Raw genomic sequence first — 141,926 nt, 5'->3', positions numbered from 1 at the left:
TGCGCTAATTTGTGCATGTTTTAATGTCCCGTTATTTGATCCATGATTTACAATCTTCAATAACATTAAGTTTGCTAATGCGTGTTTTCGCGTGTTTTTTTGTATTTTTCAAGTTTAAAAAAGGATGAAAGTACACAAGTTTGTGTTCGCTTGTTCTACTCTTTACACATTCAACAATGGATGAGAGATCATTGGAAGGGACAGCGAACAGTTGCAGTGATACCATTTTCTGATGTAGGAATTCTAACTCCTGAAATTTCATGCGCTCTTTTATCTCACCACCTGGTCAACAGTTGCAGATTAGCGCATAATTTTTCGGCGGCTTGGAGCATGGGGTCAAAGGAGAGCGGCTTGATTCCAGTCCTTCTCTATCACGTCCCTGGTTAGGATTGCAATTTAGGTTTCGGGTTATAGAAGTTCCTCAACAAATTCTATATTCAATACCTTATCCTTTCAAACTGTTTTGAATATTCCTTCATTCCACACTCCATCAATGACTGGAAAATGCCAGCCGATCTCAAAAGTTCCATATACAACAACAGACGCAAACTTTAAGGATCCAACTTCTTCCGAAAAACAAAATAAAAGCAACGATCGAGGACTAACGAACAAAAATGTGCCCTCCCAATCCCTTCTCGTTTTGTTCCTGAGGGGTACTTAGAGAAGTACCACCAAGAAAGAAAGCTTGTTTGATAGGAGCTATCAAACAAGGTTCAAGCATGGTCAATTATTAAGTCTGCTCTCTTTTCAGTTTCTTGACTGATTCTCTCATTTGTATATGCAGGAATAAAAAATGCAGGACTTATCGATTGGTGTAAAAGTATCTTATATTCTAGAAATAAGCCAAAATTAAAATCCATTTTAAGAGACAGTACATGCGCTACAGTTTTTGCACAGAGAAATGAGAAAGTTCACACAATTTTGCATTGCCATTGAGATTGAGTTCAGGGGATGGAGCGAGTGGGGGAGTGGAGGAAGAGGGGGGGGGGGGGGCTCCAGGACTTGGTATGATAAGAGGCAGGGGTGGGAGTGGGATGGAGTGGGAGGAATATGGAGGGAGAAAGAGGGGGTTCGGGTAAGAGGGTGTAGCGGCTCTTACATGCCCTACTTTCACCGTACATTAATTCATGTCTCCTGTATTTTTCCATCACGGTACTTATTTATATTCATTATTCGGACCACGTGTGTTTTTCCTTCCAATCGAGCATCGTGGTTCCGCGCATCGTTCACTCGCGTATTTTCATCACCACGAGGTTTCCTTCACTCCAGCTTACACCTCGGTCGAGTCAACAACTCCCGCTTACACCTCGGTCGAGTCAACAACTCCTGCTTTCATCTCAGTTGAGTCAACACGTTTCTGCATGATTTCTTCTCCGGGCTTGTTTCTACTGTGCCTATCACCTCTATCGGCACATCTTCACTTTCCCTGCCGTGTTCATCGGGCTGCAGTCTTCCAGTGGAACAGTTAAATCTAGTTCCGACATATATGGTGCTTGGTTATCCGCTGGGAGCTCCAGTTTCTTCACCGGTAGTCTTTCACTCACATGAGCTCGACTCACCGCAGCTCATCTAAACATTCACCATCAAAGTTCGGCTCATCAATCGAGCGACTCACCGTCTCAGCACCACTACCGGCTTTGATGTCTGCATTTTCTTCTTTGGCCTCCGACAGCAAGCGACTCACTGCTTTCGTCATCGAGCGCCACATATCTCTTCTCTTCTCTTCTATTCTCGCCCGAGAGCTCCATCTACATTCATCATCATCATGAGCGTCGGCGACGACATCGCATTCTTCACGGTTCTTCAACCACGTCAACGAAGTCGCGTTTCCGCCATCAAGCCTCCGCACATTTCATCGCGTGAGCCCCTTCCTTCGTTCTCAACTCTCTTCATCTTCATTGGACTTTCGACTTCATTTCTACTCTGTCGTAAGCTTTCATTTATTATGTCATTACATTCCATTCAATAATGTCCATTTACCATTTTATGTCATGATGTTGTACACACACCAATATTTCTACATTGGTGACCCCGAGTTTACTTGGAAGCTTGGTTGTACGATTTTATTATTCCCTGACTTTTTGGACTTAGCAATGTTTTATAAAATGTATTCATTCTGGATTATGTATTGAATGTTTTTTATGCTCTTGCATTTATACACGTTTATTCGATGCATACCATGTCAATACTCACTGTTCAATTTTTGGCAACTAAACAGCCGTTCGCATACCATGCTTGTTGTATTACATTCTTTCAACATGCCATGCTTGTACATTTCTCAGGCTGTTGTAAATTACTGCATACACTATACAATACATGCACTTTTACATTTTTATCAGCCATTGATTCTTGTGACATTTTGTACTTTGCTCATTTATATCTTTTTCGCCTCTCATCTGTGTATTGCATACATAGCTTCAATTCTGGCAGGGGAGTAATGTAGCGGCTCTTACATGCCCTACTTTCACCGTACATTAATTCATGTCTCCTGTATTTTTCCATCACGGTACTTATTTATATTCATTATTCGGACCACGTGTGTTTTTCCTTCCAATCGAGCATCGTGGTTCCGCGCATCGTTCACTCGCGTATTTTCATCACCACGAGGTTTCCTTCACTCCAGCTTACACCTCGGTCGAGTCAACAACTCCCGCTTACACCTCGGTCGAGTCAACAACTCCTGCTTTCATCTCAGTTGAGTCAACACGTTTCTGCATGATTTCTTCTCCGGGCTTGTTTCTACTGTGCCTATCACCTCTATCGGCACATCTTCACTTTCCCTGCCGTGTTCATCGGGCTGCAGTCTTCCAGTGGAACAGTTAAATCTAGTTCCGACATATATGGTGCTTGGTTATCCGCTGGGAGCTCCAGTTTCTTCACCGGTAGTCTTTCACTCACATGAGCTCGACTCACCGCAGCTCATCTAAACATTCACCATCAAAGTTCGGCTCATCAATCGAGCGACTCACCGTCTCAGCACCACTACCGGCTTTGATGTCTGCATTTTCTTCTTTGGCCTCCGACAGCAAGCGACTCACTGCTTTCGTCATCGAGCGCCACACATCTCTTCTCTTCTCTTCTATTCTCGCCCGAGAGCTCCATCTACATTCATCATCATCATGAGCGTCGGCGACGACATCGCATTCTTCACGGTTCTTCAACCACGTCAACGAAGTCGCGTTTCCGCCATCAAGCCTCCGCACATTTCATCGCGTGAGCCCCTTCCTTCGTTCTCAACTCTCTTCATCTTCATTGGACTTTCGACTTCATTTCTACTATGTCGTAAGCTCTATACATCGCATTTATTCACGTTCATTATGTACATCGCATTTATTCATGTTCATTATCATCATTGATCATTATGTAATCTCCGTGCAATATTCACATTTATCATTTATGCATTTTCATTCCGATTCTTCGGCTTGTGCTTGGCTACACTTTGCAAGTGTACGGCCAGCCTCATCAGTACCCAATAAACATAACGAAAAGGGAATACTTTCTTGTATGTATTTTATTGTCAGTGCAACCTTGTTTCCTCGTAGCTAAAATAAAAATAAGAGTTATGTTGTGTGACGAGTGAACACGCTTTCAAATATCCATTCACAATACCTCACACTCATATTCTCTAAAAGGGAATAACACTTTGCAATACCTTCCAAAATTTTCGCTTTCTTCGATTGTCTCGGGGAGCTTGTGGCCCAAAGTTTCGGGGAGGAAGAGAGTCAGTAGGCAAGCGATCACTGAGACGGACCCGTAGATGACGAGGGGTAGTGGAGTCCAAATCTTGGCCAGTATGAGTATGAGGGGCGCCACAATGCCGGCGATTCGTGAAAACATCGAGCAGGTCCCCATTGCCACGCTCCTGTGTTCCCCGAAGAAATAATTTCACATAAACTGAGTATGACATAAAAAGGCCTTTGGAACAAAAATTGCTCTAATAATGTTTAAGAAAAAAAATAGACATCTTAATGATGAAATTGAAGATACATTCATAATTACAAGATTGATAAAGTATACTGCATACAATTTCTTGGAATTGCTGTAGACGATAGCCTGACTTGGTCTTGTCATATTGATGAAATCATGGGGAAAATACCAAGTACCATTGGAGTGTTATATATAATTAGGCCTTTCATTCCTCTGAGAATTTTAACCAATTCATATAACACATTGATCTTGCCATATCTTTCTTATTGTAATATAGTATAGGGGAAATGTTCAAATACTTTAATAAATAAGCTATATGTATTACAAAAAGAGCTCTGCGTGTAATGACCAACTCTCATCCCAGGACACCAAGTGACCTTAAAGTCTTAAATATTTTTAACCTTGGTAAATTGCAAACTGCATTATTTATGTACAAGTATTTCAACAACTTGCTACCTGAGGTTTTTAGTAATATTTTCTTGTTAAACTCTGAAATGTATCAGTACAATACCAGATATTGCAATAGACGACGTGTGCAATTGTTAAAGTATGAGTCGTCCCAACAGACGGTCCGTCACTTGGGACCTCAACTATGGAATTCATTACTTGATGACATAAAAAAAACAGCCCATCGCTTGCCTCTTTCAAACGCAAATATAAACAATGCCTTTTAATGTGCTAAAATATCTTGATTTAAAAAAAGAATTATTACATCACCTGAAGTATTTATGCTCAAATATTCTCTGTGTATACTTTTCCTTCACACAGACCGCCTGTTTCCCTTTTGTTATGTACTTAATTATGTTTTGTACCTACCTATATATTATTAATTTATTTCTGGAGACCAGCCCTTGATAGATCAATGGCCTCTATTGGCTCCACCACAGTCTTAAGTATTAGTTCTAGGTGATTTAAATTCTTTGAATATTGTTATGCTATTTTCTTGTTTTGTTTAGTTGTGTTAATCAGATATTGTATGTAAATTGTTAAATGCTTTTTTATGAGATGTGGAAATAAATGAAATAAAATGAAGAAAAAAATATACGATGATGAAGTTGAATTTTCTTTTGCAGTCCACCGTAACCAATGTGCCAAATAATATAAACAACTAGTATATTTTCTTATTGTTTGTTTCGCAATTCCATTATGTTTCAGGCAGCCCTTTCAAAACATTATTTCTCTGAGTCGGATGAAAGATTAACTGGACTGATTTGTTCATTGATTCACGTATTTACTTATTGATTGATTGGTTGGTTGATTGATTGGATTATTTATTCCGTCATTGATTTATTAATGAATATATTTATTGGTTTACATATCTATGTTTATTCCTTATTTATTATTATACCTTTACATGTGTTAACAAAATGTGTTGATGACCTTAATTTACAATACCGTGTAAATATACACAAGCTTTACCTGATGTTGGTTGGGTACAGCTCCGCGGTGTACAGATACAGGATTGCGAAAGATGCCGAAATTCCAAATTTACCAATCATTGCAACTGATGTGAGTGCTGCTCCGGGTGCTATGAATATTAAAGAAAGAGAAAAAAGACAGAGATAGATATAAATAAAGAAGATGAAGAAAGTGATTGCTAATAGGATTGACAGACTTTTGTCCAAGTTCTGATAAATGGGTAAATAGAAAATTGTTAAATAATGTTGCCTTCTTTCTTGCAGCTGTTTTGTACAAATAGTGCATTGTTACGGGGGAGGTGCATGTAAGTTTCTCTTCCTTTGTCAACTGCCATAGCATGCATGTGTAACAAACCGTCCCTTTATTATGAAATACGGGAGCCGCCACTGTTTACACAGAGTAGAGGAACTAGAAGGAGAGAGGGAGTGGGATCATTACCTTGAAGGGATTTGGTCTCTTTGCCTCAGATTCTTAACAAAATTCTGGATTGAGCTCATGCTGCAATCATAATTATAAACCATTAGGTCAGTCAGGAATCCCATGAATTTTACAAGCCGATCTGATTATCAAGATATTTATGATTTGAAATCTAAATTTCAAGAACCGTTTTTTGTTAACACTACAGTATATTTGAGAAAATGAGTATTGTTAAACCGGTCACTCAAAGATTTTTTATTTTTTGAGGCACTTCATGATCATTTTGAAGCGCAGTTTGTTTAGGGCAACGACATAACGCCATATCACAGACACTGATAACACGTAAAGCCATGCATCTCAGATTTGTGAAACTAGAAACATTGTTAAACGACGCCTTTAGGCAACAGTCTCATCCATTAACTTTCATTATCTTACGTATGGCGGATGTAGAGAGGCAAGCCACGCCGGCGACCAACAGGCACACACTGAGACTAATCCTCCGTCCTATGAACTTGATCTCGATGGCGACCACGGAGAGAAGGTAAGCAGGGATCTCGACGGCTCCTGACACTGCGAAGGCGACGTATTCGTTGACACCGAGGTTTGAGGTGTTTAGTGATAGACCGTGGTACACCAAGGAATTCACCATCCTGATAAAGGACAACACGAAGAAGAAAAAGCTATTACTGAAGCCACATTGTAGCCAATGTCCAATAACGTTACATCATTTTTTTACAATTCATAACAAGCGTCAGAATACTACTGCTGTAACAGCCATATAGTCCTTTATAAACACATTGTAGGCCTATATTGCTAGCCAGCCGATAATGCAATCATAGCTAGCAACTGTATTGATACTGATAATGATTACAATAACAATAATAATAATGATAATAATATAATAATAATGATGATAATGAAAATAATAATTTACATTTACAGGCTTAGGCTAAATCAGTATCAGAAGTTCAAATTAAATTGGACAAACCAGGTAAAGATAAGATTGATGGTTCGTAGTCTCATTCGAGGCTGGCGGAATATGTCAATTCCTGTAGCTCGTCTCTCCCTTGGTGCGGCCTCCTATACGAATAATAAAGATAATGATAATAATAATGATGATAGTAATGATAATATGATCATAATAATAATGATAACATTGAAAATAATTGATATTCACTATAGTCATATTAATGATAATAATAATAGTATTGATTCTAGTAATAATAATTTACACATATCCTAAATGTAACAGAGCATACGAGTGTCTAACTGAAAACCAATCTGAATGTGTCATGTCTGTGGTGAAAGAATTGCATGTCATAAAAAAGTGACTAGAAGCAATTCTAATTACATCACGAAGTAGATTTCTTATTAGGACTAACAGAGATTAAAAAAACGATGAAAGGTTACTGGAAATTGTTTTGTTTTCCTCCTACCACAATCGGAAATTAGCAGTTAACTTAGACTTTTATCGGGGAGGAGGTGCATTAAAGAGCCACTCAGTGCTATTGATTAGGAGAGATTGGCCAACCCGGTTCGGGTTGGACACAATAAGGCGACTACTGCTTTGTTGGGCAAGCACAAAACAAACGAATATACGCCTTGTTGTGACCCAGTGAAACCAAGTTGGCCAAACTCTGTGCATAAACGGCTCTGGAGCCGTTATGAAAACAAATACATTATTTTTGCATCGTCTGTTGGCACCGCACGCAAACACAGTCACACACATACACGCGCGAACACGTACAAACCCACAACAATTTTCCAGTGTTTGTTTTGCGACACTGCTAAAGCATGTGTATGCTACTTTGCTTATCAACTAGGGGACCTACGCCAGTACGTTTATGCTCAAGTTTTTCTGGCCAGAATGAAGCATTTGTTACGCGTTAAGTTCAAAACACGGTTGCGTCCTTTCTTATTTTTTTGTAGAATCACCGAAAAACGACGATCACAATCGCCGATCGTAAACTCACGAAAAGGTGCTTTTGGATCGGCGATTCTAGGGAAGCATAAACGCACAATCATTTGTAAACGCATTTAAATTGGGTTAACGTAGCATGCGCAGTGCAGGTTTGCGAATCCAGCTGCAGAGCTAGAATCATGTCTGGAGGAGCCAGAGAAGTGAGCATAAACAGTGAGCATACACCGTGGAACTGCCTTTACGATGAGCGTTTACGATGAGCGTTTCAAATCGCTCATTCTGCCTTCAAAATTGAGCATTGACGCACCCTAAGTCTACAACACGGGGGACCGCCAAAGTCATTACATAGTCTTCTAATCTTCCTTCCTCCATCTCCTGCTCTTCCGTCTGTTGCTCCACCCCCTCCTTTCATCATCTTGCCAGAGAGGATCCGTTTCCGTGTTAGTTGATTTCTGCATATGCCATTATTCTCTTTCCGTATTTAAGTACTTACTTGTTTCTTCTTAAAATCACTGCTGAAGAATGGACCTGAAAGGGGCTTGTCGTTCGAGTTAGCAATCTTCACTAGAGTCTTTTCCGCCTCGTCATACTTTCCCACCGATATTTGCCAACGAACCGATTCCGGAAGAAAGCTAACAGGAGAGAATAAAGACTTGCGTTGTCACAACATTGTAAGATATGGAAATATGGAGCTGTTGGCGTTTGGGTGAAGTGAAAGGTGTTAATTCCTGTGTTTTTATTTAATATAACCGCCCGGCCCTCCACTCAGTGTGATTTAGGGTACGCATATGCGTGTTCCCATCGACCCCCCTTTTTTTAGCAGTAAAAGCCCGGTGTGTAAAGTCAATATGGGTAGACCATTTTATTTTGTTACGAGCAGGAGAGTTTGGGAACACGCATTGTATCCCTCCGTTCACGGAACAAAGGAGAATAATGCTTTTCTTCAAAGCAATCTTGAATCTAATGCAATTAGTTAACGTATCCGTGTCTTTCATGAGTCTGAATGACTGAATATAAACTAAAAGGCCGTCAGCATGTGATATAGAATGCCCATTCCTTAAAGAAAACTTAACCTCAAAGAACAAGTGTAGGTATTTGTATAGAGAGATATGTTCCTGCCCTTTGTTGTACAATATTCCTTCCAAAAATATACAAGAGATATATATACATAAAGATATTCTTGGCATTATCAAGATTCAAGATTCAAAATGATGATGTCCATATATATAATACGGAAGTTTGATTTCTTTTGGTGAAACATGTAATATGGGAAACATGAGACAAGAACATGGCGTCGTGTGCTGAAAGCCATAGGGGCGTCAATACTCTATAAAGAAAACGTCTATGAGCAGCTGCGGTACTCCAGCTCTCAGCATACGACATAACAAGACAATTATATGATTTATACAAAGTAAATCAACAGCAGAGCTGTACAACGGATGTTTTCAACCCACAAAGTTGATAAGGTGGAATACTTTCCACCCAATCCTTACAAAATTATTTTACTGGGTGGGTAGAGAAAAAGTTAAGAAATAATCATAATCGCTATTCGCTTACAGCTGAGGAATTTGTGTTGTTCGTGATTTGTTTAGATGTGTATGCAATTTGGAAACAAAGAATTTCTGAATCTGGCTCTCTGGGTATAATTTTTACACACCAGCGGATTCCTAATTGATTAAAAGTTAAACAAGAAACTATTGGATGAGATGCGTCTTTCATAAAAGAAGATACTTTAGTCAATAAGGCAATGCCCATGTCATGCTGGGAAACTGTACATTATTCCTGCTTCATGCTTCTCTCATATACTTTGGTAGGGAATCTTGTAGATCAATGGGCAAGAATATAATAAATACCTCAGAATATGTAAAGTTCTTTTGGGGGGTTAAGGTTTCCCTTGAATCTTTTCCTCCAAACTAATTCAATGCTGATAAGTGTCATGTACACAAAAAAGGTAACGCCAGATAGACACCACACTACATATTTCAATATATAAAAAAGTAATGATTCTATAAATCCTCTTACAACATCAAGCCAATGTAGATAAGTGCTGGGGAGACGCAAATAAGTTCTAAAGTCCTCCAGTATGGTACGAAGTAGGCGATGCCCGCGAGGCAAACGTAGCCGAGAGCAAAAGGGATAACGAAGATAATACCGGTGACGTTACGTTTCGATGGCCCGACAAACTCGGTTCCTAGAGAACAAAGGTTAATATTAGTAGGAGGTTTGTACTATCGTTTATAACACCTCTTATATTTGTCAGGATTTTTTGTTTCTTTCTGTCTGTATATTTCTTGTGGAACAGACTTCTCAAGAATAGAAATCAGATTTTACGGCTTCAAAATAGGAACATTGGTAGACCCTATTGAGGCCTGAGCACACGTAGGTCGTTTTAATTATGTGACGTCATCTAGTGAATTAACATTAACAACATGACGTAACACTTTACGGGACTTGGTAACATTGTAAAGATTAAAGGTAATACAAAGTTTTGGGAATTTTTGGAAATTATGGAGAGTGGAGTGGAGAGTGATTCTTTACAATTTCGATATATTTGGATGCCCCTGTAGATGTATTATAAGCACTAGAAAATTTAGCCCCTAAAACATTTCTGCTTTCTAGAAAAATGGAATATAAAAATTTACCGGTGCTCCCGGTAAATTTTGATAAATTTCAAATAGCGCCTATGGCCGTACTATGGTAGCTGCGACCATGAAAATCTCAGAAAATGTAGTTGTGATATATAATTTCCAAACGGGGATAGCTGATCGATCGATTTAAGCAAGGAAACATTGTTTTATAGCTTAATTAAAATCTTGACCTTGAGAGGGAGCTATACAACATAAAGAGTTTATTATTTACAATTTAATAATTTTAGGCATGATTTCAATCGCGACAACGATCACTGAATATTGTAGGATCGCATATGCTTCCAATATGTTCATTTGAACCAAATTCATGACCCTATACCAAAACTTTGTATTACCTTTAAGAGAAAATGGTGCTATTAAAGTTAGAGACTTCAATGATAGATGTACAATTAAAGATAATATGAAAGTTCGAGTGAAAACGGATCATTATTAACGATACAAATTGGGAACAACTGATCTGATCGATGCCTTTATAATTCTCCCAACTATATTATTACAACTTTAATTTTTATTTAAGGTGAATGTAAATCGTCACAAAGCAATGAATTGGCTCTATATTCTATTCCATACATTGAACTGTTGGCAGATTTTTAAAATCTTATGTCTTAGTTTAATGGAAAAACGGTTTAGAAAATTTAAATATGGTTGCAAGAATTTACTGTTATTCACTGTTAGAGGGTGTTGCACAGTGACGCCTTCTTAGAAAACCATCAATATTTTTGTGGTTTGAGATTTTTTTCAGGATTTTTGGGCATGTTAGAGGGTACAGTAGAAGGAAGTTAATAAGTAACATTTCATACACAAATTACGCAATTTTTTAAAGAACCTTCGACAATGTTACCAAGTCACAATAAAATTCGATATCACGACACTTAATGGGCAGCATATCAACATATCACCCGACAAATTGAAAATGCTAACAATTGTCTCAAATTACATTTGCATATTTTTTCAGGCCATTCTCAACGTTTTCAAAAAATGTGCTCTCACGCACATACGCTCGCATTTTTCAATACGTTGGTCGTATGAAAGCTAGAAACCCAGTTTTCATATATATTTGGGTTCCTGATTCTATTCATGACAATTCCTTCTCTTTGCTAGCCCCTTTTGACCATTCAACTACGATACGCGCACGTAATACCTAGAAATGCACGTGCGCGCGAATTTTGTTTATTATATTTTTTTAATTGCCAAATTTGGACCTGCTTCAACTCCTCAGAATGAAAGGTGGCCCCCACTTTTGATTACATATTCTCAAAGGGCGTGAAAAGGTAAATATGATTTCATGCCTCATTTCTACTTAACAGAGGTTATGATGTCATTCCAATATAAAGTATTATTTGATATCTTTAATTACTGACGTCATATTCTCAATGTTCTGTTGACATTGTTGTTTCTAAATTTAAATTCATATATGTTGTAACTGAAAATTTGCGCTTCAGGATATGTGAATTTTCTTTTTATATAGAGAAGGGGTTCATAGTCAAATCTTATAATTAAAGGTACAAATCAATATTTGCCTTGGCACCATGAGCGCTATGGGGTGTGGAAGAGAAGGGGTACCACATTGTTCTTAATCTCTTACCTACAATGAAGGCGATGATATATATAGTAGCGTAACCCTGGAAGAACCGCAGAACAGTGAAGACCCACCAGTTGGGGGAGAATGCTATAGCTATCCCCGAGATTAGCCGGACAAACATCAATATCATAAGCATCCACCATCGTCCAACTCTTCAAACATACAAGTATAAAGCAAAAGATGCGATCCACAAGCAATGATACAATTTCTTTTTTTAATGACAACGGCCGTGAGAAAATGATGGAATATGATGACGAAGGCGACGGTTGTTATAATAACGACGACGAAGATAATAAAGAAGAAGATGAAGATTGTGATGATGATGATAATTACAATAATAATGAGGAATGATATGTACATGAAGGCTAATTCCTTCAGAAATACAAATGAAGCATATTGTGGGATGGCCTTTTAGCTTTGTATGTTGCAATATTGTGAGAGATGTACATGTATTTCTATGCAAGTGTGTTTATATATGTATTGTATATATCACATCATATTTGTATACACACACACACACACACGTATTTATATATCTTCATGTGGGCGGTTTGTTCAACGAAATTATATGATGGAAACGATGCAACCTGAATTAATTATAAACGTTATAAATTTTAGATAATGATGTATATTCTACAGATAATTATCCAGTCAAAATTGAGATGTAAGACATTAGGCATAAGGACATGTATGACGGATCCCCTTTAAATTAATTGCTTACATATCCGCCAATGTTCCGTTGATGATTGATCCAGCTAGGTAACCGCCGTAGTAAACTGATTGGGATATTTGAGCCTGATCTTCCATTCCACATACCAGGTCAAACTAAAGAAATGGTAACATCATATGTATAATGAACACAGAAAGAAAGAAAATGATAAAGAATGATATGTACATAAAGTACAATGAACTGATGTCCGTTGCACACGAAGCGTTTTTGTCCTGACGTAGGACTGCGTCAGTGATCGGAGTGGTCTTTGATAAACTGATATCATAATAAAACAAACAAGCGTGAAACGAACAGTGCAAAAACTGAGTTGAATACACCAGTTTACGGTTTCAACAAAGCGCATGCGCAGACATGGGCGCCATTTTAATATACGAGTAAACAAACCAAATGACCTCTAGTCGAGGTCAGTGGCAATGACAATGACAATTTATGGCATTGACAATTTATTCTCATGTCACCCACATTGGGGTAGTGGAGAAGTTTACAATCGGTTTGAATTTGTCAATTTGTCAATTTGTCAATTTAACACTGTAAAGTGGTTTATGCCTAAATTAAGATTGCGCCCATGCGAATTATGATGTGAGCGCACAATCCAGCGCGCAGGCAGTGATGTCATCATACTTTGCATGGGCGCAATCTTAATTTACGCATTTACGCAACCACTGACCTCTAGAGGTCATTTGGTTTGTTTACTCATAAATTAAAATGGCGCCGATTACCGTAAACTGGTGTATTACTGGCGCAAGCAATCATCACACTATAGGCTTATTGATTAGCGTAGGTATTAACGCAACCTAGAGGTTGCCTCAATTTTAATGGACATAAAGACAAAAAACATTTATAGTCCTTTCTGATCTATGTTAAAAAAAAATATCGTTGACTTTTGTTAAAGAGAGGTAGAGAAAAGATTTTGTATGGTTAGTAATTGGTAATAAATTAATTAGAATTAATATTGAACATTTGTAATATTCTAAAAGGAATTGCGAAAGCATATATAATGCAAATTAATGATTTAAATGATAATAAAAAGTAATAAGGTGAATTGATAGTAATATTCGTTTATACCGGTATTCTATATTTTTTTTATAAAAGTATATAATTCAGAAAAAGACGATGAAATATAAACCAATCTTTTTTTATTGTATTATGATGTATAATACACTGTTGGTCATAATGTTGTAATAATTATTTTATACCCCAAATCATGAAATGATTTTGACAATGATTTATTCCTAAAAGATATAGATAATAGTATACATTCTCAGATTTTATTGAATAATAATTTGCGATTTTTTTTGTTTTGCGTGACTGCTAAAAAAATGTGTGTGCTACTATTATAATCAACTAGGGAACCTACGTCCTTAACTCATAACTGACACTAATGAGGATTAATGCCTCACAAAAGGGCACTAATATAGCTGATCGACACGGTTTTGATCCTGGGGTCTCACAGTAACGGGGCCATTGCTTAGCCACTGAATCATGACCGTACGCAGCGGGGGCTAGAGTACGGGGCCGCCCCCACAAATACAAAAAACGAAGAAAATGCAAGAAATTATAAAAAATTCATTGCATCCCCCCCCCCCCGGTCCCATTATGGTTCAAGGCATGGCCACACAGAGGATTTTTGTTTGTTTTTTAGGTAAAATAATTTAATAATCATGTTGAAACTAAAGAATGTGAAAATGGGATTTGTTTTCTTCAATCTACAAAAATAATGTTACACGTATACATCCCCTCTTTTACTTTCAGTATGCCATGTGTGCGCGTTAGGGTATTTTATATTAGGGATCGAAGTAGCTTACATCTGTGATTATTGACGATTTGTATTGACTCTTGTCGTACACCCATCCGCTGTCACATTCAATGACTTGCGATGTCGGCCAGCCGGGGTCGTGGAACGGGTCGATGTTCGGATCGAATGCCTCCCCAGACACATTGTATTTCACGCATTGCTCAAAGACGAGTTGGTGGTCGCTCGTGTAATTGGCAGGGATGCTTGCATTCTTCATGGCGAGCATGCATGTTGCTTCGTTGAGACCGATGGCGCTGCAGTCGAAATCGTCCCATCGCGGCTCCTGGCATCGAATGAACGGATTATATCGAGACAACAATTCAACAAATTAGTCAAAATAACCAAGCAAGAAAACCAATGAGTAAACAAACAAATGAGTAAACAATATCAAGGGTGACATTCGGGAATTGTAAATAAAATGTAAGCTTTAGTGAATAATGCATGTTTATAGGTGTACTTTAAATGCCCTGTCACAGGTACTCGTAATTCAATTTCTTATAACTATTTCTGCTGTTTTTATTCAAATTTCTTCCCTTTTCTTTTCCTTTAAACCTACAGTTATTCGTATGCCATTATGTATATGTGTTTATATGTTATACAAACATAAGAGTGGCGTAGGGGCAGGGGCTTGTGAAAAGTAATACCTTTCAAGGAGCACTTCTTCTGTGACTTTCTTCCGAATTGGCAAAAACAGAATTAGAAAGCTAAAAACGTATGTACTATCGTTACAAGCAAGCATCCTTCTATTTAAAGGAAACGTCAACCCTGATATTAAATTGGTTTTGATAAAAGTGAAACAAAATTAGTAAAATAAAAAAGTGAACGTTGAGCAAAATCCGATTAAATATAGGAAAGTTATGAATTTTTGATGTTGTCATTAGCAAAACACAAATTGGCGTATGTTGCGAATTCCTCTCTCATTTTATCTCTGTAGCGAATTATATTTTCAGAATTATTGATGACGGAATAGATTTTTTACATACAGGGGTCTTATAATTTTGTTTTTTAAATATCTGTGACATCATGATATCGGAACCTACATTCCCTCTTGAAATGTGTGGCGAATGCAAACAAAACTATTACATAATCTGTAAGAACAACATTTATATAATAATTTATCCTTGGAGAATAAACACAACGCTATCAGTTATCTCATACTCCTAAAGAATATAAATCTTTGATATTTGTAGGAGCATTGATTTGAAGAAAACAAATTGTCTTTGTAATCTTTAGCAAATGTTGGCCTAGCCATAGGGGCATCAGTAATACGATAGGAGGGATACGTATTAATACAAGTTGTATTAAATGCAAAATAACAAGGAAATTACGGGGTGAGGAAAAACTGTGGGAGATTTTATTATCAGCTTCCTTTCTCATCTCCCTTTATTAATCTCCTTCATTTTATTTTTTTATTCTCCTCATTTTTGGCCTGTCGAATTTGGGGCACGTACACCCACCCGACGCCCCTCTAGCAAAGAAACTGAGCCCTTGATTTTTTGGAAGGAGAAGGTCTAGTGGGCGGGGAAGGGGGATAACCGTCATAGTTAATGTCTCTGCCTGCCTGGCCTTCTTGATTCTTGAGAGCCAAGACGCTTCCATTGGGCACTCTGTTAATAATAGAAACAGCTTTCATAGCCGATCACAAGGGATTCTTTGATGGAGCGTTTCATAATTTGTGTCTGTTTAGTGATTTTGCAAGGTTCAACACAAAACTTTGTGCCATTGCGAGATTCCAAATTGTCGTAGCGTCTCGACTGCATTCCGCAAACTTTTCGTCCTTTAGTGAAAACATGCCCCTTTATTCACGAAATTTCAGAAGTATTTTTTATGTAAAAACCACTCTCATCTAAAAATGGTCTGGTCTAAAAATGGTCTTTACCCGACACTTTGTGAAAACCCTACGGCAAATGTACGAAAGGTCGCGTGATCTTCAGATTTCGTATCACGAAAGGTCGTGTACATGTACCATCCGACAGGACGCGATGACCCGATGATTCGAAGTAAGCCCCTGCTACGTACGAGCGGGCGGCATTCGGTCTGACAAGGTCGGACCAGGGAGTTAGGGTTGCAATTGGATTTAGGCTTAGGGTTTAATGTAGGGCTTGGTACGTGATTTGGTCAAGAATAGTAGTTAATAATAAACATTAATACTCACAGCACACCAGTGGTCCACGGATGCGGCCATGAAAACGAAGATCAATGATTGCCATGAAGTGGCGAAAACAAGCATACACACAATCGCGAAAATCCTCTTCTGATAAGGCCCGAACTCGCCGATCTGCACCAAAATATCATCCAGTCTAATCATGATTGACGATAGGGATTTAATCAGTAAGAAACAACAAACTTATTGGTCTTCACCAAGGAAGACTTTTGATTTTAGGAAGGATCCAGTAAAGATCCAGTAATAAAGTGCAATGATAATTTGATAGGTTGGCGATCCGTTTTAACAGAGTAAAAGGCCTACTATGTCTGCAGTAATTGGCGAAATAAATATGAAAAATGTACATGAAGTTTCTCCACAGAGATTTGAGATTGCGTTACCTCTTCTGGCAAAGTGTCAAGCTTAAGAAGGACGCGTGGACTTTGTTGCGCTACAATAACGTCCTTCTAGTTCTCATTTCACTTTTTATGATTCATGATAACATTTATGATACTTGTAGATTGAGTGTCAGAGTTAACATTGACGTATTTCATTTTGCGACTGAATACAAATAAAGTGGCTTTACAGTGGTGTTTACCAAATAAACCGCTATAAAAGCTAATTATTATGAGCTTAGTAACATAATAAAAAGAATGTCATCAGGTTTCGAATTAGCCCCCCCCCCCCCTCCTCCATTCAGTCTTACGGTATGTGTATAGGCATGTTCCCTTTTTTTTTTTTTTTTTTAAAGAAAGCACCCTCTATCTCTGGTATGAAAGTCAATGGCGGGGCGGACTTTGTCGCGCGAAAAAGTACCCCTTTACAGGAGATTTTGGGAACACATGCGGTCCCTCCGATCCCGGAATTGGAGGAGGGAGGGTTTTAGTAGTGGGATAGGTACCTGACGTTGCGATGAAGAAAAGGATCAGCAGTTGAAGGGATTCAATAGGGACTCCCTCTCGCTTGAACGTGTTCAAAGACTCCTCATCCAGACGTTTAGAGAACGCCAAAAATTATTCGAATACTCATTTGAGGCTGTTTTTAAACCTCATTACAAGTGAAAAGAAAACGATGAATACTATTTTCAGATTAACTTGTCTGGAGTATGCAGAGTTGCATTTGAAAATGGAAATGTTCACACTCGGTCCCTTTGCAGCGACCACTTCCCTTCCTCCCTCCCCGCCAAGCGTGAGAAGTAATAAGTAGAACTAACCACAGACCCCCCCCCCCCCCACTCCGTGAACGGAGGGATACCATGCGTGTTACCTAAATGTCCGGTAAAGGGGGACTTTTCACGCACCAAAGTCCGGCTCGTACATTCACAAAAAAGATTTTACACACTGGACTTAGGGGGTGTTTTCAAAAGGAGGGAACATGCATATGTGTACCCTAAATAACACTGAGTGGAGGGGCCGGGCCACAGATAATGTAAAGTCTTTTTCACGAGGATGAGGCTTGACCTGCTCACTCTGTATACGTTTCCTCGAATGTTACGTCACTTGGTCAGTTTAAGAAGTCCCATTATTTAGCTACTGATCTTTTTCTGTCCCCAAAATATGATTTCTAACGTTTATCTTGAAAAATAAATGCAAGAGTGACAGAAACATGATTGAATGATATATAAATATATACACTATGATAAGCCAGGCGCTAATACGTAATTACACAACTCTCCTCCCCTCTCCCTTCCCCCGAAGATAATAAAATCGAAAACCGGATGGTGGATGGGGTCCCTATCAAAACATTCATCCGAGCGGCAGAGTTTATATTGAGAACATCAGATTTTACTCTTTGTATTTTCCAAGTTGTCACTTTAAATAAATTTATTTTGTCTTTCTTTGTTTCTTTATCTTTCTATCTCTCACTCATCCCCCACTCCTTCACTAGTTCGGTAATCATTCTCTCTTTCCTCATACTCTTTTTTTTACAGGACAAACGACAACGTAATTATTCAAAGATTCAATTTAATTCTTCTCAAAAAATCACACATTGTACAATTCGTTGCTGTCCTTTATTATTCCATCATTATTTCTACACTTTACAAATGGGTATATAAACAAGTTACAATGCAAGAGAATATAGAAACAAAACTCTTATATTATTAACATGCATCCTGTTAAAGCCGCGGACTATACCACAATGTGTATTAACATAATGGCCCGAATTCACAAAGGAGGTTTGTCGACAAACCTTGGTTTTCGTACGTCATATGACGCGTTTTACTCGTTTTTTTACAAACCTGGTTTGTATAGAACAAAAGGAGGTTTGGCGAAACAAAAGGAGGTTTGAGCTCAAACCTTGCTTTGTGAATTCGGGCCATTAAGTCATGTAGTCACATTGTAATATGTCTGTCGTACATTGAACTTCCGATTTGCTTCTCAACGTTTAACCTGTCGTAAACAAATTTAATGTGATTTTTAAGAGTTTATGATAAATACGTATTAAATGTTATAGCGGCCCAAACATTTGTATACATAATATTGCTATTGATATAAAGGGCCATAACACATTAGTAGATAAGAGATTATTGATACCCTAGAGACAGAGAGAGAGAAATAGAGAGATAATACGTTTCACACTTGTCAACAGGGTGGCTGGTCGTTTTCATACTGTGGCAGTTATGCCATCTTTATTTGGATTCTATGAGAGTGAACTTTCATTCACAATATAAGCCGTGGACCATACCACAATGTTTATAGACATAATAAGTCATGTAGTTACGTTGTAATATGTCTGTCGTACATTCAACTTCCGATTTACTTCTCGCTTTAAGAAAGAAAAATCAATGTAATAAAGTTAACAAATTTAATATGATTTGAATTCTATGAGAGTGAACTTTCATTAACAGTATAATTTTTCCGGGGAGAAGGAGATTAATTTTATGATCTGTAATGTATTTCTACACAGTTACTGTGTTTAGCATCGTTTCAACCTTCCATTTTTTGTTTCAGTCAATAGAAATTATCAAATTAAAAATATTCTACAGTGGGGAAAGAAACTGATTTTCATCGAGGCTACCAACTTTACTTAAACATAATTGTGCGGGCATGAGATCTGAACATTTAAGCAAAGATGGTTTACCCTCAATAGCGACAGCGTAAAGATACAATATCAATGGACACATACGAGCACAAAGATTTTCGAAAAAGAATCCATCCAATACAATTGTATATTTGCAATTTCGATAAAGCTTCTCCGTCATTTATTCAAAATGTGTAAACATTGCAGCCAACATGACAATGACGTATCACGTAACCCGACCATGATATCTATTGGCTGTACATTATAAACATATTTTTCAAAATAATATTCGTTTTACCGGTCCTAAGCTTTGGAACGATTTACCTGAACCTATGAGGAAATCTGTATCTGTGTTAAGCTTCTCTTGGAAGCTTAACAATGTATGATTTTAAATTACAGTGCATAGGTATCAGCCCTATACCCGATTAAGGTGACGAGTGTGTGTTTATTGTGTAAGGGATGTGTATGGATGTGTATGTATTGTATGCATGTGTATGATTATGTAAACATACATACATACATGTATATTTTACTAAATACGTCATTAGAGGGACATTTGGAGAGAAAAATGAGTCAGTAAGTAGACATTGTCATTAGGAGGACAATTTGGTGTCCTCTTAACGTTTTTTATGTTTTATTTTTTTCATAGAAGGCCCAATTTTGTGATATATCTCTCTCAATATATGTAATTTTACTAAAGGCGTCATTGGAGGGACATTTGGAGTGAAAAAAAGAGTCATTAAGAAGACATTAGAGTTAGGGTTAGGTTTTAGGATTAGGGTTAGGGTTAGGATTAGGCTTTTTATGATGTCCACTTATTGTACCATGTAGGGTTATATGTATATATATATATTTATATGTATATGTTGTAAATGTATGTACCTGTAACGAAGTATATATTATGTGCATATATCCCGTTAATCTCAAAAACACTTTATCAAAATATATCTTTATCCTATATAACTATAACAATATTACTCTTCGATAAGAATGTCTTTTATTACTCTGATATTGATACCCATACAGAAGTAGAGGTTATAAATCCAGTATTATTATTATCCTAAAAAATACAGCCAAATATTTCCACATTTTACCCTTCATCTATATCTTGCCATTATGTTGTTTATGCATGTCATACACTCCATTGCTACTATGTTGCAGTCCTCTTTTTTTCTATTCCTCCAAAGTCCCTTTTCTCTTCTTCTCCTTGCCTATCCCTTTATTCCTTTCTTCCTTTCTTCCTTTCTTCTATTTATAATGTATATTATGTATTCGGGCGTACCCATTACAAGCTTTGCTAATCGGGATTTGCGCCTTCTTCCTTGTAAAACAAGTTCTTTAACTATATCTCTTGTATTGTTTGAACAGATGTCAATAAGGTTGTTCAATTGAATGGAAGAAAATAAATGTTCGTTTTAATTAAATTGAATTGAATACTGACATTGCCCCAAATTTGATTTTTCGAATTACTCATCGATTGTGTTAACAATACTATGTCATTGCGATATTTCGGTTCGTACAGCACTTTTATTTTTCCGATAGATTGGCTTGCACGCCACTATCCCGTTTGCCGTGGTCATTCTCATCTTGAATATTGAATGAAGGATTAACGTAATCCATGGTGTTAACCCCTCCATTCTCCTCTTTAATCTCTTTCTCATCACGCCCATCCTGGTTAAGAATGTAGACGCCATTTTTACCCGAGGTGGTATTGTTCGCGTCAGATTTCCTGAATGAAAAACAAACAAACAAGATCTCAGAATTACAAATATGGTGATATGGGCGATCCAACATTTGCCACTGCAACAATAATTGCTCCCAGCTTTCAAAGATGAATAGGGTTAGGGCTGCAATTTGGGTTTCGGGTTTCGGGTTAGGTTTCGGGTTATAGACGTTCCTCAACAAATTCTATATTCAATACCCTACCCTCTCCAACTGTTTTGAATATTCCTTCATTCCAGGGGCGGCGATTTCTCTTGATGACCGGGGGGGGGGGGACGAAATCCGAGGGACGGGGGAGCAGTGGCGTAATGAGCAAAAACCTTTTTTTTTTTTAGGGGGGGGGGAAGAAAAAAAATCCGCACCCCCACTCTTACATGGTACACGCAGGCCCCGCGGAACGTTTTTCAAAGTAGGGGGGGGGGGGGGGGGGGTGGGCTAAAGTATTTTCGATCAGGTAGAGCAAAGCGAACGAAGCGAGTGGAGTGTAAATTGGCATGGGGCCCAGGGGCGTAGCCCCATGAAGCTCAGGGGTTTAGGGTATTTTATAACGGTCAGATGAGCATCTAGGGGTCCGCTTTAGGGGCCCTTGTTACTTCTCAGGGGGCGGAGCCCCCGGAAGCTCAGGGGTTTTAGGCATTTAATAATGGTCAGATGAGTATCCAGGGGCCTGCCTTAGGGCGGAGCCCCATATGGAAACGTTGTATCATCCGCTCAATCTGACTTGCGTGCATAGAACAAATAAGTATTTTTCCATGAAAAAGTGAAGTTTTTAAAATGTGCGTTTCTTTCCAGCATTTGGGCGCCCGGAAGTCACTCGGGTAACATTTCATAAAGTATAATATAAAAAGACCATATGCAAATTTTCTGTACTTTTGTCGGAAAAAATACATTTATCCAGCACAATGTCGTCTCTTTTTGCGTTGGAGAAGAGCAAATAGCGAGTTTCAATCACACTTTGGCCGATCTCGCAAGCTCTCACTCGTTTCACTGTGGTCAAGAGACTTTGGGGCAAGCGGTTAATGAAAATACTAATCGTTAGCTTTCTTCTGATATCAAACTTGTTTTGATTGATTGTATAATGTTGTCGGAATAAAGGAAACAAAAATGCTCGACCAACAACTCATCAGCGTCTGAATTGACCTTTTGACCTTGAATTCCCTGATGCAAGCGCACTAATGACGTAATCTTTGCTAAATCGGTGTCTTTTATCGTAAAATGCGACACTTTCACAATGTTTATACATCTTTTTTTAATTATTAGTAAGATATAACATATTTTTTCTGATATCACTGAAGTTTGGGGTTTCATTTAATGAGTAATTTTAAAATAAGAGCCATTTTATTGTTTTAATTTACTGGATCGTACCATTAAAGTTGCAGGGTAGAAAGATGCATTTTCCAACCGCGCCGAATTTAATTTACGTTCCGACATTATGTTAAATGGGTTCGTGTTGTTAAGAATCCACTGCTTTCTGCTCCAACAAACGTCCACATGCGGAGTCATTTATCAACTAAATTATTCAAATTTATGGATGCTTCCTAGCTTCCCAGGTGTTTGTGTTGCTGTACATTTCATTCACCTGCTATCATTCTTTGTACTCCAATTGCCAGAACGCAAATTTCATTTTGGTTTTATAGTTTCATCGGAGTCGTTTATCATAAATATGTCTTGAAATTTATGAATGCTTCCTCCCCAGGTGTTTGTGGTGTTTATGCATTTCATTCACCTGTTATTATTCTTTGTACTCCAATTGTTAGAATACAAAATGCATTTTGGTTATATAGTTTCATGCAATAAGTAAGTCAATAAAAGAGTATGTTCTGCACAATAAAAACAATGTGCGTCCCTATTGTACAATGTAATGTGTCCCCTCATTTTGTAATAGTTAATTTACCCATTCACATAATGGAACTACCTGCCCGATGAAGCCATTGGCCTGTGACCCCTGAGCACTCAACACCGTGTGGGAGTCAGTTCGTGCTCATATTCTTTTATGAGACAAATACAAGCAAACGTTTCCATATGCGGAAGCTCAGGGTTTTGAGGCATTTAATTACGGTCAGATGAGCAACCAGGGCCCCGTCTTAGGGCCTTTGGGGTACAGGGGGCAGAGCCCCCGGAAGCTCAGGGAAAAACCATGCCATTTCAGCAACATTTGTAAATTACTGGTATCAAATTAGAAATAAACCACGTTTGAATGTTATTAGGAGGGAAACTGCCACCAACCCCCCCCCCCTCCCGTTATTACGCCTGTGCGAGGGAGCATAGTGAACGAGAGGGGTGGAGGTAACGGAAGTGACTACCCCCTTACAGGTTTTTGAAGTTTTGTTGTATTTACAAATAACTTTCCTTAGCAAAACAATCGTATAAAAACAAGCAATATACCTTTTTCACACTTCACTTTTCTACAATTATTTACTTGTTTGAAGAATATTATGCGAGGGAGCGTAGCGAGAAGATTTTTGCACTTTTATTCGTCTAAACGCTGCACTCACGTGCCGTCCAGTGCCGTCCAGAGCCTTAAAGTTTATTGCAGTCTTTAGTCAGTATTTGCTATACATTTTTTTTTTGCACTTTTTCAAATTTTGAGGGGGGACGATCCCCCCCCAAAAAAAATTGAGGGGGGGGGGGACGTGTCCCCCCGTCCCCCCCCCCCCTGGGATCGCCGCCCCTGCTTCATTCCACACTCCATAAATAAATGGAACATGCAACCCGATCTCAAGAGTACAATATACAACAAAAAGACGCAAACTGTAAGCATCCAACTTCTTCCGAAAACAAAATAAAAGCAACAATCGAAGACTAACGAACAAAAATGTACACTCCAAATCCCTTCTCGTTTGGTTCCTGATGGAAAGTTAGAGAAGTACCATCAAGAAGGAAAGCTTGTTTGATAGGAGCTATCAAACACGGTTCAAGCAGTGGTAAATTAAGTCTGCTCTCTTTTCAGTTTCTTGAGTGATTGTCTTATTTGTATAGGAATGAACAAAAAAATGAAGTACTGCGGTAAGGATAAGAGACAGGGGTGGGAGTGGGAGGGAGTGGGAGGAAGAGGGAGGGGGAATTTAGATGGAGGGTAGGAGGAGGGAAGGAACCACGCAGGCAGGAGAGAGAGAGAAAGAGAAAGAGGGGGTTAGGGTAAGAGGGAACAACATTTTACAATACCTTCCAAAATTTTCGCTTTCTTCGATTGTCTCGGGGAGCTTGTGGCCCAACGTTTCGGGGAGGGAGAGAGTGAGGAGGCCAGCGATCACTGAGACAGACCCGTAGATGACGAGGGGTAGTGGAGTCCAAATCTTGGCCAGTGTGAGTATGAGGGGCGCCATAATGCCGGCGATACGTGAAAACATCGAGCAGGTCCCCATGGTCACGCTCCTGTGATCCCCAAAGAAATCATTGTAACTTAAACTGAGTAAACTCATATCGTCATCATTTGAAGGTAGCCCAATATTTATGACGTATTAAATTTATTAAATTAGATGTAGTGAATTGAAACCATTTTAAATGTCAAAACATTCCTTTGGAACCTAAATTGCTCCAATATACGATGCTGACGTTGAAAGTGTTTTTGCAGTCTACCGTAACCAATGTGCCAAATTATATAATCAACTAGTATATTTTCTTACTAATTGTTTCGCAATTCCATCATGTTTCAGGCAGCCCTTTCAAATAATTATTTCTCCGAGTGAAATTAGAGTCGGATGAAAGATTAACTGGACTGGTTTGTTCATTTATTCATTTTTTCACGTATTGATTGATTGGTCGGTTGATTGATTTATTAATTCCTTCGTTCATTTATTTGTTTATATATCTATATTCATTCACTTATTTATCTTTATATCTTAAATGTGTTAAGAAAATTCATTGATGACCTTGATTTACAAACCGTGTAGATATACACAAGCTTTACCTGATGTTGGTTGGGTACAGCTCCGCGGTGTACAGATACAGGATGGCGAAAGATGCCGAAATTCCAAATTTACCAATCATAGCAACTGATGTGAGCGCTGCTCCGGGTGCTAAGAATATTTAAGAAATAGAGAACAAAACGACAGAGATAAAAAAATATATAAAGAAAATGATGAAAGTGATCGCTAAAGACTTTTGTTCAAGTTCTGATAAATGGGTGAATGGAAAAAATGTTAAATAATGTTGCCTTCTTTCGTGCAGCTTTTATGTACAAGTATTCCATTATAACGGGGGAGGTGCATGAAAGTTTCTTTTCTTTTTTCAAGCTATAGCATGCATGTGCAACAAACCGTCCCTCTATTGAGCAGGGGAAGGAGAAGGAGAAGGAGAGAGGGAGTGGGGTCACTACATTGAAGGGATTTGGTCTCTTTGCCTCAGATTCTTAACAAAATTCTGGATTGAGCTCATGCTGCAAACATAATTATAAACCTTTAGGTCAGTCAGGAATCCCATGACTTTTACAAGCCGATCGCCTATCCGATTATCAAGATATTTATGATTTGAAACCGTTTTCTTTAACACTACAGTATATCGGGAAAAATCAGTTTGGTAAAACCGGTCACTTAAAGATTCTTATTTTTTTGAGGCACTTCATGATCATTTTAAAGCGCAATATGAATAGGGCTTCAAAATAACACCATATCACAGACACTGATAACACGTAGGGAAACATTGAAAGGATGCCTTTAAGCAACAGTCTCATCCATGAAATGTCATTATCTTACGTATGGCGGATGTAGAGAGGCAAGCCACGCCGGCAACCAACAGGCACACGCTCAGGCTAATCCTCCGTCCAATGAACTTCATCTCGATGGCGACCACGGAGAGAAGGTAAGCGGGGATCTCGACGGCTCCTGATACTGCAAAGGCGACGTAGTCGTTGACACCGAGGTTTGAGGTGTTTAGTGATAGGCCGTGGTACACCATGGCATTCACCATCCTGATAAAGGACAAAACGAAGAAGAGAAAACTATGACTGAAGTCACATAGTATATAGTAAATGTCCATGTGTTAATGTTGCATCATAATTTATAATTCATAACAAGCGTTAGAATATTTACTACTGCTGTAATAGCCATATAGTCCTTTATAAACACATTGTAGGCCTATATTGCTAGGCAGCCCTTAATGCAATCGTAGCTAGCAACTGTATTGATACTGATAATGATTACAATAACAATAATAATAATAATAATGATATAATAATGATGATGATAATGATAATAATAACAATTAATACTTGTACATGTACTACTACTAATAATAACATTTCCCTTTATTAATTTTCAGCCTTAGGCAAGATCAGTATCAGAAGTTCAAATTAAAGGGGACAAACCAGGTAAAGATAAGATTGATGGTTCGTAGTCTCATTCGAGGCTGGCGGAATAGATCAATTCCTGTAGCTCGCCTCTCCTTTGGTGCGGCCTCCTATACGAATAATAATGATAACGATTATAATAATAATGAGGATGATAATGATAATAATATCGATGATAGTAATGGTGATAATAATCATAATAATACTAATATTAACAATAATTGATATTCACTATAGTAATAATAATAATAACAATAGTATTAATTAAAGTAAATAACAATTAACACATATATCCTAAATGTAACAGAGCATTAGATTATGTAACTAAAAAACAAATCTGAATGTGTCATGTCTTTGGTGATGGAATTGCATGTCGTGAGAAACTGAATAGAAGCAATAAATACATCACGAAGTCGATTTCTTATTAGGGCTAACAGAGGTTAAAAAAATGCTGGAAATCGTTTCGTTTTCATCCCTACCACCATTGAAAATTACCTGTTAACTATTTTATCGGGGAGGGAGTGCATTATTAGCCGTTCAGTGCCATTGTATTAGGAAAGTTTGGCCAACCCGGTTCGAGTTTGACACAATTATGGCGACTACTGCTTTGTTGGACAAGCACAAAACAAAAGAATATACGCCTTGTTGTGACCTAGTGAAACCAAGTTGGCCAAACTCTGTGCATAGATGGCTCTGGAGCCGTTATGAAAACAAATACATTATTTTGTCGTCTGAATTTTCTTTCACTTCGCTATAAGTTGGCACCACACACAAACACAGTTACACACTTAAGCTATGGTCACAACCCAAAAAAGTAGCCTGCTCGGCGGCCGGGCGGCGAGTTTTTAGCCAATTTCGCTCGGGCATCGCTCGGTCGCCGCTGAAGTTTTAGCGCGGAGTTAAAATTCTGCGGTGCCTGCTCACTTTTCACTCCCGCCCAAAATACGCTCGGTGCCAGGGCGGTCGCCGCTCGGGCACCGACCTAATTGATTGTTCGCCGTCGAGCGATTTAGGTAAAAATCGAAGCCGCTAGGTCAAAGGCAAAGTCAAAGGCAAAGGCTGCAGAGCGGTCGCCGCCCGGTCGGCGACCGCTAGAGATCAGTCGATCAATGGGCAGGGAGTTTAAAATCGGTCGACAGCCTTTGACCTAGTGGCTTCGATTGTTGACCTAAATCGCTCGACGGTGAACGCCCGATTAGGTCGGTGCCCCGCCAAACACCGGCCGGTTGCCGGACAATTTCTTTCAAATCAGCTGTTGGAAGACCGCTCGGTAATCGGTTGGTCATCAGTCGGTCACCTGCCGGGACATCGCCCGGGAAGCTCCCCGATTTCGCCAGTTTTGACCTAAAATCGACCGGCGACCGACGGAAAATCGACATGGCACCGCCCCGGCATCGCTGGGGCTCTACAGCCTGCTCGACTTCTCAAAAATCGTTGGGCGATGCCTAAATTCCGGCGGTGACCGAGTAGGCTACTAATCGGTCGTTTACTGCTCTGAGTTGTGACCATAGCTATACACGCGCGAACACACACACGCCCACAAAACTTAGTCTACAGCACGGGGAACCGCCAAATTCATTACATATTCTCTTCCTTCCTCCATCTCCTGTTCCTCCATCTGTTGCTCCACTCCCTCCCTTCATCATCTTGCCTGAGAGGATCCGTTTCCATATTAATTGATTTCTGCATATGCCACTATTCTCTTTCTGTATTTAAGTACTTACTTGTTCCTTCTTAAAATCACTGCTGAAGAATGGACCTGAAAGGGGCATGTTGTTCGAGTTGGCAATCTTCACTAGAGTCTTCTCCGCCTTGTCATACTTTCCCACCGATATTTGCCAACGTACCGATTCCGGAAGAAAGCTGAGAGGAGATTAAAAAAAAAGACTTGCGTTGTTACAACATTGTAAGATGTAAAAATATGAAAGTTTGGGTGTTTGGGTGAAGTGAAAGGTATAAATTCCTAGGGTTTTATTTAATATAACCGTGAATCGTCAGCGTCAAAACAAAGGTGATACATGTTTTTCTTCAAACCAATCTTAAATCTAATGCAAGTATTTAACGTATTTTGACTGTCATGAATTTGAATGCCTTTTAGCATGACATGTGCGCAGCCATTTTCTTAAAAATGTGACGCACCAGTTTAATTTGTACATGTATTAATTGATAATCAACAAAAATCAATAAAACCTGTACTCTTCAATGAGGAAAATCATAGGTGAACAGAAATATATAACAGGGTAACAATCGCAACTAATTTATTTAAAAATAAATATATAGCAGTTGGCAAATCTATATCGTTCATGAGAAACCTTTACCCCAGATGAGCACCAACTTGTTTATGCAATCTGCGTTTCTTGCATTATTCTTGCTTTATGCCTCGCTCATATACTTTGGTGGGAATCCTGTAGACTAAAGGGCAAGAATATAATGAATCTCTCAGAATATGTCAAGTTATTTTTTGGGGTGAGGTTTCCTTTGAATCTTTTGATCCAAACCAATTCAACGCTAAGTGTCATGAGATGCTAACGCCTGCATAAAACCCAGATAGACACCACACTACATATTTAGATATATAAAAGAGTAATGATTAAAAAAAAACCTCTTACAACATCAAGCCAATGTAGATCAGTGCCGGGGAGACGCAAATAAGTTCTAAAGTCCTCCAGTATGGTACGAAGTAGGCGATGCCCGCGAGGCAAATGTAGCCGAGAGCAAAAGGGATAACGAAGATAATACCGGTGACATTACGTTTCGATGGCCCGACAAACTCGGTTCCTATAGAATAGAGGCAGGACAAATCAGTTTAATATTAATAGTATACTATTATTGCATATAACACCTCTTATGTTCATCAGCATTTTTTTTCTTTCTGTACATTTCTTGTGGAACAGACTTCTGAAGAATGGCAAAGGCATGAGGAAATCCAGGATTTGGGGATAAAAGGTAAATTAATGGAATAAAAATATATTAAAGGGAGGCTCTACTACTTAAGCTAGAAGGGATTAGACCACCCAGTGAGCCATCGAGGTCACTGTGACAGGCGGCTATCTCATTAACTCAGCTCTCATTTAACATAAGAAAAAGAGGATCATGGGGGACCAACAGGCACCGATTTGGGAAGTTTTCTATATAGAGGGAGCAAGTAGCTACACGTAGGACAGTGTGCCTTTAAAGCAATTGATAAATAGTGAAGCAATGGCGTTACGAACTGGAAACCAAATTGGCAATTTGTGTAGTCATTTTCTAAGTTTCATAGTTTATCATACTTAAAAAAAATGATCATAACTTCCTTCCGTTATTAGTTTTCCGAATTTATTCAAATTGTGTTTGCCCTGTTTTCTTTTGTTTTGTCTGCATCTATTAAAATCAAATTATTTTTTGGAGTCGACCTAGCCTTTAATCTCTTACCTACGATAAAGGCGATGATATAAATAGAGATAGCAGCGTACCCCTGGAAGAACCGCAGGACAGTGAAGATCCACCAGTTGGGTGAGAATGCTATAGCTATCCCCGAGATTAGCCGGACAAACATCAATATCATAAGCATCCACCATCGTCCAACTCTTTAAACATACAAGTATAAAGCAAAATATGCAATTCACAAGCAATGATACAATTTTTTTTTTAATGACAACGGCCGTGAGAAAATGATGGCATATGATGACGGTGGTTTATAATAACGACGATGAAGATAATATAGAAGAAGGTGAAGATTGTGATGATGATGAAATGATGATGATGATGATAATTACGATAATGATGAGGAAGACGATGATGATGGTGGTGTTTATGAAAATGATGGTTGTGGTGATGGCGGTGGTGATGACAATGATAATGATAATGATGAAAATAGCAATGATGACGATGGTAACGGTGGAGGCGATGACGATAACGATGATGATAATGGTGATAATTTAGACTATGCTGCTGATGATTAAAATAACTTTACTGATCATTGTCATCATTACGGTGATCATTATGATCATAACTTGTTATGACGTACACTGTATTTAAGGCAAACGTACCGCCTAGAATAATATGTACATGAATCAAGCGCGGATCCAGGATTTCTTAGGGATGGGGGCCCAAATTTGAAATCAATTTGAAATTTAAATATTTCGCCCAGTTGGGGGGGGGGGGGGGAGGGGGGAGGGGGGGGGGGGGGGAGGGGGGAGGGGGGGGGAGGGAAGGAAATAGTGAGCACTATTTTTTTTTTTTTTTTTGGCCTTCGAAAATGTAAAGAATTGCACCCCCCCTTTAGCGCCAGGGGGGGGGGGGCATCTAAAAAAAAAGAGGTAAATTTAACGTAAACAAATGTAAAAATACACACTTCCCGCCACTGACATGAAGGCTAATTTCACTTAGAAAGTACAAATGAAGTATTTTGTGGGATGGCCATTTATATATGTATGTTGCAATATTGTGAGAGATTTACATATGTTTTTTTTTTATATATACAATGTATGTGTATACAAGTGTGACTTTATAAATGTATTGTTTATATAAAATCATATCTGTACACACACATACACATTCATGTGGGCGATTTGTTCAACGAAATCAATTGCTTACATATCCGCCAATGTTCCGTTGATGATTGAGCCAGCTAGGTAACCGCCGTAGAAAACTGATTGGGATATTTGAGTCTGATCTTCCATTTCACATACCAGGTCAAACTAAAGCAATAGTAACATCATATGTATAATGAACACACAAAGAAAGAAAATGAGAAAGAATGATATGTACATAAAGTACAATGAACTGATGTCCGTTGCACACGAAGCGTTATTTTTACAGACGTAGGACTACGTCAGTGACTGGAGTGGTCTTTGATAAACTGATATCATATTTAAAAAACAAGTGTGAAACGAACAGTGCAAACACTGATTTGAAGTACTGGCGCAAGCAATCATCACCTTATAGGCTTATTGATTAGCGTAGGTATTAACGCAACCTAAAAGTCGTCTCGAGTACAATGGACATCACACACTTTTAATAAGCTCGTTTTAGCTCACATATCGGCCAGTACTCCGTTGATGATAGAACCGGCTAAATACCCGGCGTAGAATACCGATTGGGATACTTGGGTTTGATCTCCTGCTCCGCACACTAGGTCATACTATTTAAACATTAAACAAGAGGAAGAGGCAGGAAGGGAGAGGAGGGATGCGAAAGGGATGAGAGACAGAGAGAGAGAGAAAGGTAGGACAAAGACAGACAGAGACAAAAATGGGGCAACGCCCGAAGCATTCGAATGAAATAGAATTGTATCGAGATAATGGAAAAGATTTGTGGGATAATGAGACAGATAGAGAAACGGTGAATGATTAGTGTTGTTAGTATTCCATAAAGGTTTCATTACAATTAGCATCCTTATATAAGTAGACCTAGTATGACATCTTACATGCCAAATATACACCTAATTGATCTATGTTAAGACAAAACGTTAAAACTTTTGTTATAGACAGGTAGAGAAAAGGGTGGTTTTTATTGTTACTAATTGTTAATAAAGTAATTAGAATTAATAATGGACAGCAGTAGTACTCTAAAAAGGAAATACTGATGCAAAAATAATGCAAATTGATGATTTATATAGTAACAAATAGTAATAGGCAAATTAGTAGTAACATTCCTGTGTACGGGTAACATTTGATACGAGTTTAATATCCTTTAAAGGTACTATGTCCCATTTGCAGGCCCAAAAATTGAAAAAGTTAAATTACAACTGCATTTGAAAGATAATACTAATTTAGAACTTCCCTAAAAAAAGGTGGGGCTTGAAAATATCTTCAAGTGGGAAAATAACGACTATTAGTTGTCAAATCGACTTTAGGGCTATAGAGCCCAAAAGTAATAGTCTTGATTTTCAGACAATTGTACCGAATGGTCATACGTTTTATGCTGCGCAAAGATTCAATCAGTTAAATCTTGGCCATCACAAGAAGTGGGTTATTGATGTAGACAAATGCTCATGTACCCTTTACAACTCTTTTCATGTATGTTATTACCAAAGAAGAAAAAAGCCAGTCAGTCACTCAATAGTGTCTGACAGTGAAGTCTAGCAAGTAAACGTGTTTCCTTGCATTTGAATATGAGGACACTGCTAACGTTTAAATTTCACAGATAGGACATACATGACATATTCATAATTCCGGCAAAGTTCTACATAATTTGAGGTTGGCTGCAAAAGGGACATAGTACCTTTAATGGACGACCAAGTATAAACCCAATTGATATAGTGTAATGTAATACAACAATCTAACCAGTATACCCCCCCCCCCCCCTCTCATACATTCAGTATGCCACTTGTGTGCGTTTGGTCATATAAATTAGGGAAGTAACTTACATCCGTGATTATGGACGATTTGTATTGACTCCTGTCGTACACCCATCCGCTGTCGCATTCCATGACTTGCGATGTCGGCCAGCCGGGATTGTGGAACGGGTCGATTTCCGGATCGAAAGCCTCCCCAGACACGTTGTATTTCATGCATTGCTCAAAGACGAGTTGGTGGTCGCTCGTGTAGTTGACAGGGATGCTTGCGTTCTTCATGGCGAGCATGCATGTTTGTTCGTTGAGACCGGCGGCGCTGCAGTCGAAATCGTTCCATTGCGGCACCTGGCATCGAATGAAAGGTTTAGTTATTTGGAGAAAAATACAAAAACAAATTGAGTAAAAACTAACTAACAAACACACAAACAAATTAATAAACAAACAAACAAATAATATCGATTGGTAGAATTCAGGGGTTATAACAAACAATATATTATAGCTAGCGTGTATAAAGCATTTGTATTGAATATGTATATACTGCACAGGTGCACCGAACGTAATTTCTTATTAATTTTGTAATGCTGATTTTATTTACTTTCATTCCCCTTTCTTTTCCTTTAAATCTAATTTATTAACGTTTCATTATCTGTATGTGTTTCATATTTCATACAAACGTAATATTAGTTTATTCATGTATAAAGGGCCACTTGGTCAAACAGACATTTGTAGTTGGCTACCCTGTCAAACAAAACAAAAAAAAACTAAAAAATGCTATTGGGGATAGAGAACGAAAAAATGAATGTAAGTCGGGTGACGTTGAAATTAAATTGCATCTCATCATCACAATACCCTCATATCTCTCCTCCACCCCTCTTTTTCCTTTTCCTTATTATTGTTGATATAAGCAGATAACCTTTGACCTTGCTTTAATCGAAGGCTTTACGTTGATATCCCTCGTAATACAATCTTGTAATCGAGACATTTGCCGCTTAGTAAATAAAAGACAATTACCTGTCTACAGCGTGTCCACACGCTGTATGATGTTATCCCGACACTTCGACACTAGAATTACAATATTTTCAATCAAGGTTTAATAAACACCTCACGTATTTGAACACCCCAATACTGCTACACGCCCCTTTGTCACATATTTGGTGTCTTATAAAAAATCGTTCTTACTTAGCTCGTAAGCAACCTTTGGACAGTAGACTTTCTCCTCCGTAGATTCCATTATGGCGTAGCTACATGATGGGGCGGAGGGGTGGGGGGGGGGGGGGGGTTGGGGGCTGAGTTGAATGCCTCCGAATGACAATATTTCCAATGAAGGGTAACAAATACCTCAGGTTTTTGAACACCCCCATACTGCTATACGCCCCTTAGGCCTTAGGCTTAATGCCACCGATTACAAAGACGATTCTAAAAATTAACGCTCTTGCAATTATCAAAGGTTGTTATCCTTTGGGACCTTTCGATAAATGATAGTTTTGTGTTCATAAACCAAGGATAAATTCTAATATCAATGTTGTTTTTCCGGATTATGTTGCATTTGCCACATATATCATCGTGGGATATCGGTTCCGAAATGATGATGCCTCAACTCTTTTAAACAAAAAAATATTACAAGAATTGCAAAGGGTAGAGTGACAAGGTTATATGTTTTACACTAAGAAAGAAGGGTTCAATTGGGGTGCAGATTCGCATCCAGCTACGCGTATTTGGCAGAGGGTGCTGCTGTTGTAGAAGAATTATAAGTGTGTTGTATTCAGGATTATAGTTCTGTATATTATGGTTCAGTCCGCAGAAAATGGTGACAACTTTATCTTATGTTAAAAATAAAATACATCAATTAGTAGTTCATCATATTTGGATAGCTGAACGCCAAGGTGTCTGAAAGTTAAATCTGAAATCTCTTTGAAAAAAGCTTGATTTGATAGAAGAAAAGCGGGTCAAAAACGAGTCCATATATTATTTCAGTCTAAGATTTTTGTGCAAGTTAGCTTGAAATTTGATTACCCTTAATCTTTTTATTATTCAATAAAATTGCATTTATAAACGTTTCAAAGGTCCTTTGTACAATGGTACTTTGTTTCATAGGCTAGTCCAGATCTAATTTAATAGCTTGCAAACTTCCAGTTGCGGATGATTTTAACGAATATGCAACTGTTAAACAATTTTGTGAAATGGTAATAGTAATACATTGGGATATGCATACATATAATACGGATGTCGATAATCAATTTAGTTGTTTAATGCGTATCTTTAATGACAACTTTTGCAAATGTTTTCCATTTGTAAGTACCCAACGTAAGCCTTGGTTTACCTCCAAACTTAAAAAAACTGTGCAAAAAGAAGACTATAATAAAAATATATCAAAGATCCAAGCTTATACAGGAAATTGGTATATATTAAAATGAGAAATAATGTCACCTGTGCAATACGTCAATGTATAGGAATTATTACTGTAACACATTTGCGGATGTTGAAGATAATACTAAAGCAACTTGGAAAATCATAAATGAATTACTTTCTTCAGTTTGTGGAAAGGTACAAGTCGATTATATTGAAAAAACATGGAATATGTGTCTATGACGGTTAAGAAATAGTTAATACATTCAATGAATATCTTAGGACAGTTGCATCTGATTTTGTAAGTACTTTATCTGATACTTCTACACATTTCTCTAATTTTCTTCCTGGTAAAGATAATTCAATTAAAAAACAATGTTCATTAATCCGATTAAACCTTATGAAATTCTAGAATTTGTTCATGAATTGGACAGCAGTAAAAGTCCTGGATACGATAGTATTAACACACGTGTTATAACAAAGGCGATTGTGGTTTTGGCACAGCCTTTATGCAATATTTTTTTTGTATCTGTCTATACAAGCAGGTATATTTCCCAGTAGTATGAAAATCGCTAAAGTTATACCAGTTTTTAAAGAGGAAACAAATAGCTTTTGACGAATTATCGACCAACATTAGTACTATCTTTTTTCTCAAAAATGTTCGAAAGGTTAATGTACAGTCGTTTTATAATAAATTTCTGACATAAACATGATATATTATATTCCAAGCAATTCGGATTTAGAAAAGTTTTTCATCATATATGGCTTTACTTGAACTTACAAATAATATCTCTGACGCTTTTTGAAAATAAGAAGTGTATTCTAGGTTTTTTTCTTGGATTTGTCGAAGGCATTCGATTGTGTTGATCATCTTTTTCAAAAAATTAAACACTATGATGTTCATGGTACAGCTTAAGATTGGTTTTAGAGTTATTTATATGACAGAGTGCAATATGTTTCAATTAGTGACAAATCCTCCGTTAACAAGAATGTAAACATCGGTGTTCCACAGGGGTCTGTGTTAGGGCCTTTACTTTTTACTGTATACATAAATGATATTCAGTTTGTGAGCAAAATTGTACATGTAATTATTTTCGCCGATGATACTAACTTATTTTTACCAGGAGACAATGTTGATTATCTATGTAACACTCTGAACATTGAGCTCAAAAAGGTTTTCTAGTTGGTTTGCATCTAACAAATTGAAAAAATAATCTTGCCCAAACATGTTGTTTGCTTTTTTGACCCAGGAATAAAAATATACAAATAACTGATATAAATGTATTCATTGACAATTCCTAAATTCCTTTGATACATTTTACTAATTTCTTAGGGGTTGTTTTCGATGATAAATTAAGTTGGAAAAATCATATTTTCTGAGACAGCATGCAAAATATCAAAAGTCATTGGGGCGTTAAGTAGATTAAAGAAAGTTTTTCCTCACCATATTCTAATCGCTATTTTTAGGCTATGATTATACCTTATTTGACATACTGTAACATTATTTGGGGTAGTTGTGCTTCAACGCATCTTGAAAGAATTATAATTTTACACAAAAGAGCAATACGAATTATTACTAGTTCAGCACCCTTAGCGCGCACGGGTCCTTTATTTGTGTAAGTTAAACAGTTGGAAATTCAAAATATACACAAGTTGCAATTAGCCAGTTTCATGTTTTCGTTATTGCACGGACTACTGCCAATGTTTTTAAATGATTGTTTCCCCGAAAATTGTTCTTTTGTACCATACTCCACTACACAGTCCAACCACATTCGAATTCCCAAATTCAAGTATGAATTTTCCCGTACTACAATAGAATATAGTTGCCCAAAATTGAGGAATAGTCTTGGGTCCGAAATAAAGAATCACCCTTCCTTATCTAGTTTTAAAGAAATATATAAATCTAATCTTATTAAATCATACACCCTCTGAGTCTTTAAAGCGGTACGTTTAACGTGTTTCTCTTGTTTCTCTCTTTCCTGTTGTACCACTTAATATATATTTATTTACTTATAAAGATTAGGGACAAGCCTTTGGCCTTTTTTTGTCCTACCACATTTTGATATTTATGCTATGTTGTGTTATTTGTTGGATTGACTTTGTATTGTGTATGTTTATTATTGTGATTTGTATCAAATGTGCAAATAAAATGAATTGAATTGAAGAATATTTTCCTGTCACAAAAAAATGTGATTTTATGAAACGCACTTTGTTGATGCAAACGTTTTCATCCCTAAAGCCCCCATCGCACCGAATTAATTCTCACTACGTTCTGGAAAATGTTACCAAACGGGCTCAAACTGTGTGCAAACGTAGTTGAACGTAGTAGCAACTGTTTACGATCTGTTTAAGAACTACTGTACAGGCTCGGACTGGCTATACGGAGAGTGCTCTAGAACTTTGGGCCTGATATTTTTCCCGTCCCGCAATTAGACGGATTGACAACGTACTTAAAAAGAGGAGGACGTACTACGAACGGACTGATTGCCGTACTTGATCTTACGGTCATGATTCCGTTTCCACCCAGTTTGATCCTGTTTGGCAACATTTTACAGAACGTAGTGAGAACTAGTTTGGTGTGATTGGGGCTTCAATTGAATGTCTTGATCTGCAGAGCTTGAAGCGTTGAAGTTGAAGGAAATATGGAATGGCAAGAACGCGCTGTGGTTTTATTACCCTTGAGCCAGGACGTAATCGCACACGCTCTAGGAGCGCGTTCGAACGCACTACGAATTACGAGATGAAGACGAGCTGAACTGTCTCTGAACTAGTAAGAATGGGTTCGGTCGTATTGGTAGCGATGTAGAACTAGTTAATAACGGGTTTGAAGTGACTACGGACTGGCTTGGGCTGCCTGAAAATGGCAAATTTACCCGATCAGAACTTGATATTAACTGACTGTGGACGGGACACAGGCGAGAGGCGTATTGGGGACTAACTTTATGAACGAACTAGGATCGTATTATAGGCATTTTTTACACATTGTACCCCGACCACAACCCGTTTAAAGATTTTCTAGGTCGGTTCCAGAACGTAGTGAAATCTAGTTTGGTGTGATGGGGGCTTTAGTCTACATGGAACCAATGGTACCTCAATGATTCAGGATATACACCGAGGGGCGCAGGAAAACCGAATCAGGTTAGGATGAGTACTACTCTTGAAAGGGAAGTGATCCCGTATAGGTTGATGTTATTACAAGCAAAAACATTAGAGTCACAGGTCAGTGGAAGTTTGGTCTCCTCCCATTGCTCTATACTAAAAACAAAATTAAAACAAAATTATAGTTTCCCTTTAGACAAATTTCAATCGTACGTTCACCCAAAATATGATTATGTCAATTTAGTTTGTATACAACACCTGTATGTCATCAATAACTAAAATCAAAAAGAAACATGAAATGTTATGTACAGTGGAATAAAGAGAGGAGCTCGCAAGATACGTCAATTTGTGTTTCGCTCATGACATCTTCGAAAATTCATAACTTTCCTATTTTTTATAGGATTTTGCTAAAACTTTCTTATATTTATTTTTCTATTTGTTCTTCTTTAACTTAAACCAATTTGATATAAGGGTGGACGTCCCCTTTAAAGTGAAGACTGCGTTCTACCGTAGTAACGATGGAACATACGTTTCGAGATTTCTAATTCTTTTTTTGTCATTTTAGAAGAAAGTTACATAAGAGCTGCTCCTTATTATTACTTTTCAAATGCCCCTGTAAAGGTGTCGTGGTCGAGTGGATACGTCAGCGGACTGTCGACCACAAGGTCAGCGGTTCGAGTCCCGCAACGGCACTGATGTCCTTTTGCAAGATATTGATCTACATTTGCACACTCAACCCAGGTGATACAAATGGGTACCTGGCAGGAAATAATTCCTTGATGAAATGCTAGAGCGCCGTAATGGCAGCCGTGCTAAAGCCAGGGTAATAATCGGGAGCGCCCTGAGTGTCAAGTCTGACAAATACTAGCGCTATACAAGAACCTTTTATTATTATTATTATTGATTAATATATAACAAAAAGAGCTGAACATTTATTTTAATGATACTTGATTGTGTGCAATCACATAATTATACCAATCTTACCGTCAATTCAAAAATAGTATCCATTCAGTTAAAAAGTCTTGTTCATTCCTCTGGACAACAAACTATACTTGACAAACATGACAAAGGTATTACTCAAGAGACTCTTTACCTGAACAAATTCAATGTCACAGGGGTTTAACTTGTTTTGCTTCTTTATACATCCTAATAAACCAAAATTGGGTGACCAATTCGTTGATAAACACGCCTAATAACATATTTTAGGGGAGGGCTGTGCCCCCGGGATGCACCATCTCGGAATGCGCCATCTAAGCCTCGGTATAATGTATTTGCCCCATCGTTACCGAATTGTGGTGATTTCTTTTTTTCTGAACTTGTTTGTAACTGGGCCATCAGAAGCATCGGCTACCAGGCAGTAAAAAAACGAAGATGAAATATGAACGGTTTGTCCATTGTTCAATCTCAGGCCAAAGGGGGCCAAACCAGCATTTCAATCGATCGAAATTTAAATAAAACAGATCTCACTTCCGCCCGTACTTGAGTACACTTCCGTGATTCGTTTGGATAATTTCCTAAAACCTTCAAACCGAAAACCGCTCGACATGGCATCGGTTACACAAACACAAATGTGATTTAGAGTATAAAAAAGAAAAAGTACACACACAGTTTGATGTAAATATTTCCCTGGGTTTACTTATCTTTTGCAGCTTCCTTCTGAAATCCACAAGGCATAGGAGCATTTTAATGAATAATAACCATGACCTATAAAACCGTAAACTTTGTAATATTTATTTCATAGGTCCATTTTTAATTTGGAGTCTAACGAGCATGAGCGGCAAGCAATCTAAGAAGGTTAAGCGTTGGGCATGACAGGGTGAAGACGATTTCATATTTATAGGTGTTTATTCTACCAATGCCCACGTTCTTTCTTATTCCCAATGCTATTCAATGCGTATGTTGCAGTGGTCCAGCTAATTTTTCAAGCTCCCAACCCCGGGTAATTCCCAAAAGAGATGGTGTTAAGGAAACCTTGTTACACCCTCTTTCATCTTCTTAGTATCTTTAAAACGACTGCCCCTGTTGTTCACTATAAGTTTGGGGAACAATTGGAATTATAGGGGGCAGGATCTAGACTGCGCAGTAAGGGTAAGGGAAAGTTTTGATACCCATTTCTGTCAGGCGATTGGTTACCAGGATGGATTTTTGGACTGGTGCATTTTCCTGATACAGGTGCCACTGACCATGTTGGAAGAGATCTGGCTTTCTGAGACAAAATCTCTTCCTGAACTCTCTCAAAACCTCTTCACTCTCTTTGTTGACTCTCTGTTCAGAGGGAACATAAAGTATGTAGATGATGTCCTTGCTGTCGAAGAAAGGGGATCATCTTGAGCTTCCAAAACGCTTTGATTGGGCACTCTTTTGTTCGTCTCTGAATCATGACAGTAAAATTTAGCTTTCGTCACCGGTGTCAAGAGATTCTTTTATGGAATTGTCGGTAGTGATTTTGCTGAGTTTAACACAAACTTTGTTGCATTGCAAGCTTCCAAACTGTTTTAGTGTCCCGACTGAATTCTGCAAACTATTTGACCTTTAGTGAAAACATGCCCCTTTATTCACGAAATGTCAGGAGTAATGTAAATGAAATAAACCCTTCTCATCTACAAATGGTCTTGTTCAATTAACCTGACATTTTGTGAAAACCCGAAGGAAAATCTACGAAAGGTCGTGTAAAGCGACCACCCTACCTGCCACGATGTCCCGATAATTCGAAGTAAGCCCATGCTACGTACGAGCGGGCGGCGTCGACGGGTCTGACAAGGTTGAAAAAGGGAGTTAGGATTGCAATTGCATGTTAGGCTCAGGCTTAGGGTTTGATGCAGTGCTCGTAACATGATTTGGTCCAGAATTAAAGTTAAAGAGAAATCCAACCTTGATAGCAACCGTGTCTAGAATAAAGCAGCTATATCAATGAAGTATACTGATGAAAGTTCGAATGAAATCGGACAAAAAAATAGATAGTTACAAATTTGTGAAAGTTGCTATTATAATCAAATTTGCTGAATTGATAATGTCTATGTGATGTAGTGGCGTACAACTTTTCCATTTGCTCTTATACACAAAAGGATTAACATTTCAGCTTTTCATAAATGTATGACTCGGGATGGTCTGTTCTTTTTTATATTGAGTAGTGCCCCGAGGGTGAAAGCACTAGGAAGAAAAACAGAAATAAGTGATATTCGTGTACGCGACAAACGGGAAAGTAATCTGTCACTACGTCACAATCCATTGACAAAATTGCCGATTTGAGATTCGCACACCTGTACTGATCTCATATTTTAAACACTCATAACTTTCTTAATATTGGTCCGATTTATTTCAAACTTACGCCATTCTGTTTCTCTGATTGTTGTGCTTTCATTCAAATGAACTTATTAGAAGGGTTGCATTGCCATTTAAGAATTAACATCAAGACTCACCGCACACCAGTGGTCCACGGATGCGGCTAGGAAAACGACGATCATTGATTGCCATGAAGCGGTGAAAACAATCATACAGATAATGGCGAAAACCCTCTTCTGATAAGGCCCGAACTCGCCGATCTGCACTAAAATATCATCCAGTCTAATCATGATTGACGATGGGGATTAAGTCAGTAAATAACACGACACAAATTTGTCTTCAAAGAAGAATCCAGAAAATAAAGTACAGTGATATCGTTGTAGGTTGGCGATCCGTTGTAAAAGAGAGTTGTAGGCTTACTATATGTCTGCAGTAATTTGCGAAATGAATATGAACAAGTTCATGAAGTTTCTTTACAGTGATTTGAAATTGCGCTACCTCTTCTGGCATAGTGCCAAGCTCCAAAAGAACGCATGGACTTTGTTACGCTACAAAAACGTCCATCTAGTTCTCATTTCACTTTTATCGAACAACTGAACAATTAATAATATTTGTGGATTGACCGTTTATAGTATTTACTAATTTCGTTTTGCGACCCAATAACGCGATAAATTATTAATGCAAAAAATGGCTTTACAAAGGTAATGACCAAACTAACCTCCCCTTTTCAGGTTCAACCAACATTTTATGAAGCTAATTATTATGAGCTTAGTAACATAAAAAAGAGAATGTCATCGGGTTTATAGAAGTGGCCTCAGGGGCAGGTACCTAATCATGCTAACGTTGCGATGAAAATAAAGGCTCGGCGGCTGAAGGGATTCGATAGGGACGCCCACTCACTTGAACGTGTTTAGATTTGAAACTGTGCATAAACCTCATTACAAGTAAAAAAAAAAAAAAAAAAAAAAAAAAAAAAAAAAAAAAAACGTATGAATACTAAGATCACATTAACTCAGTGCTCTGGAGTGTGCAAAGTAGTGTATCAGGACCCCTACCCCCTATGAAAAGTACCCCCTAGGGCAACCACCCTCTAGGACGACTTCACCCCGTGACAACTACCCCCGGACAACTAACACCCAGATAACTACCCCCTAGGACAACTTCCCCCGGACAATTACCCCCTAGGATAGTTTTCCGGGGGTTAGTTGTCCTAGAGGATGGTTGTCGTAGGGGGTAGTTGTCTGGATGTAGATGTCCGGGGGTAGTTGTCCCGCAGGGTAGTCGTCCTAGAGGGTGGTTGCCCTAGGGGGTACTTGTCCTAGGGGTTAGTTGACTAGAGGTGGTTATCCGGGGGTGGATGTCCATAAAATAAATATGTTCAAATGACCCTTACATCCTACCTTACTACTCGTCAACTTCTTATATCCATAATTACCTAACGATGAGGCTCTATAAAGAACAATTACCTACTTCACCAAAATATTACCTAAAGATCCTCCTTAAGATTGTCATGGGGGAAACATACTCCTAACCCCGGTATCACCGCCCCTTCAGGCATAAGTTCTTTCTTACCTTTATTCATTTATCGATTCATTTATACATTCATGCATTTATTAAGTTATAGACTCGTTTATTCATTCATTCTTTTCTTCCTTCGCTCTTGTGTTCTTTCTGTGTCTCATAATCTTTCTACCTTTCGCCCATCTCCTCAATCATTCACTAGTTCACTAATATCCGCTTTTTCCTCTATACTCACACTCTTTCTTAAACGACAACGTAATTATTCTAAGTATAGGCATTCAATATAACTCTTGTAAAAAATCACACTCTGTACAATTATGTTGTTGCCTTTGTCCTTCATCATTGCATCAATATTTATACACTAATTTCATTAAGTGATATTGAGATAATTTTGCGTTAAGACAGTCGTTTCCAGAACATTTGTAATAAACAAAATATGAAAGCGTAAATTTATATTAATTTATACCTTCCAAAATTAAAAAACAAAAACAGCCCTGGTTAAATCGCTTGTTTTTTTTTTTTATACAAATGGGTGTATAACAAAGTACATTGCAAGAGAATACAGAAAAATATATGCCAATAATATGTACTGATACACTTCAGCTGACACACACTTGGGGAGGGACTGTGTAGCATAACTAGCCCAGTAATTTAGTGAGACATAGAGGGCGTTATAGTTAATTGTGAAATATATATATACATCGTGAGATGTCAGTCAGTTTTGTGTTGACCTGTCGTTGCGACAGGTCGATCCGTTACCAGGAACGAGTAAAGTTACTGAACTGCAGATATACTGTGCAAGTGTTGTTTCTTGAGTTCCTGTCAGACATTCAGTGATTGCGGGAGTGAGTAAAATGAGAGCTAGTCCACGTTATTTCTTACACGATATACTTTTGTGAGAGCCCACTGAGAGATATAGTTGATAAATGATTGTCGAGAGCGTGGACCGGGTTTTGAGAGACTGCAAGGCAGAACGCTACCCCGGCAGAGCCCGGTTACGCCACACTGGTGGCAGCGATGGGATTGAAACGACGTGGCTGCAGCAGCTCAGAACGAACTCCAACAGCGAACCCGGAAGTAGATTGGCGCCTACGCATACAGTGGTAGGCGCCACGTTGAAGGTATAGCGCCTATATAGGCGCCGGGCAGTGATATGCGCCACGTTGGAGCTATAGCGCCTATATAGGCGCCGGCAGTGATAGGCGCCACGTTGAAAGTATAGCGCCTATATAGGTGCCGACAGTGAGAGCGCCTACCTACATGTTAGGTATAGCGCCTATAGGCGCCACGTTGGAGGTATAGCGCCTATATAGGCGCCGGCAGTGGTAGGCGCCACGTTGAAGGTATAGCGCCTATATAGGCGCCGGCAGACATAGCGCCGTATATAGCGCCTGACTGGAGTTTGTGGTATAATTATAATAGAGAATCCTATAATGGCTGCTCAACGAGTGACTATGGAGGATGAAATTGTGATGCTTGCAGCAGAGGTTCAGCGTGGAGATGAGGATCTTCGACAGTCTGAGACGGAGATGGCGCTAGGGATTGCGCCTGTACATGTAAGGTACAGCGCCTGTGTAACTAATGATAGCGCCTGTACAGTGAATTTTGTGAGTATAGCGCCTGTATGGAGTTTTGCCTTTATTATGGCCCAGTATAATGGTCAGAGATTTGATGTCAGCTGATCATCGGGCACTTCGTTTGATTTATACATTTCCGAGATTTGCAGGGACCGATGGCTCGGTGGCTGCAAGTGATAGCAGAGTGCGACTTCAAAACCGTGCACTGTTCAGGACGCTCACTTAATACCAATGTTTCGTGTGAAGGCGAAGCCAGTGACGAATTGTCCTCAGTGCGTGAAAGCGGAACTTCAAGGAGTCAGCAATCTCTGATAAACAAGTAGCACCGAAAGTGGAGGTACCCCGAGATAGCTATGCAGAGGCAAGGACAGTTACGATAGAACCCAGCATCAGGAATGAGCAGATGAGCCAAGACTAGGCGCAAGATCCTTCAGTCAAGTACGACATAGATCCTGGAAGCAAAGCAGCGGTCAGGGGACCGGCCGGATTGGTCAGCAATGGCTTCAAAGTCCAGGGTGGAGAAGTCCTTGGAGGAAGTGAGCCCAACTGGGAATGAAGCAAGGCGTTCTCGACAGGAAATGAGTATAGTGACCAAGGCTATAGGGTAACTGAATGTTGCCTTATCATCTAAGCTTCGAGATGTCGTTGTGAAGGAATTGCATTGTGGCAAGTAAAGTGAATACCTTGGCATGAACAAGACCAGAGATAAGGTTTGCTTGAGGAGTTGAGGTTCTATTCGATAGGAACGAATGCAGACATCCGCTCGAGTGTACGGCAGTTGAAGGTAGTTCATGTGGACAGGTCGTAACCCTACGAAGTGGCACTCTTCAGCCTACGGACTCCTAGTTAGAAGCGAGTGTAAGTCAGCACGAAGGTAGAGCAGGACGCTCCTAGCCAACTTGCACATGTCAGCTTTAGGAGAGGAAGAGGAGGTTGACCTCGTCGACAGGGAAGCTTCGAAACTTGTTGAACTGACTGTACCTGCACTACGAAAGGTTCCTGTCCCAGCCTCCAGGAGAGATCCCGTGAGAACCACGAATCCACCAAGACCCAACTTATTTAATTTTGCCATAAACTCAAACTAAGCAGCCATTACTTTGCCATTCCAACTAATGTATTTTGTTGTTTTTACTTATGTACCTGTAATGAATTATGCCTTATCTTGTTCATCTTGCATTCTTTTTACCCTTCACCCTTTGTCTTGTCTTCAAACTCATATTTTCATTCGTTCTCCGGCCTTTACTTCTTTTGTTCTTTCACTCTATTCGAGTTCTTATGTTACACTTTGCCAAAGTTGAAAGAATTACTTATTTTGTATTGTTACTAGGCAGATATCTCATATTTACGATAGTTCAGGGATGCATTGTTTTGTATTTTGTTAGATAGCGGAAGAAAAAGAAGAGGGTTATATTTTATTTTAAGATGTATAAGCATATATTTTCCCATGTTTTCAATACTTCTAGATGTCTTGTCCTATACTTCCCGCACCTTTTCTTACCTAAACTTTCCCGTTTCTTTCTACTCTTCTTTTGTTGTTTCTCTACTATTGTATATATAGATCATTTTGTTGTTATATCTAAGTGTGTATACATGTACTTAAGGAGTTTGAAAGTAATTTTGTACTTTTTCGAAAGATTATTCAGAGATGTTATTATTTTGTTTTGTTAAAGAGTGGTCCGAGGACAGCCCACACTTGGGGAGGGGCTGTGTAGCATAACTAGCCCAGTAATTTAGTGAGACATAGAGGGCGTTATAGTTAATTGTGAAATATATATATACATCGTGAGATGTCAGTCAGTTTTGTGTTGACCTGTCGTTGCGACAGGTCGATCCGTTACCAGGAACGAGTAAAGTTACTGAACTGCAGATATACTGTGCAAGTGTTGTTTCTTGAGTTCCTGTCAGACATTCAGTGATTGCGGGAGTGAGTAAAATGAGAGCTAGTCCACGTTATTTCTTACACGATATACTTTTGTGAGAGCCCACTGAGAGATATAGTTGATAAATGATTGTCGAGAGCGTGGACCGGGTTTTGAGAGACTGCAAGGCAGAACGCTACCCCGGCAGAGCCCGGTTACGCCACAATACAAAGGTCAAAATGGTGTTCAAAAGCCTTACATGTAATAGTCGTAATGCTGAAATGTACCAAAATCCATAAAGGTAAAACTTTATTTACGCCATCACCTTTTCCCTCCCTTGGACATTTATATACTCACATGAAATATATGACCATTATCTCAATGTTGAACTAAACTTTAGGGGGAAAAAAAGAACACTGGCAAAAGCGCATATAGATCATATCTCGTAAGGGTATCTCTCTCTCTCTCTCCCTCCTCGAGTTTTTAATTTTGGCCTGCGAATAAATCAAGCGAGCAAAATTTTGTTTATCTATAGTAAAACATTTAAGTTTGTCATCGAATAAATTGTCTACAAAAAACAAGAAAGTGCACACAGTGACCGAATATATAGTGGTGATTTCCAAAATGTTTTTTTTCTTTATAATTCGGTTTGGGTTGGGGGTGCATCCCATCTTCCCCACGTTTTGTTTTATTACGATACGTTATACTTTGAACGAGTTTATGATAAATACGATATAAATGTTATAGTGTCTAACAAAATTGTTTACAGAATACTGCTATTGATATAAAGGGCCATAACACGTCAGTATAGATAAGAGATTATTGATACCCAAGAGATAGAGAGAGAGAAAGAAAGAAAGATAGAGAGAGAGAGAGAGAGAGATAAAGAGAGAGAGTGAGAGAGAGATAGAGAGAGAGAGAGAGAGAGAGGAGTGAGAGAGAGAAAAGGAGAGATAATACGTTTCCCCCTTGTCAACAAGGTGGTCGGTCGATCGGTTCTTGTACTGTGGCAATTATGCCATCTTTTTGGGGATTCTATGAGAGTAAACTTTAATTCACAAATTTTTATTCGGAGAGAAGGACATGAATTCTATGATCTGAAGAGTATTTCCACACTGCTAATCGCTGTGTTTAGCATTGTTTCAGCCTTCCATGTTTTGTTTCAGCCAAGGGAAATTATCCAATTTAAAATTCGTATAAATAGAATTCTACAGTGGGGAAAGAAACCGAATTTCATCAAAAGGTTAACAACTTTAGTTTAACATTGTGAGGGAATTGGATCTGAAAATTCATGCAAAGATGACAAACCCTCAATGTAGCAACAGCGTTAAAGTGCAATATCAAAAGACACAGACAATCGCAAATACTTTCGAAAAATCTATCTAATACAATTGTATATGTGCAATTTTGATAAGCTCCTCCGTCATTTATTAAAAATGTGTAAACATTGCAGCAAACATGACAATAACGTATCACATCACCCAAAACATGATATATGTTGGATGCACAATATGATATTGACATTCCCCTTACGTTTATTTATCGAATGTGTTTGCTAAATGTTTACAGTACTTCGTCATTCCGATTTATCGTTTTGTACAACGCTTTTTGGCGAAAGTATTTTTCTAGGGTTATTCAGGTAGATCGTCTCGCACGTCATTCTCCCGTTTGCCGAGGTAATTCTCATCTTGAAAATTAAATAAAGGATTAAATTAATCTATGATGGTGACCTCTTCATCATCCTGGCAGCGAATGTAGACGCCATCTTTACCGGAAAGGGTGTTCTTCTCGTCAGATTCCCTGTGTGAAGATATTAACAAGATCACAGCGTTACACATATGGGCGATTCAACATTTGCTACTACAACAATAAATTGCTCCGGGATATCAAAGGTGTAGAGGGTTGAGAGTTGAAGTGTGTGTTTTAGGTTTGGTGTAGCGCGTTATAGGGTAATATACGTTCCTCAGTATAATTATATATGATACTCTACCCCTACCAACAGTTTTGAATATTCCTTAATTTTACACTCCATCGAGGACTGGAACATAAATCAAGCGATCTTTAGAGCACTATAAACGATAAAACACACAAACTTCAAGTATCCATCTTCTTCCAAAAGCAAAATAAAAGCAACGATCTAGGACTACGAACGCAAATGTGCACTCCCAATCCCTTCTCGATTGGTTGCTAATAGGACGTTGCGAAATCCCATCCAGAAGTAAAGCTTGTTTGATAGGAGTTATATCAAACACGGTTTAAACATAGTCAAATAAATGTGCCCTCTTTTCGGTTTCTTGAGTGATTCTCTTTGTTTGTATATAAGTGAATCATAAAATGCAGAACTTATCAACTACTAAAAAAGAAAGTATATCATTTTCTAGAAATAATACACACCAAGATAATCTCATTATTTGTTAAAGATAGAGTGCGCGGCAGTTAAAGAAAAAGAATTAATAATTTGCATTGTCATTGAAATAAGTAATAACAGCGGATGGAGGGAGTTGGGGAGAGGAGGAACAGGGGTGGGGATTGCGGAAGGGGTTGGGGATTGGGAGGCTAGAGGAAGTAGGGGGAGGGAGAAGTGAGATGGAGGGTAGGAGGAGTCAATGAAGCATGCAGGCAGGAGAGAAAGAGAGAAAGTGAGAGATGGGTGTGTGAATAGATTAGCTAGACCAATACGTTACATACATTCCATAATTTTCGCCTTCTTCGATCGTTTCGGGGAGCTTCTGGCCTAACGTTTCGGGGAGGAAGAGAGTCAGGAGGCCAGCGATCACTGAGACGGACCCGTAGATGACGAGGGGTAGTGGAGTCCAAACCCTGGCCAGTGTGAGTATAAGGGGCGCCAGGATGCCGGCGACACGTGCAAACATCGAGCAGGTTCCCATGGCCACGCTCCTATGTTTCTCAAGGAGATGATGTCATATGAAATGAATATACTTATATCGACGTCTTTTTGAAGTAGCCCTATTCATGAAGTTTCCAAATGAATAGAATAAATAAAGTGACTTGAAACCATTTTGAATGTCAAAATTGCCCTTTGGAACCTTCAATTGCTCAAACATCCGAACAGAAAAGTGTTTTTCTCAGTCTACCGTATTAAAAAATATTAATGGTATCAACATTATTGTCTTATTGTTTGTTCCAATTCCGTGGTGTTCCAGGCAATTTTACCTAATTATTTCTTCGAGTTGTAAATAATTTCGGATAAAACATTAACTGGAATGGTTTGGCTTAGTATACTTATTTATTTATTATCTTTTCTTTCATTTATTCATTTATTTATTCAATTATTCATTCATTTTTATTCAATGTTCAATACTTTTATAATCATTTTAATTTCTAAAGCTGATGTTATTAATATCTTTAACCGTGCCAACGAAATTAATTGAGTACATTATTTTGAAAACCGCGTATATCTACGCAAGCTTTACCTGATATTGGTTGGGTACAGCTCCGCGGTGTAGAGATACAGGATGGCAAAAGATGCCGAAATTCCAAATTTACCAATCATTGCAACTGATGTAAGTGCTGCTCCGGGTGCTATATTATAAACAGAAAGAAAGAAAACAAAAAAGAGGAATAGAAATAAATAAATAAGTTGTTGAAAGTGATCGCTGAAGGGCTATTGGCAGACTTTTGTTCAAGTTCAGATAAATGGGTGATTGGAAAAATGTTGTTAAAATGATATTGTCATCTTTCTTGCAGCTGTTATGTACATGTAGTACATACTTATTGGAAAGGGGCGTCGACGTTGATCTATTTTGGTTGTCAACTGCGAAGGCATACAATTAGCTGTCCTTATCTTTTAAATACATGAGCTGCCACTGTTTTCACGATTGCTTTGATCGATTCAGATTTTTTGAGCGTAGAGGGAGGGGGAAAAGAGAGAGAGAGAGAGAGAGAGGCGGAGAGAGAGGGAGAGAAAGAAAGGGATGGGGCTGGGTAAGGAGGAGAGGAGACAGGTGTCACAACCTTAAAGGGATCCGGTAACTTTGTCTCAGATTCTGAAACCAAATTCTGGATTAAGCTCATGCTGCAATCATAATTATAAACATTTAGGTCAGTCAGGAACCCCATGACTTTTACAAGCCGATCGCCTGTCTGATTATTAAGATATTTATGATTGAAATTACAAATTTTGAAAAACGTTTGCAAAACGGTTTTCATAACACTACAGTCTATTTTGGAAAACGAGTATGGTAAAACCGGTCACTTAAAGATTTTTACTTTTTTGAGGCACTTCTTGATCATTTTGAAGCGCATTTTTTTACGGTTTCAATATTACACCATATCACAGACACTGATAATAAGTAGGGCCGTGCATCTCAGATTTAACATTGTTAAACGATCCCTTTAAGCAAAAATTCAATCAATGCAAATGTAATTATCTTACGTATGAAGGTTGTAAAGAGGCAAGCGACGCCGCCGACCAACATGCTCGCGCTGAGACTAATCCTTCGTCCAATAAACTTGATCTCTACAGCGACCACAGCGAGAAGGTAAGCAGGGATCTCGACGGCTCCTGACACTGCGAAGGCGACGTAGTCGTTGACACCGAGGTTTGAGGTGTTTAGTGATAGACCGTGGTACACCGTGGCATTCACCATCCTGATATTAAAAGGACAACACGAAGAAGAGAAAGTTAAGGCTGAAGCCACATAGTAGCCAATGCCCATGTGGTAACGTTGCATCATAATTTATAATTCATGACAAGCGTCACAATATTTACTACTGCTGTAACAGCCATAAAGTGCTTTGTAAACACATAGTAGGCCTATATTGCTAGGCAGCCCTTAATGCAATCGTAGCTAGCAACTGTATCGATACTGATGATAATTACAATAGCAAAAATAATAATGATAATGTAATGTATTACTACTACTAATAACATTCCCTTTTATTCATTTTAAGCCTTAGGCTAAATCAGAAGTTCAAATTAAATGAGACAAACCAGGTAAAGATAAGATTGATGGTTCGTAGTCTCATTCGAGGCTGGCGGAATAAATCAATTCCTGTAGCTCGTCTCTCCTTTGGTGCGGTCTTCTATACGAATAATAAAGATAATACAAATAATGATGATGCTAATGATAATAATATTGACGATAGTAATGAAAATAATAATCATAATAATAATATTAACTGTAATTGATATTCATTATAATCATAATGATAATACTAATATTATTACTTATAGTAATAATAATTTACACATATCCTAAATGTAACAGAGCATTAGATTGTCTATCTGAAAACCAATATGAATATGTGCAATGTCTGTGGTGACAGAATTGCATGTCATGAGAAAGTGACTAGAAGCAATTCTAAATTCTAATCTCGAATAACAAGCCTACCTATTCTGAGATTCCCTTTTTTCCCCTCTTAGTTTATCAAGCAATTTAAAATATTTTGTCTCATATTCTAAAACTTAAATGTACTCTGTAAACTTATTTTATTACAAACGTATTTCGTTACTTGTATAATTTATTTGTTTTATTATGTATCGTTATACTGTATAGCTTATATATTTCATTCAAACTTATGGATATTTGAGTGGAAAATATTCAAATCAAGTACTTATTAGGACAAACAGAGATTTAAAAAAAAAACGATGAATTACTGGAAATTGTTTTGTTTTCCTCCCTACCACCATTGGAAATTACCAGTTAACTCTTTTACCGGGGAGGGGTGCATTCAAGAGCCGTTCAGTGCCATTAATAAGGAGTGTTTGGCCAACCCGGTTCGAGTTGGACAAAATATGGCGACTACTGCTTTGTTGGGCAAGCACAAAACAAAATAATATACGCCTTGTTGTGACCCAGTGAAACCAAGTTGGCCAAACCCTGTGTATAGAGGGCTCTGGAGTCGTTATGAAAACAAATACATTATTTTTGCGTCGTCTGAATCTTCACTTTGCTTCAAGTTGGCACCACACACAAACACACGCGCAAACACACACAAACCCACCAAACTAATTCTACAGCAAGGGGAACCGCCAAAGTCATTACATATTCTTCTTCTCCTACTGTTCTTTCCTCCATCTGGTGCTCCACCCCCTCCCTTCATCATCTTGCTTGAGAGGATCCGCTTCCCTGTTAATTGATTTCTGCATATGCCACTTTTCTCTTTCACATTGCAATCGCATTACCAGAACTGGTCTTTATATTTAAATCCTTACTTGTTCCTTCTTGAAATCACTGCTGAAAAATGGACTTGAAAGGGGCTTGTTGTTCGAGTTGGCAATCTTCACTAGAGCCTTCTCAGCCTCGTCATACTTTCCCATCGATATTTGCCAACGCACTGATTCCGGAAGAAAGCTGACAGGAGAGAAAAACAAAAAAACTTGCGTTGTCACAACATTGTAAGATGTGGAAATATGAAACTTAGGGTGTTTGGGTGAAGTAAAGGGTGTATAAATTCCTGTGTTTTTGTTTAATATAACCGTGAATCGTCGGCATCAAAACAAAGGGATTAATGCTCTTCTTCGAACCAATCTTAAATCTAATGCAATTATTTAACGTATGCTTGAATATCATGAATTTGAATGCCTTTTAGCATGACATGTGCGCAGCCATTTTCTTGAAAATGTGACGTACCAGTTTAATTTGTACATGTATTATGCACCAAGCTTTAGTGAGAAATCATTTACTATTCAATGAGGAAAAATCATAGCTGAGAAAATAAAAATATATAACAGGAGAAAAATCGCAACTAATTCATTTAAAAATATATATAGCAGTTGGCAAATATTTTTCATTCATGAGAAACCTTTACCCAAGAAGAGCACCAACTTGTTTATGTAATTTACGTTTTGGCTTTTGTAGTACAAAGGATAATAGGAGGTGAATGAAATGCTTCATCACCCCAAACACACCTAGGAAGGGGTCCTCCATGAGTTTGAATACATTAACCTGATGAACGACTCCACATACTACTGTATATTATTCTTGCTTTTTGCCTCTCTCATATACTTTGGTGGGGAATCTTGTAGGATTTAATGAATCTCTCAGAATATATCAAGTTTTTTTTTTTGGGGGGGGGGGGGGGGGGGGGGATGAGGTTTTCTTTGAATCTTGTAATCCAATTGTAATCCAAACCAATTAAAAGCTGATGAGAGTTATGAGAATCTAATGCCTGCATAGACACCACACTACAGATATAAAAGAGTAATGACTCTGTAAAACCTCTTACAACATCAAGCCAATGTAGATCAGTGCCGGGGAGACGCAAATAAGTTCTAAAGTCCTCCAATATGGTACGAAGTAGGCGATGCCCGCGAGGCAAACGTTGCCGAGAGCAAAAGGGATGACGAAGATAATGCCGGTGACGTTACGTTTCGATGGCCCGACAAACTCGGTTCCTAGAGAAAAGAGGCAGAAAAAAAGGTTGATATTAGTAGGAGGTATATACAATTGTATATAACACCTCTTATATTCGTTAGGATTGTTAGTCCCTATTGAGGCCTAGACACACGTAGGTCATTTGCATAATGTGACGTCATCTAGTGATTAACAAAATGGCATAATACTTAATATACTATATCACGACACTTAATGCGCAGCATATCAACGTATCACCCAACAAATAGAAAATGCTCAAAATTGTCTCAAATTAAGTTTGCATATTTTAAAGGCTATTCTCATCCTTTTCCCAAAAATTCGCGGTCACGCGCATACGCTCGCAATTTCCCGTACGCTGGACTTTATGAAAGCTAAAAACCCAACTTTTACAAATATTTGGGTTCCTGATCCTATTCTTGACAATTTTTTTTGAAAATTTTTTAAAATTTGTTTTATTGAACAATAAAAAAAAAACAATCACAATATTTACAAGTTATTATAAAAACATTACAAAAAAGCAGTAAAACGTAGATCAAAACCTCACGAAAAGTAAATTTACACCATTTACAACATTATAAAACAGGATTATAAGACAAACTTCCATTTTTTTAAGGGCAAGGGCGGTTTGTTTTTCTTTTTTGCAATACGATATTCAAGATCTTTTTTATAGTCAATGTAAGTTCTGAAACCCTGAAAATTGGGTATTTTACTTTGAAATTTGCATAAATAAATGTAGTATTTAAGCATAAGAAATAAATACGTCGAAAACATATCCTTTTCATAGCCAAACATTCTTTCAAATATTGAAAAATTCACTACTTTATTAATCTTCTGATTAATAGTTTTAATGGTATCATCCCAAATGGGTTTTACAGTCTGACATTCGATGAAAAGATGTAGGTAAGTCTCGGGTTCATTATCGCAAAATGAACAATTAGGAGAATTCTTTCGTTTAATTTTGAACAAAAAGTTATTTAATGCTATGACTTTATGAAATAGTTTGAAATAAAATAAACGAATGCGAGTGCTTATAGAACATTTGAAATTATTAATATGAATCTTGTCCCAATCAACAAGGTTAGGGTCAGAAAGTTCTTTTCAGAATGTTAATTTCTTTTCGGGAACATGTGGCTCTAGTATGACATTATAAGCATATTTAGGAACCTTCCTAGAATGCACAAGTGTATTGACAAAGGCATCAAAGATTACATTATGATTAAGATCTGATGAGACCAACCAATCAGTAGGAACATTTGTCATAAGAAAATTGTATTTCCTTCTATCCCTAGGATTAATATCGTAATCAAGTATCAATTCTTCAAAAAGTTTGCTACCAGGGTGAGGAGGATTAAGCAAATCACTTATAAAAATAATACCTTTATCAATCCAACCCTGATACAAAAAAATAATTTTTGGATTTTGAGCTAATATTCTTATTAAACCAAATACATTGACAAGATCCAATTGAAGAAAAAGCCATATCAAATTCAGCTTTCACAAAGTTTTCTCTAAAAATGTACCACGTTCGAAGGGAATCAGCTAATTGACTCGAGTATAATTTGTTCAAAATTTGGTCAGGGGCATGAGCCTTTCATAAAATGTTCTTTTCTTTATTGAACTTTACTAAAACAGAAAGCTCAATGAATTTCCATAGGCTTATATAATTATCGTCTAGTAGCATCTTAACCCAAGACATTTTCTGAGCAATAGCATGTGAATAGGGATCAATCATTTTTGAACCACATAACGAAAAATCATTACACATGAATTGTTTTTTGACCCTATCATTGCCTCCATTCCATATGAACTTATAACAAATTGTATTCAATGTTTTAAAAAAAGATTTTGGTATCTTAATACATAACACAGAGAACATAAAAGTTGAGGCAACAATAGGGTCTTTACGACACAGATCTTCCCAACTAGGGATAAATTTCTAGCGCGCCAACAATTCAGAGTATTTTCAATTGACTTAAGTTTTATCTTATAATTAAGGTCAAATAAACGGTTGTTATTAAAAGAAAAGTGTATTCCCAATGTCTTAAACGATTCTTTATTCTATTTTAAACCCGTTTCAGATAATGGTTGTTGTAGATATCCCCGCTTGGAGCCAAATTTGATAGTACTTTAACTCTTCAAAATGAAAGGTGACCCCCAGATTTTATTGCATATTCTCAAAGGGCGTGAAAAGAAAATATGATTTCATGCCTCATTTATACTTAACAGAGGTTACGACGTCATCAAATTGCAATTTAAAGTAAGGTTGTATATCTTTAATTACTGACGTCATATTCTCAATGTTCTGTTGTCAGTGTTGTTTCAACTCAATTTTCTTCCGAATTTAGATATGATGTAGCTGAGAATTTGCGCTGTATAAGGACATGTGCATTTTCTATTTATTTAGAGAAGGGGTTCATAGTCAAATCTTAGAATTAAAGGTACAAGTCAACATTTGCCTTAGCACTATGAGCGCTATAGGGCGTGGATGAGAAGGGCTACCACATTCTTCTCAAAGTAGATATTTATTGATTTTAAAAACTAACTTCATTTTCATTATTGCAAAGGTGAAACTTTGATTGGACAAGTTTATCAAAATTTAATGCTTGGAAACATTCGAGGTAAAGATTATTAGCAACTGAAGAGCTGTCCGATCGCTGCTGAGAATGGACATGATTTGCACAAGCAGACGATGTCCCATCTTTCGCACACATTTTCAGTGCCTGTTTTGTCATCTTCTCTTCAGTTCTTTTTCTCACTCCACTACCGTTAGGCTAAATGTTCAATCTATTGCCTCACTCTAAACCCCGCGCATGGTATTATTTTGATGAAAAATGCATCGATAAAAAAACGGAATCTGTCGCTTGTAAACAAAATAAGACGCCATTGTACTTCCAGCTGCATACACCGCGGTAAGTTCGGCGTTTCAAGAGAGAACAAATGCCGTCCATGCTATTATTCTGGGGTTTTTTCAATTTGAAAGTCTTGTTTCTTTTACTGTTAATTAACCCTATATTATGTGTATTTACAAACAACAGAATTTTAGTTATCAAAATCTGTTTCATATAACCTTTTGAATGGTGTGAAATGCCGTTACTTTTATATACACCAAACTCATTATAATTTGAGAAATAATAGCATTGCAATTATTTTCATTCTTTATGAGATGTCGTTTGCTTGGGCACTATTTGTGCATTATGTGACGTCATTAAAACATCGTTCTTTTTCTGGCGAATCTTTCGTATATCCTAGATGATATGGAGGTGGTTTTTTTGTATTTGTATAAATCAACCGATATGTAGCTGACCTTAAACTTGTACGATTACCACATGTTAGCTTACCAGTTTCTAGTGTTACATTTTTTGACACATGATGATTTTCTTTGAATGTCCACTTTAATCTCTTACCTACAATGAAGGCGATGATATAAAGAGAGATAGCAGCATACCCCTGGAAGAACCGCAGGACAGTGAAGACCCACCAGTTGGGTGAGAATGCTATAGCTATCCCCGTGATTAGCCGGACTAACATCAATACCATAAGTATCCACCATCGTCCAACTCTTCAAACATACAAGTATAAAGCAAAAGTTGAAATCTACAAGCAATGATACAATTTGTTAAATGACAACGGCCGTGAGAAAATGATGGCATATGATTACGAAGGCGATTGTGGTTATAATAACGACGACGAAGATAAAGAAAACTATGAAGATTGTAATGATGACGACAAAATGATGATGAAATTATGATGATGACGATGATGATGGTGGTGTAATGATGATGATGGTTGTGGTGATGGCGATGGTGATGACAATGATAATGATGATGACGAAAATACATGTAGCAATGATGACGAAGGTAACGATGGAGGCGATGACGATAACGATGAAGATAATGGAAATAATGTAGACTATGCTGCAGATGAATAAAATAACTTTGCCGATCATTGTCATACTTACGGTAATCATTATGATCATGACCTTATGACGTACTTAAGGCAAACGTACCGCCAGGAATGATATTTACATGAAGGCTGATTTCCTTCAGAAAGTACAGATGAAGTATTTTGTGGGATGGCCTTTCAGCTATGTACGTTGCAATATTGTGAGAGATTTACATAATAGTTTCTATATACATGTATGTCTATACAAGTGTGACTTTATATATGTGTTGTATATATAAAATCATATTTGTACACACACACACACACAAACACACACTCACACACATTATATATCTTCATGTGGGCGATTTGTTCAACGAAATGTAGGGTGGAAACGATACAACTTGAATTAAAATATACAATGTTGTAAATTTTAGATAATGATGTATATTTTACAGATAATTATCCAGTCAAAATTGAGATGTACAAAATTAGGCATTTCGTAAAGGATATATTTAATGGACCACCATAACTGCAAAATTAAAACCCCTCAAATATAATAGGATAATGACCGTTAAATTACAGCACCACAGCACCACGAAAACCCCGAACCCAAACCGCAACAAGCTAAACAAGGACATGCATGACGGATCCCCTTTAAATCTATTGATTACATATCCGCCAATGTTTCGTTGATAATTGAACCAGCCAGGAAACCTGCCGTAGAAAACTGATTGGGATATTTGAGTCTGATCTTCCATTCCACATACCAGGTCAAACTAAAGCAATAGTAACATCTTATGTATAATGAACAACCAAAGGAAGAAAATGAGAAAGAATGATGTGTACATAAAGTACAATGAACTGATGTCCGTTGCACACGAAGCGTTTTTTTTTTTTTTTTTTCTCTTTTTTTTTTCACTAACGTAGGACTGCGTCAGTGACTACAGTGGTCTTTTATAAACTGCTATCATATTTAAAAAAACAAGCGTGAAACGAACAGTGCAAAAACTGAGTTGAATTACTGGCGCAAGCAATCATCACCTTATAGGCTTATTGGTTGATTAGCGTAGGTATTAACGCAACCTAAAAGTTGCCTCCGTCTGGCCAATTTTGAGTGCTTCTTGTCTCACAATCGCTACTGTAATGCCGTAGACAGTACAGCCAGCGACGTGCAGGGTGATGGATAGTTGTAGATGCCTTGAGAGTTATGGGAGATCAAGTTGGATGATACATGGCTAGCTCTAACTAGTAAGTAGGGTATAACCTGCCTTACTAGAGCACCTGTTAATGATGTTCTAGCTGGTCTTGTACCTTAAATTGTTAGAGAACGGTGCAGCAAGATCAGGCTTTTTTTTCGCGGTAGGACTAGTTCGTAGTTTAAGGTGTTTGCTGTGTCATCATGCCATTCTCTTCATGCTCGCGACAGCTCAACTGAACCATCACCCGAATAACAAAGGTCGTGTAGCCTTCCTACTGATCTATAACATATAGAACTTAAGGGCGGATGAGCTCATATGGAGCCAACGGCCATGGAAGAGTTTGGTACCTCACCATGTATATTACCATTGACATTGTCTGCAACATCATGAAGTACACACAGAACGAGATAAAGGCCTGACTGGTCCCCGAACAATTAGTTCTGCTGTAAATAGCATTCGGGAAGAGTTGCTGCCTTTTGCAAATAAGGTACACTATAATGACCAACCTATAGTTCAAAATTGAGCATTTCTCCAAGACAAACCAAACAAATGAAACGCACAGAGAAATCAAGCATTTTAAGAAGAAGAAAAACAAGGCAGCAAGCGGATGTATCAAGAACAAAGATGCAACACCTTCCCTCTTTGAAAAGGATGATATTAAACAAAGATGGGAAGAACATATCCAAGACCTATTTGATGATGATAGAGGTCCAGAACTTCCAATCACTGAAAGCGAGGGTCCAAGTATACTGGAACCAGAAGTTAAACAAGCTCTGCATTCACTGGGAACTTCTAAATCTGAAGGGCCAGATGGGATAATACGGGAAGAAATTGTGGCCTTAAAAGAATTTGGGGTGAACATTTGACTAGTATTTGCCAAATGATATACAATCGCTATCGTTACAGACAATCCTTTGTACCGAATGTCATTCATATGTTTAATGCTAATGTTAAACGATGACCCTATTGGTGACGAATCAACCCTTTGAAGGCCAACCAGTTATATATTTTCCTTGTAATTCTAACACCTGCCAATTGACCCCCTGCTCAATCTTGCCTTTGCTCTGTTTTTACGCATAATTAGTATCATAAAGCCGTTTTTTTTTTTAAATGTGCAACATAATGGACCAGTTTCGTAGTATGTTTGGGTTGGGTGAGTGAGTCTTTAATTTTTGGGGTGTCTGGATGCGGGTGGCTCCATTCACCGTTGGGAGTGGTTGTGTTTCGGTGGGCGGTGTGAGTTGCGTGCGTTGGTTGTTGCTAGGTAAGGCGAGCTCTAATGTATTGCCAGCCTGGTAGCGGCTATCGTGTGCAATTCGCATTTTGCCTGCTTTGATACGATTGTTCCTGGCGGGTGGGTGGAGTCAGTCGCGTCCGCGCGCTTCGCGGGGACCTGCGCATCCGACGTGGACACGTTGCGAAACTTGTCTATTAATTTTCAGATAGATAGTAAACAATTTATCTATAGGTGTCGTGTACTACTCGTTCCCCTTCCTTTTCCTTTTTTCCCTCCCTCTATTTATATCCTCTTCTCTCCTTTACGTCCTCCACCGTGTCCACCTTCCGTTCCTATCTATCTCTCTCTCTCTCTCTTTCTCCATCTCTCTCTCTCTATCTCTCTCTCGATCTCTCCCCCTCCATCTTTGCCTCTCTCTTCAGCTGTCAGCTCTCAGCTGTCATCAAAATTAACAATGGAATTACAGGTTACACAAAAATCAAAAGAGGAGTACGTCAGGGAAGCGTAATGTCCCCATCTCTGTTCAACTTGTGCACAGAGTTGGTATTCAGGGAAATTTCGGATATGAAAGGTGTAGTATTGGGGGTGTAAATATTAATAATTTACGTTATGCCGCTGACATTGTACTTTGCGCAGAAAATGAAGCAGATTTACAACATGTATTGGGTATTGTAAAAGTCAAAAGTGAAGAGTTTGGTCCAAGCATGAATGTCAAGAAAACTAAGTCAATGATTTTTAGTATAACAGAGAATAAGCCTAGAATATGTTTGAAACTCGATGGACATATCATTGAGCAGGTCAGTAATTACATCTACTTAGGACATCACAGATGATGCCAGATGCGAAGCAGAAATAAAAAGAAGAATAGAAATTGCTCGGAATACATTTCTGGCAATAAAAGGATTATTCACAAATAGAAAGGTGAAATTTGCGCTTAGGTTGAGACTAGTAAACTGTTATGTATGGTCCGTCCTATTGTATGGAGCAGAAACATGGACAATAAGCAAAGCCATGGAAAATAGAATAACATCTTTAGAAATGTGGATTTACAGAAGAATGATGAAAATATCCTGGAAACGAATGAAAACCAACAAAGAGATATCGCACATGGCAGGGGGTAAACAAATTTTACTAGTAGGATTAGTTAAGGAGAGTAAAATCAAATACTTTGGTCATATTAAAAGGCACAAAAGCCTCTTAAAGGATGTATTAAAAGGAAAAGTGGAAGAAAGTAGACCGAGAGGGGGACCCAGAATCAATTGGGAAGAGAATGTCAAGAACTGGAGTGGACTAAAACTGCAAGGGTGCACCATAATGACAGAGGATAGAGTGAAATGTAGAGATGTTGCAATCAACCTCCGAACCGGGAGAAGATACTTAAATAGCTAGATAGAAAAGCTGCCTCGGGTACAATGGACACAACACACTTTAAATAATAAGCTCGTTTTAGCTCACATATCGGCCAGTACTCCGTTGATGATAGAACCGGCTAAATACCCGGCGTAGAATACCGATTGGGATACTTGGGTTTGATCTTCTGCTCCGCACACTAGGTCATACTATTTAAACATTAAACAAGAGGAAGAGGCAGGAAGGGGAGAAGGGATGCAAAAAGAGTGAGAGTGAGAGAGAGAGAGAGGAAACTGAAAAAGGGAGGATGGAGACAGACAGAGACAAAAATGGGGCAACGCCCAAGCATTCGAATGAGATTGTATCGAGATAATGGAAAAGATTTGTGGGATAATAAGACAGATAGATACACGTTGAATGATTAGTGTTGTTAGTATTCCATTAAGGTTTCATTACATTTAGCATCACTATATAAGTAGACATAGTATGATATTTTACATGCCAAATATACACCTATTTGATCTATGTTAAGACAAAAATTTAAAACTTTCGTTACAGAGAGGTAGAGAAAAGAGTGGTTTTTATTGTTATTAATTGTTAATAAAGAAATTAAAATCAATAATGGACAGTGGTAGAGTTTTAAAAGGAATTACTAATGCAAAAATAATGCAAACTGATGATTATATAGTAACAAATAGTAATAGGCAAATTAATAGTAGTATTCCTTTGTACGGGTATACATTTGATACGAGTTTAAAATCTATTCGAAATAATGGACGACCAAATATAAACCCCAAATGATTAACTTTTGTTATAGTGCTGTAAAATTATATGACCTGCCCTGAGTCTGGAATGAGATCAAGGTCCTGGGTCCCATGTAATACAATTTCTTTGAAATAAATAATGGATGAAACAACGCTCTTAAAGATAAAGACCAGTATTGGAAACGCCCCAATTTAAAAAAAATAAAAATGGAAGCTCTTATTACCAATCATGTGACAGAATATGTTTTGACTAATACATGATGATAACATTTTTGCCGGGAAACCGCCTACTAATTGATATATTTGGTAAATTAGTTTATCTATTGGCCTGTGAGAGATAAACGCACGTGTCGCGCACGTTTACGTAGTCCCATATACATCTTTCTGTGTACAGTGCTTGTAACTTTACGAAGACAAGGCCATATTTCTTATCATTTTGATGATTCCAGAACCTTGCAGTACACCCCAATACTTATATGCTAGATGATCAACCTTTTCTGATCGATTCCACAACGTTTCTTTCACAATGCAAACGCATGACCATAACTGGTCTTTATCTTTAATGTACCATGTAGGGTTATATATATAAACAGGACGTGTTAGATATGTTAGAGAGGAAAAAATCTTCAAACATTCTGTTGAAACAAAATATTGAGCAAAGTTAATTTTAAGGGAGATCATTTATAATTGAAAAGATGCCGCTGTAAAAATAATCTTACAAGTATACTCCCCTCTCTTAATACATTCAGTATGCCACTTGTGCGCGTTTGGGTTTATATATTAGGGAAGTAGCTTACATCCGTTATTATGGACGATTTGTATTGACTTGTGTCGTACACCCATCCGCTGTCGCATTCAATGACTTGCGATGTCGGCCAGCCGGGGTCGTGGAACGGGTCGATTTCCGGATTGAATGCCTCCCCAGACACGTTGTATTTCACGCATTGCTCAAAGACGAGTTGGTGGCCGCTCGTGTAGTTGGCAGGGATGCTTGCGTTCTTCATGGCGAGCATGCATGTTTCTTCGCTGAGACCGGTGGCGCTGCAGTCGAAATCGTCCCATTGCGGCACCTGGTATCGAATGAAAGGATTAGTTACTTATTTCGAGAAAAATATAAAAACAAATTGAGTTAAAAACTAACAAACACACGAACAAATTAATATACAAACAAATATATAAACAATATCAATTGGTAAAATTCAGGGATTATAACAAACCATGTAAGCTAGCGTACATAAGGAATTGTTATTGATGTACATGTAAATACTGCCACAGGTACACCAACGTAATTTCTTATTAAATTGTAATGCTGATTTTATTCACTATCCTTCCTTGTACAATGGTACTTTGTTCATAGGCTAGTCCAGATCTGATTTAACAGCTCGCAAACTTCCAGTTGCGGACGATTTAAACGAATATAAAACTGTTAAAAAAACGTGACGTCAATGATAATAACAATTGCCAAATTGTGTGAAATGCTAATAGTAATAAATTAGGATTTGCATACATATATAAGGATGTCGATAGTGAATTTGATTGTTAAATGCGTATCTCGAATGACAACTTTAACAAATATTTACCCAACGTAAGAATAAATCTATTTCTAAGCCTTGGTTTACCTCCAAACTTCAAAAAAATTGTGCAAAAAGAAGACTATAACGTATCAGAAATATATAACAAATCCAAGCTTATACCGGAAATAAGTGTATATTCAAATGAGAAATAATGTCACCTGTGCAATACGTAAATGCATGAGGGATTATTACTGTAAATCATTTGAGGATGTTCAAATAATACTGAAGCAACTTAGAAAATCATACATGAATTACTTTCTTCAGTTCGTGGAAAGGTACAAGTCGATTTTATTGAAAAACATGGAATATGTGTCTATGACGGTCAAGAAGTAGTTAATACATGCAATGAATATTTTAGTAGAATTGCATCTGAAATTGAAAGTACTTTACCTGATACTTCTACACATTTCTCTAATTTTCTACCTGGTCAAGATAATTCTGAAACTATGTTTATTAATCTTATTAAACCTTTTGAAATTCTAGAAATTTTTCATGAAGCAGTCAAAGTCCCATGCGAACAGATTAAATCCTATCTTTTCCTTCATGTGAATGGACCTAAACTCCAATAACATAAAGGGCATTCTCATTATCTACAAACATCCTATTCTGGGAATATTTGGACAAGTGGAAATGACCAGGTTTCATCTTACTATAATTTGTTGACCTCCAGTAGAGAGGAAGATGAAATAGGAGAGAGAGAGAGAGAGAGAGGGGGGGGGGGGGTTATCTGGTTTAAAGGGGGGGGGGTATCTCTACTTCGCTACATTATTATAAGGTTGGGTTGCCCTTTAAAAATTAACATCAATACTCACCGCACACCAGTGGTCCACGGATGCGGCTAGGAAAACGACGATCATTGATTGCCATGAAGCGGTGAAACCAATCATACAGACAATGGCGAAAACCTTTTTCTGATAAGGCCCGAACTCGCCGATCTGCACCAAAATATCATCCAGCCTAATCATGATTGACGATGGGGATTAAGTCAGTAATGAACACGACACAAATTTGTCTTCAAAGAAGAATCCAGAAAATAAAGTACAGTGACAACGTTGTAGGGTGGCGATCCGTTGTAACAGAGAGTTGTAGGCTTACTATATTCCTGCAGTAATTTGCGAAATGAACATGAACAAGTTCATGAAGTTTCTTTACAGTGATTTGAAATTGCGTTACCTCTTCTGGCATAGTGCCAAGCTCCAGAAGGACGCATGGACTTTGTTGCTCTACAATAACGTCCTTCTAGTTCTCATTTCACTTTTATTGAACAACTGAACCATTTAAAATATGTGTGGATTTACCGTTTATAGTATTTACTAATTTCGTTTTGCGACCCAATAACGCGATAAAGGTAATGACCAAACTAGCCTCCCCTTTTCAGGTTCAACCAGCATTTTATGAAGCTAATTATTATGAGCTTAGTAACATAAAAAAAGAGAATGTCATCGGGTTTATAGAAGTGGCCTAATAAAAATAAGGGCTCGGCGGTTGAAGGAATTCGATAGTGACGCCCACTCACTTGAACGTGTTTAGATTTGAAGCTGTGCATAAACCTCATTACAAGTAAAAAAAAAAAAAAAAAAAAAAAAAAAAAAAAAAAAAAAAAAAAAAATTATGAATACTAAGATCACATTAACTCAGTGCTCTGAAGTGTGCAAAGTTGTGTATCAGGACCCCTACCCCCTATGAAAAGTACCCCTAGGGCAACCACCCTGTAAGACGACTTCACCCCGTGACAATACCCCCGGACAACTAACACCCAGATAACTACCCCCTAGGACAACTTCCCCCTGGATAATTACCCCCTAGGATAGTTTTCCGGGGGTTAGTTGTCCTAGAGGATGGTTGTCGTAGGGGGTAGTTGTCTGGGGTTAGTTGTCTGGGGGATAGTTGTCTGGGGGATAGTTGTCCTAGGGGGTAGTTGTCTAGAGGTAGATGTCCGGGGTAGTTGTCCCGCAGGGTAGTCGTCCTAAAGGGTGGTTGCGCTAGGGGGTACTTGTCCTAAGGGGTAGTTGACTAGAGGTGGTTATCCGGGGGTGGATGTCCATAAATTAATAAGTTCAAATGACCCTTACATCCTACCTTACTACACGTCAACTTCTTATATCCATAATTACCTAACGATGAGGCTTTATAAAGAACAATGACCTACTTCACCAAAATATTACCTAAAGATCCTCCTTAAGATTGTCATGGGGGAAACGTACTCCTAACCCCGGTATCACCGCCCCTGCAGGCATACGTTCTTTCTTACCTTTATTCATTTATCGATTTATTTATACATTCATGCATTTATTAAGTTATAGATTTGTTCATTCATTATTTTCTTCCTTCGCTCTTGTGTTCTTTCTGTGTCTCTTTATCTTTCTATCTCTCGCCCATCTCCTCAATCATTCACTAGTTCACTAATATCCGTAATTATTCAAAGTATAGGCATCCAATATAACTCTTGTAAAAAATCACACTCTGTACAATTTTGTTGTTGACTTTGTACTTCATCATTGCATCATTATTTATACACTAATTTCATTAAGTGATATTGAGATACTTTTGCGTTAGGACAGTCGTTTCGAGAACGTTTGTAATGAACAAAATATGAAAGCGTAAATTTATATTAATTTATACCTTCCAAAAATTAAAAAACAAAAACAGCCCTGGTTAAATCGCTTGTTTCTTTATACAAATGGGTGTATAACAAAGTACATTGCAAGAGAATACAGAAAAATATATGCCAATAATACGTACTGATACACTTCAGCTGACAAGTAAATCATAAATACAAAGGTCAAAATGGTGTTCAATAGCCTTACCATGTAATAGTCGTAATGCTGAAATGTACCAAAATCAATAAAGGTAAAACTTTATTTACGCCATCACCTTTTCCCTCCCTAGGACATTTATATACTCACATGAAATATATGACCATTATCTCAATGTTGAACTAAACTTTAGGTGGGAAAAAAAGAACACTGGCAAAAGCGCATATACACCATATCTCGTAAGGGTCTCTCTCTCTCTCTCTCTCGAGTTTTTAATTTTGGCCAGCGAATAAATCAAGCGAGCAAAATTTTGTTTATCTATAGTAAAACATTTAAGTTTGTCATCGAATAAATTGTCTAAAAAAAAACAAGAAAGTGCACACAGTGACCGAATATATGGTGGTGATTTTCAAAATGTTTTTTTCTTTATAATTCGGTTTGGGGTGGGGGTGCATCCCATCTTCGCCACGTTTTGTATTATCACGATACGTTATACTTTGAACGAGTTTATGATAAATAAGTAATAAATATTATAGTGTCTAACAAAATTGTTTACAGAATACTGCTATTGCTATAAAGGGCCATAACACGTCAGTATAGATAAGAGATTATTGATACCCAAGAGATAGAGAGAGATAAAAAAAAAGAGAGATAGAGAGAGAGAGAGAGATAACGAGAGAGAGAGTGAGAGAGAGTTAGAGAGAGAGATAGAGAGAGAGAGAGAGGAGTGAGAGAGAGAAAAGGAGAGATAATACGTTTTCCCCTTGTCAACAAGGTGGTCGGTCGATCGGTTCTTGTACTGTGGCAATTATGCCATCTTTGTTTGGATTCTACGAGAGTAAACTTTAATTCACAAATTTTTGTTCGGGGAGAAGGACATGAATTCTATGATCTGAAGAGTATTTCCACACTGCTAATCGCTGTGTTTAGCATAGTTTCAGCCTTCCATGTTTTGTTTCAGCCAATGGAAATTATCCAATTTAAAATTCGTATGAATATAATTCTACTGTGGGGGAAAGAAACTGATTTTCATCGAGAGGTTAACAACTCTAGTTAAACAATGTGAGGGAATGGGATCTAAAAATTCATGCAAAGATGGTGTTCCCTCAATAGCAACAGCGTAACAGTGCAATATCAATAGACACAGACAACTGCAAAGACTGTCGAAAAAAACCCTAATACAACTGTTTATGAGCAATTTTGATAAGCTCCTCCGTCATTTATTCAAAATGTGTAAACATTGCAGCCAACATGACAATAACGTATCACATCACCCAAAACATGATATATGTTGGACGCACAATATGATATTGACATTCCCATTACGTTTAATTATCGAATGTGTTTGCTAAATGTTTACAGTACTTCTTCATTCCGATTTATCGTTTTGTACAACGCTTTTTGGCAAAAGTACTTTTTCTAGGGTTATTCAGGTAGATCGTCTCGCACGTCATTCTCCCGTTTGCCGAGGTCATTCTCATCTTGAAAATTAAATAAAGAATTAAATTAATCTATGATGGTGACCTCTTCATCATCCTGGCAGCGAATGTAGACGCCATCTTTACCGGAAAGGGTGTTCTTCTCGTCAGATTCCCTGTGTGAAGATAACAAGATCACAGCGTTACACATATGGGCGATTCAACATTTGCTACTACAACAATAAATTGCTCCGGGATATCAAAGGTGTAGAGGGTTAAGAGTTGAAGTGTGTGTTTTAGGTTTGGTGTAGCGTTATAGGGTAATATACGTTCCTCAGTATAATTATATATGATACTCTACCCCTACCAACATTTTTGAATATTCCTTAATTTTACACTCCATCGAGGACTGGAACATAAATCAAGCGATCTTTAGAGCACTATAAACGATAAAACACACAAACTTCAAGTATCCATCTTCTTCCAAAAGCAAAATAAAAGCAACGATCTAGGACTATGAACGCAAATGTGCACTCCCAATCCCTTCTCGATTGGTTGCTAATGGGACGTTGCGAAATACCATCCAGAAGTAAAGCTTGTTTGATAGGAGTTATATCAAACACGGTTTAAACATAGTCAAATAGATTTGCCCTCTTTTCGGTTTCTTGAGTGATTCTCTTTGTATATAAGTGAATCATAAAATGCAGAACTTATCAACTACTAAAAAAGAAAGTATATCATTTTCTAGAAATAATACACACCAAGATAATCTCATTATTTGTTAAAGATAGAGTGCGCGGCAGTTAAAGAAAAGGAATTAATAATTTGCATTGTCATTGAAATAAGTAATAACAGCGGATGGAGGGAGTTGGGGAGAGGAGGAACAGGGGTGGGGATTGCGGAAGGGGTTGGGGATTGGGAGGCTAGAGGAAGTAGGGGGAGGGAGAAGTGAGATGGAGGGTAGGAGGAGGGAATGAAGCATGCAGGCAGGAGAGAAAGAGAGAAAGTGAGAGATGGGTGTGTGAATAGATTAGCTAGAACAATAGTTTACATACATTCCATAATTTTCGCCTTCTTCGATCGTTTCGGGGAGCTTCTGGCCTAATGTTTCGGGGAGGAAGAGAGTCAGGAGGCCAGCGATCACTGAGACGGACCCGTAGATGACGAGGGGTAGTGGAGTCCAAATCCTGGCCAGTGTGAGTATAAGGGGCGCCAAGATGCCGGCGACACGTGCAAACATCGAGCAGGTTCCCATGGCCACGCTCCTATGTTTCTCAAGGAGATGATGTCATATGAAATGAATATACTTATATCGACGTCTTTTTGAAGTAGCCATATTCATGAAGTTTCCAAATGAATAGAATAAATAAAGTGACTTGAAACCATTTTGAATGTCAAAATTGCCCTTTGGAACCTTCAATTGCTCAAACATCCGAACAGAAAAGTGTTTTTCTCAGTCTACCGTATTAAAAAATCTTAATGGTATCAACATTACTGTCTTATTGTTAGTTGCAATTCCGTGATGTTCCAGGCAATTTTACCTAATTATTTCTTCGAGTTGTAAATAATTTCGGATAAAGCATTAACTGGAATGGTTTGGCTTAGTATACTTATTTATTTATTATCTATTCTTTCATTTATTCATTCATTTATTCAATTATTCATTCATTTTTATTCAATTTTCAATATTTGTTATAATCATTTTATTTTATAATCAGCTGATGTTATTAATATCTTTAACCGTGCCAACGAAATTAATTGAGTACACTATTTTGAAAACCGCGTATATGTACGCAAGCTTTACCTGATATTGGTTGGGTACAGCTCCGCGGTGTAGAGATACAGGATGGCAAAAGATGCCGAAATTCCAAATTTACCAATCATTGCAACTGATGTAAGTGCTGCTCCGGGTGCTATATTATAAACAGAAAGAAAGAAAACAAAAAAGAGGAATAGAAATAAATAAATAAATAAGTTGTTGGAAGTGATCGCTGAAGGGGTATTGGCAGACTTTTGTTCAAGTTCAGATAAATGGGTGAATGAAAAAATGTTGTTAAAATGATATTGTCATCTTTCTTGCAGCTGTTATGTACATATGGTACATACTTATGGGAAAGGGGCGTCGACGTTAATCTATTTTGGTTGTCAACTGCGATAGCATACAATTAGCTGTCCTTATCTTTTAAATACATGAGCTGCCACTGTTTTCACGATTGCTTTGATCGATTCAGATTTGTTGAGGGTAGAGGCAGGGGGAAAAGAGAGAGAGAGAGAGAGAGAGAGAGAGGGGCGGAGAGAGAGAGAGAGAGAGGTAGAGAGGGAGAGAGAGAGAGAGAAATAAAGGGATAGGGCTAGGTAAGGAGGACAGGAGAATGACTGATGTCAGAACCTTAAAGGGATCCGGTAAATTTGTGTCACATTCTGAAACTAAATTCTGGATTTAGCTCATGCTGCAATCATCCTTTAGGTCAGTCAGGAACCCCATGACTTTTACAAGCCAATCGCCTGTCTGATTATCAAGATATTTATGATTGAAATTACAAATTTTGAAAACCGTATGTAAAAGGGTTTTCATAACACTCCAGTCTATTGGGGAAAACGAGTATGGTAAAACCGGTCACTCAAAGATTATTACTTATTTGAGGCACTTCTTGATCATTTTAAGCGCAATTTTGTTAGGTTTCAATATTACACCATATCGCAGACATTGATAATAAGTAGGGCTGTGCATCTCAGATTTAACATTGTTAAACAATCCCTTTAAGCAAAAATTCAATCAATGAAAATGTAATTATCTTACGTATGAAGGTTGTAAAGAGGCAAGCGACGCCGCCGACCAACATGCTCATGCTAAGACTAATCCTTCGTCCAATAAACTTGATCTCTACAGCGACCACAGCAAGAAGGTAAGCGGGGATCTCAACGGCTCCTGACACTGCGAAGGCGACGTAGTCGTTGACACCGAGGTTTGAGGTGTTTAGTGATAGACCGTGGTACACCGTTGCATTCACCATCCTGATGAAGGACAACACGAAGAAGAGAAAACTATGTCAGAAGCCACATAGTAGCCATTGCCCATGTGTTAACGTTGCATCATAATTTATAATTCATAACAAGCGTCAGAATATTTACTACTGCTGTAAAACAGCCATAAAGTGCTTTGTAAACACATAGTAGGCCTATATTGCTAGGCAGCGCTTAATGCAATCGTAGCTAGCAACTGTATCGATACTGATGATAATTACAATAGCAAAAATAATAATGATAATGTAATGTATTACTACTACTAATAACATTCCCTTTTATTCATTTTAAGCCTTAGGCTAAATCAGAAGTTCAAATTAAATGAGACAAACCAGGTAAAGATAAGATTGATGGTTCGTAGTCTCATTCGAGGCTGGCGGAATAAATCAATTCCTGTAGCTCGTCTCTCCTTTGGTGCGGTCTTCTATACGAATAATAAAGATAATAAAAATAATGATGATGCTAATGATAATAATATTGACGATAGTAATGAAAATAATAATCATAAAAATAATATTAACTATAATTGATATTCATTATAATCATAATGATAATACTAATATTATTACTTATAGTAATAATAATTTACACATATCCTAAATGTAACAGAGCATTAGATTGTCTATCTGAAAACCAATATGAATATGTGCAATGTCTGTGGTGACAGAATTGCATGTCATGAGAAAGTGACTAGAAGCAATTCTAAATTCTAATCTCGAATAACAAGCCTACCTATTCTGAGATTCCCTTTTTTCCCCTCTTAGTTTATCAAGCAATTTAAAATATTTTGTCTCTTATTCTAAAACTTAAATGTACTCTGTAAACCTTTTTTATTACAAACGTATTTCGTTACTTGTATAATTTATTTGTTTTATTATGTATTGTTATACTGTATAGTTTATATATTTCATTTAAACTTATGGATATTTGAGTGGAAAAATAAATAACATCAAATCAAGTACTTATTAGGACAAACAGAGATTTAAAAAAAAACGATGAATTACTGGAAATTGTTTTGTTTTCCTCCCTACCACCATTGGAAATTACCAGTCAACTCTTTTACCGGGGAGGGGTGCATTCAAGAGCCGTTCAGTGCCATTGATAAGGAGTGTTTGGCCAACCCGGTTCGAGTTGGACAAAATATGGCGACTACTGCTTTGTTGGGCAAGCACAAAACAAAATAATATACGCCTTGTTGTGACCCAGTGAAACCAAGTTGGCCAAACCCTGTGTATAGAGGGCTCTGGAGTCGTTATGAAAACAAATACATTATTTTTGCGTCGTCTGAATCTTCACTTTGCTTCAAGTTGGCACCACACACAAACACACGCGCGAACACACACAAACCCACCAAACTAATTCTACAGCAAGGGGAACCGCCAAAGTCATTACATATTCTCTTCCTTCTCCTACTGTTCTTTCCTCCATCTGGTGCTCCACCCCCTCCCTTCATCATCTTGCTTGAGAGGATCCGCTTCCCTGTTAATTGATTTCTGCATAATACACTTTTCTCTTTCACAATGCAATCGCATTACCAGAACTGGTCTTTATATTTAAATCCTTACTTGTTCCTTCTTGAAATCACTGCTGAAAAATGGACTTGAAAGGGGCTTGTTGTTCGAGTTGGCAATCTTCACTAGAGCCTTCTCAGCCTCGTCATACTTTCCCATCGATATTTGCCAACGCACTGATTCCGGAAGAAAGCTGACAGGAGAGAAACAAAAAAAACTTGCGTTGTCACAACATGTATAATTTCCTGTGTTTTTGTTTAATATAACCGTGAATCGTTGGCGTCAAAACAAAGGGATTAATGCTCTTCTTCGAACCAATCTTACATCTAATGCAATTATTTAACGTATGCTTGAATATCATGAATTTGAATGCCTTTTAGCATGACATGTGCGCAGCCATTTTCTTGAAAATGTGACGTACCAGTTTAATTTGTACATGTATTATGCACCAAGCTTTAGTGAGAAATCATTTACTATTCAATGAGGAAAAATCATGGCTGAGAAGATAGAAAATATATTTGGTGCAAAATATATAACAGGAGAAAAATCGCAACTAATTCATTAAAAAATATATATAGCAGTTGGCAAATACTTTTCATTCATGAGAAACCTTTACCCAAGAAGAGCACCAACTTGTTTATGTAATTTACGTTTTCAGGCTTTTGTAGTACAAAGGATAATAGGAGGTGAATGAAATGCTTCATCATCCCAAACACACCCAGGAAGGGGTCCTCCATGAGTTTGAATACATTAACCTGATGAACGATTTCACATACTACTGTATATTATTCTTGCTTTTTGCCTCTCTCTATTACTTTGGTGGGGAATCTTGTAGGATTTAATGAATCTCTCAGAATATATAAAGTTTTTTTTTTTTTTTTTTTTTTGGGGGGGGGGGGGGGATGAGGTTCTCTTTGAATCTTGTAATCCAAACCAATTAAACGCTGATGAGAGTTATGAGAATCTAATGCCTGCATAGACACAACACTACAGATATAAAAGAGTAATGACTCTGTAAAACCTCTTACAACATCAAGCCAATGTAGATAAGTGCCGGGGAAACGCAAATTAGTTCTAAAGTCCTCCAGTATGGTACGAAGTAGGCGATGCCCGCGAGGCAAACGTTGCCGAGAGCAAAAGGGATGACGAAGATAATGCCGGTGACGTTACGTTTCGATGGCCCGACAAACTCGGTTCCTAGAGAATAGAGGCAGAAAAAAAGGTTGATATTAGTAGGAGGTATATACAATTGTATATAACACCTCTTATATTCGTTAGGATTGTTAGTTTTTTTCTTTCTGTACATTTCCCTATAAGACCCTATTGAGGCCTAGACACACGTAGGTCATTTGCATAATGTGACGTCATCTAGTGATTAACGAAATGGCATAATACTTAATATACTATATCACGACACTTAATGCGCAGCATATCAACGTATCACTCAACAAATTGAAAATGCTCAAAATTGTCTCAAATTAAGTTTGCATATTTTTAAGGCTATTCTCAACCTTTTCCAAAAAATTTGCGGTCACGCGCATACGCTCGCATTTTCCCGTACGCTGGACTTATGAAAGCTAAAAACCCAGCTTTTACAAATATTTGGATTCCTGATCCTATTCTTGACAATTTTTTTTTTTCTTTATGTGTTTTATTGAACAATAAAAAAAAACAATCACAATATTTTCAAGTTATTATAAAAACATTACAAAAAAGCAGTAAAACGCAGATCAAAACCTCACGAAAAGTAAATTTACACCATTTACAACATTATAAAACAGGATTATAAGACAAACTTCCATTTTTTAAAGTGCAAGGGCAGTTTGTTTTTCTTTTTTGCAATACGATATTCAAGATCTTTATTATAGTCAATGTAAGTTCTGAAACCCTGAAAATTGGGTATTTTACTTTGAAATTTGCATAAATAAATGTAGTATTTTTCACCCTTTTTCATTTTCCAACTATTTGTATTTAATTGTTATTACTCTGTTTCACATATTTAAGTTAATTTTATATGTACATTGTAAATGTTTATAACCTGTTTTTTAGTGTTTTTTACTGAATTTGAAATAAAATGTATCAATCAATCAATCAATAAGAAATAAATACGTCAAAAACATATCCTTTTCATAGCCAAACATTCTTTCAAATATTGAAAAATTCACTACTTTATTAATCTTCTGATTAATAGTTTTAATGGTATCATCCAAAATGGGTTTTACAGTCTGACATTCGATGAAAAGATGTAGGTAAGTCTCGGGTTCATTATCGCAAAATGAACAATTAGGAGAATTCTTTCGTTTAATTTTGAACAAAAAGTTATTTAATGCTATGGCTTTATGAAATAGTTTGAAATAAAATGAACGAATGCGAGTGCTTATAGAACATTTGAAATTATTAATATGAATCTTGTCCCATTCTATAGGGTTAGGGTCAGAAAGTTCTTTCCAGAATGTTAATTTCTTTTCGGGAACATGTGGCTCTAGTATGACATTATAAGCATATTTGGGAACCTTCCTAGCTTGCACAAGTGTATTGATAAAGGCATCAAAGATTACATCATGATTAAGATCTGATGAGACCAACCAATCAGAAGGAACATTTTTCATAAGAAAATTGTATTTCCTCCTATCCCTAGGATTAATATCGTAATCAAGTATCAATTCTTCAAAAAGTTTGCTACCAGGGTGAGGAGGATTAAGCAAATCACTTATAAAAATAATACCTTTATCATTCCAACCCTGATACAAAAAATAATTTTTGGATTTTGAGCTAATATTTTTATTAAACCAAATACATTGACAAGATCTAATTGATGAAAAAGCCATATCAAATTCAGCTTTCACAAAGTTTTCTCTAAAAATGTACCACGTTCGAAGGAAATCAGCTAATTGACTCGAGTATAATTTGTTCAAAATTTGGTCAGGGGCATGAGCCTTTCATAAAATATTCTTTTCTTTATTGAACAGAAAGCTCAATGAATATCCATAGGCTTATATAATTATCGTCTAGTTGCATCTTAACCCAAGACATTTTCTGAGCAATAGCATGTGAATAGGGGTCAATCATTTTTGAACCACATAACGAAAAATCATTACACATGAATTGTCTTTTGACCCTATCATTGCCTCCATTCCATATGAACTTTAATATAACAAATTGTATTCAATGTTTTTAAAAAAGATTTTGGTATCTTAATACATAACACAGAGAACATAAAAGTTGAGGCAACAATAGGGTCTTTACGACACAGATCTTCCTAACTAGGGATAAATTTCTAGGGCGCCAACAATTCAGAGTGTTTTCAATTGACTTAAGTTTTGTCTTATAATTAAGGTCAAATAAACGGTTGGTATTAAAAGAAAAGTGTATTCCCAATGTCTTACACGATTCTTTATTCTATTTTAAACCCGTTTCAGATAATGGTTGTTGTAGAGATCCCCGCTTGGAGCCAAATTTGATAGTACTTTAACTCTTCAGAATGGAAGGTGGCCCCCAGATTTTATTGCATATTCTCAAAGGGCGTGAAAAGAAGATATGATTTCATGCCTCATTTATACTTAACAGAGGTTACGACGTCATCAAATTGCAATTTAAAGTAAGGTTGTATATCTTTAATTACTGACGTCATATTCTCAATGTTCTGTTGTCAGTGTTGTTTCAACTCAATTTTCTTCCGAATTTAGATATGATGTAGCTGAGAATTTGCGCTGTATAAGGACATGTGCATTTTCTATTTATTTAGAGAAGGGGTTCATAGTCAAATCTTAGAATTAAAGGTACAAGTCAACATTTGCCTTAGCACTATGAGCGCTATAGGGGGTGGATGAGAAGGGCTACCACATTCTTCTCAAAGTAGATATTTCTTGATTTTAAAAACTAACTTCATTTTCATTATTGCAAAGGTGAAACTTTGATTGGACAAGTTTATCAAAATTTAATGCTTGGAAACATTCGAGGTAAAGATTATTATCAATTACAAAACGCTTAAATACAGCCCCGGCATAGCAACTGAAGAGCTGTCCGATCGCTGCTGAGAATGGACATGATTTGCACAAGCAGACGATGTCCCATCTTTCGCACACATTTTCAGTGCCTGTTTTGTCATCTTCTCTTCAGTTCTTTTTCTCACTCCACTACCGTTAGGCTAAATGTTCAATCTATTGCCTCACTCTAAACCCCGCGCATGGTATTATTTTGATGAAAAATGCATCGATAAAAAAACGGAATCTGTCGCTTGTAAACAAAATAAGGCGCCATTGTACTTCCAGCTGCATACACCGCGGTAAGTTCGGCGTTTCAAGAGGGAACAAAAGCCGTTCATGCTATTATTCTAGGGTTTTTCAATTTGAAAGTCTTGTTTCTTTTACTGTTAATTAATCCTATATTATGTGTATTTACAAACAACAGAATTTTAGTTATCAAAATCTGTTTCATATAACCTTTTGAATGGTGTGAAATGCCGTTACTTTTATATACACCAAACTCATTATAATTTGAGAAATAATAGCATTGAAATTATTTTCATTCTTTATGGGATGTCGTTTGCTTGGGCAGTATTTGTGCATTATGTGACGTCATTAAAACATCGTTCTTTTTCTGGCGAATCTTTCGTATATCCTAGATGATATGGAGGTGGTTTTTTGTATTTGTATAAATCAACCGATATGTAGCTGACCTTAAACTTGTACGATTACCACATGTTAGCTTACCAGTTTCTAGTGTTACATTATTTGACACATGATGATTTTCTTTGAATGTCCACTTTAATCTCTTACCTACAATGAAGGCGATGATATAAAGAGAGATAGCAGCGTACCCCTGGAAGAACCGCAGGACAGTGAAGACCCACCAGTTGGGTGAGAATGCTATAGCTATCCCCGTGATTAGCCGGACTAACATCAATACCATAAGTATCCACCATCGTCCAACTCTTTAAACATACAAGTATAAAGCAAAAGTTGAAATCTACAAGCAATGATACTATTTGTTAAATGACAACGGCCGTGAGAAAATGATGGCATATGATTACGAAGGCGATTGTGGTTATAATAACGACGACGAAGATAATAAAGAAATATATGAAGATTGTAATGATGACGACAAAATGATGATGAAATTATGATGATGACGATGATGATGGTGGTGTAATGATGATGATGGTTGTGGTGATGGCGATGGTGATGACAATGATAATGATGATGACGAAAATACATGTAGCAATGATGACGAAGGTAACGCTGGAGGCGATGACGATAACGATGAAGATAATGGAAATAATGTAGACTATGCTGCAGATGATTAAAATAACTTTGCCGATCATTGTCATACTTACGGTAATCATTATGATCATGACCTTATGACGTACTTAAGGCAAACGTACCGCCAGGAATGATATGTACATGAAGGCTGATTTCCTTCAGAAAGTACAGATGAAGTATTTTGTGGGATGGCCTTTCAGCTATATACGTTGCAATATTGTGAGAGATTTACATATGTTTCTATATACATGTATGTCTATACAAGTGTGACTTTATATATGTATTGTATATATAATCATATTTGTACACACACACACACTCACACGCAAACACACACTCACACACATTATATATCTTCATGTGGGCGATTTGTTCAACGAAATGTAGGGTGGAAACGATACAACCTGAATTAAAATATACAATGTTGTAAATTTTAGATAATGATGTATATTTTACAGATAATTATCCAATCAAAATTGAGATGTACAAAATTAGGCATTTCGTAAAGGATATATTTAATGGACCACCATAACTGCAAAATTAAAACCCCTCAAATATAATAGGATAATGACCGTTAAATTACAGCACCACAGCACCACGAAAACCCCGAACCCAAACCGCAACAAGCTAAACAAGGACATGCATGACGGATCCCCTTTAAATCTATTGATTACATATCCGCCAATGTTTCGTTGATGATTGAACCAGCCAGGAAACCTGCCGTAGAAAACTGATTGGGATATTTGAGTCTGATCTTCCATTCCACATACCAGGTCAAACTAAAGCAATAGTAACATCTTATGTATAATGAACAACCAAAGGAAGAAAATGAGAAAGAATGATGTGTACATAAAGTACAATGAACTGATGTCTGTTGCACACGAAGCGTTTTTTTTTTTTTTTTTTTTTTTACTAACGTAGGACTGCGTCAGTGACTACAGTGGTCTTTTATAAACTGCTATCATATTTTAAAAAACAAGCGTGAAACGAACAGTGCAAAAACTGAGTTGAATTACTGGCGCAAGCAATCATCACCTTATAGGCTTATTGATTGATTAGCGTAGGTATTAACGCAACCTAAAAGTTGCCTCCGTCTGGCCAATTTTGAGTGCTTCTTGTCTCACAATCGCTACTGTAATGCCGTAGACAGTACAGCCAGCGACGTGCAGGGTGATGGATAGTTGTAGATGCCTTGAGAGTTATGGGAGATCAAGTTGGATGATACATGGCTAGCTCTAACTAGTAAGTAGGGTATAACCTGCCTTACTAGAGCACCTGTTAATGATGTTCTAGCTGGTCTTGTACCTTAAATTGTTAGAGAACGGTGCAGCAAGATCAGGCTTTTTTTTCGCGGTAGGGCTAGTTCGTAGTTTAAGGTGTTTGCTGTTTCATCATGCCATTCTCTTGATGCTCGCGACAGCTCAACTGAACCATCACCCGAATAACATAGGGTGTGTAGCCTTCCTACAGATCTATAACATATAGAACTTAAGGGCGGATGAGCTCATATGGAGCCAACGGCCATGGAAGAGTTTGGTACCTCACTATGTATATTACCATTGACATTGTCTGCAACATCATGAAGTACACACAGAAAGAAAAACGAGATAAAAGCCTGACTGGTCCCCGAACAATTAGTTCTGCTGTAAATAGCATTCGGGAAGAGTTGCTGCCTTTTGCAAATAATGTACATTATAATGACCAACCTATAGTTCAAAATTGAGCATTTCTCCAAGACAAACCAAACAAATGAAACGCACAGAGAAATCAAGCATTTTAAGAAGAAGAAAAACAAGGCAGCAAGCGGATGTATCAAGAACAAAGATGAAACACCTTCCCTCTTTGAAAAGGATGATATTAAACAAAGATGGGAAGAACATATCCAAGACCTATTTTGATGATGATAGAGGTCCAGAACTTCCAATCACTGAAAGCGAGGGTCCAAGTATACTGGAACCAGAAGTTAAACAAGCTCTGCATTCACTGGGAACTTCTAAATCTGAAGGGCCAGATGGGATAATACGGGAAGAAAATGTGGCCTTAAAAGAATTTGGGGTGAACATTTGACTAGTATTTGCCAAATGATATACAATCGCTGTCGTTACAGACAATCCTTTGTACCGAATGTCATTCATATGTTTAATGCTAATGTTAAACGATGACCCTATTGGTGATGAATCAACCCTTTGAAGGCCAAACAGTTATATATTTTCCTTGTAATTCTAACACCTGCCAATTGACCCCCTGCTCAATCTTGCCTTTGCTCTGTTTTTACGCATAATTTATCATAAAGCCGTTTTTTTTAAATGTGCAACATAATGGACCGGTTTCATAGTGTGTTTGGGTTGGGTGAGTGAGTCTTTAATTTGTTGGGGTGTCTGGATGCGGGTGGCTCCATTCACCGTTGGGAGTGGTTGTGTTTCGATGGGCGGTGTGAGTTGCGTGCGTTGGTTGTTGCTAGGTAAGGCGAGCTCTAATGTATTGCCAGCCTGGTAGCGGATATCGTGTGCAATTCGCATTTTGCCTGCTGGGATACGATTGTTCCTGGCGGGTGGGTGGAGTCAGTCGCGTCCGCGCGCTTCGCGGGGACCTGCGCATCCGACGTGGACACGTTGCGAAACTTGTCTATTAATTTTCAGATAGATAGTAAACAATTTATCTATAGGTGTCGTGTACTACTCGTTCCCCTTCCTTTTCCTTTTTCCCCTCCCTCTATTTATATCCTCTTCTCTCCTTTACGTCCTCCACCGTGTCCACCTTCCGTTCCTATCTATCTCTCTCTCTTTCTCCATATCTCTCTCTCTATCTCTCTCTCTCTCTCTCTCGATCTCTCCCCCTCCCTCTTTGCCTCTCTCTTCAGCTGTCAGCTCTCAGCTGTCATCAAAATTAACAATGGAATTACAGGTTACACAAAAATCAAAAGAGGAGTACGTCAGGGAAGCGTAATGTCCCCATCTCTGTTCAACTTGTGCACAGAGTTGGTATTCAGGGAAATTTCAGATATGAAAGGTGTAGTATTGGGGGTGTAAATATTAATAATTTACGTTATGCCGATGACATTGTACTTTGCGCAGAAAATGAAGCAGATTTACAACATGTATTGGGTATTGTAAAAGTCAAAAGTGAAGAGTTTGGTCCAAGCATGAATGTCAAGAAAACTAAGTCAATGATTTTTAGTAGAATAGAGAATAAGCCTAGAATATGTTTAAAACTCGATGGACATATCATTGAGCAGGTCAGTAATTACATCTACTTAGGACATGATGATGCCAGATGCGAAGCAGAAATAAAAAGAAGAATAGAAATTGCTCGGAATACGTTTCTGGCAATGAAAGGATTATTCACAAATAGAAAGGTGAAATTTGCGCTTAGGTTGAGACTAGTAAACTGTTATGTATGGTCCGTCCTGTTGTATGGAGCAGAAACATGGACAATAAGCAAAGCCATGGAAAATAGAATAACATCTTTAGAAATGTGGATTTACAGAAGAATGATGAAAATATCCTGGAAACGAATGAAAACCAACAAAAAGATATTGCACATGGTAGGGGGTAAACAAATTGCACTAGTAGGATTAGTTAAGGAGAGTAAAATCAAATACTTTGGTCATATTAAAATGCCCCAAAGCCTCTTAAAGGATGTATTAAAAGGAAAAGTGGAAGAAAGTAGACCGAGAGGGGGACCCAGAATCAATTGGGAAGAGAATGTCAAGAACTGGAGTGGACTAAAACTGCAAGGGTGCACCAGAATGACAGAGGATAGAGTGAAATGTAGAGATGTTGCAATCAACCTCCGAACCGGGAGAAGATACTTAAATAGCTAGATAGAAAAGCTGCCTCGGGTACAATGGACACAACACACTTTAAATAATAAGCTCGTTTTAGCTCACATATCGGCCAGTACTCCGTTGATGATAGAACCGGCTAAATACCCGGCGTAGAATACCGATTGGGATACTTGGGTTTGATCTTCTGCTCCGCACACTAGGTCATACTATTTAAAGATTAAACAAGAGGAAGAGGCAGGAAGGGGAGAAGGGATGCGAAAAGAGTGAGAGTGAGAGAGAGAGAGAGAGAGGAAACTGAAAAAGGGAGGATGGAGACAGACAGAGACAAAAATGGGGCAACGCCCAAGCATTCGAATGAGATTGTATCGAGATAATGGAAAAGATTTGTGGGATAATAAGACAGATAGATACACGTTGAATGATTAGTGTTGTTAGTATTCCATTAAGGTTTCATTACAATTAGCATCACTATATAAGTAGACATAGTATGATATTTTACATGCCAAATATACACCTATTTGATCTATGTTAAGACAAAAATTTAAAACTTTCGTTACAGAGAGGTAGAGAAAAGAGTGGTTTTTATTGTTATTAATTGTTAATAAAGAAATTGAAATCAATAATGGACAGTGGTAGAGTTTTAAAAGGAATTACTAATGCAAAAATAATGCAAACTGATGATTATATAGTAACAAATAGTAATAGGCAAATTAATAGTAGTATTCCTTTGTACGGGTATACATTTGATACGAGTTTAAAATCTATTCGAAATAATGGACGACCAAATATAAACCCCAAATGATTAACATTTGTTATAGTGCTGTAAAATTATATGACCTGCCCTGAGTCTGGAATGAGATCAAAGTCCTGGTATCCATGTAATACAATTTCTTTGAAATAAATAAAGGATGAAACAACGCACTTAAAGATAAAGACCAGTATTGGAAACGCCCCAATTTTAAAAAATACAAATGGAAGCTCTTATTGCCAATCATGTGACAGAATATGTTATGACTAATACATGATGATAACATTTTTGCCGGGAAACCACCTACTAATTGATATATTTGGTAAATTAGTTTATCTATTGGCCTGTGAGAGATAAACGCACGTGTCGCGCACGTGTGCGTAGTCCCATATACATCTTTCTGTGTACAGTGCTTGTAACTTTACGAAGACAAGGCCATATTTCTTATCATTTTGATGATTCCAGAACCTTACAGTACACACCAATACTTATATGCTAGATGATCAACCTTTTCTGATCGATTCCACAACGTTTCTTTCACAATGCAAACGCATGACCATAACTGGTCTTTATCTTTAATGTACCATGTAGGGTTATAAATATAAACAGGACGTGTTAGATATGTTAGAGAGGAAAAAATCTTCAAACATTCTGTTGAAACAAAATATTGAGCAAAGTTAATTTTAAGGGACATCATTTATAATTGAGAAGATGCCGCTGTAAAAATAATCTTACAAGTATACTCCCCTCTCTTACATTCAGTTTGCCTATTGTCCGCGTTTGGGTTTATATATTAGGGAAGTAGCTTACATCCGTTATTATGGACGATTTGTATTGACTTTTGTCGTACACCCATCCGCTGTCGCATTCCATGACTTGCGATGTCGGCCAGCCGGGGTCGTGGAACGGGTCGATTTCCGGATCGAATGCCTCCCCAGACACGTTGTATTTCACGCATTGCTCAAAGACGAGTTGGTGGTCGCTCGTGTAGTTGGCAGGGATGCTTGCGTTCTTCATGGCGAGCATGCATGTTTCTTCGCTGAGACCGGTGGCGCTGCAGTCGAAATCGTCCCATTGCGGCACCTGGTATCGGATGAAAGGATTAGTTACTTATTTCGAGAAAAATATAAAAACGAATTGAGTAAAAACTAACAACACACAAACAAACTAATAAACAAACAAATATATAAAAAATATCGATTGGTAGAATTCAGGGATTACAACAAACCATGTAAGCTAGCGTGCATAAGAAATTGTTATTGATGTACATGTAAATACTGCCACAGGTACACCCAACGTAATTTCTTATTAATTTGTAATGCTGATTCTATTCACTTTCCTTCCTTGTACAATGGTACTTTGTTCATAGGCTAGTCCAGATCTGATTTAACAGCTCGCAAACTTCCAGTTGCGGATGATTTAAACGAATATAAAACTGTTAAAAAAACATGACATCAATGATAATAACAATTGCCAAATTGTGTGAAATGCTATTAGTAATAAATTAGGATTTGCAAGGATGTCGATAGTGAATTTGATTGTTAAATGCGTATCTCGAATGACAACTTTAACAAATATTTACCCAACGTAAGAATAAATCTATTTCTAAGCCTTTGTTTGCCTCCAAACTTCAAAAAATTGTGCAAAAAGAAGACTATAACGTATCAGAAATATATAAAAAATCCAAGCTTATACCGGAAATAAGTGTATATTCAAATGAGAAATAATGTCACCTGTGCAATACGTAAATGCATGAGGGATTATTACTGTAAATCATTTGAGGATGTTCAAATAATACTGAAGCAACTTAGAAAATCATACATTAATTACTTTCTTCAGTTCATGGAAAGGTACAAGTCGATTTTTATTGAAAAACATGGAATATGTGTCTATGACGGTCAAGAAGTAGTTAATACTTGCAATGAATATTTTAGTAGAATTGCATCTGAAATTGAAAGTACTTTACCTGATACTTCTACACATTTTTCTAATTTTCTACCTGGTCAAGATAATTCTGAAACTATGTTTATTAATCTTATTAAACCTTTTGAAATTCTAGAAATTTTTCATGAAGCAGTCAAAGTCCCAGATACGATGGTCTTCAAATTGGTTGAATTGATAATGTCTATGTGATGTAGTGGCGTACAATTTTTCCATTTGTTCTTATACACAAAAGGATTAAAATTTCAACTTTTCATAAATGTATGACTCGGGATGGTCTGTTCTTTTTATTTTGAGTAGTGCCCCAAAGGTGAAGGCACTTGGCAGAAAAACAGAATAAGTGATATTTGTGTACGCGACAAACGAGAGAGTAATATCTGTCAGTACGTCACAATCCATAGACAAAATTGCCGATTTGAGATTCGCACAGTTGTAGTGATCTCATATTTCAAACACGTATAACTTTCTTAATATTGGTCCAATTTATTTCAAACTTTCGCTATTCTGTTTCTGTGATTGTTATGCTCTCATTCAAATTAACTTATTCTAACGCCCACGCCACGCCGTCTTCTATTATAATGAAATAATAAAATCGAGCTCCGAGTGAAATCAGGTTTTTGTATTGGTCCGCTAGCTATATGACTTCCACTCAGGGGTGGGGTTAGCCTCAAATAAACCACTGTATCAGTGTATGATATTATATTATTAAAATATAAAATACAAAGAGACAAATCCAGAAATAAAGTGCTTGGACACGATTTAGATTAAGATGTCACTTGGCAATTATTTAATTAATATGAATGACAAATCTCATCCATCAAATCAGAATAATAGAAATAATACAACTTATATATAAATGTTGCAATAAATATAATTGCAAAGTATTCTTAAGAGTTAAAGGGGGACTTAATTCTTACTTAATTAGTTACAGTCTAATGGGGAAGGGGAAGGGATAGGTTAATGGAAATGAAGTTAGTAATTATGGCCACTTAGCTCGCTGATATTTCGATCGAGGACTATCATCTTTAATATGTCTGTACACGTCTGGTTTGTGTCATGGATTACTGCTATCGTGATAACTATACTTATATCGCCCAAATGTTATTGTTATGGTCATGGAAACCGGATTTCATATGAACCCAAGTTCATGTATGAGCTCAACACAGTGGATTCTCCGGGGTTCCAACCGCCTGATTTACCGGCCTGGGTGCCCCTGCGAGGAGACCAAGATGAAAACGTCAGTTGTGCACCGAACCATAGCCGACGTAAACGAGGGAAGAAAGGTGGCGTTAGACAACGCGTGCGTCGCCGTGGCAACAAGCCCCCATTACCGACTATCACTATGGCGAATCTCAGATCTATTCCTAACAAAATCGATGAGATAAGAGGCCTAGCAGGATACAATTGTGATTTTAGGGAGTCTTGTTTATTATGCTTCACCGAAACATGGCTCACTCCATCTATCCCGAGCGACGCTATCGACATCGACGGTTTTCAGCTCATCCGATTGGATAGATCACAGGCAACGACACAGAAGTCGAAAGGCGGCGGGGTATGTATCTACATGAATGAAAAGTGGTGTAGAAACTTTACTATCAGATCTCAAGTATGCGAACGAAATATTGAACTTCTATGTATATCATTCCGGCCATTCTATCTCCCACGTGAATTCGGACAAGACCATATCCTGCTTGTATATGTCCCTCCCGATGGAGATGCAGAGAGCGCATCAGCTACGATTGCGGACACGGTCAACTCCCTAGCAACGGCATCCCCTGACGCACCAATCATGGTGTTAGGGGACTTCAACCACTGTCGCCTGGAGAATACCCTACCGAACTATCATCAAGTTGTCGACTGCGCAACACGAGGAAACAACGTCCTGAATCGATGTTACTGCTCTATACGGGACGCTTATAAGGCAAACGTACGTCATAGTATTGGCAAGTCAGATCACCTTACCGTGCATCTTTTACCAAAATATAGGCAATTGATCAAAAGGGAGAAGGTTCAGATAAAGAAAATCAAAGTGTGGGACAAAGTTGCGTCTGAAAACCTTCAGACATGTTATGACATCACAGATTGGGATCTACTTATTTCTAGCGCTTCAAACTTGGATGAAGCAGTCGAAATTGTCAACGGTTATATCTTGTTCTGTAAAGATTTACACATTAAGGATAAAGAAATAAAGGTTTTCCCAAACCAAAAACCATGGGTCAGGAAGAATTTGAAGGATTTGTTTGTGCAAAGAAACAGAGCTTTCTCACGCCAGAATGATGATGAACTCAGGGACATTAATCTTAGCATTCAGAAAGAAATTGTTGATGTGAAAGGAAAATATAGAGAACAATTAGAGAGTAAATTCAGATCTAATAATCCACGTGAAGGTTGGAAGTGTATGCAAACGATGACAGGTTATAAAAAGAAGCAGAAATCTCCACCAGTGTCAGAATCTAGCTCTGTTTATGATACAGCCAATGAATTTAATACGTTTTATGCAAGATTTGATGACAAATGTTTTGATGCCGAAAGTAATAGGATTGTAAATACTTTGAAACAGTTCAATGATACACCCACTGTATGTCAGTACAATGATGTTGTCAGGTACTTCAAAAAGACTAATCCAAGAAAATCTATGGGACCGGACAGTATCTGTAGGAAAGTACTCAAAACATGTGCCTGGCAATTAGCCACCCCTTTTGTCACTCTTTTCCAAGAATCTCTGAACCAAAACCATGTCCCATTGTGCTGGAAATCATCGACAATAATACCAGCAGCCAAAACACCCCAAGCATCTGAACCCAATGACTATCGGCCAATATCCCTCACCTCATTGGTGATGAAATGTTTTGAACGCATTATTCTTCAGAAGCACATTCTCCCACAGATACTGCCTGAAATAGATCCTCTACAATTTGCCTACCAACCACGCAAATCTGTTAATGATGCTGTGTTATTGTTAATTCACTTGGTTGCACAGCATATTGACACATTGGGTCGTTATGTTCGTACAACATTCGTCGATTTTTCATCGGCTTTCAACACAATACAGCCCCATCTCTTGATGAATAAGCTTACCGCTATGAATGTAAAACCCTCTCTAATACTCTGGTTTCATGATTTTCTAACAGGCAGAATTCAAAGGGTAAAATTGCATAATGTTCTGTCTGATTACGTTACTACGAGTACAGGTTCCCCCCAGGGTTGTGTGCTGTCAGCACCATTATTTATCATGTATACAAACGATTGTATCTCGTCAAATGATAATGTCTCAGTTGTCAAATATGCTGATGACACAGCTATCATTGGCATGATCAAAGGCAACGATGAACGCCAATATCGGGAGGAGCTATTCTTGTTTGAGAATTGGTGTGAAGAAAATTTCTTGGTACTAAACATAGCTAAAACGAAAGAGATGACTTTCGATTTTCGTACAAACAAAGGTCAAGCAAATAAAATCATGCTTAAAGGAGAGGATATACAGAGTGTCAAGAGTTTTAAGTACCTTGGTACAATAATTGATAACGAACTCTCATGGAAAGACCAATGCCAATCTCTGTATGCAAAGGCTCAACAACGAATGTACTTCCTACGAAAACTGAATTCGTTCCATGTAGACAGAACCATTCTGATGTTATTCTACAAGTCAGTAATAGAAAGTGTAATGCTTTTTAGTTGTGCGGTTTGGTACGGTGGGTGCAGAAAGGATAACCTTAAGAAACTGCAGAGAATATCCAATCATGCTAGCAAGATGACTGGCGAAGTGACAGATCTGAAACAGGAATGCGTGTGTACAATACTGAAACAGGTATCCCAGATTTTGGAAAATGCTACCCTAATGCGATCGGGGAAGCGGTACAGATCAATGAAGGCTCGAACCTCACGATTCCTTAATTCCTTTGTCCCGCTTTCCATTCGTAAATACAATGAACAACTCCAGTCAATTTGAATAAGCCTGTATCTTGCCACTTCGCTAGTCATCAATTTGCATTGTACCCTTTCCTTTCCTTTCCTTTTCAACCGAATGTACCAGTATCACGAGCAAATAAATAATTAATACCCTATGATGCCATATGTTATTCCAAGTTGTAGTTATATACCGTTTAATTTATGAAGGAAAGAAAGAAGAAAGGATTCAGCTATAAAACCGTGACAAAGAATGATACATGCAATAAATACTGTTGATGATGATGATAATAATAATAATAATAATAATAATAGTAACAATAATAATTATGATAACGATAATAATGATGATGATAATAATGATAACAATAATAATAATAAAATATAACAACAATACTACTTCCAAATTCTACGCAATCGTACATTTTCAATAGTGTTGGAAGTCCTTTTATTTATCTATTTTTACTTTTCTTATATAATTCCACTATGTAAAAACGACTTAATGTTTTCATATGAATTTGTCATTGTACATGTTTCCATATGAATTTGTCATTGTACATGTTTCCATATGAATTTGTAATTTGTCATTGTACATTTGCTACTGTATATTATCTATTCGCGTATATTATTTTCTATTTTCTATTGTTCATGTGCCTATGTAACGCCAACAAATGAATTTCCAAATGGACCAATAAAATTAATCTGAATGAATCTGAATCTGACTTGGAACGGGATGCGACTGGGACGAACTTGGACGAGACTTGGAGGAACTTGACTTGAAGGAACTTGACTTGGCGGGAACAAAGCTGGGCAGGATATGACAGGAACGAAGCTGGACTTGACTTGGCGGGACTGGAACTTGACGGGTATGCGGGAACGAAGCTGGACGTGATTTCGGACTAAACTGGATACAGTTCTTTTATAATGTGGAACAGACACTTTCCCAAATGACTTGAGCTGGAGTTGACATTGAGTTGACTTTAAAATACGGAAGGTGTATTTCAGAATTTGCTCAACCTCTCGAACTCGCTAAACTGTTGCTCGCTGATATTTCTCCAAAGTCCAAATCTTGAAGTATGTTATATATTTGATCTTGGAGCACTGATGAGTTAGAGGTGGGTGAGAAGGAGAAAGGTTCCGGTGGGGACGTTCCAGGTGGGGATTTCCAAGTGAGGGGGTTCCAAGTGAGGACTTCATGCAAGGGATGGGGTTTTATACCTAATTACATATTCACAATCTCGATTCCGAGATCTCCTCCTACAAAATATTCTTACCCTAAACTTCACTATTTCATTATAATTACAGTAGGTGACTGGGCGGGCATAACACTTGATGGACACTCGAACAGTCGTCCTGAACAATTTATCCCAACATTCTGATTGGGCAAAAGTAAAAATAAGGGGAAGGAGTAGAAAATACAAAGGCTCATTGGACAGTTGGGTATATCCCTGCTACTACTTCCTGCGATGACTTAACTCCTTTTCCAAGAAAACAAATGCTTTGTCTACCAGCCCAAACTGGTATTCTCAGAGGCAGAGGGACAATTTATATGTTTGCTTATAATCAAAGATTGTCAACATGAACTTCCTCTCTCTGTGTTTCTAATCCTGGGGTAAATAAATAAGTCTTAACAGGAAGGTGTTTTAAAAGTTCTGGGAACACTGGTTGAATAGGGGCTTTGTCTACTATAGGTCATGTAACTTTTCTATGCGAACAGATTTAATCCTATCTTTTCCTTCATGTGAATGGACCTAAACTCCAATAACATAAAGGGCATTCTCATTATCTACAAACATCCTATTCTGGGAATATTTGGACAAGTGGAAATGAACAGGTTTCATCTTACTATAGTTTGTTGACCTCCAGTAGAGAGGATGATGAAATAGGAGAGAGAGAGAGAGAGAGGGGGGGGGGCGGGTTATCTGGTTTAAAAGGGGGATATCTCTACTTCGCTACATTATTATAAGGTTGGGTTGCCCTTTAAAAATTAACATCAATACTCACCGCACACCAGTGGTCCACGGATGCGGCTAGGAAAACGACGATCATTGATTGCCATGAAGCGGTGAAACCAATCATACAGACAATGGCGAAAACCTTCTTCTGATAAGGCCCGAACTCGCCGATCTGCACCAAAATATCATCCAGCCTAATCATGATTGACGATGGGGATTAAGTCAGTAATGAACACGACACAAATTTGTCTTCAAAGAAGAATCCAGAAAATAAAGTACAGTGACAACGTTGTAGGGTGGCGATCCGTTGTAACAGAGAGTTGTAGGCTTACTATATTCCTGCAGTAATTTGCGAAATGAACATGAACAAGTTCATGAAGTTTCTTTACAGTGATTTGAAATTGCGTTACCTCTTCTGGCATAGTGCCAAGCTCCAGAAGGACGCATGGACTTTGTTGCGCTACAATAACGTCCTTCTAGTTCTCATTTCACTTTTATTGAACAACTGAACCATTTAAAATATTTGTGGATTTACCGTTTATAGTATTGACTAATGTCGTTTTGCGACCCAATAACGCGATAAATTATTAATGCAAAAAATGGCTTAAACGAACCGCCCCTTTTCAGGTTCAACAAGCATTCTATGAAGCTAATAATTATGAGCTTAGCAACATACAAACGAGAATGTAATCGGGTTTATAATAGTGGCCTTAGGGGCAGGTACCTAATTATGCTAACGTTGCGATGAAAATAAAGGGCCGGCGGTTGAAGTGATTCAATGGGGACGCCTACTCCCTTAAACGTGATCAAGGAGTCCTCGTCCAGACGTTTAGAGAACCCTGGGAAAAAAAATCGCCAACAAATAATCCGAATAATTATTTGAATCTGTGCGTAAACCTTATTACAAGTAAAAACAAAAGTATGAATACTAAGATCAGAGAACTTAGTGCTCTCGAGTATGCAAAGTAGTGTATCGGGACCCCTGCCCCCTTCGAAAACTACCTCCTAGGGCAACCAACCTCTAGTACGACTTCACCCCGAGACGACTACCCCCGGGACAACTACCCCCGGGACAACTACCCCCGGACAACTAACATCCAGACACAGTAGCGGATTCAGTGGGGAGGATGGGGCCAGGGAACCCGCCCCCCCCCCCCCCCCTGGGGAAAAAAACGTGTAAAAACACGTGATTTTTAACTTTTTTTTTTGGTGGGGGGTGCAATTTTTCAAATTTTCGGGAGCAAAAAAAAAGAGGAAAAGTTGGGCCCCCTCCCCTAAGAAATCCTGGATCCGCGCCTGCCCAGACAACTACCCCCTAGGATAACTACCCACTGGACAATTACCCCCTAGGACAGTTGTCCGGGGTAAGTTGTCCTAGAGGATGGTTGTCGTAGGGGGTAGTTGTCTGGGGTTAGTTGTCCGGGGGTAGTTGTCTGGGGGATAGTTGTCCTAGGGGGTAGTTGTCTAGAGGTAGATGTCCAGGGGTAGTTGCCCCGCAGGGTAGTCGTCTTAAAGGGTGGTTGCGCTAGGGGGTACTTGTCCTAAGGGGTAGTTGACTAGAGGTGGTTATCCGGGGGTGGATGTCCATAAATTAATATGTTCAAATGACCCTTACATCCTACCTTACTACACGTCAACTTTTTATATCCATAATTACCTAACGATGAAGCTCTAAAAACAACAATGACCTACTTCACCAAAATATTACCTAAAGATCCTCCTTAGGATTGCCGTGGGGGAAACATACTCCTAACCCCGGTATCACCGCCCCTGCAGGCATACGTTCTTTCTTACCTTTATTAATTTATCGATTCATTTATACATTCATGCATTTATTAAGTTATAGACTCGTTCATTCATTCATTATTTTCTTCCTTCGCTCTTGTGTTCTTTCTGTGTCTCTTTATCTTTCCATCTCTCGCCTATCTCCTCAATCATTCACTAGTTTACTAATATCCGCCTTTTCCTCTATACTCATACTCTTTCTTAAACGACAACGTAGTTATTCAAAGTATAGGCATCCAATATAACTCTTGTAAAAAATCACACTCTGTACAATTTTGTTGTTGACTTTGTACTTCATCAATACATCATTATTTATAAACTAATTTCATTAAGTGATATTGAGATAATTTTGCGTTAGGACAGTCGTTTCGAGAACGTTTGTAATGAACAAAATATGAAAGCGTAAATTTATAATAATTTATACCTTCCAAATTTAAAAAACAAAAACAGCCCTGGTTAAATCGCTTGTTTTTTTATACAAATGGGTGTATAAAAAAGTACATTGCAAGAGAATACAGAAAAATATATGCCAATAATATGTACTGATACACTTGAGCTTTATACAAGTTAATTATAAATACAAAGGTCAAAATGGTGTTTAATAGGCTTACCATGTAATAGTCGTAATGCTGAAATGTACCAAAATCAATAAAGGTAAAACTTTATTTACGCCATCACCTTTTCCCTCCCAAGGACATTTATATACTCACATGAAATATATGACCATTATCTCAATGTTGAACTAAACTTTAGGAAAAGAAAACACTTGCAAAAGCGCATAGGTCATATCTCGTAAGGGTCTCTCTCTCTCTCTCTCTCTCTCTCTCTCTCTCTCGAGTTTTTAAATTTGGCCAGCGAATAAATCAAGCGAGCAAAATTGTGTTTATCTATAGTAAAACATTTAAGTTTGTCATCGAATAATTTTGTCTACAAAATAACAAGAAAGTGCACACAGTGACCGAATATATAGTGGTGATTTCCCAATTTTTTTGTTTTTCTTTATAATTCGGTTTGGGGTGGGGGTGCATTCCATCTTCCCTACGTTTTGTATTATTACGATACGTTATACTTTTAAAGGTAATACAAAGTTTTGGGAAATTTTGAAAATTGGGTGGATAGTGATTCTTTACCATTTTGATACATTTGGATACCCCTGTGGATGCATTATAAACACTAGAAAAATTAGCCCCTAAAACACTTCTGCTCTCGAGAAAAATTGAATATAAAAATTTACCGGTGCTCCCGGTAAATTTTGATAAATTTCAAATAGCGCCTACGGTCGTACAATGTTAGCTGCGACCATGAAAATCTCAGAATATGTAGTTGTGATATATAATTTCCAAACGGGAATAGCTAATCGGTCGATTTTAGTCAAGAAACATTGTTTTATAGCTTAATTATTATCTTGACCTTAGGAGGGAGCTATACAACACAAAGAGTTTATTATTTACAATTTTATAACTTCAAACCCGATTTCAACCGCGAAAACGATCATTGAATATTGTAGGATCGCATATGCTTCCAATATGTTCATTTGAACCAAATTCAAGATCCCATACCAAAACTTTGTATTACCTTTAACGAGTTTATGATAAATACGTAATAAATGTTATAGTGTCTAAAAATTGTTTACAGAATACTGCTATTGATATAAAGGGCCATAACACGTCAGTATAGATAAGAGATTATTGATAACCAAGAGAGAGAGAGGGAGAGAAAGAGAGAGAGAGATAAAGAGAGAGTGAGAGAGAGAGAGAGAGAGAGACAGAGAGAAAGTGAGAGAGAGAGGGAGAGAGAGAGAGAGGAGTTAGAGGGAGAGATAGAGAGATAGATAATACGTTTTCTCCTTGTCAACAAGGTGGTCGGTCGATCGGTTCTTGTACTGTGGCAATTATGCCATCTTTTTTTTTATTCTATGAGAGTAAACTTTAATTCACAATTTTTTTTCGGGGAAAAAGGACATGAAATCTATGATCTGAAGAGTATTTCCACGCTGTTAATCGCTGTGTTTAGCATTGCTTCAGCCTTCCATGTTTTGTTTCAGTCAATGGAAATTATCCACTTAAAAATTCGTATATAAGTATAATTCTACTGTGGGGGAAAGAAACTGATTTTCATCGAGAGGTTAACAACTCTTGTTAGAGATTGTGAGGGAATTGAATCTGAAAATTCAAACAAAGATAGTGTACCCTAACTAACAACAACGTAAAATTGCAATATCAATGGACACAGACAATTGCAAAGACTGTCGAGAAAAAAAAACACCTAATACAACTGTTTATGTGCAATTTTGATAAGCTCCTCCGTCATTTATTCAAAATGTGTAAACATTGCAGCCAACATGACAATAACGTATCACATCACCCAAAACATGATATATGTTGGATGCACAATATTATGTTGACATTCCCCTTACGTTTATTTATCGAATGTGTTTGCTAAATGTTTACAGTACTTCGTCATTCCGATGTATCGTTTTGTACAACGCTTTTTGGTGAAAGTACTTTTCTAGGGTTATTCAGGTAGATCGTCTCGCACGTCATTCTCCCGTTTGCCGAGGTCATTCTCATCTTGAAAACTAAATAAAGGATTACATTAATCTATGATGGTGACCTCTTCATCATCCTGGCAGCGAATGTAGACGCCATTTTTACCGGAAAGGGTGTTCTTCTCGTCAGATTCCCTGTGTGAAGATAACAAGATGACAGCGTTACACATCATATGGACGATTCAACATTTGCTACTACAACAATAAATTGCTCCGGGATATCAAAGGTGTAGAGGGTTAAGAGTTGAAGTGTGTGTTTTAGGTTTGGTGTAGCGTTAATAGGGTAATATACGTTCCTCAGTATAATTATATATGATACTCTACCCCTACCAACTGTTTAGAATATTCCTTAATTTTACACTCCATCGAGAACTGGAACATAAACCAAGCGATCTTTAGAGCACCATAAACGATAAAACACACAAACTTCAAGTATCCAACTTCTTCCAAAAAGCAAAGTAAAAGCAACGATCTAGGATTAACGAACGCAAATGTGCACTCCCAATCCTCTTCATGGGACGTCATGCTCGCCGAGCATGCATGTTTGTTCGCTGAGACCGGCCGCGCTGCAGTTGCCTGGCACCGAATGAGAGGTTTATTCAGTAATTTCGAGGAAAAGATTCAACCACAAAATAGGTCGAAACAAACAAACAAACCAATATATAAATAAACAAATCAATAAACAATATCGACGGTAGGATTCAGGGGTTATACAAGACGATGTAATCTAGCGTGCATATAGCATGTTTATAGGTGTAATAGTACTGCAATGCCCTACCACAGGTACACCCAACGTAATTTCTTATCAATTATTTTTTGCTTCTTTCATTCGTTTTCGTTCTTTTCCCCTTTCTTTTGCTTTAAGCCTAATTTTTTTCATGTTCCATTATCTGTTCATGTTCCATTATCTATACGAGCAGTGGCGTATGCAGGATTTTTACAAGGAGAGTGCTTGTAAATTGAAAATCGCGCCGACCGATATTTGCTCGGGGGGGGGGGGATATTGAACAATAATTTGTTTTTTCCTTTTTTGCCCCCCTCCCTCCCCCCAAAAAAAATGAAAATCGCGCCGACCAATATTTAGCTATTTAGCTGAGTGTCTGTGTGTGTGTGTGTGTGTGTGTGTGTGTGGGGGGGGGGGGGGGTTGAGCATTATTTAAAAAAAATTGTTTGCCCCCTGAAATGGGAAAATCTCGTCGATCAATATTTCGCTCAGTGAGGAGGGGGTTAAGGAGCATTATTTTTTTTCTTTCTACTCAGCACACACATCCCCCCTTGAGCAAAAAGAAAGAAAAAAGTTGAGGGGGGGGGGGGGGGGGGGGTTAACCCCCAAAACATCCCACCCCCTGCATACGCGCCTCCACATGCACATTACAATTCAATTAAAACTGTATTGATTTAAATCCAAACAGTGTATGTATAAAGATAAACAAAATTGTAAATAATAAATGTATGATTACGTGGTCAAAAACAATACTTAAACTTTGTATATATTTATACATACATACACATAGACAAAATTAGGGGGAAGAAGGGGGGGGGGATGTGTATTTTTATGTTGATTCATTATTTTTCAGTAGTTCTTTTCGTTTGTCGTACAATTCGTTTATTCCAAATATTATATTGCATTCATGTTGGTTTCATCATTGGACATCATTAGTTTAAATTTCTCTTCGTCGTTTAGATTTTGAAAGTCATGTACTATATTGTTAAGTTTAGAGTAAATTTTGAATCTAAAATCTTTTAAGTATGTACATTTTGTTGGGAAGTGTATTTCATTCTCTATGTCAGTTTTACAATGGGGGCATATCCTGATTAGTTTAGAAAGGATTTCATGTTTTTGCAATATTTGATGTCAATGATTTTACTCTTAACGTAAGCTTGTCTTACAAATTTTTATCGGAGGAGTTTATAATGTGATGCCAGGAGCCAATGACATATTTCAATGTGATTAGTGTTGTTTAATTACGTGAACAAACTCTGTGGCAAAAAGGAAAAGGGCGAGGGAAAGGAAGGGCAATGGCAAGAGAGAGAGAGAGAGAGAGAGAGAGAGAGAGAGAGAGAGAGAGTGGGGGGGGGGGGTGGGGGTAGCCTATGGCCCGGAATCAAATTCAGTTCTCTTTAATTTATTAGATCCGGTACTGATGATCAATATCTACCATGTGATTGCCATGTGTACGCCACATCGAATAGCACCTCATTTGTGTTTATTGTTAAAACAAACTAATATTGGCATGCACCCAGTAGATTTTAGCATGTGTTTGATTTTGTTATTGAAAACAAGATCAAACACATTATCATAATTTACAGAGTGCAACCAAAAATTTCTTAACAGCAATTGGAATTTCTTCCAGGAAGCCTAACAATATAAACTGTTTTTGATTCAAAGAGCATCGTAGAGACGATGAATAAATAAGAATAATATTAAATACAACGTCGTTAAAGGGATAGTTGAGTTCTGTTGCAGAGGTCGTTACTCAAAATATTTTTGTGTGTGAGATAATGAAAAAATTAGTTTAAAATTTGAAAGAACATACAATTTAAATGACAAAATCATATTTGTTTGATCAAATATTTGTTTGGTTGAAATATCCATAAATATAACGATTTATAATACTTGTGTACTACCACAAATATTGGAAAATTTGAAGAAGAAAAAAAACGTTGAAACAACGAAATAGCGCCTTTTACGTCGTCTTTCAGCCAATGCCGATGTTGGCTTTTTTGTTGGCATTTTCGTGTAGGTTTTATTACGCACAACCAGCCGGCCCATGTTTTGTTATTTTTAATTAAATAATTAATTAACGGTCACCGTATTTTTTGGAAAGTGGAGCTGTATTGGTATGATCGTATTGGCTAAATTTCACACATGTTGGGGTCTTAAATTACCTTCACATCAATTTTAGGTTCTAAAAGGGCACTAGAAACTAGAAATAGATAAGAATCAGAGCAATAACCATGCACTTTGAAGGCATTTGCTGTCTGAAAACAGAACCCAACTATCCCTTTAAGCATTAGACCGGTCACTTCTATCTCTCCCCGCCAAATAATCCGAACAATCAACAGAGGGAATCAACTGTTAAACGAATTTATCATTTGTCCTTGACAAAATATTTTATACTGCTTGTCATGTATTGAAGAGCAGCAAAGGCGAACGATTGTCAAACGATTCGTTGCTTGATTGCTGCGTACGCGCCAGATAACGAGCAAAGTGGTCAAAGCAAATATTTAAAGTTGGAATTGCTCCCCTGTCCAAAAAAAAGAGACAAATTTTAAATAAATAAATACAATAACATGGGGGGGGGTATATATAGAACGATAGTTAAAGGCATCATTTAACAATGTTAAATCTGAGATGCACGTCCCTACATGCTACCAGTGTGTGTGATGTTGTGTAATATTGAAGCCCTTAAAATATCTCGCTTCAAAATGATCAAGAAGTGCCTCAAAAAAGTAATAATCTTTGAGTGACTGGTTCTACCTTTTATACTCGTTTTCCCCAATAGACTGTTGTGTTATGAAAACCGTTTGGCAAACGCAAAATTTGGTTTCGATTTCCAATCATCAATATCTTGATAATAAGATAGGCGATCGGCTTCTAAAAGTCATGGAGTTCCCGACTGACCTAAAATGTTTATAATAATCATTGCAACATAAGCTAATTAATTCAGGATTTTGTTTCAGAATCTGAGACAAAGTTACCAGTAACGTTGAGATCCAATTTCATTTCATCATCACAATCCTATATTTCTCTTTTAATATGCATCCCTCTCTCTCTCTCTCTTTCCATATTATTACTGATTCATTTCACTATCGGTCTCATGGTATAAAATAAGCAGGTAACCAATGACCTTGTTGTAATCAAGGAGGTGTGAGAAAGGAGTGGAAACTCTTGTAATTTATTCAAACGCATTCGTGAGTTCTAAAGCGTAACAATGGGATGGGTAACATACCACTTGGGTTTGAAGTTCCATGCTCCGAGCAACGCTTCCACTGTGGGGAATTTAGGAGGTCAGGCACCAGTTTCACTTTTATCACAAAATATTAAAGGTATTACAAAGTTTTGGTATGGGGTCATGAATTTGGTTCAAATTAACATATTGGAAGCACATGCGTTCCTACAATATTCATTGATCGTTGTACCGGTTGAAATCGAGTCTAAAGTTATGAAATTATAAATAATAAACTCTTTATGATGTATAGCTCCCTCTCAAGGTCAAAATATCACTTTAGCTATAAAACAATGTTTCTTGACTAAAATCGCCCGATTAGCTATTCCCGTTTGAAAATTATATATCACAACGACATATTCTGAGATTTTCATGTTTGCAGCTACTATTTTACGGCCGTAGGCGCTATTTGAAATTTATCAAAATTTACCGGAGCACCAGTAAATTTGTACATTCAATTTTTCTCTAAAACAGAAGTGTTTTAGGGGTTAATTTTTTTAGTGCTTATAATACATCCACAGGGGCATCCAAATATATTAAAATTGTAAAGATTCAGTATCCACCCAATTTTCAAAATTTCCCAAAACTTTGTATTACCTTTAAATTACCGGCAGAATTTCAGTGTAATTTATAACTTTATATGAGGATTGTATTGGGGATAGTGCATCAAACAACTTTTCAAGCTTAGTACTCCACCCTTCCTATAATTTGTGTGCCAGAGTTAGTAAGAGAAAAATCAGATCCTGACAAAAACTCAATATTTTAGGATAATGCGCTGATTTGTGCATGTCTAAATTTCCCGTTATTTAATCCATGATTTACAATCTTCGACAACATTAAGTTTGCTAATGCGTGTTTTCGCGTTTTTTTTGTTGTTGTATTCTTGCAGTTGGAAAAATGATGAAACTACACAAGTTTGTGTTCGCTTGTTCCTCGGCATCGGGGTCTAGCTGGCAAGGTCGGAAAGGGAGTTAGGGTTGCAATTGGATTTAGGCTTAGGCTTAGGGTGTGATGAAGTGCTCGATACTCGATTCGGTCCGGGGTTTAGTCCAGAATTGGTCCAGATTTGGTCCTTGTCTGACAAGAAAGGTCAAACATCATGCGAGTTAGGGTTGCATTTGGATTTAAGGCGTAGGCTTAGTGTTTCATGAAGTACCCGGCAGGGGCAGACCCAGCAGTCGGGGGCGCCCAATTATTGAGAAGATATTATTATTATTTAGCGGCGCGTTTGTGCGGACAGGGGGAGTCTGAGGGGGGATGTGCCCTTGACAAGCTGGAAAAAAGGAGAATTTCCATGCGCCGGATTTGGTGTATACTTTTTGCCAGGATATCATTCAAAATCTGTGACTTCTTCCTGCATAAAAATATGATAATCTATTATTTCTAGGAGGAAAAGACTGTAAACACAAGAAGCGCGACCATGTGTGCAGTCCGCATGGATAAAGTACGCCAGTGTAACAAAAAGTCTGTAGGACACTGGTATTCGTGACACTGGTACTTCGTAATGTAAGTGTTTAATATTGATACATGTATATCTAAACATAATATTGATTCCCTCAACAAGATATAACTTTTATCTGTTTTTATTTCATTTCTAAACAAGATTTGTATTAGCAACAATGTTGACAACCACATATGACATGGTACAGTTTCCTAAAACCTCAAGTATCAATTGATTGTCAATACCAGTCAATAGAAGGCTAGTTAAGCAGTTGGGATATACCTCAGAATGTCATTATGATACTTTGTACAGAGTAAGGTGCATGAATGTAACCACTTCTATCTCTACGGATACGGTGCAGTGGGAGAGCCCCAAGAATTCTTGAATTTTTAAACATTTAGGACATTCAAAGTATGTGCAAGATTATGGGCAGGATCAGCCTCGTACACAGCGGGGGGGGGGGGGGTTTGGTTGGTTAAATCCCCCTTTGGTAATTTTGTGTGTGTAAACCCCCCCCCCTAAATTCCTCTAACCCCCCCCCCCCCTTTTGGATTTTTTTTTTTTTCTATAAAAAAAAAAAAAAAAAAAAAATTCCCATGGTTGACCTAAAAAAGCTGACCTTACCCCCCCCCCAACGGAGCAAAATGTCAAATTTTCAAATTTCGAGACCAAAAAAAAAAGTGTCCTCTTACCCCCCCCCCCCCCCCCCCCCCCCCCCCCCCCCCCGCTTATTCAGCGGTCGGCTGAGTCGTTGCGATTTTTTTGGGACCAAAAAAAAACAAAAAAACACCTCTTACCCCCCCCCCCCCCCCCCCCCCCCCCCCCCCCCCCCCCTTGAAAAAATCCTGCGTACGCGCCTGGGCAGGATACAAGTGGCTGGATGCCCACATTTGTTGACAAATCACATAGTACAGAAGAAGTACTTATCAATTGCAATCAGCACTCCAAATTCTGTGAACTTAAGAATCAACATCAAGACTCATCGCACACCAGTGGTCCACTGATGCCCCCATGAAAACGGCGACCATTGACTGCCATGAAGCGGTAAAACAAATCATACAGACAATGGCAAAAACCCTCTTCTGATAAGGCCCGAACTCGCCGATCTGCACCAAAATATCATCCAGTCTGATCATGATTGACGATGGGGTTTAATTTAGTAAAAAACAAAACGCAAATTGGTCTTCAAGGTAGACATTTAATTCCAAAGGAGAACCCGGTATAAAAAGTGCACTGAAACTGGTAACAGAGAATTGTAGGCCTAAGTATGTACGAAGTTATTGGCGAAATAAATATGACCAAGCACGTGAAGTTACTCTATTGTGTTACTGGTAGTATTTGGGAACTACGCCAACTAAGCCTTCTGCGTATAGTTCTGTGGTCACGGGCCACTGGCTTCATCTGACTTGTAGTTCCATTATGTGAATGAGTAAATTTCGACAAAAATATACAATCAATCAAAACAAATTTAATATCAGAAAAAATCTAACGACTAGTATATATTCATCAGCCGCTCACTCCAAAGCCGCCTGCCCACAATGGAGTGAAGACTTTGCGAGAGCGGCCGAAGTGCCAATTGAAACTCGCTATTTTGCTCATCTCCAATGGAAAAAGAGACGACATTGTGCTGGATTACTATGTTTTTCTGAAAAAAGGACAGAGAAAGTGCATATTATGTTGTTATATTATACTTTTTGAAAGGTTACCCAAGTGACTCCCGGGCACCCCAACACTGGAATGAAACGCACTTTTTTAAAAACTTCGCTTTTTCATTCAAAAATGCTACTTTATTCTATGCACGCTAGTAAGATCGAGCGGGTGATACAACGTTTCCATATGATGGGGTTGCTATCAAAATATTCGCCCGAGCGACAGGATTTATATTTATATTGATACCATCAGCTTTACCATTTGTATTTTGGTACACAATTCAAACATTATAAATAAATCACGGGAGTAAACAACACTTTGTCATCCCTTTAGGAACAATAGGGACTTTTAGATTGAGTGGACGAGAACGGCGTGAACAGCCACTGATCATGCGTGTCCATGGCAAGTCGTTTTAACATTTATTCCTATTGCTTGATATCAAGAATTCAATTCTTGATGTCAAGAAATGATTTCCTGTTGTAAAGCAATGGTAATTCTTGATATCAATAAATAGGAATAAATGCTAAAACTGCTTGCCATAGACACGCATGACCAGTGGACATTCACGTCGTTCTCGTCCACTCAATCTAAAAGTCCCCACTATCGATGGTCTTTGGACCCCTTTGTGAAACCCCTGTATTTCGGTTTATTCATGTACCGTGAGAAGCGGATGACTCTTGCCTTATCCCCCGGCTCTCTCTCTCTCTCTCTCTCATTCTTTCTCTCTTTCCCTCTGTTTCCAGTTTCTTTATGTCAATCATTTTCTCCTATCTCTGCTGTTTTGCGCCAAAAGGGACCACATTTGTGCTTATCATACTGGAGCTCAAAACCCGTCAAGTCTTTGCTTATCTTGGGGCTCCACTTCACTCAGGATTGATCTATTTTGCAATCCATTTCTGTTTTTTTCTTCAATTGAATATAAAGAAATTACATTTAATCAGAGATAAATGTATTCGCTGATTTGTAACCTAGACTGCATTATGGTTGAATGATGACGGATACATGCATGTTTCTTTAATGGTAAGAGAAAGTCGATTTAAGAAAACCGTCTTTCTTTAGAAAAGTACAGATGGGCATCAATAAAATAAATAAATACTGAAGAGATAAATTTACTGATTAAAAAGTGCCATATTTTTATTCAAAATCATATCGAACCATGCCAAGTGAGTATAACCATAAATATTTTATTTTGTTGATGTTAAAAATATATATAAACAGATACAAAATTTCATTAGGCGTGTGTCAATAATGTCATAAATCATCTTTATTGAACGAATCTTATGTTTTATTTAGAGGCTTTGTACATTAACCTCATGGTATTTGTTCATTGCACACTTATAAACATAAAAAAACATTCACGGTCTAACTCGTGAAGCAATCTAACACTCAATGACGGTCACGTCCTATTTCACTATAAATCATAGTCACATTAACATCAAACGGAGCCAATGAAATTGAAATAAACCGACGCATCTTTGAAGGCCAGTATTAATGATGTTTGAAGAATAAGTGATGACGATCCTCCTTCCTACGAAAAACAAACAAACAAATTATATTTATAAAACACATTGATCTGTAATGTTCTAGGGATTGTATGTGATTTTTAACTATTACGTAATCATTACTTACTACTCAGGTTTTTTCGAACCTATTTTCAGGAATGTACCCTGCGTGGATGTGGTTGCATTCTTACATAAACATACATCTACACTTTCATACACAAAAATATATATACTCCATTATATCAAACTCATGTTTTGCAACAGCTCCACCTACGTTTACTAGCATTGCTATTCTCCCCAGATTGACCCTTTCTATACCGTGTGAGGGGGGGGGGGGGGGGTGGTTAAGCACTGACTTTTGTGTTCACTCAACGGGGGGGGGGGGGGGATTGAACACTCCTTATTTTCCTCAATTTTTTTCATTTTTTATTTCTTTGCCAGGGAGGGGGGGGGGGGGGGGAGGGCATTTTCATTTTTGGTTTGAAAAAGGTAAAACTAACGTTACCATCTTTTTTAAACCTGTTTTTTGGCCAAGAGACCCGTGAATCTTCCCCTGTAATGAAATACAGACACTCATTTTGAACAATAATTGCAATACTTTTATAAGCTGTTGTGAAGTTGTAAAGAATATCAAACAAATAATGAAAAGTGTAAAATAGTGTTCATCATGGCAAGCACGCTAAACTCACACATGCAACATATATGTATAAACCGAAGGACAGGTGTGTGCGTGTGTGTGTGCAAGAGTTTCTGTGCACGACTGAGTGAATTGAAAGGGTAACCTTACCCTTGTAATATATACATATTAGATACACATAATTACTAACGTTGTAAATAAATAGAACCAATAATAAGAAAGTTATGAGTGTTTAAAATATTAAATCACTATAAGGTTTTTGCGAATCTCAAATTGGCAGTGTGGTCAGTATTGTGACGTAGTCGGGGAAAACTCCCCCGTTTGTCGTGTAGGAAAATATCTTTACTTTCTGTTTTCTCCTTAATTGCCTTCTTCCTTGGGGCACTACTCAAAATATGTTATGGATTTCATATTATTACAAGAACTTTAAAGAGAAAAGACTCTCCTTGAGTCATACGTTTTTGAAAACATGAACTTTAATACTCAGATTTTGTTTCGGAACAAATGGGAAATTTGTCCAACGCTACATCACAGCCCGATTCAGCCTGTTTGAAGAGCCCATACATAATGATTAGAACTTCCAAATATTCATTGCTTTCTCATTTTGTGTCTGATATCATTCTAACTTTTACAAGTTTACTTCTTTGATTATCCGGCTTTCCTTTATAGTAGTTTGCTATCAAGGCTGGATTTCCCTTTAAAGGAAACTACAGCCCAATAAAAATAACTTAAGTTGTTCTGAGAGATTTATTGAATACTCTTGACCATTAATCTACAAGATTTCCCACCAAAGTCCTAAATTGCCTTCTTCCTTGGGGCACCCCTCAACATATGTAATGGATTTCATATTATTACAGAACCTTTAAAGAGAATGGACTCTCCTGAGTCATACGTTTTTGAAAACATGACATTTTAGTCAGATTGTGTTTCGGAATAAATGGGAAATTTTTCCAGCACTACATCACAGCCTCATTAAGCCTGTTTGAAGAGTCCATACCTATAATGGTTAGATCTTTCAAATATTCATTGCTTTCTCACTTTGTGTCTGATTTCATTCTTTGATTATCCGGCTTTCCTTTACAGTAGTTTGCTATCAAGGCTGGATTTCCCTTTTAAGGAAACCACACCCCAAGAAATAACGTTAGTTATTCTGAGAGATTTATTAATACTCTTGCCCATTAATCTACGAGATTCCCCACCAAAGTGTATGAGAGAGGCATACAGCAAAAATAACATACAGTTTCCAAGGGTGACATGGGCATTGCCATTTTTTGGATAACGTGAGGTACTATATGAATTGTTTAATCAAGTATAAATGTATTCAAAATTAATGATGCTTCCTTCCTTGGTGTGTGTGGTGATGAAGCATTACATTCACCTGCTAAAATCCTTTGTACTACAATCGCAAGAACGCAAATTGCATAACTAAGTTGAGGCTCTTCTGGGGTGAAGGTTCCTCATAAATGAAATAGATTCGTCAACTGCTATGTTTTAGTATTTTAAATGAATTAGTTACAATTGTTCCCTAGTAATATATTTTCACCCAATATAAGTTTTATATTCTCAGGTATGATTTTTCCACATTAAAAAGTTATTGATTTAAAAAGTCTTGATAATGGTTGCGCCCATGACATGCTTAAAGGCATCACATCATGCCAAGAATATCTATCTCTTGTACATTTTCGTAAGGAATATTGTGCATCAAAGAAATACATCTCATTTCTCAGAATACCTCTCTGAGGGTGAGGTTTCCTTTTATAAAGTGTTGCGATCGAGACACTGGTCGTTGAGCGATATCGATGACCCAACATTTGCTCCGGTCAAAAAAATGCTCCGGATTTTATTTCGTCAAAGATGTAGGACTAGGGTTGCGATGTGGGTATATGGTAAGGTTTCGGATAGATCCATTGTTAAGAAATCCGTTTGTATAGATTGACCTAGAGCAATAATGATAAAGTGTGGTACATCTGCGATATCGCCTCGGTAATCTGAATTAAACAGTTTCGTTCAAGAGTTAACATAAGAAAATCATTCGGTAATTGTGAATGAACATCAAAATGTCCTACAGATTTTTTGTAAATGTGGAACATTATTACATTGTTCAGCAAGTTTGATTCAATTTCCCTTTTGCTCCTAGAACTACAAAATTATTAAACAAAAAACACGACCATTCGATATAATATGAATAGATGAAAAGAAAAGATACCGAATCTTTTCTGATACTGATTCAAGTTTAAATTTTTGGTTCATATTCCTTGGTTTGAGACGGAGCTTTGGATTCCGTTTTGTATTCGAAAAGAGCATCTTTCTCCGGTTCGGAACCTGTAAACAATCCGCGGATTGCCGCACGGAACTTCGGATGCCGAACTGTGTAGACGATCGGATTCAGACATGAGTTGTAGAACGCAAGGAGAGTGAGAATATGATTTGTGTCGCCGTAGAGGTAACCCGGACTTATGACGCCGACGTTGTAGAGAAAGTAAGCAATGTTGTTCGGTCCCCAACAAATGATGAATAACATGACAACCATGAATAGCATCTTGAGGACTCGGTTCTTGGCGATCAGAAGGTTGTAGGACGGATTAGAACGGTCTTTACGGTCGTTACCCCCTCGGAACCGTTTGGAATTCTTGTGGAGAATGTACGCAGTGACAGCCTGTGCTAGTAGCATGATGGTTGTAGGTACCACAAAGTATACCATGAAAATTAATATGCCAACGGTGTACTGTCCGGCTGAAGAGCTAAACCTCACGACGCAAGTGTGTCTAGTGCCGTCTACAGAACAAGTCAAAATTAGGAAGAGGTCAATGATCATGACCGCAGCCCAGACGGTGACAACCGCTAGAGACGTGTGACGTCTACTGGCGAAGCGACTGAACTCGATAGGATACTTCACCGCGATGAGACGCTCCAAAGAGATTAAGGTCAAGGTGTAGATCGACGATCCGACAGACAACCAGAAGAAGTAGGACGTGAAAATAAAGCGGCAATAGAGTTCCCCTAGAATTGAAGAAGGAATAGTAACTGCTGTGGGCAATGGAAGGATGAAAATAGAGGTGCAGAAGTCAGCTACCGCAAGGGAACTGATGAGAGTGTCAGTGGAGCGACTCATCATCCTACGTTGCCAAATGACTACTATGACGATTAGGTTACCTAGGACACCCAAGATAGAGGACATCAGTGTCAGTGAGGACCACCAGGACCATGTTACCGTGCCCCAGCTCCACTGAGTCAGCTCGACCCTCTCAGTAAACGAACTTTCTGTTGAGACGTTTTCATAACTAGGCATATTGGTAGAGCCGCTGCCTGAGGATTCTACCGAGTCGGTCGCGTTTGACTCTTGATGACTGCGGCTTTTATAAGAGTGAGATGTGAAACCACTCGTTGACCAGGTCATATGGGGCAGAGCTGTAGAGGACAGCAATGATGACGTTACACCATCCTTTAGAACACCGTCGTTGGTTATCTCCTGGGCTGCAGATGAGTTCTGTATAGACGCTCTCATGGTAACATGCATTGTTACCAATGTATCATTCTTTGCCAGTCCCATTCTTAAATTCATGACTAATAAAGCTATTATTAGAGTAACACTCGCCATCCCTAAATAGTTAAAGATATTTTGCTGTATTGAACGGCAACAAGAAGGGGCAAACAGACTACTATACAAATTTGATTAGCGAAACCGAAAGAAAACCACAATTTTCCACCAAAATTAAACTGCATGTAATCGACAGTTTGAAACAATCCTGGCACCAATCAGTTCTTCAGACTTAGCAAATTTTCGCAAGAAGAAAGCAGAGTGAAGGATAAACACGATATGTTTACCTAGCTGCAATCATCCAATTTTGCACTTTAATTATTCCCCCAGTCTTGTCATTTGATCCGAGTGACAGTGAAGTGTCCTTTGCATATCTGTAAAGATGATAGGAAACGGAACAACGTGTCTTGAAAAGAGAAGAAGCATTTGTAACATTTAGGAGTGATAAAACTATTTTTTTCTTCATTTTAATGTCTATTTTGTTGGATTGATATACAATAAACACCACTAAAACAACATTTCTCTAGAAAAATTAAAACCTTTTCAAGAAGGTTGGCGAGTATCTTTATACGTCGCAAACAGTTATTGCGGTTCAATCCAACGAAACCTCTTTTAAAAGTTTGGAAACTCAATCTGGACTTGCGCCAAAGTTGCCTATGTGATGTTTGAATAAAACTATTGGGATTTGGGTATTAATTCGGTCTTTGCAGATCCAAATATCAACGAACATTTTTTGCTCGTGTGTGTGGGTGTGTGTGACTTTGCCCTTTGCAAAAAAAAAACATATGCAATGTATTTCATTTGATACATTCAATCCATTATCTCACTCCGCTTATCCCAACATAATACATACTGTAGGCATCACTTTGGCGCAAGTCGATATTTGCACTCTCGCAAACAATGCCACCTGTTCATCCAAGCGTGAACACATACCACACAAAAAATGGTACCAAATGATTTGGGATAAAACACTCTTTCATGAGATGTATAATAATTTACTGTTCATAGATGATTTTAAAAATAATTAGCAATTTTCTAGGTGTAAACTTTTTTTTTGACTCACACGGTATAAGCACTGGCGTCGTTATGTAGAGCACTCTTGTTTCTCTGACACAAGAGAATGTGATATTTGTCAGTGAAAGTAGGACTATTGTTCCCTACTGTTTACACATGAATGCCAAATTCTAAAGAAGGTGAAATTGGAATTTATGCACTTATTTGCAATATTTGCTACTGTTTGGTCATCAACTTTCTAAATCATGCATGCCTAGGTTAACACCTGAAAAAATGACCCGGGCTATAGGGCAACTTGAACGAACCGTCGAACAAAAACAGTGCCTTTTGCAACTTTTCACTTTTGACCTTGCCCCTCATTTTCATCTACTTTACATTCCATGATTTAAAAAATCATAACAAATGTGGTATCATATAAAAAAAAAGAATAATCCCACTGTCAAATGTTACTGAATTTAGTGGCGATTACGCCATCACCAGAGATATATAATCGATCACTCTTGAGTTTTTAAATTATTTCGAGGGGGTTATATATTTAATCATATTCGCACTATCAAAATAAAAACAAACGAATATCCTTGAAAAAAGCGAGTATAATACCATGTTCTTTTGTTCTTGATTTTATAAGACTATCTTCAATGAAATCTAGCCATTTCTATAGCCTATTGTGTGACTTTAAGAAAAGAGAACCAGCTGTATTAACATTTTGGGAAGGTAAACTGAACCTTGTCATTGATTTTGATTGGAGAGATACATTAAAATTTAAGTTTAAGACATTGAAAAACAATAAAATAAAACAACTCAACTTTAAGACATTTCATAGGATTTTACCCTTTAGATACAATCTGTGCAAATGGAAAATTGTAAATGAAAACCTTTGCATTTTTTGTAAAACAGCAGAATCTTTCGTTCATGTTCTTTTAGAGTGCCCGAGCGTAAAGCTTTTCTGGAAACGTATTGTGGAATTGATTGAATTGAACTTTAAAGAAAAAATTATATTAAACGAAGAATTATTAATTGCTGGTTTTGATTTCAAACATGCAAATGGAGCAGATATAAATACAATCGTTGCATATGCTCAATACGCAATCTATTTGATGTATATGTTAAATTATTTTCAAGGTAAACCATACAACAGCTTTTTCATATGGCATGTTTTTAAATACGAGTTACTCTTGGATAACATCTCGGATGTTGTTTCAGGGGCTCTCGGGACATAGTATTTTTTTTGGAGAGTTTTTGAGAGCTTTTGAAATAGCATCTGGGAACTAAGGAAAATCTTCGGGGATATTTTATATCACTGAGGATTTTCTCTTAATAGTTTAAGAAAATACTTAAAGTGAATGTAAAATTTTGTTATGATGTAATGATTTGTGTGTTGGTTATTTTTGTAAATGAATAAAGTACCTCTGACAAGATGAAAAAAAAAAAAATACCATGTTCTCTAATTTCGACCAACTTTGTTCTTTCCTTGGGTTTTGGCGTGATGGAAAGGATGATCGGCACGATAAATAAAATTGAATGAAAGTAATGGAAACGTACATGCATTTAACTGCCCCTATTTACGAATCCATACTTACTATTTCAATGATCAATATGAATTAAATGTATTAAATGAATTAAATGAATATTTTTTTGCTTTTGAATTAAATATCTAAGTGAGGCGCAGGAAATAAAAATCTCACATGTTCCAATGTAATATACTCTTTCATTGAAGACTGTTATGACATTCCCTATTGCTGACATACAGTTATAAAACAAGAAATCAGTTACGACTTATTTTCCCTGAAGAATTTGCGGGGATCGACCATTACAATACACTCAGTTATTTCCCCGAGGATGCAATTACTTCCGTCAATATGATCAACGGACATGAACGCCACGATTATTGAAGATAACCGATATGAAAATTGATACCCAGATTTGGTCCAGTTTTTCTTTTGAAATTTAGAAAACTGTAGTTCCGTTTTGTTTGATGTTCAATATTCTTCCCACCCATGCAAATAATATTGTCTAAATCCTTGCACCAAAGAACCTAAACAAAGATGTCATTTGCACTATGTAAATATTGGCTAGATTTAATTTCTGGATGATCAGGCCAACACAAACAATCTCAATTCAAATAAAGCTGACAGAAAACAAAGGAGTTGGATAAGCATAAATGTCTAGAACTATTACAAAAATACTACCCTTGTAATTAGTAGTAGTATTACTATCATCATATTATTATACTTTTATTATTGTTATTATTATCAATATTATTATTATCCTTTTAACGCTGGCCTCCAGAGAGATTTTCTGGGATCAGGTGCATGCGTATGTGTATAGGTGTGTGAGTGTGTGTGTGTGAAACAAAATATGGCGTACAAGCATCACTGTAAGACAAACTATATATTTGCCTATATTATAAAGAATTTGAAATTAAGGAAATCCCTCATTTTTATGGATATTCTATTTTATATTACGTTTAGCAGGGTTCACAAAAAGGTAGTTCACAGCAAAATATGCTGCTCTTATAATTATCTTAAATATTACATGTATATGTATGGATCATAAACTCGTATGGAATTGGCATTTTATAAATAAAGAAAACATTCCTTAATCGCATTTATATTTAATTTACAGTTCTGTTGTTTATGAACTTTATACGACTTTGTTTGTTGTAAATCTAGTTTTAACATTTACAGTATCCTTCTAATTTCTGAGCGCTGATTAAAAAAAAACAGAGACAAATCTAAATAAGGATTAAATATGTTATCAGGTCTGTAACGTAGTAATAAACTAAGTGCATTATATCAATAAGCATCTCATCCGAGAAAAGAACAAACTATATTAGAAATTAACAAAACTTTGCATTTGTATGTGTATTCTATTTCATTCATTTAAAATCTGCCGTAGAAGGATAATACATGATTTGTATAAGATTACAGTTAACACAATATCGGTCGAAGAAATTTAACACCGAGTAAAACGAATCTCGGCTGCCAAGTGAAATCAACAAAGTCCATTAGGTTGATGAATTTTTTTTTGGTTAAAGGGAAATCCAACGATAAAGCGAAATCTAATCTTAAGAGTAACTACTTGAGAAGAAAGCAGAAATCAGAAGAGCAGATTGAACAAAATCGAACATAAATTAATTGTGCTTTGCATTTTTGAAAGTTGTAATCGCTATACGTATGGGAATTTTAAACTGTCTGACTCAGAATTTTGTTTAGAGGACCTATCATAATATGCAATTCATAATATATTTTGAGTGGTACATTTAGGCAGAAGGCACTATGGAGAAAAAACAGGAATGAATTGTATTTTTCTATGGCCAAACGGACAATTTGAGATAGGAAACAGTTATTACATATTTCAAACATTCATAACTTTCTAAAAAAAAAACCCACAATATTTCCATTCCGTTTCTCGCGTGTTTCTGCTTTCATACAAATGATCTTAATTCAAAATTCGGATTCGGATTACCTTCTAACCTTTTTAACCATGATTCTAGCAGATATTCATGCACTATCAGTAAACGTAAACGGTAGAGTCCAAAATATTGAACATGTCTAAAGATCTCACTTTGCAAATGATTCGGTAAAGGACTAGCCTTCATGTTTTTTCTTGCTTAAATGTGCACTACTCGATCACTTTGTACAGAAATAGATCATTAATACCTGTTTTTCCCTCAGATTATTTGAATCTTCATTTTATCATATATCATACATTAAAACAATTTTGCTTTTCGGATGTCAAGGCAATTTTTGTTTTAAAGTACACAAAGGATTTTTAAAAAATTTATTTCCACATACGGACGGAACACACTATTCAGCACAGCTGTTTTTCATAGGGGTCCAAATAAAATAAATAGCATGTTCTTTACAAAAGAAACAAAACAATACATCAAATACACATAAATAAATAACAATACACTGCACATACGAATTCAATGAAATGTAACATTAAATCGAATGGACCATAAGTACAACACCCCCTTCCCGCCCACCCATCTAGAAAATTATACATAGCAGGGCCCTACCCCATTCAACAAAGTATTATTATGAATTGATTTTTTTTAATTTTTTTTTTTAATAAATCAATTGATGAGCTCAATGTGTGTATGACAGTACATCCAAAGTTGTATAGGTTAATATATACATGGAAACATTTAAAGAAATAATACAACATTTTTTCAAATATCCTAGATACTTATGAAAGATTGAATATATACTTACCACAGCGTATTTCTGTTATTATAACCAGATGCAAGATCAGTAGAGATGACAAAACCATCGAGAAGAGAGTCGGACAGAAAAGCTCACCGATGCTGTTTTATGAGATGGAGATACTCTGACAAACGTCTTTATAGACCTCTATGCATTCTCCCCCAAAATGCGCATGCGCTTATTCGTTATGTTTAATCTTGTCGCTGCTATGCATACGTCTCTCATCCTTCCGCTCTGCGGAGGCTTTACTTCTCCTCAAATTACGAACATGTTTTATTTTTGTAGAATAGGAATAATGGTCCCATAACAGTGACAGGCGAATTTTAATAGGTTTTGGAATATCAAAGGTCATGTTTCCTCTTGAATGTAATAATTATAATCTTTTTGCGAAAATCATAAAAGGGGTATGAAAAAGTCACAAAGAAAAATACGTGCTCGCTAGCGATTTCAAGGCAAAAATATATATGTAATGCAATATTTCTACCACTAGTCGAAAAAGCGGGAAAAGAGCGAAAACATCTACATTTGTTTGATATTATTCAACAGTGTTAAAAGACGGGGGTTGCTGCTACCTTGTTTGACGTTCAACAATAAGGAATATTGCAACGTCGATCTGGCGCTGCTCAGTGGCTGCCGGGCTCACGATCAATTGGGAAAAAAGAATTTCCATTTTCAGTTTAACTTAATAACTTTTGGAGTGGACTTTAAAAGATTAATATCATTATTATATATCTGACTCGACTTTTGGCCAAAGGAGGTTTCACAAGGCCGGTTATGGCGCCACAAATCTAGCATGACATATTTCTGCTGTGTGCGGCTTTTTTTTTCAAACAAACGTGATCGTGGAGTCCCTCCTAGCTTTTAAAAAAAAGATAGTTTCCTACGGTCTTATTAAGGTACAGCAAATGCGTTGAAGGCCTCTTGAATGCCCGTCTATCACTGGTTCTATATTTAAAAAAAATGAATTCAAAACTTGTTACTTTCTATTAAAAAAATCTACATATCACTGTATTAGTATAATATATTTGTAATTTAGATATAGGCTTACGACTATGCCAAGTGGTGATGATGATGATGATGAAGATGATGATGATGATTATAATACTATAAGATGGATGATAATATTTGATACATTCGTAATACCAATGAATGCATATTGTACACGAAAAGTTCACCGTTCGATGTGGCATCCCTGCTGTAATGAAAGGAGAGCGAGGCCGTCTATCAACAGTTGCATACAATCTCCGTAAATAGCAATCACTAAAAATGCCTAACCGTTAAGATTTATTAAAACTTAAGTCCTCTCATTTGTATTCTTCTTATAAACGTTATTATAACCATATGAGATGTACTTATATCGTACAAAATAGAGCTAAAGCTAATGCATGTTCTAATGGTTAATACAGTACTGAACGAAAACGTGTCATGTACAAAAGTACATCAAAAGGTTCCTTTTTTCATTCCTTCTTTGTCTTATCTAAGATACCATCATAGCCACGGCCTTATATCTAAACCAATATATTTGAAGAAAAAAAAAAACTGATAAACCAAACCCTTTCCTGAACCCTTTTGCATAATTTTCTTCTTCCAAGATGGCTTTTGTTTTTGAGTGTATAAAAGCAGATACTATGTTAAACTGAGTACACCAGACATAGAAGACTTTTAGAAATTCAACTTCTATAACGTATATCCCTAAACAATCCTCCCTAGAGCCAGCAACCCCATTTTCCCTACACTTGAAAACCATGTATGGAATTCAATTACAATGCACCTTGATTGGCGTGTACCGTTTGCTTTTGTCTTTATGTCTTGATGTGAATAGAATTATGTGATGTATCCGTCATTTTTCGAGTTTGTCTCCCCTTTTAACTCTGCTATTCTTATTTTCCTCGAGAGTCTCGTATCTCGTTTCACTGCCACACTTAGCAAGCAACCCAGTTCTCAACGTAAAACTTTGAATTGCTATGATAAACACGTTTCTATTTCAGTTGATACAGCATGACAATGTTATGAAAAACAATCCTTTTTATTGCAGCCCAGTGGAGGGGGGCGGGGGCTTTTCACAAAGATCCTAAGTCGTATCTAACTCTAAGTTGGACTTAACAATTTTGGAGAGCTATTTGTAGCCTTAAAATAAAATATATTCACAATCTAAAATTGAAGTATTTTAGACATTTTATAAATTCCACACCAAGAACATGATATCTCCTTGATAACAGGTTGTTATTAATGATCTGAATCAACATTTTATGACATTTAAAATAACTTTGACAAAATACTAATGCTAAAAGCTTCTTTTTTTTTTAGCAGATGTTCCTGCATTTATTGATAAATAAAATATAAAACATTCAAATAACACTAATAGTATATAATATAATTGATTTACATCAAGAGTGACAACTCAATACACACAAAATAAGATATTAAAAAAAATGCATAATTGAAAGCTTGAAAGTATGGAGGTAAGTAAAAATAATCAAGATAAATGCAGAGGTCAACTATCATAAGCAAGGAAGCTTGAGTCGATAGCAGCCGGGAAGGGGGGGGGCGTACGTGGCGCTGTTTTAGGAGAATGTAGGGGAATAGAGAGTCACATTTTGTTCAGAAAGTATCTGAATAAAAAGTGGAAAGAAATTAATAAAAGAAAAAAGAAGAAAAATGTGCAAGTGTGTGCAAGTGGGTGTGTGCAGGTAAAGTGAGTGTTCGATTCGTATTGTTAATGAACTGGTCATCTAAAATTAATTTAAATAAACAATCAAAACCTCTGAGACCCTTATGATGTTTTTGAATATGTAGATATTAAATATTTTTCATCGATGCTTTGAATGAATAAAGAGTTGCAGAGTGTTTAATATTGTCAGGTAAAGCATTCCAAATGTCTGGACCATGATGTCTTATCGATTTATAGGCCATAATAATTTTGGGGTTTGTTAAGTGGAAATCGGATGAGTGTCGTGTGGGATAAGAATGTATATCACTATTGTAAACAAAAATATTTCGAAATGCCAAGGGTATAGTATTTATCCAACATTTATACATTTCCATAACTATTAAGTCCAACTTAGAGATAAGTTCAACTTAGAATCTTTGTGAAACACCCCCAGGTCTGATGTCGGCCACGATCAACACCCGGTGAATACTGACCATAACGAAACAGATACAACTAATAGCTTCCTCAGGTAGACAAAGGAACATCCTTTCAATGCATTTATGTAAAAAGGTGAATATGCATGTGACACCTGTTCTACACATTTTTACATATTAGCAATGAAGGGATGTTCCTTTGTCTACCTGAGGAACTGTATATTTTGTCCGATTTCTTTGTCAGTCATGTTCATAGTGACCTGAACTGAATTTAAATGCTTTACTAAGACTAAAACGTCAAGTCATAATTAACAGATGGAGACAACAATAATTATCATCCGAACCCAGCCTTTTTATTTTTCGATTTGGATAAATATATTTTATGTAGATTCTATACAATCTTACGATTTTTGAAGCCTTTTGTACATGTTTATTTTAAAAAGGAAACCTTGACTTGCTTTAAATATTTTTCTGTATTCATATTTTGTCCATGAAGTTTGCTGTTTGATAAGTTCATCATATTTACTATTGTACTCGTGAGACCCATGCTAAAGATTTTTTTTCTTCAATAAATTATAACTACGTACTAGAAAAATATATAGGTCTCTCATGTCTATAATAACTAATTATTCATGGAAGGTAATTTTTTGATTTGGAGTAACGTAATTGACAGAGAATGCTGATTCAATCGAAAACTACGAAAAACCCTTTGTTCAATGTTTATATAATATAGCTATAAACGTATAAATTGAAAAAGCCTCGACCTTTATTATATAAACACTAAGGTTACATATTCTATGCGAGGATACATCAACAAACAAAGGTTCTTTTAAATATTCCTTATATTTCTTCATACAGGTCATTTGTTATTCGTCAACCGCGACAGAAGTTATTCAATTGACAATCTAGATATTTATTTAGTGCGGTGAATTGTGGTACTTGAATATTAAATTATTTTCCTTCGTGCGCTTCTTCTGTGATGAATGTCGTTCGGCCTTTCCCTCTTTAATTCAACGACACAGATATTACACAAGCGTTTCAAGACGTGACTCAAACAATTAGTACCCCAATAAGATTTTAAGTCGAATAGGAAAATCCCTCGTTTTACGAAAGAAGAGAAAATATGTAAATGTCATGATCATGGAACTTGATAAAATATAGCTTTTCAAAAATGAAGGTATATTCTATATAATGTGTTTCACGCCCATTAGCAAAATACCGCTGATTGCTGCTCTCTCAAGCCATCACATCTGTCATTTATATTATATTTTTTTTAGTTTGGGGAGGGGGTTGTTGTTGTTTTCATGTTAAACATTAAACGAGAGAAAGTTGTTTCCTTCTCACTGTCTGCCATACACTTCTGCGACCAATGCATTTGATCTATATAAAATTCTCTTCTGTAAACTGTAGTGTGAGGAAACAAACTAGGCCTAAGTACGCTTCCTGCTCCAGCTTTTTTCTAAATTGTGCGATCTGGAAATACTACCTACGACCTTCATTGTCTAGTGTTTTTTTTTTCTAAATCAATTAGGAGAAGTCTTTTTAATTTAGGGGCATTTTCACATGTCTATCGATCAGACCTTTGAACAAAATATGTTTACAGCATTCTGGTGCTATTTAATATTATTTGTTTTACAAGTCACACTATCATGCAGCTTTGATTATTTGATCCATGGTGTATTGAACTATCAAACAAATACGTAGAGGCCATACGTAGATCATTATTCTCCACTTGAACCAATTCGTGCAGTTTTATAGGAGAAAGATCGATGTGTGTGATGTAATTATTATATTGTCCCGTAGGCTAAAAAAAGAAAGAGGAGAGAAAAGGTCCACTGATACTGGCGCCGCTGGACTAATGTCTTTTGGAAAGATATTAAACTACATCAGCCACAATCCACCCAGATGAGGTAAATGGATACCAGGGATTAAGACATTGAATGATTGAGCACCTTTACAAGTTGTTTTGCTCATATTAGTAGGTCCATGCTTGGCTAAAGCCAGGTAATGATATCATTACAGGGCCCTCAGGGAGAACAGTATCAATACTAATGAGGCTGCTCCAGGTAAAAAACAAGACTTAGTAATATAATTATTATTAACTCAATGGGAAAAAAGTGTACAAAATACCATACGCGTTGCATTTTCTGCCTCTCAAACAGATTTCGAAATACCTTTCCAGCAGTAAAAGTTTGTTGAGGAAAAAACACTCTCTGGATCTTCTTGAAAATTGGAACACAACAATTTTCTTTTAAAGTTCTCTAGATTTAATATTCAGATGTCTCTCCTTCAAAACTTCTTTTTATATAGTATTTGTTATTAACAAATAATTTTCAAAAACCATTAAAAAAAAATTGAGGGAAATGTGTTAGCAAAGCCAATATTCCCCTATTGTAACCCACTTTTACAGAGGCAATAGAGGTTCCTTTGGAAAAAAAACTATTTAATTCTGTTTTATTCCTTCCTTTTTAAAGTTAGTTAAGTGCCTCTCTACGTCATATACATAATTATTACATCTAAGTGAAACTATTTTTTTTTCATAACGAAACTATTCAGTACATCTTTTTCAGACAGACTGACTAACTCGGTTAAGTTTCATTTTCATTTACATTAATTGTCCTTTTCTCTTGCTACAGACTTAAAGAAAAATTCCCGACCGCCAAGGGAGCAGCGAATAGAATCTCTAGCTGGTAAAGGCTCTCACTTTTCAATGCAAGGTTTTAATTTGGGAATTTTTACTCTATGGAAAAAAAGTGTTGTAAAGATCATACTAAAGTGATTTTATGCAATGTTTGCAAATATTCACTGCTTAATGGATTCTATTGTTCGCAAATGTGTTTGTATCAGTATATTTGTATTGAATGCGAGAGCTTTTATTTACTTTATTGATTTCGCAGTGAATGCGCTAATCGATTCTTGGACAAAAATCTGTTGCACTGAGAAAGAAGTTTATAAAAGAATGATATTTTCAATCAAATCTTTGAGAGGAATATTTTAGAAAAAAATATGTGAACGTTTTTATCGTCAAGGTTTGAATCGTTCTATACAATACGCCTTATCCCCTTTTGGCCTTGGCGCAGTGTGTTCAAAATAAAAACGTGGTCTCACAACAAAAAAAAATAGTAAAATTTTTGTGCGCCATGGCATGAGGAAAAACGTTGCATTAAGATGAGTAATTGACCCACAAAGAGGGAGACGGAAAGATACAGAAAATACACAGAGAAAGCGAGAGAGAGAGAGTGTCAGAGAGAGAGAGAGCAAATTCGGACATTCCTATTTTTTGCGTTTGTCGGAACAAAATGCGTTGAAAAGGTTAATTTTAAAATACACTATACATAATATAAACCCTTACCTGTTATCCTCCTCCTCTAATACTACCCTTTTCTCTTCCTATACAGATTTGAATAATGTATGATGATGCAAAATATTATTTTCAAGAGTGAATCCGGAGTGGTGCCAAGGCATTTTGTAATATTTTAGGAAGGAGAATTTCTAAAATATTTAAAAATCCCTTTTCAAACAGTCTGCATAGTTATATGTCTCCAAACCTCCGACATATATCGCAACATATATCAAAGTCTGCTTAGATATATGTCTCCAAACCTCTAACATAAATGGTAATAACTGAGATTGTGGAAATTATTATCGGGGTAACTGGCAAATCGCTAGCGTGTAACCTTACCCGCTTAATGCAGCCTCTGAACGAACCATGTCTTGTGAGAAATATTGAAATGATCAGGTATCAGAAATGTCTATACATGTTATTTTGTTCCAACAAGATGGTCAAAGATGATTCGCAGTAATTGTTCAATGAGGCAACGAGAAGTCCGAGTTTATTTCTGTATTCTCTAGCTCTGCCGACTCCAATGTCGCTAGTATGAATAGCGACATTGACCCGTACAGTCATTTTAAAACAACTTTTAGAACATTGAACAACTTTGTGCGCGCGGACGCATGCGCGCGTGATTGCATGAGCTGTCCGTACTGAATTCATTTTTCCCCACCTCAGTGCTTTGTTTTCCTTATACTATTTTTAGCAATTTGAAATCACTTTTTAGCAAAAATTGCTCATCAGACTGGCTGGTGTCTACCAATGTTTCTTTCATGTTCTGATATGTTATGAACCGCTGTTTTATTGATGTTTGCTGTTAGAATGCTTTGACGACAAAATGGGGCCACTGTGAATATAGGAAAACATTTGAATTTGATTCGATTGATTTTATTATGTTGTAGCTGAGACCTAATTCTACAAATATACTAAATCCAATATCTGATCGCGGTCAAAATCTCGATATAATGGTGAAGGCAGCAAAATCTTCCATTATGGTTTGTACCTGTTAGTGTCATATTTTGACTCATAGTTTGTTGTACAAAGTCCAATTTTCTCATTGACTTTGTGTTATTAGTTAATCAGCCGCTTAGCGACAGTAACAGTGACAGTAGCAGTGGAAAATGAGCTTGTATATAGGCGATGGAAGTGAAAGTGTATCCAGAGAGTGTTAATGCTGATATACTGTAGTGTTCAGATACATATATCGTCGGTATATTGTTCATAAATATTTTAATGAAATGATGAGTTTTGTACATAAGGGTGTACTATTTTAGGCAATGTATTTACTATTACACTCGAGAATGTATAAAATCAGTAGGAAAACAAAATTATGTTCATGATATGCATGAAGGCCTCCTGAAATGGTAGTGTGTGTGGAAACCCATCTCAGAACTAGGATGTGAACAAGCTTTTAGCTACTTGGTTGGACTTACTATAGTGAAGTGTAAACACGGTACCTAATTGTTGTTTATTTATCTTAATATGACCTTTGTTCTAAAAGAGGGACTGTGTGGCACCCCTGATTGAAAAGCTGGGAATAAACTCTTGTGGTCAAGCAAGAGAGAGCTTCTTTCTCCTCCACCAGTGATAGTAATCTAATTAGGCCCAAACTTATATTCATATATTCATTATGCAAGAGAGAATGAGAGAGACAGGGTGATATATTAACTGACAATTCCCGAGTACAACCAAGAATTGTATCCTTTTCCATATAATTCAATTATATGGAAAATCCAATCAATAGACCAACGCTGTTAACTGCATCCAGTTGAAGTTATAAATTATCGTTGACTGGCTTATAGCACTTGTTTCTGAGGGACCAGTCACCGAAGATCCATAATGTTACAGGTGCCTCTTAAAGACTGTATTGTAAATTTGATATATATCCTTCATCATGAAATGAAAAGCTAATCATTTAAACTATAGAAAAATACATGAGACATCAAGAATCAATTCACACTTTTGTCTAAAATACACATGAACACACACGCATGCGCACAACGTGCCAACTGGGGATATTTATCTTTAACTATGACACTGGGGATATTTGAATTTGAGGTGTTTTTTTTTTTTTTTTTTACTAAAGATTCCTTTCCTTTGACAAAATGTGTTTTCATTCATTTATCTGACCGCCAGAATGAATAAAATTACATTTTGTCAAAGAATAACAAGAATTTAGCCTCCTGTTTTTATGTATGAGCTTTAATACTTGGCGCTGGTTATTTATCAGAGTTTTAAGATCTCAGATGATACACAAAGTAGCGTTCGGAATTGTGGCGTCTTACTATGAAAATGTGGATGTCTTGGAACTCTTGATGGCAATGGGTAGTAGACTCCTCTCGGGTCACTTATACCAAAATTGGAAAAAAAAATACGAAAGTTATCAACCGGGGATATCCACAGTTGCCAGTGTATCCCACTTGGATGTTATGTATACATATGATTATCACCGTTTCACACGTCTTACAAACCCACACACGCACACACGTTCGCGCACAAAAAAAACACACACACACACACACACATTGTTGCCCTTTCCACAGTGGCTGTGTTCTTTTATTTTTTTATATCTCAACAGACAAAATCGAAAACATTATTTGCACAATTACGACACACAATTGTGCAAAATTATATAACATAAGACTTAAAATAATAATGCTTATGTATAAAAGTAACAGCTTAAATTTGATACATGTGTAAAAGCACAGTAGGTTCTATTTCCACAATGATATCTTTAGAAAGAACAAAGCATAATCCTGTCATTGTAATATGAAATAGATCATACAATCAATGATGTAGTCGTTACAAATGAAAAAAACCCTAAATCATATTAACAGAAATGACAATTTCTCAAACGCAATCAAATGATACGAGAGATGCATGGTTCCCTTTCCCCTTCTAGCTTGTCTCACACCATCCCCCTTTCCCCTAAAAATGTATAAGAAATAGCATAGATCTTTAATATACCTAACACAGATATCACACGCACATTTCAATTGAACAAAGTGTTCAAAACACGCTGGTAGATAAAACTTTCTAAAATTGCAATAAATATGACCTCAGAACACGTTGCTGGATTTTTTAACAATCCAAATTTTGAATCATCGCCAATGATTTTATTATGGCATCTCCTTTTTTTAAAACTTTCTTGTATGTGTATTTACTACAGCTTGATTTCGTATTGTTTGATAGATTGAGTAGATATCGAAGCCTGTCGTTCGTAACCGACAAGTCACCGCATTATAAATGAAGGGTGGGATTTTTTTCAGAGACTGAATTTCTGTTTGACTCGGTCGATTTTGTTTTGAGTTATGAGTTATGAGTTTATGTTAATGATTTTGTTATTACTGTTTTTCCCTATTATTTTTAACAGGGTCTCACGGAAGACCACCATTATTGGTGATAATGAGTCACCCTGTCTAAATATAAGAAATAAATAAATAATTTAAAATAACTATTTCAGATGATCGGCCGCGCAGTGTAGAAAATCTTCTAATGAGCTATTACGTGGGCGTGTTAAATGAATGGACGGTGTTCCTTTTTTTAAAGACCAAATCTCCCATTGAGTTTCTACACGTGTTATAATATCTCGATCAAGGCGTCATATCACCTAATTCATCTCCGTGACGAATTCAATGTCTAGTTTTATTTTAATTTTGAATGACGCTCGAATTGAATAATTTTTCTGTACTGAATGTTTCATTGAAAATATTTATCAATATATCTAAACAAAATCGAGATGAGAGAAGGTGTAAGGAATAATAGTTCATGCATGCTCTAGTCAGCATGTTAACCTTTAAGAATTCTTTGCACGATATTGAATCAAACTTGCTCTCTTTTTAAAAACGTGCAATACCTACGATTGACGGACTTCGAGTTATAAGGTCATACAACAATGTAAAATCTAACATTTTAATGTTGAAAAGGAACGAACCAGATACTTGAGCATGTATTTTAAAGTCACGTATCCAGGCAGGCATGCGCTCATTGTTCTTTTGAAACAACATTATTCGTTGTCGATCGTGCAGTAACCGTAATAGAAGAAATTGCATCGAGGCATCCTTGATGATATTGGTCGGGGTGAGACTGCTCTTTACTCATAATGTTCATTTATTTGATTTTGTCACGGCACATTTCGTTCATAACCTCAATCAAAAGAAACAGGCTCGTTCTTTAAATGCCGGCCAACATCGCATGTCCTTTAGCAGTTTAGAGGCGACGCTTTTCCATTGACCTCTGCGTCCGTTTACCATGTACCGGTTTAACGGTTTTTAAATGGAAATATTTTTACTTTTCAAGCTGCAGGAGAATAGCATCATACATTTATGGAGAATTACCACTTAAAACCGTTTTTTGATGTGTTTCCCATATTTGTTAAAAACGTAATGGCAAAGACACTCCTCTGGAAGGGAACCAAATCACTTACATACTCTTACGTCAAGCTTAAACATAGCTGAAGTTATGCGAAACATACGCGCATAAAGGACTTCTCTGCTACTTTGGTATTCTGAATTCCAATATGTTGTCAAGAAAGCAATTAATAATGAACTTCACGATGACTTGGATCAAGGGTCATTCACTGAATGAGCAGATCTAGGCGACATGTTTCGGGAATAGGTCCTGCAGGCCCTTTACAAACATTTTTTTTTGTTGCCTTTAATCTGACTACGCATTATTCATTATTATTTGCCGTCCGGTATCAGGTTGATGTTTTATCTTTTTAACGAAATTTATTTAGATGAATAATTTATAATAAAGTCAAAAGTGAGACAGCTTTCAAGGGTGACTAAATACGCAGTGACACAATGTAGAGGGAAATAATTTTGAATATAAGATATGGCTATAGATATAACAATATGAATGTTATATTTTTGTGTATAGCGTGCAATTCACATAATTATGTTATTCAATAAACATGCATTATATTCATCGTACAATACGCACATTACTTAGTCGAATTTCATACGGGAATTTACAAAGATTCTTTATTGTATTATACTGGATACCTGTAGACCCAATATTCTTCCATTCCTCTCTCTCTCTCTCTCTCTCCCTCTCTCTTTCTCTCTCTCTCGCTCTCTCGCTCTCATCTACACAGTAATAATCTTATTTCCTTTACCTCTTTCTCGATCTTCCATCCCTCTTCGTATCCAAATCTGCCCCTCTTTTATCTTTCCTAGGATATTATTGATCATTTGTTAACTATTGTAAAATGGCATTGTAAATATGTTATTACAGTGACTACCTCACATAACCTGCTGATCACTCTTTATACACCATTTTGTTCTTCTTTTAAACTTTTAAAGAAATCTTGCTGAAGCTTCTATTTCTCAGTCCATTCATGCCCTCTTTGTACGGAGGTTATCACCCGTTTATCACCCGTTTATAATGGCAAAGAGCACAATTGTTTCGTAATTTGTTTGTTTGTCTGATGTCTCCGTCTGTTAATTACTATACACTGTCAATAATTCATAAAAGGAAATCAAGGACTTCTTACCAACGTCTACTCATATTTGCACATCGTTAAATCCTTTAAAAAGCCGATAAAAGTGTAATGCCTTTACAACAAGTTGTTCTATTTGGCAAGTAAAAATAATGATGGTTGAATGATATTATACTATAATTCCTCGATCCTAATCAACTGATTTGTCAAACGCAGTCACTAGTGATTTATTTATTAAGACTACCACACGTGTTTCGTGAAAAAGTGAGTTCTATCCATGGTTCTATCCAACGAGTTTTAAGTACGCAATGCCCAGCAGCAGTGCATGTAGAGGTTAATGCGCTTGTCTAAGGATAAATACATGTGCTGCACAGCGATTTGATACAAGTTTATCTATGTACGCGCTCTAAATAAAGCCTATCAAAATTTGAATTTATATTTTGTCAGTTTAAATGACAGAAAGCAATCTTAAAATTATATTTTTCTACATCAAAGAACAAGGATCTAGAATAGTTTTTGTATAGAACAAACGATGTATGTTTTCATTGGTTTATTAAATTTTATGGACTATTCAAATGGCATGAATATGAAAAAGTATAGTTATCAGGAGAGACAGCGAGATAGATATAAAGAGGGAGAGACTGAGAGAGACAAAGGCTGAGACAGAGAGAGAGAAAGAGAGAAAGAGAGAGAGAAATAGGGAGAGGACAGACAGACAGAGAGGCAAACAGTCAGAGAGCAAGAGAGAGATAGAGGGAGAGGGGAGGGGGAGAGTTAGGGGGGGGGGGGGTTTACAGGCAAAGTCAAATTATTCATACGAAAAAAAGTACTGCTTTAATTTTTGTTCATGTGAAATATCCGAACAGAAAAACAGGCACGACATCCTTCTGATAGATAATCCAATATTCTACACGTTTGTAAATCATGTATGACATTGTGCACCCCCCCCCCCCTTGTACACACTAACACACGAACAAACCCCCACAGTAAATAAATGAATAGTTAAATATCAGCTTCTGATTGAGAGAAAAGATGCATCCTTACATCATTCAGAACGTCTGATATGTTTGAGGTCAAACTTGACGAATTGTCAACACTTTTAGATAAGACAATAGTATAGCAGATAAGACAAGAATAGATCTAAATGAAATTAACTTCTAGCTACAAACGTACTGACCAACGTTTAGAGAAGGACATACTTCCACTGTAGCTTCCTAAACTCCAACTTTCTTCACGATTCCCGTGCTTGGTTTTGAACTGAGATGAAGTTTGACGACATTTTAAAGAATGTTGGTGAGTTTGGGCCCTATCAACGCCGTGTCTACTTGATCTCGTTGATATTTAAGTTCACCGGTTCCTGGGCGACATTGTTATCGGTCTTCATCAATGCCCCCGTCGACCACTGGTGTGCGGTAAGATCATTAAGAAACACGAACAACGATACTGTCCAACGGGCAAAATCAATCATTCTGTTACAGTCTTCTTTTTTTTAAATGCTTTTCGAGCAGGAAATGTGCATAAGGCATACTTTAATTGGCGTAGAATCTCTATTTGTCAAGATAGAAATTAACATACAGTTAACAAATAAATTATTTAAACGAGTTGTAAATGTCGAATGTGTTTTTTTCTTCATAACTCAAGAATGAAAGTAGACTGGCTGAATTCAGGCCCTTGTTGAATTCTTTCAGATGTAAGGTTTACTACGTCACCTCGTCAAGAAACATAAATCCAGACAAATCAACTTTTGATATACTTAAAAAATTACAAAACTTGGTATTTAAAGGGTATGAATAATTTAGTTGCTAACTGTAAATTGTATGTATTCATAGTATTGTAATTGCTATCGAATTGTGAACATCAGAGCCGAATGCTATAACTAGTGGCCAAACAAAAATGTAAGGTAATTTTCTGTAATATAGAAAAAAAGACTTGTTTGAATTCAATAGTTTGTCATCAGTTTTGCCTATTTAGAAATTACACTTCACTATTGGTTCTCTGGATAAAACCGACGGTCAACTATTTCTTCCCAACCCGGCGAAATTCGTCTCTTATCCCCCCCCCCCCTCTAGTCATTACACTAACTGTCAGAACTGAAAAGAAATACTCATCATTTGATCCAATAACAGAATAATTGTTTCATCTACCGACCGATTAGCGTAACGGTCATTATTTTTTGTAAAAATACTGTTTCCTCTAACGTTCGTTTCTGTTAGTACTTCGATTTGTTCCATTATATATGTGAATACTAGATAAAAACAATTATGTATAGGCGAAATGAAAGTAAACTGGAATATGAACGAAATAATGCCAGAGCTGATTAAGCATTAAACGCAGGTGTAAACCATGTAATGCTAGCCAAAACGTATCATGGCCAAACGGTCAGACACCAATTGTACTTATTGGTTCAAAGGTCATAACTATTTGCCGGCAATCATTATAGATTATCAGACAGCGAAGGTTAAGTTCTTGGAAGAGGTGAACACAAATTGTGAGCGGTATCATTGTATTATACAAGTGTGGAAGAATATCAGATACAAAATGTTCACTGTAAAGCCTGGCTCTTCAAATGCCTTAATATTCTAAATGTGGAATGTAACATCAAAAAACCGGGACGGATTTTTATGCCACGTGTTCGTGTAGTCCCATATACATCTTTCTGTGTACATTGCTTGTAACTTTTTCAAGACCTGGCCAAATTTCTTATCATTTTGATGATTCAAGAACCTTGCAGTACACACCATTACCTATATGATAGATGATCAACCTTTTCTGATCGATTTCATAACGTTTCTTTCAGAATGCAATTGCATGACCAGAACTCAACTTTATCTTTAATGATGATTCGATGATTATTAAGACTTTGTGCCGACTGAATATACCGGGTGTAGAAACAAAACTAGGCGAAATGGATTGATTGGTTCTGAAACAAACATTCGATCCATTAAAAGAAAAATAATATGTAAAGGCCTGTTTTTAGAGCGGGTGTTGCGGTAGGGAAATTAACCAAATGTGTAAAGAACATAAAGAAAATTAAGATTTAAGGCGACAATAATACAAATATAATTAACCAAATGACATCCAACCAAGTGAATACATAATATCACAAAACATACATCTAAAGGTATGTTTATGGCACATCCCTGCAATTATGGTATTAATTTAACAATTATTATAACACATAAGGAAAAGTCATTCACAAGCAGGATGCATTTTTTCAAATACGATTTGGATAATTTTTAGGCTAAACAAAATATATATTTGATAAATATACAAAGATGTTCTTTGACAAAATATGTATATTATCTAGACCCCCGAATGGACTCCTGGATGTGAGCAGTATGGGTTGTCAGAGGAAGCCTGCGCACACGCCCAGAAGGAAGGTAGCATCCCATCAAACTACACGTCAGATGGTGACCTGGAGTACGCACAATGTGAAAAATATAACGTGTCCGGAGTGGGATTCTGGCCTGGGATTGATCCATCCAATTACAGCAGCGAAACGATGTCATGTGACAGCGGATGGGTGTACGATGACAGCCAATACAAGACGACGACAGTGACGGAAGTAAGATCTTACATTATACATAATTCCTCCCCCGTTCACATCTTTCATCAATATTTGAATATATTAATCAAATTGAACAATAAATGAATACACTCCCGTATGTTACAATAATCTCCAGGTGACAGTTCTCTGCTTATTCGTGCAATACAGAAGTATGTTTAATTTCAGTTATATTGGTTGTATTGTATTGTATTTATTCAGACATTCAGTAAAAACAAAACATGTCTTGGGATGCAGCAAAAAGGTTTGAAAACCCCATACAGGGCTGTGACCCAATTAAATGATAGGCCAATAGTAATCGAATATAACGAGATAGATGATCATACAACCAAGATAAAAACAAAGAAATACATGGGTAAAATAGTAAAAACACACAATAGAATGTTATAGCATGCAAACTTTAAGCTGGTGCCAGCAAATCATTAAAAAAAATTATCAGAGATTTGAGTATTAAATTGTACGAAGGTGTCATTATTAGGTATTATTATTTCAAACAGATTATGAGTTTACGAATGGAAAACTGACTATATGAATATCTTATGAAAGACAAATAATAATATTATTTTATATCAATATCTTGTTATATATTATAGAGATGGATCTTTAGTTAGGTTTTATAAGCATAGAAAGTTGCACTATTTATTACATTGCATGCACGTTCCAATCGTTGGCAGTTCTTACATAAAATATTTTTTTGTAATAATCGGATTTTGCAAAAGGTACGAATCGATGAATGAAGAATAACAATAGTTTGTTTTAAATTGCAATTACGTAATGATATGTTTTAGTTCATCAGTGTGCATAAATTTCATTCATTACAAAGTAATGGTAGTAGTATAATTTACTGGATAACTTCTTTAGCACAATGCTAACATGCCATCACAAAGTCCATTATGTGTGTTTCGGTCAGACAAGTCATGAGTATTTGCTTTAATAGATTACAGGATTTCGTCCTTAAACCAACTGGGTACGCAAATATCCCTGCAAGGTGTTAACCATATAAAGATCCGATAAAAGTATGTATATATATTGTTGGAATAGAAGTGTTTTCCGAGACTAGACCATTGTCTAACCTTGCTTATTTGTTCTCTCCCACAACACGCACAAAGCGCACATACGCGTTGGTATCTTAGTTTACCTATCTAAGCATTCCTGTATATAATGTCATTAGAGGTATAATTATTACATTACAATATTGTTATTGCAGTTGCTTTTATCATTACCATTTTTATTTGTATCATTATTATTATACTCATTGTTATTGTTTATGGTGTTATATAAATACATCTACCAATCTATTTACCTATCTGACCTTCTATGCCCCTCTACCTATCTGTCTGCTTGTTTTCGTTCGTTTTCTTTGTTTCTCTTCACTCTCTCTCTCTCTCTATCTTTCTCACTCTTCTCTCTCTGTGCCGTACAGTTTGATCTTGTATGTGGCAATGGTGAACTAACCTAAGTATATCAATCTATATACTACGGGGGATTCTTAGCAGGATCTATCTTCTTTGGTATCCTCTCTGACGTGTAAGTAATCATCTTACATGACAAAGTTTTGATAGAAAAAAAGTCCATCTACCAAGGGAAGCATCATCAGCTCCAATGCTCTTCTTCCTGATGGACCCTCAATTATAATTACCCAAACGATTGTCATATATCCGTTAACACGTGGGTGGAGAAAGGTTAAAGATAAACTTGAGTTCTGGTAAAAAAAAAAAAAAAATGAAATCTCACATAATCAAACGAAACTTACACTGAATGTTCAAGATAGCAAATAAATATCATGTGCCAGACAATTTTGGTATAAAATGTATGCTGGCTGAGTAATGAGCATAGAAAGATATGGAAATCAAGGTAAGTAGCCCAGACACCATTTGTGTAGTCCCATATACATCTTTCTGTGTACAGTGCTTGTTACTTTACCAAGACTGGGCCAATTTTTGTATGATTTTAATGACTCAAGCACCTTGCAGTACACACCAATACTTACATGCAATGCTTATGTCGTGGTTTTTCATTCGCTGCAGAATAGGACGCTGGTGGACTCTCCTGCTCGCTAACCTCGTATCGCTTGTTTCTGGAGTTGCGATTGTCTTTTCACCCAACTGGTGGTTCTTTGCCACTATGCGTTTCTTCATGGGTTCTGGAAGCATTTCTTTCAACATCACTTTGTTTGTTATAGGTGAGCATATTGCCACACCACTTTAGGTCACATGCCGTGTGCATTATTAATTCAAACGATTTTTTGAATATATTTTGTATTTCTCATGCAAAACATAATACAATGAATAATAATATTACAAAAAATATGCAATGAAACGATAAATATAGTAGAAAAAGCACGAGAAAAGATTATCAGGGCTTTACGTGTTTTCTATATAGGCATGTATTTCGAGTGATGATCCACTATCTGACTAATAATATACACGTCTTTGAAAACCCAATTGAACACGCATTGGGACCCCACCTCTCTTTCTCGCCCCGTCTCTCTCTCTCTCTCTCTTTCTCTCACTCATGTTGTCTCCCCTTTTCCCTTAGGTCAAAGTATTTGAACCACATTTGTATAACTCCCGGCGAATATCAACGACTTTGCAATTAGAATATGTTGATATTACTCACTGGCAAACAAAATAACAGTCTATTTCTTTTTTCATTTCATTATTTGACCTTGTTTTTCATTTTGGCTGACCTGTGAGCGAGCTGTACAGCAGGCACTGCTATCATTTATCTTCTATGTGATTCATTCCTTTATTAAAAGATTTCCGTTATCGACCAATTTTTGCTATCGTCGCCTTGAATTTTAAATTGTATCTTCATTCATGTTATTTACTCACAATGTGAGTAATTGAGTCAATAAATCATAAATATAAGCATAAACATTGAGCATAAGGTCAATAAGAGGACATTTATCGATATATTCATGTCATGTTCCTTTTACTTTGGGTCCAACAGGGACGGAGTATATTGGGCCATCAAAACGATCCTTGGTGATTCTTATCTCAATCAGCTACGCTGTCGGCTACATGTTTCTCGCTCTACCGGCCTATTACATTCGTTCCTGGCGGCTTCTAACGCTAACCATGACATTGCCTCTCCTGTTTCTATTCATATTTTTTATGTAAGAACCAATTTTGTTTTGTACCTTCTTCTTACATTGCTGGGTGTATCGATAAAGTATTAGCATTGTTGATACTTAGTTTATAATGGCCAAGACAACATTTTTTAAAGATATATAAAATATATTTACAACAGGGTTCCCTTGAAAAATACAAATAGATAAATAAAGAAATAAATGAATACACAACATCAATTGTATAGTACGCCGGGCTGCAAATGTACATTTTGCTTCCTCTACAATGAAGTGCAACTCGTTTCCCGTTTCTCCATATATTTATTTTTAAATTCACCACTGATTGAAATGTTTTGTCAATATAATCTTTTACAAAAGAAATGATATTTTGTTTCTCGTATTATTATTGGAACTGTCATACATTGTGGTTGCTAAAAACATATATATATATATATATACAGATTTAATTCTGATGAACTATTCTTTGAATTTATTGTTGATAAAACGATATCATAATTACCTGTAGCATAGGGAAACCCCCCCCCAAAAAAAAAAAAAAAAACAAACAAACAAACAACAACAACAACAACAACAAAAAAAAAAAAAAAAAAAAAAAAAAACGAAAATGACATAGCAAAAAAAATAAAACAATTAAACGGAACAGGTTTTGAAGTTAAATACTCTTTCCTCTGCCTGAATTTTGCAACAAAATTGCTGGAAATTAAACTCACATCAGATCTCTATTTCCTCAAAATATCCTTTTTCTCAACGTATCATCAACTCTTGAAGCTGGCTACCTGAGTCTGCAAGATGGCTTATCTCCGTTGGGAAATACGACAAGGCCGAAAAAGTTATTACAAAGGTAGCCGAAGTTAACAAGGCCGGACTGCAGAAGCCCCTGTTTACCAAAGAATTCATGGTAGAGCAGGTAAACAAAAATAAAGCCCTTTAATAACTAAAATATTTGCCATTATCAATTTTTCAATTGTTCTATTCGGTCGATGATACCACATCGAACATGACAAGCACATTGACATTTGTGACCGCTTAACATTTTTCACATTTAACACTTTTGAACATTTTCAATTATAATTATGCAAGTCGAACCGAATGAATCGAAAATGGAAAATGGAAAATAATAGCGTAAAAGTAGGAACAGTAAAACCTGAGGTTATTTCAAGGAAGATTTAACAATTTGCGAATGAAAAGTATATCTATTTCGAAGGGCTGTATAATGACAGTTGGTCATTTCAATATATCTTTAACGCTGCATATTATGTCGAACGGGATTCTGGTCAAATTGTCATATCATGTTTTTTGTTTTCTAATTGATAACTTGAGATGGACCCACATGAAATGCTTTTTTGCAAATGTTTCGTTTAATAGATCATGTCATAAACTCCCTACCTCTTTATTTTCTACCCACTCCTCATTCCATTTCTCTCCTGTCATCTTTTTTTCCCGGGTATTTGTTCTTATCTTTCTCACCAGGAACGAATCCGCAAGGAACATAGGCCCACAGGTCTCGATTTGATCCGCACACCCAGGATGAGAATGCGAACCATCAACCTTGTCTTTATATGGTAGGCCTAATGACTCTCAAGGATCGTTCAAATATGACGCGGCAAACCGCGGTGGTATGTTTTAATATTCCTTATTATGATGATGACATCAAGTGTACTACGTTTTACAATTCTGTGGATATATCATAACGTAGAGCTCAGTGTGAATTCGCGAAAGTTCTTTAATAGTTGCGAACACTCGACATTCATTATACGTTTTTTTTAAAGGCGGCTGTTTTTTTTTGCGGCGGTTAACGGCACCATACCTGAATCATTTCGTTAACGTTAAACCAGGGACGTGATAGAGAAGGACTGCTATCAAGCCGATCTCCTTTGACCCCATGCTCCAAGCCGCCGAAAAGTTATGCGCTAATCTGCAACTGTTGACCAGGTGGTGAGATAAAAGAGGGCATGGAAATGGTATCACAGCAACTCTTCGCTGTCCCTTTCAATGGTTTCTCATCCATTGTTGAATGTGTAAATAGTAGAATAGAACAAGCGAACACAAACTTGTGTAATATCATCCTTTTTTCCAACTGCAAAAATACAAAAAACACGCGAAATCACGCATTATCAAACTTAAAGTTATCGAAAATTGTAAATCATGGATATTACATATCGTGACATTCTCTTATCATGTCACAGGGCTAATCCCCATTGTGCCAAGCCCCAAATCCCCCAGTGCCAGGTTGTTTTGAAGATAATCTGATTAACGCGATGGTTCTATGAATAGCGCGTGCGAAACACACAGCACAGTCCAATAAGCATGAACAATAACTGCTATTACGAATGCGCCCTTGCACACACATGGCAGTGTATCTATGGTTAGCTTGCATGTACAAAGCACTATAACAGTAGCGTGCATGCAGTCTCATGGCATGCTATGAGTTAAAACATGCTCAAATTAGCGCATTATCCTAAAATATTTTTTTTCTTTTCAGGATTTTCTTTTACCAACTCTGGCACACAAATTATAGGAAGGGCGGAGTCCTAAATATAAAAAATTGTTTGATGCACTTTATCAATACAATCCTAATATAAAGTTTATAATTTACACTGAAATTTTGCCGGTAATTTAATATTTTGTAATAAATGTGAAACTCATGCCTGGCCTCCGAAAATCCCCGCAGTGGAAGCGCGGCTCGGAGCATGGAACTTCAAAGCCAAGTGGAATGTTACAAATCCCATTGTTACGCTTTAGAACTCATGAATACGTTTGAATAAATCACAAGAATTTCGACTCCTTTCTTTCACCTTCCTGGTTAAACTAACAATACCAAGCTTACATAAACATGATAAAAGCAGAAAAAACAAACAATAAAGTGCCGTTAAGATCCGCAATATAAATGTCAAGTATTATTAAATTATCATGATCATTAGTATTATTATCATCACAATTATATAATTATTATCATTATTATTATCATTATTATTCGTTTACCTAATATAGGATTTAAATTGTCCAAGAATGCGGACATTGATTTTTTAAAAGATATGTACTTCGTGATACCTCTCTCACCCTCTCCCCTCTCTCATCTTCCATCCCATTCTCTGTCTTTCATTGTCTCCTCTTTGTTAGGATGGTGAACTCCATGGTGTATCATGGCCTGTCTTTGAATAGCTCAAATCTCGGCACCAATGATTACGTCGCTTTTGCTATTACGGGTGGTATCGAGATCCCGGCCTACATCATGGATATTTTCATCGTAGAGTTCTTTGGCCGGAGGTTGAGTCTTTTCTTCTGTTTGATGCTAGGTGGGGTAGCTTGCTTGTCAACTGCATTTATACGTAAGTTGCTTTTTTGTTCTTCAATAGGCCATTAAACTACATGTGGACCCCTGAGAAAAAAAATATTCGTGCTAATCAGGTAGTGCAAACCCACAATGATATAAATACAATAAATATGACAAAATGCTTTTCAAGAGCCATTGCCCAAACACGAATTAAGCCAAAATTATATAACCGTTTAAAACTACTTTAATTCATTGGAGCAAGCACTGACGGCAAGTTGACCATAAGATGGCGCTGTGCATTATGCAATAAACGGTACGTTGGGGTAGAAAGTTCATCATCATTTTGTATCTCTTTTGATATTAATCTCATCTCTTTATGAGACGGGTCCTAGAACAAATAAAGGTAGCACTTAACATGTTAAATAATGTTTACGACAGATAGACAATTGTATGGTTGCATTTAACTTAGATTCATGCGCTTGCAACTCATTATAATGCGGGGCCCTAAATTCACCTTGCTTAATTATATAAACCTTTAATAGTTCTGTATACACGAAACGTTATGTAAGAAATTAATATTATATCTGCTTCCGATGATTTCATGTTTTCATAACCTACTCTTACCATGATAGTACTGTCTGAATATCATTGTAGCCACCGGCGTTGCCCTGACAACTGTTTCTATGATAGGGAAGTTCGGGATCGCAGGCTCGTTTGCAATCATATATCTCTACACCGTGGAGCTTTATCCAACAAATATAAGGTAACCAAGAATCAAAGGTTTAGAATATACCTCAGTTTACGAGTAATATGCAGATTATTTATTATAGATGGTGTTCATCACATATAGTTTCAACTGTACTGTATTTAATTAAATCATGTATTGAACCAAAATTACTGGATAGCAATGCTTCATGCCTATGACTGAAATACAGACATAATTTTAGACGAACATCCAAAAAGGATGGACTATAAATATATAAAAAAAAATTATTGCATGAAGTTTGAATTGTTGAAATTCCTGTCAAATTGATCATTTCAATTGACCATCCGAATTGTAGAAAAAATGTATCATGTTTTATTCATGTATCTCTATCGTCGTTTGTGTTTAATCATTTCTCCTATAAAGGGGCGTTGCCATGGGCAACTGCTCTATGTTTTCCCGGATAGCGACCATATCAGCACCTCTTGTCCTCATCCTCGCAAAATATTGGGATCCACTTCCTCTTGTTATCTACGGTTCGCTATCCGTCATCGCTTCACTGTCTGCTCTTGCATTGCCCGAGACTCGAGGCAAGAAACTCCCAGAGACGCTGGAAGAAGGAGAACAGTTTGGTTTGAAGTAAATTATATCCCTTATTTTACAAACACATTAAAATGCTATATATAACATTTGCAAATTGGATAATAATACAGATTAATGAGTGAAAACAAATCTTAAAGTCCCTCTCTGCTCAGAAAAAAGGAGTCTTTAGTCTAAGCCAAAGCAAATTCCTCCATGCTTGGTATAATGTTGCAGTTATTTCTATACACTGCCTAAACTGTTAGATTGATTTTCGACTGCTTACGTCCTCGATAATATTAATGTATTCATTGGTGTCAAAGATATTGTTTCATACCAACGAAATCATAAAATGCAAATGTGTAAACATATATACTATGTCATGCATCAGCAACAGCGCAAGCTACGACATACTTCTGAATAAGCTTACAGGACTGCAGTGGAAAGCTTCCCCATAGGGTTGAACGTCTACTGACTATAAACAAAAAAAGAACTGTTTCTAAAAAAATTATATTTAAACATCTCGTACTTTATTTGGATTTACGATGTAACATATGAAACAAAAAAACCTGTGACTGGATTGACTTCAGTCGTTATTATTCCTCTATTGAAGTACGCTTATTTTCAACGTAAACCCGTATCATTTCTTGTGTCTATTCATTTAAGTGATGGAGAGAAGGGCGAAACCACATCTGAAACCGTTCACGACAACCCAGCATTCAGCATGGTAGACGAGAAATGATGACAATATGTACACTTTTACAAGTTAAAATTCTTGCATGTTTAAACCTTCAATGGTTCCATATCGAACGCCAAGAGGGCAGTAATAGTTGATGGATCAAACCAAGTTGATAATGATATAAATCTAGATGATGTCGGCAGCTGTCATGAAGTTTATTTTATATCGATTTTGAGGGGCACATTACCAAAAATTACAACAAACAAAACGATAGGGATACTTAAATGAACAACAATAATTTGAAAAAGAGAAGGCTGTATTTCGTTGCGGATGTTAGTCATCATTATAACTCGTTGCATTGGTTGTCCATCATCCAAATCAAGAGGTCGAGAAGATCACACATTTCCCTGCACATTGCATTACCCTGTAAAGAAATTCCTTGAACGCTTGAGCACCTTTTGATGGTAGCTTTTCAGGGTATTATGAAATGATTACAGGGCCCTCAGGGAGAATGGTATGAATACCGACAAAGCTACCTTTAATAAGTCAATATCATCATCATTATTATTATTATTATTATTATTATATTTAATTATTTAAATGATATTCATTATTCAACAACAAAATGGTTGCTCTCAATAAATACGTTTGCGGGTGTTTCTTAAATACATTTTGTGTAACAATATTTATATCACTTTGTGTGGAATCTGGTACATGATTGATTTTTATATATGTGAGTTATTCATGATTGAATATTTTATATCATTCAAGCATTTTATGTGCTTGTATATATTTGTAAAAGGGGGAAATATCTGTTGTCAAGGAATTAAAACGTTTTCTTCTCAGCTTGAACATCAAGTACAGAAAGATTTATATGATAAAATGTCCGATCAGGATAGGCCCATTTGTTAACGATGTTCGGGCAAAGAGATCGTGGGTGTGATAGTGGGATGGCGTTATGTGCCATAAAGTTCGTAGGAAAACGGGTGGTTATGTGAGAGAGAGAGAGATAGAGAGAGAGCTCGCAAATTTAACATTTCTATGTTTCGCGTTCAAAGAAGACAAAAAAAGGCGTTTAAACAGGTAAATTAAATACACACTATACATAATATAAATCTTAACCTTCGTTTCGTTTTAATACAGAATTGAATTAGGCATTATGTATGATGACGCAAAATATTATTATCAAGAGTGAATCCCTGATGGGGCCAGAGTAATTTGTATTTTTGTTAGCAAGGGGAACATATAAAATATATGAAAGTCACTTTTCACAAAGTCCTAATATCTATCTGTAGTGTGTTATATATACGTTTCCAAACCTCTAGCATAGATGGAAATAAATCATCAAAGCGATGGTTCTGCCATAATGAGAGAGGTATCATCGATCCAACCAGAGTTTCAAAACTTATTTTGAGGGGTTTCTTTCTTCTTTCTTGTTTTGCTTTGATAAATTTGTGATGCACTCCCTGCTACTTTACTTTCAAAGGGGTGAGTGTTTCTTATTCTTTTTTGGAATTTAAATTTAGGGGCCTATAAATGTGGACACATAGGTGGGGAGTACGCCGGCTCGGCCAGGGTTATTCGGAAGTATGTCTCTGTTATCATCTTTCAACACAAGGTATAATAATTAATGTAAAGGGAACTTTGACTAGGTGGTCTACCGCGAAGTGTAGTAGAGCATCTTTTTATTTTATCCCCCCCCCCCTTTTTTCCTGTCTTTCTATATGGATATTGTTCGCTTCATATCTCATGAATGACATATTTCATAACAATGACATTTTCATGACATGTGCCGTATGGAAAGGGACATGCTATCCTGTATTATGCGCAATAAAGGAACTGCGTTTTATTATTATTATTATTATGCATGATTATTGATTCTAACGAATATATTATTTTGATTACTGATGCGTTACGTTATTTAGGCGCCGATTTGTTAATTGCTTGTATTGACGACATTTCCCTCCTAAATTGCCATTTCTGAATTATATATGGTATATATATATATATATAAACTTGACGTCATGGGTAAATTTGTGGTCCCAACCATTTCCGTGTGCGCGTCATGGCGGACGCGTAGGCGTGCGTCAACATTTACAATTGGTCAAAATGCATCTTGGACCAATTTATAACACGTTTCAGACCTTTTCAGAACTTTATCTAATCTATCTCTTCTCTGCTGTCTCCCATGTTTTATTATGTTGTTGCTGAGACCATACCCTACACATGTATTTAAATTGAATTTTTGATCAGAATACTAGATCGTGGTCAAAATTTCGAATTAAGGTTAAGGCTGCAAAATCTTCCAGTATGGTTTCTACTTGTACATGTTTAATAAAGTGTGAGTTAAAAAAAAAAATTACACCTAGGAAATTGCTAACTATTTTAAAAATCATTCATGAACAGTTAATTATTTTCTTATGAAAGAATGTTTTATCCCAAATCATTTGGTATCATTTTGTGTTGGTATGTGATCACGCTTGGATGAACAGGAAACATTGTTTAACAGAGTGCAAAAATCGACTTGCGCCAAAGTGATGCCTATGTGATGTTTGAATAAAAACAATTGAGATTTGGGTATTAATTCGGTCTTTGCAGATCCACATAATATCCCTAACAAATTTAATCATTCCACATATATTAAAACACACACACACACACACACCCACAATAAATAAATGAATATCTAAATATCAGCTTCTGATTGAGAGAAAAGATGCATCCTTACATCATTCAGAACTTCTGATATGTTTGAGGTCGAAACCTAAGGAATTACATATTCAACACCCGTCCCCCCCCCCCCCACTCCGGGGTCGGAATGACCGCATGCGTGTTACCAAAATGTCCGGTAAAGAGGTATTTTTCCTGCGACAAAGTCCGGCCCGAGAATTGTAAAAAAAAAAGGGTGTATTTGACTTTTCACCCGGAGATTTCTTTAAAAAGGGGGTGTTTTTCTTTTTTTTCCCCTCTCATTTCTTTGGACTCCTGAGAAATTATTCCGAATTTAAGGGGGTACATTGAACATTTTTCCGTATTTAGGGGGGGGGGGGGGTCTCCAAGGCGGGAAAAGCACGCGAAAAGCCCGCGAAAGGGGGGTTCGGAAATGTTGGCAGTCCTCAGATAGGGGGTGCTTTCAAAAAGAGGGAACGAGCATACGCGTACCCTAAATAACACTGAGTGGGAGGGGGGGGGGGGAGGGATTCAACACTGTGTGAGATAAGAAGATAGGGAGATAAGAATAGTAAAGTAAATAAGAGAAGAATAGATCGAAAAAAGTTCAACTACTAGCTATAAAACGTACTGACATTCACTTAGAGAGGGAAATATTCTTCTACTTAAGCTTTCGTAAAATTAAACGTTCTTCACCGTTCTTGTGCTTGGTGTTTTAACAAATATGAATTTTGACGACATTTTAAAGAATGTTGGTGAGTTTGGGCCGTTTCAACGCCGTGTCTACTGGATCTCGTTGATATTTAAGTTCACCGTTTCATGGGGCACAATGATATCGGTCTTCATCAATGCCCCCGTCGACCACTGGTGTGCGGTAAGAACATTCAGAAACACGAACTAGAAATGCAATCGTGTAACAACGATGTGCGTGCAATGACGCCGTGTTTCTACGTGTCGAACGAAAGAGCTTCTCTCGGACTATCCAGAGCAATTTGTACGAAGTCTTTAGCTTCTGTAATATTGGCGACAGGTAGGGCGAAAGAAAGGCCTCAACAGTGACCTTGATGGGATGGTAGTGACTATGCCTACGATGTTTGAAAGAAATTGGGATAGGGGAAAGAACCTAGAAAGGGCTCGCAAGCACTGCGTGCAAAAACAAATGGGATTAGTTGCATGCGGCGTCATTGCAATCAAGATCGTTCTAGGGGTCAAAAGCGTGAACCCGATTTGCCCCATAGACAATGCGTGTAATGCATGGGCGGAAAACATACAGGATCTGTATTATGACCGGAGTTAAATTGTTTTTTCTCTCTCTCTTTATGTCTCTTTATGGGCCGTATATGGTATCATTGGAAAGAGAATTTCATGGTCGTTATTGTAGACTACTCTTTTTTTTTCTATGATAATCCTATCGAAACATGTGATGTAAAATAGATTTAAAGGACAAAATGGCGTCTTAAATGGCCCCCTTGACCAATTTCAAAAAATCCGGCCACGAGGTGCCCTGCGTATTGCATCTCGGAATGTCATTGCAAATTTTCAAGGAAAAAAAAAGATGTTTAGGGGGCGAAAAGTAGTCTGAAAAAATGACGTCATGGCCGATAAGTGTTATAATCGGGCGGAATTCGTATAGTGATCGACCCTTGTTCAAATGCGATTTACTCACAATTTTCTGTGTAAACATATACCATACTTGGTATCATTCGAAAGGGCACTTCATTGCGGTCAGTTTGACACCATTGTCATCTGCACGCAATGTACTACACGCATTAAAGGCGCTATTACGTAATGCATAGCAAATTCATCATTTTTGGCGTTAACTTTGCAACGAGGGCATTACAATTTATTTAACTTGGCAGACAGTTGTCACGTATATGGATACATATGTGTGCCAAGTTTCATTGATGTAGGTATAAAGATCGCCATTTTAGAGCAAGTTGAAGTTATTTTGGAATTTTCTTGAAAATGGCGAATTTGGAGGGCATTTTTCTCAAAGTCGGTCAGTGTTAGGGTATATAATGTTGTATATGGCTGGAAAGGGCATATCTTCAAGTATCTAAATCCAAAAAAGGGTACGGGTCTGCCAAGCCATAATGGAAATACGGCCACAGAAAGACAGCCAATTCCCAGAACTTTAGAGGGCGCTATTTATGTTTTGCAAAGCCAATGTAGCGTGAAATTTGGCATGGCGATGTGCAATTATGAGATAAAGATACTGTGAGATTTAAATACAAAACGGAATTCATATGAGAAAGTTATGGCAGTTTTAGATTATTTAGGGGTCAATTTTTCAAGAACTTGAGAGATTTTTGACGGAGTCGGTTTCAGATTTGCATTTTGAGTACAAAGATGGCATTTTGAAGGTCAGGTTATACGTCGCAGATAAAAGAACATCTCTTAGACTATCTAGAGGAATTTGTTAGAAGTTTGTAGGATCTAAGATAGTGGAGATGGGAAGGAAGAAAGAAAGGCCTTAAAATGGACCAGAAACGGACAAAATGGCGCCTGGACGGTTATGCATGAGTGATTTCGAAAATCGAAGAATGTAGTGACCTTGATGAGATGTTAGAGACTATGCCTATGAAATTTGAAAGGAAACGGACATGAGAAAAGGGCATAATTAGTGATGACAAGCACTACGTGTAAAACGAATGGGATTTCAGGACGAAAAGGAAAATATTAATGGGGCAGAATGTGAACGAAAACAAGGCAATGACGAAGGTTCGTCATTGCAACAACGATACTGTCCAACGGGCAAAATCAATCATTCTGTAATAGTCTAACTCAAGGACAAAATGCCATTTGAGCCCGAAATGAGCCCAACAATTGACCAAAACAATCTCCATTCATGGCTTCTATCGTGGTTACGATACAGGGATTAAAAACTAAATTATTCATACCCTTTGTAAATGTGCATATTGTGTTTCTTCGTAACTCAAAAATTAAAATGGACTGGTTAAATCAGGTTCTTTATTGAATACTTTTAAATGTAAGGTTTAATA

At 37.1% G+C, this 141,926-nt stretch overlaps 7 protein-coding genes across 8 annotated transcripts in view; 1 reads left to right on the top strand and 6 right to left on the bottom strand.

Moving 5' to 3' along the window:
• Positions 1–8,437, bottom strand: part of LOC100892053 (organic cation transporter protein-like) — a 9,350-nt gene extending 913 nt beyond the window's left edge. The window contains exons 1-5 of the mRNA XM_030995516.1: positions 8,178–8,437; positions 6,752–6,843; positions 6,199–6,413; positions 5,347–5,455; positions 3,653–3,862 (exon numbers count right to left, since the gene is read on the bottom strand). Of these exons, the coding sequence (XP_030851376.1) occupies positions 3,653–3,862; positions 5,347–5,455; positions 6,199–6,413; positions 6,752–6,786 (569 nt within the window). The 5' untranslated portion in view covers positions 6,787–6,843; positions 8,178–8,437. The remainder of the gene's footprint in view (positions 1–3,652; positions 3,863–5,346; positions 5,456–6,198; positions 6,414–6,751; positions 6,844–8,177) is intronic.
• A 12,125-nt stretch (positions 8,438–20,562) lies between these two features.
• LOC577331 (organic cation transporter protein) lies at positions 20,563–42,048 on the bottom strand. Of its 2 annotated transcripts, none has more exons than XM_030994508.1 (11): positions 41,754–42,048; positions 32,962–33,234; positions 31,631–31,734; positions 30,024–30,178; positions 29,222–29,390; positions 28,337–28,475; positions 26,631–26,722; positions 26,020–26,234; positions 25,236–25,344; positions 24,491–24,700; positions 20,563–21,332 (listed from the first exon to the last, which is right to left on the bottom strand). In XM_030994508.1, the coding sequence occupies exons 1-11, from the start codon at positions 41,904–41,906 to the stop codon at positions 21,131–21,133; spliced, it is 1,821 nt and encodes a 606-aa protein (XP_030850368.1). In that variant the 5' UTR covers positions 41,907–42,048; the 3' UTR covers positions 20,563–21,130. The 2 variants fall into 2 exon arrangements, with proteins under 2 accessions (XP_030850368.1, XP_030850367.1); XM_030994507.1 differs by lacking the exon at positions 31,631–31,734 and adding an exon at positions 31,188–31,291.
• A 5,423-nt stretch (positions 42,049–47,471) lies between these two features.
• On the bottom strand, positions 47,472–64,887 carry LOC753971 (organic cation transporter protein-like). The gene is made up of 11 exons (XM_030994280.1): positions 64,735–64,887; positions 63,146–63,418; positions 61,690–61,793; positions 57,318–57,472; positions 53,765–53,933; positions 52,752–52,890; positions 51,528–51,619; positions 50,970–51,184; positions 50,008–50,116; positions 49,262–49,471; positions 47,472–48,373 (listed from the first exon to the last, which is right to left on the bottom strand). The coding sequence occupies exons 1-11, from the start codon at positions 64,885–64,887 to the stop codon at positions 48,286–48,288; spliced, it is 1,707 nt and encodes a 568-aa protein (XP_030850140.1). The 3' UTR covers positions 47,472–48,285.
• A 2,971-nt stretch (positions 64,888–67,858) lies between these two features.
• On the bottom strand, positions 67,859–83,325 carry LOC115927925 (organic cation transporter protein-like). The gene is made up of 9 exons (XM_030994278.1): positions 83,238–83,325; positions 77,410–77,564; positions 73,660–73,828; positions 72,686–72,824; positions 71,453–71,544; positions 70,897–71,111; positions 69,901–70,009; positions 69,152–69,361; positions 67,859–68,272 (listed from the first exon to the last, which is right to left on the bottom strand). The coding sequence occupies exons 2-9, from the start codon at positions 77,540–77,542 to the stop codon at positions 68,185–68,187; spliced, it is 1,155 nt and encodes a 384-aa protein (XP_030850138.1). The 5' UTR covers positions 77,543–77,564; positions 83,238–83,325; the 3' UTR covers positions 67,859–68,184.
• LOC115928352 (solute carrier family 22 member 5-like) lies at positions 82,928–90,646 on the bottom strand. The gene is made up of 2 exons (XM_030995515.1): positions 90,279–90,646; positions 82,928–83,510 (listed from the first exon to the last, which is right to left on the bottom strand). The coding sequence occupies exons 1-2, from the start codon at positions 90,429–90,431 to the stop codon at positions 83,214–83,216; spliced, it is 450 nt and encodes a 149-aa protein (XP_030851375.1). The 5' UTR covers positions 90,432–90,646; the 3' UTR covers positions 82,928–83,213.
• A 15,329-nt stretch (positions 90,647–105,975) lies between these two features.
• LOC115927924 (trace amine-associated receptor 7a-like) lies at positions 105,976–106,854 on the bottom strand. The gene has a single exon (XM_030994277.1). It carries the CDS (start codon positions 106,852–106,854, stop codon positions 105,976–105,978), a length of 879 nt encoding a protein of 292 aa, XP_030850137.1.
• Positions 106,855–131,008: 24,154 nt separating this feature from the next.
• LOC115927923 (organic cation transporter 1-like) lies at positions 131,009–135,060 on the top strand. Its single transcript, XM_030994276.1, has 5 exons — positions 131,009–131,046; positions 131,788–131,926; positions 132,490–132,581; positions 134,140–134,320; positions 134,926–135,060. The coding sequence occupies exons 1-5, from the start codon at positions 131,009–131,011 to the stop codon at positions 135,058–135,060; spliced, it is 585 nt and encodes a 194-aa protein (XP_030850136.1).
• The last annotated feature ends 6,866 nt before the right edge of the window (positions 135,061–141,926 follow it).

This window comes from Strongylocentrotus purpuratus, unplaced genomic scaffold (assembly GCF_000002235.5).
Source record: "Strongylocentrotus purpuratus isolate Spur 01 unplaced genomic scaffold, Spur_5.0 spur5_scaffold_21, whole genome shotgun sequence".
In the NCBI taxonomy this organism is placed as follows: domain Eukaryota; kingdom Metazoa; phylum Echinodermata; class Echinoidea; order Camarodonta; family Strongylocentrotidae; genus Strongylocentrotus; species Strongylocentrotus purpuratus.
Note: the sequence above shows the minus strand (reverse complement) of the source record. Positions and strands in the feature narration are given on the sequence as shown.

Coding starts and splice junctions, on each gene's coding strand:
- LOC115928352 (XM_030995515.1), bottom strand. CDS start 90,431: ATGATTAGGCTGGATGATATTTTGGTGCAGATCGGCGAGTTCGGGCCT. Junction 83,511..90,278: donor CCGTGGACCACTGGTGTGCG/GTGAGTATTGAT, acceptor ATCCGATACCAG/GTGCCGCAATGGGACGATTT.
- LOC753971 (XM_030994280.1), bottom strand. CDS start 64,887: ATGATTAGGCTGGATGATATTTTGGTGCAGATCGGCGAGTTCGGGCCT. Junction 52,891..53,764: donor ATCTACATTGGCTTGATGTT/GTAAGAGGTTTT, acceptor CTCTCCTGTCAG/CTTTCTTCCGGAATCAGTGC. Junction 48,374..49,261: donor GAAGGCGAAAATTATGGAAT/GTATGTAACGTA, acceptor ATCTTCACACAG/GGAATCTGACGAGAAGAACA.
- LOC577331 (XM_030994508.1), bottom strand. CDS start 41,906: ATGATTAGACTGGATGATATTTTAGTGCAGATCGGCGAGTTCGGGCCT. Junction 26,235..26,630: donor ATCAATCTTATCTTTACCTG/GTTTGTCCCCTT, acceptor GTCCTTTATCAG/GATGGTGAATGCCATGGTGT. Junction 24,701..25,235: donor CTGTACCCAACCAACATCAG/GTAAAGCTTGTG, acceptor TGGGGATCACAG/GAGCGTGACCATGGGGACCT.
- LOC115927925 (XM_030994278.1), bottom strand. CDS start 77,542: ATGGTATTGATGTTAGTCCGGCTAATCACGGGGATAGCTATAGCATTC. Junction 73,829..77,409: donor TATCATCGCCTTCATTGTAG/GTAAGAGATTAA, acceptor TCTATTCTCTAG/GAACCGAGTTTGTCGGGCCA. Junction 71,112..71,452: donor ATCAATCTTATCTTTACCTG/GTTTGTCTCATT, acceptor GTCCTTCATCAG/GATGGTGAATGCAACGGTGT.
- LOC115927924 (XM_030994277.1), bottom strand. CDS start 106,854: ATGAGTCGCTCCACTGACACTCTCATCAGTTCCCTTGCGGTAGCTGAC.
- LOC115927923 (XM_030994276.1), top strand. CDS start 131,009: ATGACATTGCCTCTCCTGTTTCTATTCATATTTTTTAT. Junction 131,047..131,787: donor TTTCTATTCATATTTTTTAT/GTAAGAACCAAT, acceptor CAACTCTTGAAG/CTGGCTACCTGAGTCTGCAA. Junction 132,582..134,139: donor ATCAACCTTGTCTTTATATG/GTAGGCCTAATG, acceptor CCTCTTTGTTAG/GATGGTGAACTCCATGGTGT.